The following is a 144,179-nucleotide window of genomic DNA, read 5'->3' as shown; positions in this document are numbered from 1 at the left end:
CATCTTCAAAACTGAATGTCAGTAAGAAACTCTCCTTCATTTCATCCCAGTTAGCAGTCCCGTGTTGCATCTCCATCTCTAGATACCAATTCCTTGCGATAAAATCCAAGGTATGAATAAAGATATGAACCCACTCTGGTTAAGGTACCTCACCCCATGCCTTAGTCCAGCAAGCCAGATGTTCGCGCAGATCATCATTTCTAGTGTACTTTTCAATGAGTCAGGTGTTCACGTAGCCAAATATTAATCACATCATTCTACGATATTCCTTCTAGTCAACAAAATTATCCTTGTGTGTACCCCACCATCTTGCAAGCATAGCTCTCAATGCTAGATTTAAGGCATGGAACCAATCCGATGTGCCTCTAGTACGTCCCTTTCAAAATGGTCAAGAAACATATTGACATCATCCAAGCCGTCATAATAAAGCAACTTACATATCTCAATAGATATACAGTGTGGCGACTTTGTAAGCCAATTACATCGCAGCATATAGACCTCATGCAATCAATTCTGCCAGTTTTCTAACTCTTCATCTGAATCTAATTGGCAGGGACTATCCTTTTCCCAATTGATCCTTCCATCCGCAGTGGGATTGATCCAATATTCATTTCACGCAATTAGCTTATATATGTGCTCAATGTCTTCGTCTTCATAATAATAACGAATTGGTTCTGTGTATCGCGCACCTTCTGCTGGATCCAACAGAAAAATCACTCGAAGCTCATTCTTTTCAAATACCATACTTCGCTTCTTTAAATTAATTATTGCATTCATGTTGAAGGTCCAATCAATCCCAAGCAACGTTGGGTATGGATTATTGTCATCTATTATCTCAATAACTTCAAAATTTTCCACTGCACTCGCGCCTTCAATATCTACAGCTACTCCATGCAAACGACCCATTGGAATTATATTTTGTTGGTTCACCATACACAAATGAATTAGCGACCATTGTAACTTAGGCTTCCCCATATGTTCCCAAGTTTGCTTTGGCAATTCCTTAGCATCAAAGCCCAAGTCTAGGATTACCTAGTCCATTTCGAAATCACCAATATGCGATGTCAACCGCATCTTCCTACCAGTTCTCTTCTTACTCTGATTCACCTTATTGACTACGCGTTGTTCTGGTAATGGCTTATCCTTGCTGGCGTAGTTATCTATCAGCTCTTGCAGTACTTCAATTGCCTTATGATCCCGTAATAACTTCATGCAGGTCTACAAAAATGATTTCAACAACGTGGGATCTGAATCCCGGGTCGCAGTAACGTCTTCAGGTTTCTCCTTTCGTGGGACTAGCGGCATTTGATTATTAGACGTAGAAGCACCGTGATCCATAAAAGTTTTACTTGCCTCCATGAACATTTCTTTTTATCTATGTAAATCAAACCCAACATTCTTCTCACCAGCTTTTCAAAACCATATATCTAATACTGGTTGTTTTCCTTCGACCTTGTCCTCACCAGTGGCTATACTGCTTCGAGTGACTGTGTTAATATTGGGATCATCTTCGTGTGGCTCAAATCTCATAATCTGAATATTCTGTGTCAGATGTTGGTTCTTCTTCTCTTTCATATTTGCTATTAATACCGGGCAATCTTCGATAACATGATCAAATTTCGAACAGTATTGACAAGAACGGTGAGTTGGATTCTGACAGTCGCGTGTAAAGTGTCATGGTTCTCCACAGTTGTAGAAAATTATCTGGCCCCGACCTCTTCCAACTCCTCCTCCTCCTCCTCCTCCTCCTTGGAATCCTCCGCAAGCTGCAAGTGATCCTTGATCATTCTGCGCACGGTTTTCATCCTGCATTCTATACAGTGAAGTCATGTCCATCATCAATTCATAGCTTCGGCAATTCCTTTCATCATGACCAACCAATGTACAAAAGAGTTTCTTTGGAGACTATATAAAATTCTATAATAGAGAACAATTATATGTTAAATGATGTCCTGACACTTGGTAGATGCTACACTAGGCACTTGCACGGTGCTTGATCCAGCGGAAGATTCTGGCTTCAGCAAGTTGGGACCTCCCGCAGCTATATAATCCTAGAATACAAGGCACTGATCTTTATGATGACCTTCAATCTTGCACTTTGTGCACGAAACTTTAGAATGTGTTTCTGATTTAACCTCCTTTCCCTTCTTCAAATCCTGCAACTCCATATGCAAGCTTGCTAACTGTGACTGGATCTGTTGAAATCCTATATTCGTGTCTTCGATCAGCGAAGCTTTTAGCTTCATCACGATCTCCAATGCTTCAACTTGAGACCCAATTTTCTGTTGATATAACTGCATCTTAAATGATGTAATAGCGTAGCTATGTACCAGTCCCTATGTTGTTCATCTGAAATCTGAAGATTAGCTTGGCTCAGTAAACACTTCAGTCATTGATCTATATCCCACGCAGACTCATTAACCCTCTGCTTGATCTCCTTTATTTCGGTCACACATTGAGCTTGTGACTTTGGCTTCCTAAATTATTCATTCAGCACATCCTTCATGTTAGCTAACAAAGTAGTTAGATGAGTCATACTTTATTTGATGTACCAGGTAAGCGCTTTGTCCTGTAGCATTGTAAATAGTTGTGCTTTCTTCATGTCATCATTGTTAACCTGTTGCGCTTTCCACACAGCTTTTGCGACGAACCAAAACTGATCGGGATCGTCCGATCCATGACACCTGAATACAAGCATTTTCATTGTATTCGCCATACTCAATAGCGGAGGTGGAGGTGGAGGCATAAGTGTATGAGGTGGAGGTGAAGGCGGAGGTGGGGTGGATGGATGTGGAATTCCAAAAGTATCCTAATCTACTGACTGCATCGCACCTCTGGGCGTACTAAGGCTACTTCTTTCTTCTTCACTTCTAGACTCTCCTAATAAAGGACTGTATTCACTCTTGACAAATTTGTCTAGATCTGCTCTGAATTGTTTTCCACTTTGTGTAGATCCAATCTGACCTCTCTTAAACATTAATGTTAAGACATAACCTATTTTTCACACAACATCATTTTAATCCAGGTCTTTAGCGATTTCAGGTACTTACCTCTTAGTCTGAATAGTCAGTGTTCAGCTTCGCTATAAGACACAAATGTATCGATTGCAAATTCAATGATGAAGCCGCCCAAGATACTATCAATCTAGTAATCAACATCCCTTGAAACCTTATAATCAGATCCTTCAAGATGTTTGACTAATTCTGGAGTCCACACAATAGGATCGTCGTGCTTCCAAGTAGGTTCGCTATCTGCTAATTTGGACAGCCACTCATGTAATTCGCAAGGGAACATTGAAAAGAAAACTTTGTGCACTTCTATGTAGATATATCTTTGTAACCACTTTTCTTTTAACAAATGTGGATTCTGATTCTTTTGAGCTGCAAACTCATGCAACTTCCGATCTATCCACTTCTTGATTTCTTTCTTGGTTGGTTTCCACGAATGCCACATCACACATCCCTTAGACAGATCCTGGTCCGGACAATGAAACCAATTGTTGGCTTGAGGGGGCTTGGACCCAAATTCAGAGTTAGTTGCGCTAACCAACAAAACCCTACACTACCGACCCTTTTGCCAACAGCCCGCTTAGCACAGGTTGTAGTCTCACCCGAGGCAGTGTTGAGGGATGCTAGAACCAAGTTTCTGCATCCAAAAGGCTATGTGATGTGGAGGTAAGGTGTTCCTTCAGTTTAAGGCTTGATCTAACCTTCGCGAACCTTATCTTCAAAATCCCCAAACTTAAAGCAATTTCCAATTAAACAGAGTTATGAGCTTCACATAAGAATCTAATCATGCATAAAATAATAGATAATAGTAGATCTAGATCTTCGTAGAGTAATTAAGACAATAATACAGATAAATGGCATTCAACTAAGCGTAAATACAGAAAACACATAAGTATATAGTTTGGACACATAATTGCTTCAACTACTCTTTATTATTTCAAACCTTCAATACATATACTTTTTAGACCCTGTGCACACAACTGTAATGACCCGTGCACTCAGCAACAAACTTACCAAGGTCTTTGCGCACATGGTAGCAGTAGCCTTCCCCTTTGCCCAAGTACAGAAAGATATCACAATTACAGACTCAAAAACATCTCATCCATGAATTAATTACCTTAAACTTGCTAAGACACCCCTTTATATACTTTTTCCTATTAGAAATACCATGGTTCGCAAACCATGGGCGGGACTCAAAACAGTACAAAAAACTAAGGGGCTTTGACCTTCCTAAAACCCCTTGACTCCTAGTGACCTGCGTGCTCCGCTCCTTAAAATGCGAAATATTTTACAAAACTTAGTCAAAATTGGACCTAGGGGACCCCGTCCCAAAACATATATCTTATAACAAATAGATATTCTAATAAAACTCTAAGACTCTAAATAATTAATCAAATATTCTAAAAAAAACTCTAAATAATTAAATATTAATTTATGTACTTTGGATCATACATCTAACAGGATCTTGACTTATTGAGAGTAGAAGATGTCAGTTCCTTGTTTAAGGGATTTGATAGATAACCAAAGATAATGTGTTTGTTTAAAGTTTTTCTCCTTTCCCTTCTCTACTTGATTGAGTTGACATGTTTAAATACCATTCAATACAAGGTTGAGTCAAAATGAAGATCCTAATAAAGATACAGGCTTCGTAGTTCAACCAAAGGCTTTTCATTTGGAACAAATCATATTTTCCATTTAGACTTCATTGACTTTAAAGATATGTAAACCCAAAATAGAGAAGAGGATGACATATAAGCCAAGCTTTGTTCGTCATCACAATTGCCTTTTCAAATTTCTCCACATTGTCTTTGAACCAACGAGAGACATCTTTTATGCAAAGTCTTATTGAGAAAAACATGAAAGAAACGCATAACAAAACATGGAAACAAAATGAAAATAAAAAAGAAAATGGAGGTTGAACTTACAAGCAACACGCGAGACAAAAGTAAGAAAACAAAGGAGATACAGACGGAGAGCAAGCGCAAGATTAGTATGCAAGGGAAATAAAATGCAACTAGACCTACTCTAACCTAAGAAGCTAGAAGGTTAGGGCTAATTGTAATGGAATTTATAATGTAACCACCGTAACCGCTCTCGACCTGTAATCACAAAGATACAAGCAATTAAAAGCAATATAACGCATTGTGCAAGAGTAAAGATAACGACTTGAAAATCTTGCACAATGAATTAAAGGTCTTGTTTATCGATAGAAATATGTGTGATAATAACTAACTTTAACTAGTCTCAAGCTTTACCTTGTTGACTAAAATGACGATCATACAAAACTTGAAGGTTGCTTGCAGAAGTGTATTAATTTGTGTTTTCAGTTTTTGCAAACATCAAGAACGATCGAAACTTATTATTTGAGATTGAGCTTTCTAAGTAAGATTGCTCTAACCATTCAGAGATTGGATCTTGATATTCAAAAATACCAATTTTAAAATCCTAAAACTCGAAATAAAATGAATATTCGATCAATGCATTTGAATCACAAAGAAAATCTTGTAAGGGAGATTTGATTTGATCTTGTCCATAAATCTTGTCAAGATGGTGGGGACCTAACATAACCATCATCTCACGCTGAAGTGCCTCAACTATCTCACAAGAATTTGAATCATGAAATGATAAACCATGAATCTCACTAGATTCAACAAAACCAATCAATGTAAAACAATTATCATCAGGTATTCTAATGGGAAAATGATCAAGTGATAGTCGTTAGAACCAGTATTATGATCATATTAGTCAATTAGCACATAAGATTCTCGATTCACCATCGGTTCCCTTTGTATTTGATCAGACACCACTCCAGCAATATGAAAGCTTAAGGCCTTTAAAACAATCACTAACATTGTAAATTCAGAAAACTAATTAAGATACCTAATTGGCGAAAGATTGGAAGAAAGGGTCAAGTCAAACCAGGTATTCATATCAACATGAGGGTTTTGTTTCATAAAATGACTCAAGCATTTATTTTCACTCAAAAATATGATTAAACTCATGTCATAAACAAAAGGTATAGGAAGGTGATCGATCTCGGAGTGTTTGATAGGGAGGAATCTTCTAACCCAAAATGACCTTTGTCTTGACAATTAGAATGACGGGCTTTCAAGTTGTGTATCTGTATAAGATATGCTCCCCAATCCTGAGTGTTATGCAAGGGATTCACGTGATCAAGAAGTAACCAAACAAGAATATTTTATCTGATATGAGGCTCTATCTTGAAGGTTAAGAAAATTAGTTTGAAAATGTTGAAATTCCTTCAAGAATGAGCTTGCATCTTGCGGAAAAATGTTAAAGAGAAGATTACACATGAAAATTTGGATCCAGTCTAGTTCAGAGATCCTTTAGGATTTTGATAACCTAACATAACCATCAGCGAGGGCTAAGCTTCCTCGACTTCCTGACAGGTCACTGAACTTTCTGATAGTGGAACATCAAATTTGGTTGGCTTAGAAAAATCAACAGGTAAATATGCACCATTGTCGTCAGATATGTTAATGAAATTATTGTTTAGGGTTTGCATATCTATGTGGAGTTGATCTTGGATCTGCAATGCCAAAAATTCCACAGTTGGTCATTTTTAATGTCAATGTTTCAATTTTATACCAAGACCCATCGTCAGGACAAAGGTCAAGGAGAAGCAGAAGAGAAATGGAGTAATAAATAGAGAGTGATCAATAAAATGCGTCGACTGTGAGAAATAGAAATATTAATAAAGGTGAAACCTAATAATATGCTTACTTAAATTATTTAATTATTTTTATGATATATTATTATATTATTAATTTATTTTATTTTAATTTTAAATGGATTAAATTAAAAATTTTGATTACAATGATTTTATAAATATTAATTCAAATACCTTAATCAATTAAATATATTAATATCTAGAAATATCTATTACAATGGGTTAGTATATTTAATTTTTTATTAAATGTATTTAAATTAATATGTCTTTTATTTATTATAAATTGAAAGTTATTTCCATTAGAATGTGTTATTATATTTAATTTTTTATTAAATGTATTTAAATTAATATGTCTTTTATTTATTATAAATTGAAAGTTATTTTGCTTTAGTTTAATAAATTAATGAAATATTAATTAATATGCTTTATATATCCTTATAATATATTCAATTAATTTTTATTTTAAATATATTGATATATTCAATTATAAATTTTAATATATTGATATATTTAAATATTAATTAAATATATTTAAAATTAATATATTTTAATTATCTTTTTTATTTTTATTTTATGATATTTTAAAATTAAAACTATTAAGGGATGTAGATGTTGATTAAGGAATAGAGGTGGTTGAGGTGGTTAGGGCAGGAGGATTAGTTTGGAGGTTGCAGCTTTGTGTGAGTAAGGGTATCTAACTCATGTTGACTTCAATCATATTTTCTCTGTTGAGATTGATGGGGTGTTTCATGATTTCCAATGTTTCATGAATCTTTATTTTGTAATAATGGTTCTCCCCGGAGATTATTTCCACATCTTCCAGGCACACATGATGGTTTGTCTTGGATGAATGTTCGACAAGTGCTACGGATATGATTCTCTCTTTCCTGATATCTGTAGCATGTTCTTTGAGTCTTATTTTGAAGGATCTCCCTGTCTCACCAATGTAACATTTACCACAAGAGCATTTGACTTTATAAACGCCTTTTTGTTGGAAGTGATCTAGGTCGTCTTTTATAGATTTCATCTTATGTTGGATCATATTCACCAGTTTGAATGAGGTTGTTGTTCCTTTCTTTATCAGGACCCTAGCTAGTTTGTCGGTGACTCCCTAGATGTAAGGAAGATATGCTTTTCCAATTAGGGTTTGTGAGTTGGAAGAGGGGGTTCTAGAAGCAGTTCTGGATTTAGATTTTATGATAGCTTTGTTGATATCCTTGTACCTATAATCGGTGTTTAAGAAGACATTTTTTAGATATTCAATTTCCTCATCTACATGTTCCTTGTCAAATATCCTTAAAGCTCTAGTGAAGAGTGTGTTGAGAACCCCCATCTTTTGGTACGAATGGTGATGAGAAACGACATGGAGGTAGATATCAGTGTGAGCCTTTTTTTTGTATACTTTGTGACCCAATGATCCATCTCTTTTCCTGATAAGAAGAATTTCAAGGAATGAAATGCAGTTGTTCTCCTCAGTCTTCATTATGAGTTTAATGTCATTGGAAATGCTATTAAGGTGATTCAATAAGTTGTTTAGTTCTGAATCTCCATGAAGTTAGTTCACGTTGGTATCATCAACGAACCTAGTCCAACATTTGGGCTTAAGAGTGTAAGTTTCTAAGGAATTCTTTTTAATTTAATCATTCTAATCAAAAAATTTAGTTTAATCAATTTCAAATTAAAATTAAATAAATTAATAATACAATACTATGTCATAAAAAATAAAAATAAAAATAATTAAGCATATTATTAGGTTTCACCTTCATTAATATTTATATCTCTCACTGTCGGCTCATTCTATTGATCACTCTCTATTTATTACTCCATTTCTCTTTTGCTTCTCCTCAACCTTTGTCTTGACGATGGGTCTTGGTATAGACTTGAAATGTTGACATTCAAAAATGACTACTATGGAATTTCCATAATCTTAGATTCAAGATCAACCCCATAGAGATCTGCAAACCTTAATCAGTTTCCTGTACGGAAGGGAAATCTAGCTTGATATTTGTTCACTTGAAAATACCAGGATAAAAATTCAAAGGAGAGCAGTTGATCTTCATTTTTTGAAACAATGCAGAGATCTAGATCTCACTCTGCCCTTCTCCATCATTAATCATAGACTTCATAGAAGACACAACTATAGAGCATTCACTCGCCTAAGTAAACCTCTAATCTGCAGCAAAATCAGAAGAATTAGATTCTCCCTAAACAAACTTTCGAACTTGGCATATAAATCTCACCTTAAGCTGGAACAGCTAATCCGTTTCATCTTGTGTTCCTCAATCGATGCCATGGTTGTGTTGAAAGCAGTAAAAGAAGGTTGTGCCGCCATAGATAGACAAAACAAGAAATTAAATAAACTTGAAAATCGTATAAGAAGTGGGCATATGGGTGTTGATAGTAACATCGAAGATAATCATCAAGCTAGTAATGATAGCAAATGGATGGATATAAGCTCAATTAACAGCGTAGATCCCTTATCTAATGAGGCTTCCTGCAGAGAAAACACACTTTCGGTCAAGTGCCTTGGAGTTGTTGTGGATATCTCACAAAAAATTTTAAAGAAATCAGTTTATAATACATTGACCAGTGCAAGAATACATGGCAAAGAGAGCCTTGAACCAAAGGTACGCATTGAACACTTATTGGGGAATGCGGGTAATGATACGAGATTGACATTAAGGCAAGATTATGTCATAAATAAGGAGAACATAACATTAAATCATGAGCTTGGTTCAACCATAAACAAAGAAAGTGTATTAAATTATAGCTTGCTAGCATATAATAAAAACGGTCCTATGATAAACAATCTTGACAATAGACTGAAGAAACGCCTTGTGCCCAGTAATGAAATCACACCTAGAATTTATGGAGCTCCCAAAATTCACAAAAAGGATGCCCCCCTAAGACCCATAGTAAACACTATAGGTTCACCCACATATGGATTAGCTAAGTATGTGGCCAATGCCCTTGCACCTCTGGTTGGGAAGACTGGATCTTATATTAAAGATTCTAATCATTTTGTGGAACTCATCAAAGGAAATAAGTTGGATCCAGAAGATAAAATTGTGAGCTTTGATGTAACGCAACTTTTCACAAAGATCCCATTAGAGGAGGCTATACAGGTTGTCAAGGAGGTTACAGACCTAGAAACTGCCAAGCTTGTTGAAGTTTGTCTCTATTCCACATTCTTCACCTTCCAAGGTGAATACTTTGAGCATACCACAAGGGTGGCTATGGGGTCACCATTATCCCCCATAGTAGCCAACCTTTTCATGGAGAAATTTGAAAATAATGCCTTGGAAACTTACCCTCTTAAGCCCAAATTTTGGACTAGGTTCGTTGATGATACTAGTGTGAATTGACCTCATGGAGATTCAGAGCTAAACAACTTCTTGAATCACCTTAATAGCATTTCCAATGACATTAAATTCACAATGGAGATTGAGGAGAACGGTTGCATTCTATTCCTTTACATTCTTCTTATCAAGAAAAGAGATGGATCGTTGGAACACAAATTATACAAAAAAAAGGCTCACACGAATAGCTACCTCCATGTCAATTCTCATCATCATCTGTCCCAGAATATGTGGGTTCTCAAGACACTCTTCACCAAAGCTTTAAGGATATCTGACAAGGAACGTGTAGATGAGGAAATTGAATATCTTAAAAATATTTTCTTAAACATCGGTTACAGGTACAAGGATATCAACAAAGCTATCATAAAAGCTAGATGAAGAACTGATTCTAGACCCCCCTCTTCTAACTCACAAACCCTAATTGGAAAAGCATATCTCCCTTACATATAGGGAGTCACCAATAAACTAGCCAAGGTCCTAAGAAAGAAAGGAATAGCAACCTCGTTCAAAATGGTGAATATGAACCAACATAAGATGAAATTTGTAAAAGATGACCTAGATCACTTCCAGCAAAAAGTCAATTATAAAGTCAAATGATCTTGTGGTAAATGTTACATTGCTGAGACAGGAAGATCCTTCAAAATCAGACTCAAAGAGCATGTTGCAGATTTCAGGAAACGGAGAATCAGATCCTCGACGCTTGCCAAACATTCATCTAAGATGAACCATCATGTGTTCCTCGAAGACGTTGAAATAATCTCCATGGAGAACCATTATTACAAAAGAAAGATGCATGAAGCACCCCATCAATCTCAATAGAGACAGTGGGATTGAAGTCAGCATGACTTCGATACCCCTACTCACACAAAGCTACAACCTCCAAATTAATCCTACTACCATAACCACCTCAGCCACCTCTATTCCTTAATCAACATCTATATCACTTAATAGTTTTAATTTTAGAATATCATAAAAATTTAAAATAATTAAAATATATTAATTTTAAATATATTTAATTAATATTTAAATATATCAATATATTAAAATTTATATTTGAATATATTAATATATTTAAAATAAAAATTTATTGAATATAATTAAAAGATATATAATGCATATTAGTGAATATTTCATTAATTTATTAAACTAAATCAAAATAACTTTAAATTTATAATAAATAAAAGACATTAATTTAAATACATTTAATCAATAATTAAATATATTAACACATTGTAATGGATATTTATAGATATTAATATATTTAATTGATAAACGTATTTGAATTAATATTTATAAAATCATTGTAATCAAAATTTTAAATTCAATCAATTTTAAATTAATATGTAATAAATTAGTAATATAATACTATATCATAAATAAATAAAAATAATTAATCAATTAAGCATATTATTAGGTTTCACTTTCATTAATATTTATATTTTTCACTATCAGCTCATTTTATTGATCACTCTCTATTTATTACTCAATTTCTCTTCTGCTTCTCAACCTTTGTCATGATGATGGGTCTTGGTATAAACTCAAAAAGTTGACATTCAAAAATGACTACTATGGAATTTTCGGCATCTCAGATTTGGAAATATTTTTAATGCCACTGGTTTGATCAGACTCAAGATTAAACATATCAAATTCTTGATGGGTAGAAAATTGAGAGACATCAATCAGAAAACTTCCTTGATCATTTAGAATCGTAAAATCCTCCTCTTGACTTATGAAAGATTTACAATTGAATAGATCTTGAATAATAGATTCGAGATTTTCATCCTCTGATTGTAGTACCACACCATCATGTACGTGACTGCGGTCACAATTAGCCAGATAGGAATCTAAAGAATTTAGAGGGGTTGTGGCTCTAATAGACTTATCCAACATATCTGGGTACAACGAATAGTGTATTAGAGGTCAGGAAAGATGAAAAGAATCAGGAGGAGAACATTAGTTGTAACTAAATCAGATTGAACTTGTAAGAACAACGAATCAACATGCATGTAATGTTCCATGAGATTATCTTCATCATCATAATGATCGAAGACAGGCATACCAATGCAACATTCGGATTGATCTTGCCTTTCTTCAAGAGGGTATATTGAAGATTCAGAAGCCTGACAACTTATTTCTTCAAATTTAATTTATGAAGATACATGAATCGAAGAAATTTCAAAATCATTTTGAATTGAAAGAGTATCCCATCCCATAAATGAAGATTGCAAGCTATGAGAAGCATATTCTGAATCAATACTTCGCAAATCCAAGCCTTCAAAAGAAGAAAAGATATCATTTAATGTACTTGGATATCCATCACCACATGTGTTAATGGAAACAAGGATGTCATGGTGATGGTTGTCCAAAGTCTCAACTTGAATGAAGGATTTGAAATCATTTGACAAGTTATAAAGATCGCAAGATCAATGATCAACCAAAAATGCAAGATTGTCATCCTAAAAGAGGGAAGAAAGATGGAACATATCTTCACTGCTTTTCTCCTCTACATGTGAAATGCAACTGCCTTGTATATGATCACTACTTGGTCCAACAGGTTGAAAATCGAGAGAGTTTGAAGTATTTTGATCAAGCAGATCATGAAACAAGCAATTATACGACATGGATGTTAAAGGTTGAAAGGAATCCCTTGAGGAAACCATGCTTTCAATTGGATTAGATTAAATATTAGACTTGGGTGCATTAATATGAACTTGAAAAACCAAAGGATCAACTTTCACTTTAGGCTCCATGCAATTGTTGAACCATTCCAAATTCTCCTGAATAGAATATAGAGCATAGGAAATGGGTGGAGGTTGAATGGACGATTAGTAATTTGATTTTCATATTTCCCAAATTCAACATCTTCACCAGGAGGCACCCAAATTGGTACTGGAAAAGGAGGACAAGAAACAAAAGGAATAGTAGGTACCTCCTCTAAAATTAAAGGTGTCGCGTGGTTTGCATAAGTTGGCGAGGGAGAATCATCTGAGTGCTCAGATTCAAAATATTTCAAAGTGAGTAGGATAAAACTCTAAAAAAATTTCATGATGAAATACAAATCAATCACTCCCTCAGGAAATTCATAGCAAAGGTGAAGAAATTAATTCAGAAAATCCTCTACAGATTCACCAGATTTCATTCTAATTTGATTAATTATATCACAAGCATCATGATAATTGTACCTGTTAAGGGCTTGATGAAGCTCCACAGCGAGTTGTTCAAATGAATGAATGTGTTATCACTCTTCTAAATTTTTCAAAAACGTAGAAACCATGGATCATGGATATGGCCTGAAAAATCAAAATTTTGGTTAAACCATGTTTAAGGGAGAAATATTGAAGTCGAGCACACAGGTGGAAGAATTGAAAATGTAATACGATACCTATCAAGCTCTGTACCGAGCAGAAAATAAGGCGGGCAAGTGGCTCTACATAGGTCTAACAATTGGTCAAAGATCGCGCAATTTCTGGACTAATCGTCGTTCATCCCAGATCAACAGCACTCTCATATCAGTGCGGAGGGTTGAACTTGTGCGAAAGGTAGCTCGCACGAACACCCCGGAGTTGAAAGGTTAGAGTATGATCTGACAGCTTGGTTCCATCCTGGGGGGTGAGAGCGAGACTTACCCCTCCGTAGGCCAACCCTCTGAAGTACTGTGGGGACCACATGCTAGGTGGGCCAACCCACTGGCGCTTTTCATCAAGCGAGCGCGATATTGATGGTAAGAGTTAATTCGGTGGTCCCTGCTCCCGTCCAGCTGTCTCCCTCCCTTGACCAATCCCACCATGCCACATGTCTCCCCTGTTTGATGTCACCACCACGTCATCCTACCGTTGCCCTTCATGTTATAAAGTGACCTACTCCAGCCTCCTTTTCCTAAAAAGCACTCTCCAGTTCCCAACGCAACCCTCCTTGTCAGTCATCTGCACAGGACCCCCAGTTCGAGCGCCCGGACCACCCAAAGACATGCTCCTGACGTTGTTTTCAACTGCTCCTGCGAAAACCAGGTAACCTACCATCCACGACCACCTGTAATTTATTCTTTTACTAATAAAATGAGGAAAATGACACCTGAAACCCCGAAAACCTGTGAATTCAAGTCCTCTTCTGACCTCAAACCCTTCATGGACACCAAGGACAAAATAGTTGACCTAGCTTGTGCCTACCGCCTCGTCGACCTTCGTTTTGACCTACTTGGAAATCATGTCAGGGGGCAAGATACCTTCTGAGTAGTTGACTATGATCTATACTATCAAATCACGCCTTTTTTCATCACTTCCCCGAATTCATTTCATGGTTGACTGCAGCATACATTGATGAGAAACACTACTTTGTTTCTACCTGTAGGGCCAAAATACTTTAAATAACCCCTAAATTGATCCATAAATCCCTAGTTTTCCCCACCTCTTCTAGGATGTAGTCATTTACCAATGTCACCCTAGTCTATCACTATGTTACCCTTTTTCCTTATGAGAAACAGTCCTTTTTGAAAAAGATCTTGGTTCCTAGCATGCAATATCTACCTTGTCTCAAGAGTTTCCTAGTCACCCTCTTCATTGAACCCGTTAAGCGCATCCTATCTATAATTTCGTGTTTATTGGGGGAAGATGACGCCAATATGACCAACAAATCTGTCCTGGGATTTCTACACAAAATGGTGCAGCTTGGTTGTTTGTTCGACATCTCGAATGACATGTCTACATTCATATGGTTTCTGCTACATCACTTTCCCACCACGTCTTATTTCTGATATTATTCACTGCTTTTCTACTTCTTCATGTACACCCACATCGATGAGTTCAATTGTTTGGGTCTAAGTTTGATTACTCGCAACAAACAAAGGAATTTCATCTTTGATTGGAATGTTACATTCAAGAGAAGGTCAAACATGAGTGGTTATTATCAGTTCATATCAACCTGTTCAAACATTACATATAGGATCATTCACAGTGTCTCTCCGCCCATAATTCTTCCCCAAAAAAAATAGCTTCTCCAACTTAGCAAAGACACTATGGTGGGGGGCTAGTATCTTTATGAGAACTATATAGAAATCAGGGTTTATGGGTGTGAGCTCCCTCCTTACCACCTACCTTTGTTCATGCCCATGAGATTTTTTTCCATAGAATTCATTAGGTAGATCCTAAATGTAGACATGCTCCATTTCATTCCTACAAAGAAAGGATATATGTTTAAATTGGGAAAGCATGTGGGTCCTTTTTTTGTGAATGCAAGACAGGCCTTCAAGGCAGTTGAGGCCTTACTCAAAAAGATGGAATTTGATAAGGGAAATATCTGGCACTATGATCGCAAGGTTTCCATTGCCCGAAGGAGAGAAAAGATAAAAGCCTCAACTTATGTACATGAGCCCAAGCTTGAAATCGAATGGAAAGATAATTTTGATTCACGGCTTCTTAATACAAAATGGAGATCGAGACCCTAGTGACCACGGACAAAGCTTAAAAAAGGACCATTTCCCAAGGGGATATCGATATGGAGGACATACATATAAATAAAGAAAGGCAAGAAGTCGAGACCCTGAAGAAGAAGAATATTTTGTAACCAAGCTAGTGGAAACACGGCCAGACCAACCAAGTTTTCGTGTGATCTCGGAGGATCCACCTCAAGCTGCAACCTCATCCTCTACAGAGGTAACAATTCTGAATGCTCAAGAAGGTGCTACTGCTACTGAGTCAAGCTAGCATGCTGGAAAGGTCATTATGGAAAGAAACAAGAAAGTTAGGGAGGAAATACAACAGGAAATGGCATCCCAATCAGTACCCTATCACACCAAACAATTGGCTACTATGGATTTAGAGCGGAATCAGATGAATTTTTCACTACAACATCCATTGTCACAATCTTTGCCTTCAAATTCTCAGTTCAAAACTTTGGATGTTTCTTTGGATCTAGCGAGTGTTCTCTTATCAGATAAAATAAATTTCCACAAGCATGTGGGGGGAATGATATACAATTATCTCAACAAGAATGCAATGACCATCAGCAAAATTGAGAAATTGCTAAAGAAGGCTGCAAATAGGTTAAAGTAAGAGAGGGCTAACTCTAGGGACCTACATATATAGAATGGGACTTTCAAAGAGTTGATCGTAAAACCGGGAGTGAATCCATAGGACAAGACAAAAGTGGAAGCTCTCCTTCATTGTTCTTAGAAGGAAATACAGGAGTTGAGACACAAGCTGAAGATGTCGGGCAGTGAACATGTCCAGCCTCAAGAGCTTCCTCAGGTTGAGAGACAAAAAGAGATCATGTCCAAGGAGCTAATTGAAATAAATAATGACATAGTAGCCTGCAAGCAACAATTAGCCGAACTATAAACAAAAGTAAACTCGCATTTATGTAGAGTGATTGTGCCTGAAGACGCTCAAAACCCCACTAAACAACTCACCAAGACCCTTACTGAGCTACAATTCTCGGAAGGGGAGATGAAGGAGATGAAAAGAGACTTAGATGTTGTTGATGAAATTCTAGCTCAGAAGGAACAGCAGTAGGAGATTGTTGTGATGAATGTTGAACTCATCAATAAAAATATGTTAGCGATGAATCAGGAGGTTATCGACCTAAAATTAAAACTGAAAGGGAACATGTCTCTGTTGCAAGCAATGCAATTGGTTTGGGATGAGATTATCAATGAGATGAGGAACAACTGTGAGCTCATAATTTTGATGAACGAACAGAAGATCGTGATCAAGGATTATGAAGTCTTCATCAAAGATGTCAAAAAGGAGGGTGAGAGGAACTCTCAGATCGCCAAGAAATTTTTTTGTTTTGTTGATGAAATCTCGATTATTGATCTAAGGCCTATCGACGTGGTTGACAGAGTCAGCACCGTTATGGAGATATCCAAAGTGATCCTAAAGGAGGAGGCTAGGGCCAAAATCGAGCAATGCCTCGAAATGGTGTCAAAATATGTGGTTTCCTTCAATGACGAGTTTGAAAGGGTGGTCTTAGCAAGATTACCCAACTGTTGGGATTTTCTTGGAGAGTTGACCCCTTGGTAGAAGTATTGCCAAAGACTTGTCGAATCCAAAAGAAAGGTAGGTTCGTCCCACGAGAAAACCGCTACCCTCAAAGGGAAAACTATGGTAAATTATCTGAAGAAAGAATTTCAATTGTTGGGATCGGTCAAGAACCTATTTCATCACATGCTAAGTTATGTTGGTATGTCCAATCAAAAGGTCACATATCAATGATTCTTCTCAACTCCTTATCCACCTCCAACACTATGGCAACGATGTGATCAATTTGTTAATTTGTGTATTGTTCAAATCATTGAACCATCCACAAAGCCTACACCACCAACCTACCATACTTGAACATATTTCGGATTATGTCGATTACAAAATTTTATTTTCATCTCTTATGTTAGTATTTTTCTCTATTCGGTTTGTTAGTATTTGGTTGGTACAGCTATGCCACAGAGCACGCTGAAATCTTGACATGATTAGTTATCATGATGAAATCAAGAAAATAATATTTTGTAACGAGTTCTCCCTCTCTCTATGAGGCTCTATAAGAACAGTCTTATTAAATGGAAGGAAGGTTCAAAATTTTGGGGAACTCGCTTCTTGTTTTCATAAGAACGGTGCTATGGATCTTGATTGATGTATGCTTTTTTAGAAATTAATACAAGGTCTTTGGTGATTCTGCCTTATTGAGTTTTCAATATGTATTCTCTTCTATGTGTTTTCATATGTGTTCAATATTCTTCTACGATCGCATGTAAAAGTAGTTGTTGGATGTGTTTTTCATGATTATATAGATTCGTTTAAACCAGATGTTTATGAATGACACCTATATGGATATGGAAACTAAGTCCTTAAAAACACTCCATGTATCTTTGCATCCCATTAGCATCCCTCCTCCTTTCATTTCACTCTGAACTCAGACATACGAGATTCTTAAACATTTAAGCCTTGTATATCGAGTTTCATTTTTGCTCAGCTCTCCTATCACACACCCTAAAACAGGGATAAGCTGCAAACTTAAATCAGGATCAGCCACCGTTGATTTATTATTAACATTCCTGTGAATTATTATTTACATCAGTTCCTGTGTTGCATCCCTTATGGAAGGTTCTGAATCAATCTCTTTTGAATTACATTGAATATTAAATGTGTTATGAGTCTCTAGTCAAATATAAAAGCACTCACTAAGATGTCCTAGGCACTGGTCTCCATCAACCCAAGGGTTGTCTCTAGAAACAACAACATATTATGGCATCGTTGTCGGGGAACGAATTAGAATATTTTTCCATGGGTACGACATTTGTACACCCTTTGATAAGGTGAGAAAAGGGGTGTGGGTTGAAGATCTCTCACCTTGGCGACTCCACTGTCTAAATCTAAGTTGATCACCATGGATTTTAAAGGCCCCATACTCGCTCAGATACTTCTCAACAAAGAACTCCCCCTATGTCTGACCCTGAAAGAATAATATCTAGGAGGATCTGGAAGGAAAGAACTCCAACTATTGTTGCTCCTATCACCTCTTTTCCAGAGGCATCCTCTTCCAACTCTCAGAACGTCGTAATACATTGTTCTGATTTTTCCCCCAAAGTGCTGGAATATCCTCCAGAAAGCGGCCATCTATTCATTACATTCCTCTCAAAAGTGAAGGACAAAGAAGCCTCTATCAATACTCCTTTCTCATTTCATGCCTTCCCTGAAACAGAGGAGGTCAAAGACATTCTTGATAACAGTCCCACACAAAGTGTGAACAACATCCCAATTCAGAGCTGGTCATTTGTTCCTCAATTAACCCCTCCACAAAAACCTGTAATAAACCTATTGCCCCCACCTTTTCTCCATATGGTTTTCCCACATTTCCTCTTAAACAAGTATGCTCCCTTGGACCTGCCTCAACCCCTGAGTGCTATATCGTAGGACTATCTCAAGCTCTTGCCAAGATTCACAGGAGAAGACAACATATGATCACAGAAACATATAGAAACTTTATGTGCATTTGCAGAAAACTTGAGTGTCGAACACCTGGATGTAGTGTTAAGGCTTCTTGTCTAGTATTTAGATGGGGATGCTACAAAATGGTTCAAGTCTCTACCAGATGCTTCCATTACCACCTGGGAAGAGATGGAAAATTATTTTATGCATAAATGAGGGGAGAAGAGGGATCATGGTTATAACCTCACTGATTTCAATTCCATGAAGAAGAAACAAAATGATGATGTGTCAGAGTTCATAAAAAGGTTTAATAAGTTGTATAATAGTCTTCATGTTGAAATTAAACCTCCACAGGCAACTACCAAAGTAGAGTTCAGTTTCACACTCAGGGAGAGGAAGTCACGCACTCTGGACCATATTCAAATAGATGCTCTAGAAGTTGAAGCAAACTTTACCTCTACTGAGAAGTCGAGAGGTGGAATTGATCCTGGAGAAAGGAGGAGGGGAAAAGAGGAAGCCAATCCCAAAAGCCAGGGGAAAGATACCCAAGAACAAAAACTGGAGGAAATGAATAAGTTGATAAGGAACCTATCTAATAAGCTCGTGAAATTAGAGCTAGAAAATAAAAGTATTCCCTGTCAAAATCCACAAGTCCCTAACCAAGGTTTCAATCCTCAGTACAGGAGGTCACCCTTGCAAATCTTGCAAAGGGAGAGAAAAGAGCAGCAAGACCACATTCAGCCCCCATTATACATAGAAGACAATCCAAAGGAGCAGATACAAGAAGCCAATGAGGTTCAAGAAAACCTATTCTCCTTTTTCTCTGATGAAGAACAGGAAGTTGAAGTGCATGAGGAAGGAGGGGATGATTTAGATGCACCACTGGATGATGGTGAGATTGATGATTATTGTAGGCAGCTTGTTGACTTCATGCAAGCCCATTTGCATAGGAAATATGATCTCAGGTCTTCCAGAAAGAGATCAAGGATGCAAGACAAAAATGAAGATCCTTCTTCCCAAAACTCTCCCAAACTAGTAGACGAAGGGAAAAGCCTTTAGACCTAGTCTTACCCAAAAATAAGGAGTCCGCAGATCTAATCTGTCATAAGCCCGAGGCTCCTAAAGTAGAAAAATCACCCTCTCAGTCTAAAATAGTTTGTGCTAAAGTAAAAGAGCTCGTTGAGGTTATCATAGTTGAGAAGAGTCATGATGTCTTTAATCTCCATAAAGAGCTTGAGAAGGTCAAAATACCTGTCATATTAATTGAATTGTTAAAACAACCCACTTACAAAGCTTAGGTTTCTCAGTTCATGTTCCCATCTAGCGCAATCCCCTTACACGATAGTTTGAATCTCCAGGAAGAAAGGCCTATGGTTGTCTTTGGACCCCACATTGGAGAACAAGATCCTTCCACCGATCCTTTTTATGTTATCTTAGTAGTACATGACCTCCTACTACATAATTTCATGCTAGACTCAAGTGCTTCCCATACCCTGATGCCTTTATTTGTCATGGAGCAATTGGGGCCACAAATAACCAAACCATACAAAGACCGTTATTCTTTTGACTCCAAAAGGGTAAAGTGTTTAGGAATGATTAAATATTTAGTGGTGAATTCGGCTCAGATTCCAGTAAAAAGTGTAGCAATGGAAATTGTAGTAGCTGACATCTCGTCAAGGTTTAGTATGCTTCTATCTAGGTCATGGGGGTCCGAGATTGGAGGTTCCATCAAATTGGATTTGACTTATGCTACCATTCTTATCTTTGGTGGAGAAGAAAGATGATTGTATAGAGAATCAAGGTTTGTTAAGACAGTTACGAGAGTTGATTGTTCGAATAATGCCCCTGTATATGGGAGAGAAAGAGATTTCTCCTGCTTGTTGTTAGAGGAAGATGATCTTATATTGGAAAAGACACGGGTGCAACCTTCAATCCAACTAGATTAGCAGCTATGGGATTGTAGCAGGGTATGGAAGCTATATTTTGATGGTGCTAATTCCAAGGAAGGTAACGGGGTAGGTGTGTTGTTGATATCCCCAGAAGGCAGTTTGGTCCCTCTCTCTTTTAAATAGGAATTCGAGCCCACAAATAACGTTGTTGAGTACGAAGCTTTACTTTTGGGTATGAAAGCAGCAAAAAACTTGAACATCAAATTTTTAACAGTGTTTGGAGATTTTGAGTTGGTAGTGAAGAAAATCAGGAATCAATGTCAAACCAAGCATCTGAGATTGAAGGCTTACAAGAATGAGGTCTAAGATCTTATTGATAACTATTTCTTGGATTTCAATATTCAATTTCTACCCAGAGAAGGAAATTGAATGGCTGACTCCTTGGCCATAGCTGCCAGCAACTTTAAACCACCTCAAAATCGACTTCTTGGGTATGAAGTTAAAGTTAGATATAGACTATCAGTACCAGATAATGTTAGACATTGGCAGGTGTTTGAGGACGAGGAGCAAATCAAACGTTTCATGGAAGTCATTGGGGAATTATCAAATTTTGTGATTGACCAAGAGGACGAAAAGATAACAGATGAGCAACAAGTTTCTTGGGAAGAAACCATAACAGGGCATAAGATTCTACAGCTAAAGGGTAATACTATTCCCCAGGGTCTGGTTCCTTTGGAAATATTGTTTAACTCAAATGATGTAGCTTCCAAACCCATTGAACAAGGAGTCGAAGAACAGGTGGAGTGCAACATCAATTCAAAAAAAGAGCCCGGATACTCAAGTTGTCAAAAGGAATTTCTGAGCAATACAAGCAAAGGTACCTGAATCTTTTTAGAGATTATAGAGATGTGTTTTCTTGGTCGTATGATGATTTAAAAATGTTTGACTAATATTATTCAGCATAAGATTCCCTTGGAGAATGGGTTGAAACCATATATGTAGAAACTCGGACAAATCAACCCTCTTCTACTCCCATCCATTGAGAAGGAAGTAAGGAAATTAATCCAAGCCAAAATCATTGTACCCCTAAGATATTCAGAGTGGGTGGCGGATATGGTTCATGTTAGGAAAAATAATGGAGAGATAAGGTTGTGTGTGGACTTCGCAAATCTCAACAAAGCCTCATTAAAGGACAATTACTATTTGCTCAAAATGGATTATATCTTACAAAAGGAAGTAGGGTCAGCTCAGATGTCTATGATGGATGGCTTTTCAGGATACAAGCAGGTGGCAATGCATCCTAAGGATCAAAAGAAAATTGCATCTACCACACCCTAGGGAACCTTCATGTATTCCATAATGCAATTTGGTCCCATAAATGCAAGAGCCAATTTTCAAAGAGCAATGGATATAGCATTTGTGGGGGAATGGGACAAATTTGTAGTGATTTACTTGGATGACATTACTGTTTTCTCTAAAACAGACGAGGAACACATTGAACATTTACGACTCACTTTTGAGAAATGCAGAAAATATGGATTGTCTTTGAATCCTAAAAAGTATTAGTTTGCCCTAAGAAAGGTAAATCTATTGGGGCACATAGTAGCACAAGAAGGGGTGAATATTGATCCCAAGCGAGTGGAATCTATAAACAACATTCCCCTACCAAGGAATAAGAAAGAAGTCCAAGTTTTCCTAGGCAGAATTAACTTGTTCAGGAGATTCATACCTAAATACACAGAGATAGTAAAGGAGATCAGAGAGATGTTGACGAAGGAAAATGAAGTGAAATGGAACTCAGATTCTTAGGAATCCTTCTCTAGGATTAAAAGAGATTTTGGAGAATCTCTCGTGCTCGTTAAACTAGATTATTCAAAACCATTTTACATATTTTCTTTCGCTTCTACTCATACTGTGGTTGTTGTCTTATTGCAGAAGAATAATGGAGAACACGAGCAACCAATAGCATTCTTTAGTAAAGTGTTGCGTGATGTTGAACTGAAGTATAACATCCTAGAGAATAAGGCTTCTTCCCTCATCAAAGCCTTTTTGGCTTTCAAAGTTATGTTTTTCAATCCAACATAGTTTATTATGTTCCAACAACCATAAAGGACAACCTATTGCAAGGAGGTAGTGATGGAAAAAGAGGTGAGTGGATCGCTAAAATCAAGGAGTATGATATGGACATCAAGCCCACTAAAGTCATAAAAGGACAGGGGCTATCTAAAATCCTATCAGAAACAAATTTTCGAGCATTAGGAATAAACTTATTAACTGAAGGGGATGGAGAAGATGGAGAAGAGATGCAACAGCGGATGATCAAAATAGCAGTTCAGAAAATCCAAATGAAGTATGTCATGTCCAGGTGGTATAAATACATCGTTCATTATCTATTGTTTCTAATATGCCCAGTGAACTTTAAAAAAAGTGAAGTTCAGGGCTTTGAGACTACAGGCTCAAAAAAAATTATATCAAACGGTCAATTGTATTGGAAAGACCCTGTTGAGATCCTACTTTTATGCTTAGTAGAAGAGGAAATTCATAAGGTGATGAATGAGTTCCATGGTTGCGTCTATGGAGGACATTATATTTGGAGGGCTACAGCACACAAAATACTGAAAACAGGTTTTTATTGGCCAAAACTATTTGGAGAAGTTCATGGTTGTGTCCAGGCCTGTGAGAAGTGTCAAATGTTCACAGAGAAATAGAAACTAGCACCACTTCCACTAATCTATGTCTTTGTTGAAGAATCATTCAAGCAATGGGGTTTATATTTCATTGGAGAAATACACCCACCTTCTAGCAACTGTTGAGATTGCAACAAGATGATGGAGCTTAGTGAAAAGAGTCACCTTCACTAAGTGGGCCCGCAGGCAAATTATGGCGCAAGTTCTATTTTTTATCACAGTGTGGATGATCACAGTGTGGGTGACCACAGTGTGAGTGATCACAGTGTGAGTGATCAAAATGTGGGTGACCAAAGTGTGAGTGATCACAGTGTGGGTGATCAAAGTCTATTTTTAGACTGGCTGTCAAAAATAGAAAAGTCAAATATTATTGTCTCATAATAATATTTGGACTATAAACTTGATCTTATTCTCTTGGAGCACTTCAGTTTGAGCTACAGATGTGGCCCATGCAGCTTTCAGAAGGAAGTACGCTTTTCTTATGAGTTAGTTGAGTTGTTGCATGCATGACTTCAGTTAGAACTCAATCAGTTGAGTTTGGTGGAGTTGATTGTGGAGTTGATGGAGTTGTGTTCAATTTGACTTGGTTAAACTAGTTGTAGTTAGTCTAACTGCAGATAGACTAATGATGAGTTGTTTAACTAATTATTAACTCATAATAAAACTATAGAATACATCAGTTAACTCAGTTGCATGTCAGTGCATGTTCATTTCAGCAGGGACAGGTGTTAGAGAATCAGATTGCTATTAGTTGTGACTATAGTTGTGCATCAGATCTTGCACAATCAAAGGATTGAGTATGCCACTGAGTTTGCTCATGTATTTGCCCAGTTTGTAGCTTCTGCTCACGTCTTACACATTGTGATTGATTCTTTGGAGGTGAAATACGAGTTTGGTAGACCATTCTCATTCATTCTTGAGCAGTGGAGGCAGGCAAGCAGTGGAATAGATTTGGAGATCAGATCTTAGCTGTATTGTGTGTAATAGGTGGAGCTGGTACTGGATTGCTTGTTATAAGCATTGTACTTTGTAATGTTACATGGTCTCAATCATTAATATACAGATAGTGTGGGGTTTTTAGCAAGATGCTTTCCCCGAGTTACATACTGTGTTAATGTGTGAATGCTCTTGATGTTTTATTGTTATTGATGCTGCTATATTGATGATCAACGTGGAGGAGCTTATGTATTGTGTATGTATTCTGCAATAGTACATGATCAGGATAATCTCTGTTGAATATGTGTTAAATTATTCAAAATTTCTACATGGTATTGGAGCAGTTGATCATCAGATCTACTATTAAGGAAGTGTTTACATTCTATTTCTTCAGGCAGAGTCTGTAATCGGGCCAGGTAGCCTCTGGATTCATCCTTCCTTTGGAAGGTGAGATATCCGGTGAATGCCCATACAGTCAATCTCTGTACGAGAAATATTGTGTTCTCACGAATCTTAGATCCGAGGTGGTTGAGTTGGTTGCTGGTGGAATTCGAATTTGCAGCAGTGTTTTCTTGGTGACAACGCAGCAATGTCTTTCAACGGATTGCGATTGGAGTATGCTCTTGAGGGCAGCTCAAACTATATTGCATGGAATGACAGGATGGAGGTAGTATTGGATGATAACGCGCTGAAGGAGTTCATAGATACGGATATCCCAAAGCCTACTGATGCTGCTGAGGCGGAAGTTTGGCAAAAGAAGACCGCAAAATGTCGAAGGATTCTATTGAAGGGCGTGAAGGATCACATTGTGTCCAGCCTCCATGGAAAGGCTACTCCATATTTGATGTGGAAATCATTAACAGAATTATTCCAAAGCAAGAGCGATCAGAGGAAGCTGGCGCTAAAAGATAAACTCAAAAACATCAAATGCGAGAAGGGTGACAGTATTCCCAAGTATCTCACGAAGTTCACTCAGTGTCGAGATGAGCTGGGAAGTGTGGGGGTTACTGTCGATGATGAGGACTTGGTGAGCTTGGCTCTCCTTGGTCTTCCGAAGAGTTGGCATTCCTATCAGGACTCTGTCAATGGTCGAGAGAAATTGCCAGGATGGGAAAGACTATGGTCAGATCTTGTGCAGGAGGAGATGAGGCGGAGTACCAGGGACGGATCTTCGTCAAAGGGAGCTGATGAAGAGAATTGTGCTTTGGCTGCCAAAGCAAAGAAAGGGAAGAGCAAGAAAGCTTCTCAGTCTGGTGCGAAAGGCAAGAAGCAGGATATGTCCAAGGTGAAGTGTTTTCACTGTCACCAGCACGGACACTATTGATCCAAGTGGATATTGGTGGCCACCCGCTAATTCCACTTGGATCCCCTCTAATGCTTCTTACAGTTTTTTTCAGTTTCCTTAATTATAGCACAGTTTACTATTTTTAGCAGTTTTTCGGGTCCTAAACTTCCGGAGCCGTTTTGAGGCCCTAAACGACGTTTTTTGGGAAATCCACCGCCAGCGATTTTTTTGATAAAAATGGTCTTTTTCGTCGTAGTCCTCGAAGAGATCTTTCCAACGAGCTATCATGCACGTCAAACGAAGATAGTACGGCCAATTCGCGACCCCGGGAAGTTGATGTACCAACTTACCCAAAAAAACGGGGCCCACAATTTGGTGTTTCATCTTCTAGGGTTAGGTTTTGGAATGTGAAGGGTTTTCCATTGTTTCTCAACAATAAATAGGCCTTCGAGCCTCATTGTAAGACAGTTCAGAGGCATGTAGCCACCACATCTCTTCTCAGAGATAAGCTACCATCGCCCTAGCTGGTTTATTTCCATTTCTATTTGTAAGCATATTTCAGTATTTTACAGTAATGAATTGAGGTATTATTTCCATTGCATATCTGTCTTTATGGTTATCTCTGTATTTTATTGCGTTCCTGTTTAAATCTGGATCAGTGGTATCAGAGCGGTCTGCTTTTCTTCTCTGTTTTTCTTTGCATGTCCCCAACGAGGTCGGGATATAAGGAGTTAGGGCTTGAACTGGTCGAACCTTTGCAAGACCAGCCTCGCAAATCCCGACGGCCTCCCATGGCGGATGAAAAGAAAGACGAGGGGGCAGGAGATCCTATCAAAATCTTGCTCGAAGAAGCCCTCGAGCGACAAAGGAACGCGATGATGGACAACTTTGCCCAAATCCTTCAGCGGCTACCCAGGGGCGACGCATCGGCTTCCAACAGCAACTCTAGAAACGCCACACCATTTAAGGTACAAGTTAACTTTGAAATCCCCATATTCGAGGGTTAGATAGACGCAGATGCCGTCAATAAATGGTTAAATGTGCTAGAGGGTTATTTTTCTGTTCATGATTTTTCCAGTCGGGAAAAGATTATTTTCGCTCTTCTCAAAGCAGCCCCCCACGTCAAGGATTGGTGGGAAACCTACTGCGAACAGAAAGATGAAAGTACAGGCTCGCTATTTTCAGTCGCACCGACTTGGGATTCATTCCGAGATGCCATCAAGGAGCAGTACTACCCTGTCGGAAGCTATGAGGATCAATACATAAAGTGGACCACGGTACGGCAGGGAAGGGACCAAGACGTACCAGAGTTTACCAATATTTTCCATACCCTTCGCAAAAAGTTGGGTATCAAGGATACAGAGCAGCATTTGGTACTAAAATACCGTGGCTGCCTGCACAAGTACATCCAAGAAGAAATAGAATTTCTGAACATCTCCTCACTCGGCATGGCATACCGATATGCCGTCAAGGTCGAGCAAAAGTTTAAACAGAAGAAGCGAGAATTTGGGTCTGCGAATCCGAAACAAGGGAAAGGTGCCCCCAAACCGCAGAACAAAGGACAAAGCCAAGGCGGGGCGGCCCAAGACAACCCGCCAAAGCTGCAAGCAAAGAACAGCGCCGCGAAGCCAAAAAAGGACACCGGAAAGTGGTGTGAGTTCCATAAGAGCTCCACTCACAACACAAGTGAGTGTCGGGCCAAGCAGTCACTGGTGGCCGAGCTAAAGGTTTCAGAATCAGATGCATGTTCTGACTCTGAGTCGGAACTCGATAAGGGGAATGACAAAGGGAAGCAGATTATCGATGCGGAGCCCAACGCCACTGTTGCCACCACGAAGATTCAGAAGGAGGAACCTGAAGATCCAGAGGAGGAGGAGCGTCTCTTCCACTCCCAGATGTGGGTAAAGGGCTCCCCGCTACAGTTCATTGTTGACAGCGGGAGCCAAAAGAACCTCATTTCGGCAGAGGTCGTGAAACGGCTGGGCTTACCGACCACAGCGCATCCACAACCATACACCATTGGGTGGCTGCACCAAGGACGGGATCTTCGCGTGAGCCAACAGTGTCGCCTTCCATACAACATCAAGCCCTTCACGGATGAGGTATTGTGTGACATTGCACCCCTTGAAGTTTGTGATGTGTTATTAGGAAAACCATACTTGTGGAAGCGACATGCTGTGTATGAGTCAAGGCCCCGTGCTGTTATTGTTACTTTGGGAAATAAGTTGTACAGGATACCAGAGGTAGCACCGCCTACCGCCATCTCTTTGGTTACTGCAAAACAATGCAGTAAGCTCATTTCCAAAACCAGGAAGTTTGTTTTCCTGATGATACGCCCTCAAGAAAAGAAGAAGACGGTGGCCACGACCTCTAGACAGGGCCCCTCCACACGACAACTACAGATGGACAAGGTCGTGGAGGAGTATGAGGACATCTTCACCTCCCCCGCAGGCGTTCCTCTGCACTGTCAGGTCAAGCACTCCATTGATCTAACCCCAGGTTCGCCGCTGCCCAATGGACCAATCTATCGACGCTTTGTTCTGGAGAACGATGAAATCAAGAGGCAGATTCAGGACCTGCTGCAAAAAGGTCACATCCGTCCGAGTTCATCGCCTTGTGGGAGCCCGATCGTGCTGGTACAAAAGAAGGATGGGACTTGGAGACTCTATATTGACTATCGGGCGCTGAACAAGATCACTGTCCGTAATAGGTACCCAATCCCATGGATTGATGACCTCCTGGACCAACTAAAGGGGGCAAAATATTTCAGCAAGATCGATTTGAAGTCAGGATATCACCAGGTACCAATCGAACCCTCCGATGTGTGGAAGACTGCCTTCAAAGCCAAGGAGGGCCTTTTCGAATGGTTGGTTATGCCTTTCGGATTGACGAATGCTCCTGCAACCTTCATAAGGCTAATGGACGACATATTGCGGCCATTCACCAACTCATTTGTAGTGGTATACTTGGATGACATCTTGATCTTTAGCAAGACTTGGGAAGAGCACCTCCACCACATCCGACAGGTTCTCCAAACACTGCGACAACACAAGTTATGTGCCAATTTGGAGAAATGCACTTTTGGCATGACCCAGGATCAGTATCTGGGATACATTATTGATGAACGAGGGGTGCATGTGGATCCAGCCAAGATCCAAGTCATTCGGGATTGGCCATCTCCAACAACTCTGACAGAGCTTCGCAGCTTTCTAGGCCTTGCCAACTTCTATCGCAGGTTCGTGTTGGGATTTTCTCATATCACTTGGCCCTTGAGTCAGTTCACCAAGGGAGGAGCGAAAGCAAAAAAAAATTTGTCTGAATCTCAACAGAAGGCATTCACAGAGTTGAAAGATCGACTCTGCACAGCACCAGTTCTTGCATTACCAGACTTGCAACAACCATTTGAGGTCGAGACAGATGCCTCTGACTATGCTATTGGGGCAGTCCTTACTCAACACGGGCATCCAGTGGCATATCACAGTGAGACACTTTCAGACACAGTCCGGAAGTATCCCACTTATGACAAAGAGATGTATTCCATTGTGCAGGCCTGTCGACAATGGAAGCATTACATTTTGGGGAAGGAAACGGTCATCCACACAGACCACCGACCCCTGCAGTTCATACAAACCCAAGGGAAATTGCAGAATAATCGCCATCAGAAGTGGTCCACATACCTGCAACAGTTCCATTTGAATATCAAGTATAAGAAGGGCAGCACCAATAATGTTGCAGATTGCCTCAGTCGACCACCGATCATGGCATTAACCACCGTGCTCAACTCTTGTGGGCACGAGACTTCTGATTGGCCACTGCTCTACAAAAGCGACCCGGAATTTGGCCACACATACCAGACACTCTTGGAGGGTCAACATGTTCAAGATTTTCACCTCCAGGACGACCTGTTATGCCACCTGGGTCACCTTTGTGTTCCTTCAAGCGAGCGTGCCAAGATGATCTGGGAAGCACACTACAGTCGGGCCGTTGGGCATTTTGGGGTTGAAAAAACGGTGGCTGTACTGCAGAAATATTTCTATTGGCCGAATCTTCGACAGGATGTCGGGAAGTACATCAGATCATGCACTGCTTGCGCCATTTCCAAACCGACCATCAAGAAGCAAGGCCTCTATACCCCGCTGCCTACCCCTAGTCGACCTTGGGAATCCATCTCCATGGATTACATGTCAGGCCTCCCTTCCACTAGGCATGGAAATGACTGTGTTTTTGTGGTCGTCGACAGGTTCTCGAAGATGGCCATTATGGCGGCCTGCAAGAAGAATATCATAGCAGAAGCCACTGCTAAACTCTTCTTTGAACGAGTATGGGTACACTTTGGGATCCCACAGTCTATCATTTCGGATCGGGACAGCAGGTTCCTCAGTACATTTTGGTCTAGCCTCTGGTCAATGCTGGACACCAAACTCACTAAGTCCACAGCCTTCCATCCTCAAACTGATGGCCAGACTGAGGTCGTCAACAGGATGATCGTACACATTCTACGCATGTACAACTCAAAGCATCCACGCACATGGGACGAGAGCCTCCCCTATGTTCAGCACAGCTACAACCGGGCTCTCCACAGCTCGACTGGCCACAGCCCTTTTCAAGTGGGATTGGGATTCCAGCCACTATGTCCCATCGATGTGGCCATGCCATTTGCAGCTACTCACGCAGATTCTGCTCATGTCCAGTCTGAAACAGATAAGGCAAACAGCTTCATTGAGCACATCCAACATATTCGCCAGCAGGTCCATGACATTCTGGAGAAATCAAATGCCAAGTACAAGCAGCGACATGATCAACATCGGGTGCTACACAAGTTTCGAGTGGGCGACAAAGTCTGGTTGCATTTGCAAAAGGAACGCCTTACCGGAGCCTATCGGAAACTCAGACCACTCCGATATGGCCCTTACACCATTACCAAGGCTGTGGGAGAGAATGCATTTGAGCTCAGCATTCCCCCATTCCTTGGCCTGCACCCGGTGTTCAATGTCGACCGCCTTCGGCCATACTTTCCACCATTACTAGACACGTCCGACATTGCAGAACAACTCACACCCACAGAGTTAAATCCAGCTTGCATGGAACAAGCGGCAACTGATCGGATCATGGACACACAGATCAAGCACACTCGCCAGCAAATATCCAACTGTATCGAGTTGTCAAAGCAGGACAACTCCTTCACCAGGGCAAGTGGCTCACTAAGGACCAAGTGCAGCAGAAGTTCCCTCATCTCATGGAGAAACTCAACGCAATGGGGACCATTGCTTCCTAAGGGGGGAGGAATGATCCAGGTGGATATTGGTGGCCACCCGCTAATTCCACTTGGATCCCCTCTAATGCTTCTTACAGTATTTTTCAGTTTCCTTAATTATAGCACAGTTTACTATTTTTAGCAGTTTTTCGGGTCCTAAACTTCCGGAGCCGTTTTGAGGCCCTAAACGACATTTTTTGGGAAATCCACCGCCAGTGATTTTTCTGATAAAAATCGTCTTTTTCGTCGTAGTCCTCGGAGAGATCTTTCCAACGGGCTATCATGCACGTCAAACGGAGATAGTACGACCAATTTGCGACCCCGGGAAGTTGATGTACCAACTTACCCAAAAAAACGGGGCCCACAATTTGGCGTTTCATCTTCTAGGGTTAGGTTTTGGAATGTGAAGGGTTTTCCATTGTTTCTCAACAATAAATAGGCCTTCGAGCCTCATTGTAAGACAGTTCAGAGGCATGTAGCCACCACATCTCTTCTCAGAGATAAGCTACCATCGCCCTAGCTGGTTTATTTCCATTTCTATTTGTAAGCATATTTCAGTATTTTACAGTAATGAATTGAGGTATTATTTCCGCTGCATATCTGTCTTTATGGTTGTCTCTGTATTTTATTGCGTTCCTGTTTAAATCCGGATCAACTATGCCACTAATTGTCCGCAGAAGAAGAAGAACAAGCAGGCTGCTAGATCTTCAGCAGGAGAGGCTCTAGCCTCACAGTTTGAGCTTGATTTTTCATTGATCGCATGCTTGGTTTCAAGTGTGATGCGATCAGTGTGGTTCTTGGAGAGTGGTGCGTCTTTTCACATGACGGGAGATAGAGATTTTTTCTCTGATCTGGAGGACAAAGATCTTGGAGTGCACATCGAGATGGGCGATGATGGTAGATACAGTGCGACCGGTATCGGTACCATTTCCTTTGAGAGGGAGTCTGGTAAACCCTTTGTATTGAAGGAAGTCATGCATGTTCCAGGATTGACGAAGAATCTCATCTCAGTGGCGATGTTAAAAGACAAGGGGTATGATGTTTTCAACGAGGGAAAGGCTTTTCTGCGCAGCAAGACAACTGGTGAGACCCGGAAGATAGGGGTTCGAGTGAGGAACCTTTATTAGTTGCATGTAGATGGATGCGCAGCAATGGCGGGCAAGGCAGAAGGATTGGTGAGCCGAGATGATGGCGAGTTGTGGCACAGGAGATTGGGTCACCTTCACCATGGAGCCTTGAAGATACTGCAGCAGATCACTACAGGGCTTCCTAAAGGCACACTTGCGTAGTCAGATCAATGCAAGGGGTGTACTTTGGGGAAGTTTGTGAAAGCCACCTTTCACGAGAAGGATAGTCACGCCACGACGATCCTTGAGAGAATTCGCACAGACGTGTGTGGACCTTTCTCAGTTGCTTCAACAGCAAAACACAGGTATTATGTGATTTTTGTTGATGATTTCTCTCGTAAGTGTTGGATCTTCTTCATGCGAAAGAAGAGCGAGACATATTAAAAGTTCTGTGAATTCAAAGCACTGGTCGAGAAGGAGTCGGGGAAGAAGGTGAAGGCTCTTAGGAGCGATAATGGTGGTGAATACATCTCGGACGAGTTCAAGGATTTCTGCAAGGCAGAAGGGATTCGTAGAGAGCTCATAGCTCCCCATAACCCACAGCAGAACGGGGTAGCTGAGCGGAAGAACAGAACAATTGTGGGTGCTGCACGGGCAATGTTGCATGATCAGGGCCTACCCCTTCACTTGTGGGCGGAAGCATGCAATACAGCAGTTTATGTGCAGAACCGTTGTCCTCATAGGATACTTGGCATGAGTACACCTGAGGAGGCTTATTCTGGTAAGAAGCCTGATCTTTCTCATTTGAGAATTTTTGGTGCTAACGTTTACATGCATGTGACGAAGGATGCCAGAAAGAAGTTGGAGCTGACCGCAGAGGTTGGGATATTTGTGGGGTACACTGATATGCCCCAAAATTATCGTGTGTATTTGCCAGACAGTGGTAAAACTGTTGTGCGACGGGATATAAAATTTCAGGAGGAGAAAGCCATGAAGTGTTCGCTTGAGAGGGAGCTACACTTGCATGCAGATGAGGAGCTATTAGTACCTAAGGATGAGCTTCAGGACGTGGATCAGCCAAGGACGAGGTTCATGGAGTGGAAGAGACCACTCATGCAGCGCCAACCATCAGAGGGCGAAAGCACTTGACAGAAGCTGAGCGACTGGCTCAAGATGCAGAGAAAGTTGTAGGACCACCTACAGCCCAACGCAGGCAGAGACAGTCACCTGATCGGTACACTAGATACATGGCTCTGATGAGCAAGTGTGTTGTGACTGAGCCATCCTCTTTCGAGGAAGCTGTGGAGGATCCCGCATGGGTAGACGCCATGGTGGAAGAGTATGATTCTATTGTCAGAAACAGTGCATGGGAGATTGTTCCTAGACCGGAAGGGAAATCAGTGGTGGGTTCGAGATGGATCTACAAGGTCAAGCAGGCAGCTGACGGGAGTGTGGCGAAGTACAAGGCAAGATTTGTTGCCCGAGGCTTTTCACAGATAGAGGGGATCGATTATGAGGAGACCTTTGCTCCTGTCGCAAGGTATTCTTCCATACGGACGATTCTTGCTCTCTCAACGCAGATGGGATGGCACATTCATCAGATGGATGTGAACACTGCATTCCTCAATGGAGTCATTGAGGAGGAGGTGTACATTGAGCAGCCCGAAGGCTTTGAGGTCTTCAACAGCGAGTCGCATGTGTGCAGGCTCAAGAGAGCGTTGTATGGGTTGAAGCAAGCACCACGTGCTTGGTACACACGGATAGACAGCTATTTCACAGGACTTGGATTCTCCAAAAGCGAGAAGGATCCTAACCTATACCAGATTGTGGTGGAGGGTAAGTTGCTTATCATTGTACTGTATGTTGATGATTTGATTCTAACGGGTGATGAGCTGTTGATATTGTCATGCAAGAAGGATCTTGCTACAGAGTTTGAGATGAAGGACTTGGGCCTCCTTCACTATTTCCTAGGATTGGAAATATGGCAGCGCAGTGGTGGACTGTTTGTTTCTCAGGGCAAGTATGCTCGGGAGATACTGGAGAAGTTCAACATGCATGGCTGCAAGCCTCTTGATACTCCTCTTCCTGGAGGTTGGAGGAAGGAGGATGCCACTTTGGGAGAAGAAGTGGATGCCACTGTTTATCGACAGTTGGTGGGGTCGCTGATGTATTTGGTCAATACATGACCTTATATATGCTATGCAGTTAACCAGCTTTCACAAGCTATGGTTAAGCCTACCAAGCTCTTCTGGAAGGCGGGCAAGCATGTATTGCGCTACTTGAGAGGCACATCGGGATATGGTTTGTGGTACAGACAGGAGGATGAGGTGAAGCTATGTGGCTTCACGGATGCAGATTGGGCAGGGAGCCCAACGGACAGAAAGAGCACATCAGGAGGGGTCTTCAGTATTGGATCGACAGCAGTTTCTTGGTACAGCAAGAAGCAGAGATCCGTGGCACTCAGTTCAGCGGAGGCCGAGTATATGGCAGCAAGTTTGGCTGCATGCAAGGCTATATGGATGAGGAAGATCCTGGTTGGTTTGTTCGGTTCTCATTTGGATCCTACTGTGATTTACTGTGATAACCAGAGTTGCATTAAACTCTCGGCTAATCCTGTATTTCATGATAGATCTAAGCATATTGACATCAGGTACCATCATATCAGAGATTGTGTGCAGCGGAGGATCATGTTGCTTTCATACATTCCAACGGAGGATCAGGATGCTGATATTCTGACGAAGGCTCTCACCAGGAGCAAATTCGAGTACCACCGAGGCAGGATAGGGGTTGCTGATAATCCATATCTTGTCGAGAGGGAGTGTTGAGATTGCAACAAGATGATGGAGCTTAGTGAAAAGAGTCGCCTTCACTAAGCGGGCCCGCAGGCAAATTATGGCGCAGGTTCTATTTTTTATCACAGTGTGGATGATCACAGTGTGGGTGACCACAGTGTGAGTGATCACAATGTGGGTGACCAAAGTGTGAGTGATCACAATGTGGGTGATCAAAGTCGATTTTTAGACTAGCTGTCAAAAATAGAAAAGTCAAATATTATTGTCTCATAATAATATTTGGACTATAAACTTGATCTTATTCTCTTGGAGCACTTCAGTTTGAGCTACAGATGTGGCCCATGCAGCTGTCAGAAGGAAGTACGCTTTTCTTATGAGTCAGTTGAGTTGTTGCATGCATGACTTCAGTTAGAACTCAATCAGTTGATTTTGGTGGAGTTGATTGTGGAGTTGATGGAGTTGTGTTCAGTTTGACTTGGTTAAACTAGTTGTAGTTAGTCTAACTGCAGATAGACTAATGATGAGTTGTTAAACTAATTATTAACTCATAATACAACTATAGAATACATCAGTTAACTCAGTTGCATGTCAGTGCATGTTCAGTTCAGCAGGGACAGGTGTTAGAGAATCAGATTGCTATCAGTTGTGACTATAGTTGTGCATCAGATCTTGCACAATCAAAGGATTGAGTATGCCAATGAGTTTGCTCATGTATTTGCCCAGTTTGTAGCTTATGCTCACGTCTAACACATTGTGAGTGATTCTTTGGAGGTGAAATACAAGTTTGGTAGACCATTCTCATTCATTCTTGAGCAGCTATTGAGCAGTGGAGGCAGGCAAGCAGTGGAATAGATTTGGAGATCAGATCTTAGCTGTATTGTGTGTAACAGGTGGAGCTGGTACTGGATTGCTTGTGATAAGCATTGTACTTTGTAATGTTACATGGTCTCAATCATTAATATACAGATAGTGTGGGGTTTTTAGCGAGATGCTTTCCCCGGGTTACATACTGTGTTAATGTGTGAATGCTCTTGATGTTTTATTGTTATTGATCCTGCTATATTGATGATCAACTTAGAGAAGCTTATGTATTGTGTATGTATTCCGCAATAGTACATGATCAGGATAATCTCTGTTGAATATGTGTTAAATGATTCAAAATTTCTACAGCAACCAGCATAAGTGGAAACTAATAGCTACTAACTACTTCACTAAGTGGGTGGAAGCAATCCCGCCCAGAAATGCAACCGATACTATAGTCATCAAATTATTAGAAGAAAAAATCCGTCCCAAGTTTGGCTACCCTAAGAAAATTGTGGTTGATAATGCCCACGTGTTTAAGTCAACAAATTTCATTGATTTTTGTTATAAGTACAACATTATAATTGGTCATTCCACCACCTATTATCCATAGGGAAACGGATTACCTGAGTCTTCAAAAAAAAACTTTAGTAAGAATCTTGAATAAAACAATTACAGAAACCCAGAGAAATTGGGACCCACAACTAAAGTTTTCCTTATGGGCTAACAGAGTCATGACTAAGAGATCCGTTAGGAAATCTTTGTTTGAATTGGTCTACGAGAGGGCTGCAATTTTCCCCATACATCTTGCCATGCCTATTGCCAAAATATTGCAGGACATCGAGGAGGAGCCTAACGCCTTGACCCGAAAGATAAATCAGCGAGTGGAACTCCATGAGAGTAGAGAGCAGGTGAATCACAAGTTGATCAGTTATCAGGAGAAAATGAAGTCTTTATTTGATTAAAAAAAGGAAAAAGATAGGCATCTCCAGCCTAGGGATTTAGTATTAGGATGGGATGTCAGAAGGGAAGACAAGGGCAAGCATGGAAAATTTGACCCTTTATGGTTCGGGCCTTTCAAGATCACAGAAGCAAAAAGCAACAATACTTTCTTGCTGGAGAACCTAGAAGGTGAAGCACTTGAGCTATCGGTTAATGGGAAATTTCTCAAGTTTTACTTTTAGCACTAAAGGTATCACCCTCAGTGATTGTAAATATCGATGTGCTATCTGTAAATAACTAATATTGTTTTGAGTTTTCTATTATTTCATCTTGTTTGAGCATTTTTTTCAATAATAAGACTCCAAGCCCCAGGAGAAAGATGCTAAGTCATAGGTTCTCAATGCATTACATCCAACACACTGTCCCAGTTGGAGCCAATGTTATCACTCTTCTAAAATTTTCAAAAAGGTAGAAACAAAGGATCATGGATATGGTCTCACAAATCAAAATTTTAGTTAAAGCATGTTTAAGGGAGAAATATTGAAGTCGAGCACACAGGGGGAAGAATTGAAAATGTGATACGGTGGCTCTGGACCGAGCAGCAAAGAAGGTGCGCAAGAGGCTCTACACAAGTCTAACGATTGGTTAAAGGTCGCGCAATTTATGGACTAATCCTAGTTCATCCCCAATCAACAGCACTCTCGGATCAGTCCTGAGGGCTGAACTTCAGCGGAAGATAGCTCGTAGGAACCCCCCAGAGTTGAAAAGTCAAAGTATGATCTGACGGCTTGGATCCATCCTGGGGGGTGAGAGCGGGACTTACCCCTCCGTTGGCCAACCCGTCGAAGTACTGTGGGGATCACACGCCAAGTGGGCGAACCCATTGGCGCTTTTCATCAAGCGAGCGCGATATTGACAATAAAAGTTAATTTGGTGGTCCCCGCTCTCGTCCACCTGTCTTCCTCACCTGACCAATCCCACCTTGCCACGTGTCTCCCATGTCTGACATCACCACCACGTCATCCTACCGTCGCCCTTCATGTTATAAAGGGACTTTTTGCCGCCTGCTTTTCCCAAAAATCACTCTCCAGTTCCCAGCACAACCCTTCCCGTCAGTCGTCTACACAAGACCCCCATTTGGGTGCCCGGACCACCCAAAGACCTGCTCCCGATGTCATTTTCAACTGCTCCTGCAGAAACCAAGTAACCTACCATCCACGACCACCTGTAATTTATGCTTTTACTCAAAAAAGGAAGAAAAAGGCACCTGAAACCCCAAAAACCTGTGAAGTCAAGTCCTCTTCTAGCCTCGAACCCTTCATGGACATCAAGGGCTAAATCATAGGGGGAATTTTGAGGTCTAAAATGGGCCTCCCAAGAAAAATGTACAACCAAAATAAACTTTATAAGAACCAATGTAATTCAAGATGATGATGTCAACCATGGGGAATGATTCAACATTTTTGGAGTAAAAAAGTAAAAAGATTAAAAAATAATAAAATAATAAAACTACTTTTTCAATTCGCATTTTCAACTTATCTAAGTTTTTTCCTCAAATTCCGAGCGAGTATATTCGTTGGATGCAAATTTCAATTCCTCATCTAAGGAGTACCCATGTTGCATACATTTGATGGACCTTGCTACGCGAAAAATGAGAAATACATGGGAAAAAACGTGATTGCAATCATGTTTTTCATGTATTTTTCATTTTTATTGTAGTAGGGTCCATGGAAAATATGCAACATGGGTACTCCTTGGATGAGGAATCAAATTTTGCATCCAACGAGTGTTTCCCCTTGAAATTTGAGTAAACCGATAGGGAGTAAGTTGAAAATATGAGTTGAAAAAAAAAATCTTTCGCTCTAAAATTTGATTATGTAATCTAATCTTATTTCATTATTTCCACTATTATTTTATAATTTCCTTAAGAGGCCCATTTTAGACCTTAAAATTCCCCTAATGTTCCGACCCAGCTTGTGCCTACCACCTCACTGACCTTCATTTTGACATGTTTGGAAATCATGTCAGGGGGGAAGATACCTTATGAGTAGTTAACCCTAGTTTGTACTACCAAATCACGCCTTATGTTCATCACTTACCCTAATTCGTTTCTTGGATGATTGCAGCATACATTGATGACAAAAGCTACTTTTTGTCTACCTCTAAGGCCAAAATACTTGAAATAACCCCTGAATTGATCCAGAAAGCCCTTGTTTTCCCCACCTCTTCTGGGATGCAGTCATTCACTGATATCACCCTAGTTTATCACCACGTTACCCTTCTGCCTAATGAGCAATAATCCTTTTTGAAAAATATCATGGTTCCTAGCGTGCAATCTCTACCTTGTCTCGAGAGTTTCCCAGTCACCCTCTCCATTGAACCCATTTAGCCCATCTTGTCTATAATTTCATGTTTATTGGGGGAAAATGACACCAATATGACCAACAAAGTCGTCCTGGGATTTATACACAAAATTATGCAGCCCAATTGTTTGTTCGACATCCCAGCCTACCTATCTACAGCCATATTCTTTCAGCGACATCACTTTCCCACTACATCTTATTTTCATTATTATTCACTGCTTTTCTACTTATTCATGTACACCCACATCAATGAATTTGATTGTTTGATTCTAAGTGTGATTAATCACAACAAACAAAGGAATTTCGTCTTTGATTGAAATATTACAGTCATGAGAAGACCAAACGTCGGTGGTTATTCTCAGTTCATATCAACTTGTATGGCCATTGCATATAGAATCATTAACGGTGTCTCTCCACCCAGAATTCTTCCCCAAAAAAACAGCTTATCCAACTTAGAAAAGACATTATCGCAGGGGACTAGTATCTGTTGAAAATAGCAACAAGAAATGCTAAAAATAGAATTTCAAGATATACTCCAACTCTGTTGGAAATAGCAAAAAATAGAAATTCTAAAAATAGCATTGTTATAAATAGCATTTCGGGATAGATTCCAATTTTAATTAATCCCTAAATTAAAATTAAGAATTAAAATTCGAATTTAGTCTCACTAGTTGTTTGAAAAATAATTAATTAATTCATCTTGAGTTAATTAGTTGGAGAAAATCAAACATGGAGTCTTTGTGAAGACATACAACAGTTATCCCTTTGATTGAGGAAGTTATCGCTTAATGAAGGAGATAAGGATGAGTTGTATTTGAGTTGTAATTAGTTAGCTCAGTTAAATGAGTTAAGTCCAATTAAATTAGTTCCAAACAGTTGGAGGAACTAATTGTGAGTTCAGTCAGTTAATGCATGCATGCATGCAACTAGTGTTCTCTAGATAATTGAATATTCTCACATAAATAACTCATGCATGCCAGTTCAGAGAAATACCTAGTTGAGATTAAAGGAAGGGACAGTGTACTATCAGTTGGAGGAATTTTCCTATAAACGAAACTCATCCATACAGAAGGAATTATCTCCTTCAGGATTGCGCAGTTATTTCAGAGGTCAGAGCAGTGTGTGAGGTGAGAATCACATAGGATACAGCTGAAGGACCCAAGAAAAACTGCACAAGGAAATAGGAGGATTGGAGGACTGAAGGAAGGCATATGTGTTGTCTATTCTGTCTATGAGCAGCAGTGAGGGATTGTACTGAGCGTTGGATAGCTTGTGAGCTAAAGCTTTATGTAATCCGGAAATATTTCCACTTGTATGATAATATAGATAGCGGGGTTTTTAGCTGAGGCTTTCCCCAGAGTATTCTTTTGTGTTTCATGTGTATGGTTTCTTCTTCTTTGTTATATGTGTTCCTATTTGATCTTGTTCAAAATCGATTAAGCTTCGGCAAATTTGATTGTAGAAGTAGATTAAGTATTTTGCTTTAGTACATTGCATAATTAGTTTAATCTACGGTGAAATTTCTACAGTATCTTTAAGAGAATTATACATAAATCAGGGTTTATGGGTGTGAGCTCCCTCCTTACCACCTACTTGTGTTCATGCCCATGAGAGTTTTTTCCCTAGAATTCATTAGGAAGAGCCTAAATGTAGACTTGCTCCATTTCGTTCCTGCAAAGAATGGATATATGTTTAAATTGGGAAAACATGTGGGTCTTTTTGTTGTGAATGAAAGACAGGCCTTCAAGGCAGTTGAGGCATGACTCGAAAAGATGGAGTTTGACAAAGGAAATATTTGGCACTATGATCCCAAGGGTGTCGTTGCCCGAAGGAGAGAAAAGATAAAAGCCTCAACTTATGTACATGAGCCCAGGCCCGAAACTTAATGGAAAACTAATTTTGATTCATGCCCTCTTAATACAAAAATGGAGATTGAGACCCTAGTGACCACGAACAAAGTGTCAAAAAGGACCGTTGACTAAGCTAGGAATATCGAGATGGAGGACATACATATAAATAAAAAGGCAAGAAGTCAAGACCTTGAAGAAGAAGATTTTGTAAACAAGCTAGTGGAAACAAGGCCAAACCAACTAAGTTTTCAGGTGATCTTAGAGGATCCACCTCAAGCTACAGCTTCATCCTCTGCAGAGGTAACAATTCTGAACACTCAAGGAGGTGTTACTACTACTAGGTCAAGTTGGCCTATTCAAAAGGTCATTGAGGAAAGAAACAAGAAAGTTAGGGAAAAAACACAACAGGAAAAGGCATCCCAATCAGTACCCTATCACACTAGATTGTTGGCTGCTATAGATTTAGAGCGGAATCAAATGAATTTTTCACTAGAACATCCATTGGCACAATCTTTTCCTTCGGGTTCTCAGTTCAAAACTTTGGATTTCTTTGGATCTAGCAAGTGTTTCATTATCAAATAAAATAAATTTCCACAAGCAAGTGGGGGAAATGTTATACAATGATCTCAACAAGAATGCAATGACCATCAGCAAAGTCGAGAAATTGCTAGAGAAGGTTGCAAACAAGTTAAATCAAGAGAGGGCTAACTCTAGGCCCGACATATATAGAACGAGAGTTTCAAAGAATTGATCGTAAAACTAGGAGTGAATCCAGAGGACAAGACAACAGTGGAACCTCTCCTTCATCGTTCTTAGAAGGAAATCCAGGAGTTGAGGCACAAGATGAAGATGTCAGGCAGTGAACATGTCCAATCTCAAGAGCTTGCTGAGGTTGAGAGAGAAAAATAGATCATGTCCAAAGGAGTTGGTTGAAAGAAACAATGACATAATAGCCCTCAAGCAGCAATTAGTCGAACTGCAAACGAAAGTAAACTCTCATGTATGTAAAGTGGTTGTGCCCAAAGACCCTCAAAACCCCACTGAACAACACACCAAGACCCTTACTGAGCTACAACTCTCGGAAGGGGAGCTGAAGAAGGTGCAGAGAGACTTGGATGTTGCTAATGAAATTCTAGCTCAAAAGGAATAGCAACTAGAGATTTCTATGATGAACACTGAACTCATCAATAAAAATCTGCAGGTGGTGAATTAGGAGGTTACCTAGTTGAAATCGAAACTGAAAGGGAACATGTCTATATTGCAAGCAAGGCAATTCGTCTAGGATGAGATTATCGATGAGATGAGGAACAACTGGGAGAATATAACAATGAATGAACAAAAGATCATGATCAAGGATTACGAGGGCTTCATCAAAGATGTCAAAGAGGAGGGCGAGAGGAACTCTCAGATCGCCAAGAAATTTATTTGGTTTGTTAATGAAAGGTCGATCAATGAGTTGGGGCCTATCAACATGGTGGATAGAGTCAGCATCGTTATGGAGATATCCAAAGTGATCTTGAAGGAGGAGGCTAGGGTCAAAGCCGAGCAATGCCTCGAAATAGTTTCAAAAGATGTGGTCGCCTTCAGTTACGACTTCGAAAGGGTGGTCCTAGCAGGATTACCCAGCTATTGGGATTTTCTTGGAGAGTTGACCCCTTGGGAGCAGTATAGCCAGAGACTTGTCGAAGCCAAAAACAAGGCAGATTTGTCCCACGAGAAAACCACTACCCTTAAAGGGAAAACTATGGTAAATTATCTGAAGAAATTATTTCAACTGTTGGGAATGGTCAGGGACCTATTTCGTCATAGGTACGTTATGTTGGTCAGACCAATCATGAGGTCACCTACCAACGATTCTTCTCAACTCCTTATCTACCTCCAGCACTATGGCAACGATGTGAGCAGTTTGTTAATCCGCCTATTGTTCAAATCATTGAACCATCTACATAGCCTACACCACCAACCTACCATACTTGAAGATATTTATGATTATGTCGATTACGAAATTTTATTTGCATCTCTTATGTTAGTATTTTGTTCTATTTAGTTTGTTAGTATTCGGTTAGTACAGTTGTGCCACAAAGCACGCTGAAATTTTGACATGATTAGCTATCATGATGAAATCAAGAAAAGAATATTCTGTAACGGGCTCTCGCTCTCTCCCTATGAGGCTCTATAAGATCAGTTTTATTGAATGGAATGAAGGTTCAAAATTTTGGGGAACTCGTTTCTTGTTTTCATAAGAACAACGTTATGGATCTTGATGGATGTATGCTTGTTTGGAAATTAATACAAGGTCTTTGGTGATTCTGACTTATTGAGTTTGCAATAGTATTATCTTCTATGTGTTTGCATATGTGTTCAATATTCTTCTCAGATCACATGTAAAGTAGTTGTTGGATGTATTTTTCATGAATATATATATGCGTTTAAATCAAATGTTGATGAATGACGCCTATATTGATATGGAAACTAAGTCCTTAAAAGCGCTCCATGTATCTTTGCAACCCATTAACATCCCTCCTCCTTTCATTTCATTATGAACTCAAACATACGGTATTCTTAAACATTTAAGCCTTGTATATCAAGTTTAATTTCTGCTCAACTCTCCTATCACACAACCTAAAACAGTTGATAAGCTGCAAACTTAAATCAATATCGGCCATTGTGGATTTGTGATTAACATTCCAGTGAATTTTTATTTACATCAGTTCATGTGTTGCATCCCTTATGGAAGGTTTTGAATTACATTGAAGAGTAAATGTGTTATGAGCTTCAAATTAAATATAAAAGACTCCACTAAGATTTCCTAGGCACTAGTCTCCATTCAACCCAAGGGTTGTCTCTAGGAACGACAACAAAATGGAAGCAGTTGGTAACGTCTAGTGCCATTTCTTAACTCAACCTTCAAGAGTGAGGGTGAACAATTTACTGGCAACATCTTTACAATTGATTTCATAATATTCACAAAATTCAATAAACAAAGATATATGTTGAACTATGAATGTTTCACCCTGGTCATCAAACTTCAAATTTGACAAATCATCAATTATTTCCACGGGGATTGAAAGATTTTATATATTAGAAAAACACTTCAGGATTATGATTTGGGAAGTAGCCATTTAAGATGAGAGTTTCAAAACAAACTCAATGGGCACATCTTGTCATCTAGCCCTCCTTCTAGCGCCAACTATTTATGGTGTTCGAAATCCGTCAACCAAGGGGGTCTTCCTAATGTGAAGTCCCAATTAGACCTCGCACCATTTGGAGTAGTAGCCCAAACCGGAAATATGGTCAATTGTCATTGTCATTTTCCTTAGGGATTTTCCTTGGCTGCAATTATTAACATAAGAGGTTATACAACATTCTTTGAAACAAGAAAGTAAGCTGACACTGTGAGGCATACAATTAGACATGAGAAAATATTTGGTGAGTTACAAATTGAATTGAGTGAGGGAGTTACAAGTGCATTTAATGAGGAATTACACTTTTGCCATACATCAAATTAGAGAGGGAGAGTTACATTCTCTTAAGTGTGGAGTTATTATTCCAAGAGAGAGGTTTGATTTTCCAAGTAAGATTCTCAATTTAATTGACTTATTCCATGAGACTATTGAGAGTTCATTTTTTATTAATCCATTAAAAGTGAATGACTTTAGACTATTTTGTAAATAATAGTATCATAATAATAATAATAATACCATTAAAGATAAAAAATATTAATTCTTGACTTGTATAATCATGATAGATTTGATTTTAAAGTGGATTCCATATCGTTGATCATTTAGGCATGTTGGACACTTAATCCTCTATGGGTTAGTGTGGAAGCAGAATAGACAAAGGAAGTCCAAGAGACCTTGGGATGTGGAACCCAATGGTCACACCATGTACTATAAATGTATATCATTTGTTAATAAAAAATGTACTCTCATGTTTTATCTTTCATACTCTGTTGTTTCCATGTGTGTGTTTAACATGGTATCAGAGCAGGCGTATTCCTGCCCTACATAATTACTTTGAGCTATTTGTTTTATGGCCTTTCTGTGCAGATCATTTTTGCCATCACTTTTGCATTTCATGAATATTTTCTCAGCTAAATTCTAGCTGCAACCTCTGTCATTTCTCCAGCGCCATTTTTGGCTTCCCTCTGCTTTGTAACTCCCTATTCTGACACTGAATCCTATGCAGACTGGCTAGCTTGGCAGCGCTGACGCTTCCACTGGTCTTAACGCACTATTCACTATTATTCTCTACTCCTGACGCTGCTCCACCTGCTATTCACTATTATTCCACTGTCGCCTGGTCTGAAAGAAGAAGCCGATCCGACTCCACCTCCGACGACTCCTCTCATTACCGACATTGAACTTGCGCCTGCTTGAAGCGCCCCCACGCTTAGGGAATTGTTGCCCGATAGTTGGACGCCACCCACAGTTATTCCTATCAAAACTCTTGCACTCTCTTCAGCCAAGGCATCACAGAATGCTCGGTGCGTGATAAATTTGTCCCTCCTGGAGAAGAGTGTTCCACAATCACATCTATACTCGCGGGTTCCACAAGTCTTGGAGTGCACCTTCCAATCAGACTGAACAGCGTATCGTTTGGAGCATTTATCACATTTCCATTTCTTTTCTCTGTGCTTTCTACAGACATGCTTCTTCACGCTTGTGAGGTCCCCTAGAGCCCTTGCTGGGTCATGGTATTTCACAAACAAATCTGTTTGTAGTCATCAATGTCCTAGGAAATAAAGCTATCACCTCAACATCAGGGTCTGGTGTGCCTGGAAGGCTTCTTTTTCTCTTGATTGTAGTTTGTTGTGATGAGGTATTTGCAGCAGTGCTGACAGTTAATTGTTGCACCAGTTTTACATCCCCTCTTGTGCCAGACGAGACGCTGGCTTCACCAGACGCTGATGTTAAGTTACAAATTTGATCGAGAAACTCTGTGGTCTCAGCTTTTACTTTGAATATATATATACATAGATATATATATATATATATATATATATATATATATATCTGCGGGAAAATCAGCCTACAGAACTTCAAAAGGCCGAACTAAAAATACCAAGGGAAGACTGTGACCTTGACCTCGCCAAATGAAATTAAAGGCTCTTTTAGCAGTCTTGCGATTGAATTCAGTTTCGGATAATAGAGTTGAATAAATTTTGCGCTGTGAAATCGAGCTTCTGTGCTTTGTAATTCAATAGTAAGCCATGGCATATAAAGGAAAATCTGGTGCGTAGTTACCCAAGCCTAGTTCGTGAGTTAATTCTAAAGTGAAATTGTATATACAGGTATATAAGCTCTCCATTGATTAAAGTCATGGATTGAAGAAAACCATATGTGTTGACAGCATTAAAGATTCAAACCCTCTATTGATTCTGGTCGAAACTTAGCAATGTGCTGAAAAACGGGCTCCGAGAGATCAAAGTGCTCCAGAGGAGGGTTGCACCAACCACCGTCATCATTTGGAAGTGCATTGTTGGGCAGGCAGAAGTTAGTATCAATGACAACGATAGAGCCGGGAAGGCACCATTGCGGGTCATCGTTGCACTGGATTTCATAGCAATCACCGCAACTGAAACCATTATTGAACAATGCAGTGCTCAAAGCTGCAGTGTTGGTATCGTAGCCCTAGTTGTACAGATTGCCATAACCACAAGCACCACCCATTGTGCCAGTAGCGTCACCGCCACCGTAGAACGTAGCATGAGCACTAGTCCATCTAGAACCATGCGCAACTCGGAGCATTGAAAGGAGACCCAACGAAACCAGCGATAGAAATGCCATTTCCAGAGAAAACAATAAAAACTGCAACAGATTTCAACTGATACTGATACTAAAGAGCGGGGAATGGATATGCATGTTGTTGAAGGACATAGTGTTGGATTTGTTCGCGCACTGACTTTTTCCATCGAAACCTGAATTGAAAGTGGGTATTGAAAGTGGATTTGTGATATTCGGTCGTTGGTGAACATTGGTCAAACTGTGCATGTTGTTGTGTATTAAAAAAAAATGGTGTTGGAGGATCGTTCATTGATGATTCCTGCACATGAACGGATACCATATGGCACGAAACCCTCTGTGGATCGTCGTTGAAATTGGTATGTATTTATTTTGATTCAAGCTGTGTGATGGTGTCAAATATACCTTGAAACCGTACAGAAAATGGATTAGAATTGGTTGTATATGGGTTAAGATAAACATATGGTAAATCCTTTTTAAAGCCATCACTCATGTGGATTAAGTTCCCTTAAAAACGGTGGTAGTCTATTAGAGTTCGTTGAAATGTTTTGGATGGTGGTATATAATGGTTATATAATGAGATTGTTAGATGGTGGTAAAAAAAATCCATGTTCTATCTTAAATTATCAATTCATTTTATGGACAGAATAGCATATGGGTTTTTCGATATTTGAACTAATTTAGAGATTGGAGACTATTGAGAGCTTCTTTGTCTTAGCATTGTATTAGAGTTTGGAGTGCGTTGAGATCTTCATTGTTTTATTATTTTTTGAGGATGGCTCCAATTGGTGCAATATTAGAGTCACTGGACAATCTAATACTCTCTACTATGGATAATACAATCAAAATCAGCAAGGATTTTCTCACCGATATTCGCAGTTGTTTACAAGATGTACATGACAAGATTGAATTTTTAGAGCTTGAATCTTAGCTACAGCGAGCAGAATTACAACAATGGAGTCGTCATTCTGAACCTGTTTCTGTTCAGAACAATGAAACAAACTCCCATAAACAGCAAGTCAATATTGTTGAAATTCATTCAGATTTAGTACCCAATAAAGTAGCAGTTGTACATGCAGATGCAGAAATTCAGTCTGCACTTCCCAAGTCAATCATCAGACCTTGGGAAGAGTTGGTCCATAACAAGCACAGAACAGGTCTTGGATATGAAAAGGACGTGTCCTTTCATATTCCAGACTACTCCAAACCAATCCAATTTCAAAGTGTTGGATTTCTTCAAGATGGTTCAACTTCACCTGCTCCTCATGACAGTTCACCTCTAGCTGTTCCAGATTCTGCTCCTCTTCCACAGCAATAGCAACAACAGATTGTGAAATGCCAACACTGTGACTGAGTTGGCCATTTGAAATATCACTGTTTTGATCTTCATCCATGTAAGAACTGTCATAAAACCACCCATTCTTCACATAGATGCTTAGGAAACAAACGTCCTGCAAGAACAAAGATTCATCTAGTCACATGTCAAAACTTGTTCTAGAGTATTGAACAGTATTGCAGTTGAGATTTCTTCATCTTCTCACCTTTTATCTGACAGCGGGGGAAATGATGGTCATCTACAAGCTTCAAAGCCACATCAAGTGGGCCTGAGCCACCACCTGCCACACCAGTTTCAGAGTTGTAGCCAGAGACAAAGATGCCCCTGAGCATGCCTTCAGTTGGTAATGCCTCTTCAAAGAATCTGGGACACTTCCTCTAGCAGAAGACTTCAGCTTCTTGCCAGTTTCGGAAGAATTCCAGGAATAGAGTTGGGGACACTTCCTCTAGCAGAAGACTTCATCTTCTTGCCAGACTTGGAAGAGTTCCAGGAATTGCATTAAGCATTCCAGAGTTGTTGGTCATCCTTAAACCATCACAGGTTGAGACTTCCCTTTTCAGGTTGAAGTTCTCCCTTTTATGCAGGGTGAGACCTCCCTTTCATGGTTGAAGGTTTCCCTCTTCAAAACATCAGGAACACTTCCTCTAGCAGAAGACTTGAGCTTCATGCCAGAATTGGAAGAGTTCTGGGAACTGCACTAAGCGTTCCAGTGTTGGTGGTCATCCTTAAACCACCGCCCTTTATACCAACATTTCAGAGAGCACATTCAGCCTAGTGCTACCATGCATTTTTTGCACATTTTGTATTACATCTCTCTTCTTGGACTCATACATAACCCTTCGGATTAAGGGGGGGAATGTTGGACACCTAATCCTCTATGGGTAGTGTGGAAGTCGAACAGACAAAGGAAGTCTAAGAGACCTTGGGATGTGGAACCCAACGGTCACACCATGTAATATAAATGTATATCATTTGTTAATAAAAAATGTGCTCTCTTGTTTTATCTTTCATATTCTATTGTTGCCATGTGTGTTTAACAGGACATGACTTTTTATTTTTGGAAAGTCACTTCCAAATTGAGATGTGACTTGCTATTTTTGGAAAGTCATATTAAAATGTTAGAAATGCAATTTTATCATAGGTGGTTCATACAGAACTGAAAAACATGACTTCTTTTAGGAGAAATTCATCCCTGAGCTGTCAAATTTTAACATTATGAGGGTGTATTTATAACAAATGAGGTGACTCTCCACCTCCCATGTGACTCTTGAGCTCCCTCGTGACTCTTGAGCTTCTACAATGAATTTTTGAATTCTTACATGACCTTTGAGCTTCTATATGACTTTAGAACTCAATATTGACTCTTCATATTCCATGTGGGAGCATTGGTCTTCCACATATTTTACATTTTCTCATTTTGGAAAATTACACAATTACATTCCACAAATGATGTGGCAAGACATTATGACACATATTACTCTTGAGATGACCCTTGATAATGATGACATGGAACTTCATGATGATGTGGCATTGCCAAATTGCTCTTTTTGTTGCCTCCTTGACATCTTCATGATGGATCTTGCAAGTGCTTTATATTCATCCTCCAAGGGGGTTGAATGATATGGAGTCTTATATGTGATCTGGATCTTGTAACCTTTGTTGTGATCTAGTGTCCCTTCATCGTGTTTGAAGACTTCTTCATGGTTCCAGCTTCACAAGTGTCTTTTGGCATAGCCTCCTTCTCTTTCTTTCCAAGCATCATCCTGCCATGTCAAGATATAGTACATACAAGTGAAATCCACTCATGACAAGACGACATCAGTTCGGAAATCTCCTAGTCTAATTTTCTTCATAAAATCCATTGATTGACCTGGAACTATGTATAGGACTGGGAGGAAGGCTCAAGGATTGCGCAATGTGCAGTTCCAGAGGGAAGGAGTGAGGGGTTGAGGCTTGCAACTGCGTAATGCACAGTTCTGGATGCCTAAGAAGCAAGATTGTGCAGTTGAGGTCACAACGAGGCAGGCTTGCTCACTTTGACTGTACAATGCATAGTTCTGGAGCGAAACTAGGCATCTAGATTGCGCAGTTGCGCAATTCAAGGGAACAGAGAGAGACCGCTAGATGCAACTGTGCAATGTGCAGAAAGAGGTTGACTAGGAACCTGAATTACGAAATTCTATAGGGTAGGAGGCCGATCTTGAGCATTGTGACTATGCAATGTGTAGTCCTTGGAGGCAGTAATTACGCATTGCGTAGTTCCAGGAGGCGAGGCAAGCTTCTTGTGGCTTGAGACTGCGTAATCCACAGTTTAGGGAGGCAATTTGGGAGGTTGATCGGAGAAGGATCAGTTGCAAAAAATGACCAAGTGTGGGACCGGAGAGCAGAGAGATGGGGCCAGAACATGACTTGAACATGATCACATACTTATAGACGATCAACCACTCGACAAGGAAGCACTTACCATCCACAATCAACATGTCCTCATCGAAATGATAGTAGAACATTAGGATACACTTTGCGACGACAGTGATGACACTAGCACGACAGCGCATTAAACATTGGGAATGAGTCTAATACATGCCTGTATGATAAATAGGACATGTTACCCACCACTTTTCCGAGACCTCATGTCCCAGCTAGAGCCAGATGTTACCCACCACTTGACGGTAGTGCGTATTGGAGAAAAAAAATTCTCCTAGATGGTCCTCAACCAGCAGCCCCTTGTAGCCACCAGATAGCTTGATATGCCATTTTCTTTGCCACCTAAGCCGGTCATGTGGTCCCTCAACCACTTGTCATGAATATATGTTTGAAAGTGGGCCTTCCGACCCAAAGGTATGGCTTTTCATTGGTATAGTTGAGTAATTTTCCTTACTTGTCATGGGCACTTTAAGACATAGATTAGTGGGGGAATTCAGGGGAAAGAGTGGGTTAGGCTTATATTCTTGTCTCCATTACCAGATTTCGTGGTTACCCTTGTATTCTAGTCCCATGGGGTCTCCTTTACTAACCATTTGGCTTTTGGGTTGGCACTACACAGGAAATTCCAATTTTGGTTGCATAGTCCCACTTCCCGATACCACCTACATCACTCCCCTTCCACTCATTTTACACCCATTCATCTATTTTCCCATCTAGATCCACGTGTCCATTGGGTGCACATGGGGTTAGTCTTCCCCTCCCCTTGTCCACACCTTGGGTCGGGCCTGGGACGATACCCCAGAGGTTGATGCAGCTAAAAAGAAAAGAAAAAGCATAATTGGCCACATTCAACAGGAAATTGTACCACAAAATGCAAAATATGGATGGGACAAACACATTTAGCACGTGGGCAAAAGCCAATACATGAGTTATACCCCCTTCCATGGCCATCACCCTGGTTCCTATAGGTCCTATATGAGCCTCCTCTATCATTCAGAAACCCATGATTGTCCCAACCCCTAGTGGGCGATGAACTTCCCCACCTTAAAGGGGGCTTCCACTGATATACTTCACACATCATGCTCTCATTCCCTTGAGCCCCAAGCAGTTATGAAGAAAAATCAATAAAAGGCAAAAGGCATATGAAGGGTGGAAAAAAAAAAGGTCGAGATAACTCATGTACCACGATCTGCTCCCTCCTGCACTTATATACCCAGGTATGGGCTTCCCCTATTATAGCTGCCCTGGCACCTTAACATGTGGCCTGGATGTTTCCCCTGATCCCCACTCCATTCCATTATTATATCATTTGTCATCTTCCACTTGAAGGATGCACCATGGACATGTCACCCCCTTTAGAGGTTGAAACCACCTAATAGAGTCCTTGGCTAACCCCTTATTGAGCTTGGAGAAACTTATACATACCAAAGTTTGTTATGGAAGGGCATGCCACCATGAAGTGCCCCACTGGTTCCATGACTGGTAAGCTCTTTTACTTGATTATTCCAATGAGTTGTTGTATTGAAGGGCAAGGGGACGCATCGGATCTTATGCAGGATTGCAGGTGGATTTCCATTTGGGGCTTAGTCTCCCTGTATGGGGTCCTAGCCCTCCGGAGGGCCACGTTAGCACTTATAGGGTTGGCGTTGAGAGCTATGGGTCTCCAACATAGCCGAGATTACTTCATGGATCCCCAATAGCGTTTTTTGATTGCTCCTATTCCACCTTTTGGACGAGGATGATGCACCTAGTTCACCATGCCCAGTCAGCTCCATAGATGCACCATATGCTTAACAGACGTTCCGGGGCCCAGAGGATTGTTCCCCGTTGTAGAGGCAAGGCTTATGTAATCATTCCAACCCTTACATATGGTCTACAAGAACTTCTAATCCATTTGGAGACCCATGAGGATGACCTCGTGGCCCCCACACCCACTTGGGAGCACCACAGGTTTTTTCTTGGAAAACAAGGGACCAACCCCTTGTCCACTATGTTGGGAGTCCATTTCTACATCACGGCACCCTTTGGACTCCATTATGCCTCCTCAAAGGCCCAAAAACTCACTCAGTTGATCACCTGACCCTCTTGAGAGGCTTAGTCATGTATTATTGAGCTATTTGTTGGGCTTGTCACCAAAAGTACTTGTTATTTTGCACATTAGTTTATTCTAAGGGCTAAATTAGGCCAAAATAAGCTAAATAAAATTCATTAGACATTGTATAAATAAATGATGAGTTGATTCATTCTCTCATGATCACTTGGATTGATCATTCTCTCTTGAGAGATTTTTGCTATTCTTTTTGGAGGACAAAATTGGATGGATGGATGAATTTTGATGTTTGGATATCTTCATTTTTGTCTTGAAGCTTCTATATTGGCATATGATGATGATTGGATATACTTGTTCTACCATGTAAGTGCTCTTTCAATGCTATTTTGTCATTCTTTTCTATGTCACATAAATGATGTTGGGATTTTCACTATATTAGGCCGAAATTTTGTTGTTTTTCTTTGGTGAAAGGGTATAAATTTGTCTTTTATTAGTGTTGCATCATGTTATGGGCCATGTTTGAATAAGTGAATGTTCTCAAAGATATTTCATTGAAATTTATCTCGATAAGTCATCACATAGTTCACATTGAAGTATAAAGACCTTGAAGCATTTTTCCTCATGCCCTAATTGTCACGCGAAATTGTTCTAGAGGCCTCCTTGACTGAATGAAACCATCCTAATCATTAAAATCTTCTTGACTCCATTTCTCCCAAAGGAATAGGCATTGGTATTTCATAGGTGATCACCTTAAAGCATCTTTTTCTCATCTTCTCCCTTTCTTTCTAGGCCTAGCCTACATAGGTCACCGAAGGTGTCACTTATCTCACAATCTAGCCATCCAAATACTTCAATTTTTGGTCCACGGCTATGCTGGAGTTTGCACTAGAGGCCCTCCAAATTTGAAGCAAATTTGACAATGGGATCTCGAGATATTGCAAGCCCTAGCTCAAGGACCATTTCCTGCCCTAGGTTTCCCTTGGCTAATGACCTCATTGGGATCATTGCATTACCTTTCATTGAAAATTCTTTCTTTGATCCCCTTCTCCTCCCTAATTAGGTCAAGCACATCATTGGTTGCTCAATCTTATCCCCTTGACCTAACCTGGGGTCCACTTGGTCCCGTGTGGTCCCATAACTTTTGGAAGGTAATTCTTCAAAGACCATTTGGAAACCAAGTCTTCATAAGGGTTTTTAGGACTAGGTCCCTCCTCAAGAAGTCTCATTCCCTAAACCTAGCCCCTAAGACCCTCTTGGCCCTTCTTAGAGAGCCTTTCATCTTGCCTCTTGGGCAAGCAAGCCATATATTGAGCCTCTCTTGTGAATAGGCCTCTTTAGGAATCACTCTTTTCCCTTTATTGACCAATTCATCTAGGTGATTCCCTTCATACCGAGTCTCCTCCCATCGATGAAATTTCGTAAAGAGTAGGAAGCTTTAGCTGAGGTGACAATGGACTATTGCTCCATTGTTGGAGCTTGATCTAGTAGTTGTCGCTCTAGGATCCCCTTTTAGGACCCTTGCTAGTTTGAGCGGTAACATTTTGGTGTTGTTGTTGGGGAGACGAGATGTGTGGCTTGCTCCTCATACAACATTATTGACATATCATTATTGGTGACTCCATTGGAAGAACGAATCCCTAATTCTTCATTGAACCATAAGGTCAATGCTTGTAGGGTGAAGCAAGCATTTGTTAAGGCAATTTTTGTTCACCCTGGCAACTCCCATGACATCAATATATAAAGATCAATGGCTTCTAAAAAGCTTCATGAGTGGTTTCCTACTTTGGATATCACATGGGTTCCAAGATACTCAAATGGCCTAGATTGGAATTTTATGCAAAATATGCCACAATTCGAGGGTGATCCATCCACAGTAATGGACCACATAGCAAAACTTATTAAGCATGCTTCTGAAGTTAATGTGGTTCATCTAGACAGCCTCATGGAGTTATTTATTGCTTCTATTGAATACAAGCACCAAGGTTGGCTTGACTCGTGTGAGCCTGAAAGTATTTCATCTTTTATCGAGTTGCTCAACAAATTCATAAAGTATAAGGGACCCAAATTCCAATCCAATGAAGTTGCTTGTGAGAGCCTAGAGGAAGCCCTCTGAAGGGAAGGTCTCATTAGTCAAGATGAAGGAGTTGGAGATAACCTTGAGGATCTTAGTGGTGAGCAGGAAGATGAGTCTTCATTGGGTCCACATGATGAACAAGATGACTTTGAAAACACATGTTGGGAAGGATGAGTCTATGAAAAGTGAAGTTGAGACTAACCTTGCCTTTCTCAAGGATATTACTCCCAATGACTCTTCTTTTGAGAACCTTGAAGAAGGTGATTCCATTAGACCCTTGGAAAATGACATTGAAGATTATTTCCATATTGAAAAGAGGAAATGGGAAATTGTTGGTCCTCAATTTGACCATGCTCCCATTTATGACACCAACAATGAGGATGAGGCTGAGAGTGATCCTCCCCTTCTCCCGGGCATTGTTCATGATGACATATCCATCAATACCCTTGGGAAGGAAATTTATCATTTTCCCTTGCATGAAAGGGAGCAATTGGAGATGATTGATTCTCCTTTTAGTGAAGACCCTATCTTTGATACCAACAATGATAGGATTGATAAGGCCCTTTCTCATACCTACCTTCCTTATGATGTTGGGAGTATATTCAAATCACTTGAACCTCTAGAATTGGATTTTCAAGAAAAGGATCTCATTGAGACTTCACCCTCCTCTTTTCCCTTTTCTATTGTTTAGCATCTTGAGTCTTCATCAAGTGATTCCCTCACCCCTTGTCATATGATCTCAAGTGACCATGAGCCCTTTCCCCATTCTGAGTATAGTGTCAAGGAAGAGCCCCTCATTGATTATACTTTACCTCCTTGGACACACCCTCAGGGTTTTGATCACTCCATGACCTCCCCTCTCCAATGTGACCATCACCTTGAGCAACCTATTTGTTGCACTCCTTCTTTCCCTCACCCTTCGTTCCCCTCTCATCACAACCTTGTGGCATCTACAAAGCATAATATTATAAACAATGATTGTGATAAGGAGTTCTTGAGAGTGATCATTCATTCCACCATTGTGTACTTAGAAGGAAAGCTCGGGACTTCTAGATTGACTTATTTTCTTTCTCCTAGGACTTCCCTTTACCTCAAATGGAGATCATGTTTTCCCACCTCCCACCTGCTTCGATTTGGGAATTGCTAAATGAGTAATCATACTGGCAAGCATATGTATATTGATGTGATGGTATGTTGGTTGCACTGGCTTTATGATTACACTTAGTATTAGCCTTACAATATGCATGTTCGGATAGGATGCATTGCATGTTGATTTTATCATTAGAATTAACATCATATGATATTTCTCATGATATATTAAGTTGCATTTAGATTAAATTTGCATATATTTTATTTCCTGTAGGTTTTTACAACCTAATACCAAGCATGGGTGATCATAAGCCACCACACAAACATGTTTCCCCGCGTGCTTAGTCTTTGTATGTGTAGGTAACAAGTCTACGATAACCAAGAGATTGTTGGTGTTCTCATGACCTCCCATTCGAGTAGCTTCACGCACTTTTCTGAGAGCTCATGTCCCAGTTGGAGCCAAATGTTACCCACCACCTATGGGTAGTGTGTATGGAAGAAAAATATTCTCCTAGATGATCCTCAGTCGGCAACCAACAGCCCCTTGTAGCCACCAGATAGCTTGATGTGCCATTTTCTCTGCCACCTAAGCTGGTCATGTGGTCCCTCAACCACTTGTCATGAATGTATGTTGGAAGGTGGGCCTTCCAACCCCAAAGGTATGCTTTTCATTGGTGTAGTTGAGAAATTCTCCTTACTTGTCATGGGCACTTTTGGACATAAATTGGTGCGAGGATTCAGCAGAAAGAGTGGGTTAGGCTTATGTTTCCATTGCCCGATTTCATGCTTACCCTTGTATTCTAGTCTTGTGGGGTCTCCTTTGCTTACCATTTGTCTTTTGGGTTGGCACTACACAGGAAATCCAGATTTTGGTTGCATAGTCCCACTTTTATACCACCTACATCACTCCCCTTCCACTCATTTTATCCCCATTCATCTATTTTCTCATCTCGGTCCACATGTGTCCATTGGGTCCACATGGGGTTAGCCTCCTCCTCCCCTTGCTCACACCTTGGGTCGGGCCTGGAACAATGCCCCGGAGGTTGATGTAGCTAAAAAGAAAAGCAAAAGCATAATTGGCCACATTCAATAGGAAATTGTACCACAAAATGCAAAAGATAGCCAAGACAAACACATTTAGCACGTGGGCAAAAGCCAAGACATGATTTATATCCCCTTCCATGGCAATCACCTTGGTTCCTATAGGTCCTAGATGAGCCTCCTCTATCATTCATAAACCCATGAATGTCCCAACCCATAGTAGGCAATGAACTTCCCCACCTTAAGCAAGTGAAAATGACAATCACATAAGTGAAAGCAACATTAATGAAAACCAAAGCACACAAAAGCGACAGTTTAGAAACTCACCCGAGAGATGATACGATCACAACCAACAGTGGGGGAATTGTTAATCTTGGAATTTTGCACTAAACGAACAATCAAGGAACGACTGATCATGGGATCACCAATTTCTTATTTCATTGTTTGTCTTATACTAGATTTTATGTGTTCCATAAATCTTTTCACTTCTTTGCTAGCTCATGAAGAAGCTCAAGACAAAGTCCACATGCCTTTGGAAAGAGGTAATTGAAGAGAAGAAAACAATGAACAACTCTGGAATGTTGTACCAAGTCAACGAGAGAAGCCAACTCCCACAACAATGTCAATGTTTGATAGAACTGACTCTTGAAGGAATTCTCATTCTCCAAGAAATAGGTAATAGAGAGATCCAAAGTTATCCTAGAGTTTCAATTAGATTAAGTTGACTTCACAACTCGGCAAGTCGTATTTATTTCAACTTGGCATCAACCAATGCTGTCACAGACATCACAATCTAAACATCATCAACCTCAGATTAGATTAAGTTCAACACAACGAGTCAGATTCAGTATAACTCAGCACCCAAATGGAGTAAGAGACATAATGAGGGCCATCCTCTTGAAAAGAGGAAGAAAGATCTATATCCAAATACCAAAGTTCTTGGCATAAAGCTCTTTTAAACTGTACGTGCCTGATTCGTACAAGAGGTGCACGTGGACTTGCAAAACTAAAGTTAGGCCCAGCCAATGCTCAAAGCATGAAAAGATTAAAGCTCTATGTCAGCATTGAGAACAATGTTAATAAGGTTGATGAATATGGTTAGTGACTCATTCGTTTTATACAACAAAGCCATTTTAGAGAACAAGAATTCACAGATTTGAAAAGGTGTGCATGAAAATGCAGTTAGCTAAACAGAATTTTATATTTCCTAAGAAAAGCAGCTCAGAATTCTCGAACAATCACTAGATAATGATCCTTCGTAGCCTTATTGGCAAAAACATTGCAAAACTTGAAAAGGGAAGCCAAAACACCCTTACTTATGTCCACGTCAAATTTGTTATACATGCATAGTAACTGTATTCATAGATTAGTTCTTTTTCCTACACTTATCCAAGATTATATCAGTAATGTTGAGTTCCTCGGGCTCTTCTGAATCACCATTTCCTTGACTAAAATCAGCAGCTGTGTAAGTCTTGATACCTGGCCCGTGTCCCATAGTATCCATTCCCCTCCCTCGTTGTGCTCTTTTGACCTCTCTCTGGTGATCTGTCAAAGGACGTAATTTCCTTTCTACAGATAATGGAATTGAGACATAATCTATATCTTGGCTGTCATCCATGAACTTCAGCTTCTTCCTTCCTTTAAACAGGTTTACATTTTGGTTAATTACATTATCTGCTCCTTCACGATTGTTTATAACTCCTTGCAAGCTGCTTGAGGGAACTTCACCTTTTCCTGTAGAATAAGAGTGCTGTATCCCCTGGCAACGTTTAATATTTTGTGAGCCAGTGATGACATTAAAAGAAGTTGATCCAACAGACGTTTCCTTGTTTATCCCTGACTGATAGTTGGCAGTGCTACAGTTCACAAAACCAGAGCATGTCCTGCTGATATCAATCTTCTCTGAGATATTTGGACATAATTCATTTGCTGGCTCCAAAACATTTCCATTTTCACATTGTGCAGAAGAAGAGATATTGAATCCAGGCAGAGTAATTTTCACTTTCTGTGACAAACTGATAAGAACTGGGACTAGTGATTCTGGGTAGGATAACAAAGAAGTTTTTCCATATGTCGTCTCCCAAAATGCAATAGTATGATTGGCTATTGGAGAATGATTATGCCCAAATGCTGCCACTAGTAAAGGTGCCTGGATGCTAAGTAACTTTGAATCAAATATTGTTGGTGGTCTGCTCTTATGCAAGCAATTGAGCAATTGATTCCAAACCTTCTCAAGTTGAAAAACTGGACTGCCTTCCTCGGAAATTCTGTCAACAGCTGAGCTAGCACAAAGCCATTTGGATAAAGGATTGGAGAGTTTCTGAAAACAACATTCCATGGAAGAGTGTTAGCTAATCCATGCTCCATGCCAACTCATATCTAAAGATGATTGTAATAGCACATTATCTTGAAAGCTGACCTGCATAAATAGAAGTATATCATCTTGCGTAGAAATATGATTGAGAAAGCAAGTCATTGCATTAAAGACCCTGGAAGAAATTAACATAAAGATAATAAGGCCATAACATTTATGGGAACATTTGTCTAACAAATATACAAGAAAACAAAATCTGTAAAATACAGATAAATGTAGACCAGACTGTCAAAGATGCACCTCGACACCATAACACAGTTCCAATCAGCATTTATTGCTTGCTCCAAGAACCTGTCAGTACGACAAAAAAAATGTCATGTGTGACTAATCATGTGTCACTGCCATATCAAATTTGTTTCACCATTTAAAGTAAAACAGGACTACAACAAAGTGTTGTGATCTGCCAAAATATCAAATTTAATCTTCAAAATTCCAAGAAAATATTTTAATTAATAAAGCCTGCATAGGCCTCACTGAATTATACCTGGCAACAAAGGTCAAAATGCTTTTAATATTGCTGGGATCACTTGCCCCTTTCCCTCCTGAACTGTTTATAATTAGCTTTCCAAGAGTCGTAGTATCTACCTGCTTAAGCACATGAGCAGCTAGTCCACCAACTAACCTCAAATGGTAATCAGACTTTCTCAAAAATAATAATTGTCCAGAATCACGATCTTTTGGAGCTTCCACTGAAGTGTGTCCATCATGTTCCTCATCAATTATTCTCAGGACTTTTTTACAAAAGCCCCCAGCAAAAGTGTTCATCCGAGCACTCTTCAATGATGAGATGAGATTAGCAGCATCATAGAGCAAAACCCACTCTTGAATAACCAGATCCAGTTCCTTTTCCAGATTCATATTGCGGTATTCTTTGTAGTATTTATGGTCACTGGATCTCTCATTTGAATAGACAAATGGATAAAGAACCCCAACATGCATAGGGAAAAACAGGAAGTTGTAAATCAGTTGGTAACCTGCCTCTATGGTGCCAACCTCAAATAAGGTAACATCCTTAACAAATTCTATATGCTCCCTGAGACACGTAGTAAATACCTTCCACACTCTCAACCAAAAAATGTTATCATTCTTAAGAGGCAAAGATTCTGAGTCCTTCCATTCATTAACTTGGTCAATTTCTATTGTACGATAAAAGTTAGCATGTGGTCCAACTGCATACAGTAAACTTGCAAGTACTTGAAAATTTTCCAAAGAATCAACTCCAGAAGATACAATTTGAGTTATTTTTCCCATTCTTTCTAGTAACTTCTCTTGCTCTAATTCAGCTGAGCAGAGATGAGCTACTAGATGCAGCCATAGCAATGTAAGATAAACAACTGGAGTAACCATATCAATTTTTGCCAAGCTAATTCCAAGTGTGTGACCAAAACTGTCTGAAAATCTGCCCCCTTTAATCTTCCAAATTTCATTTACATCTAATGGCATTTTGAAGGAAAAGGATGCCAACATAGAAGGTCTTAACTCATCCTTCATAACTTCAAGAAAATTAAAAATGGTAAGGTTTGGACCTTTGGTACAATCAGAGGAAGTTTTTAAAGCAAAATCCTGACATAAGCCTTGCACAAAGTGTAGAATAAAGTGAATAACTTGCACATGCTCCTTGAGGGGCTTTAAGTCTTCATTCAAATCACTTTGTACCCCTTTTAAAATCAAACGGAATATCCTCAAGGAACCATTCAAAGTTAAACTACTGAAATCAGAGCACTGGTTACCCGTAAAACCACATTTCCATAAAATTCCTACGTAGTTCAACAAAAGCTCAATTTGATTGAGCTTCCAAGGTAACCATTTGATAGGGAGATACGGAAAATTATCTTTGTTGGTTTTTGAGAAAATTCCATGAGATGGAGTCTTAGGGGATATGGCCTCCCTGTCCACGTGAATGTTCAATTCATCATGTTTAACTCTTACAGATACAAACTCCTCCAGGAGATCCAGACAAAGATCCCATATCCATAAATTTTTGTTGTCCGGTCCAGTCTCAAAAATAACTTTGAAAATTGGATTTAAAACAATTGATACAACAGCAGGATTGTTCACTGAGCTACCAAGCTTATATAAAAGATAGTTCCAAGTCTTCCAACAAGACATCCTCACAGAAACATCACATTTACTAGACATGACTTCCACTAAGGGCATCATAAGCAATTTTAAGTGTTTGAGAGATGGGTTGATTTGAAACTGATGATTTGCTCCTGATGCTGTCAGAAGAACTGTCTCTGGTGACAAATTTTTCTTTGTTGGAGTCTGATCTACCATTGCTTGCACAGGATATTGAATGAAGGCATCAATCAAGGCTTCCCATGCAGCCTGCTAGTTGAAAAATACAAACAAAACCTCCTGAGTAAAATAAGAAGTATTTAAGTAACTGAGAAACCAAACAGAATTTCATTTGTTGTAGAGAATTTCAATCAATAAATCTAAAATAGCTAATAGTGTTGAAAATAGCAACAAGAAATGATAAAAATAGCATTGCTATAGATAGCATTTCAGGATATATTCCAATTTTAATCAGTCCCTGAATTAAAATTGAGAATTAAAATTCGAATTTGGTCTCAACAGCTGTTTGAAAAATAATTAATTAATTCATCTTAAGTTAATTAGTTGGAGAAAATCAAACATGAAGTCTTTGTGAAGACATGCAACAGTTATTCCTTTGATTGAGGAAGTTATCCCTTAATTAAGGAGATAAGAATGAGTTGTATTTGAGTTGTAATTAGTTAGCTCAGTTAACTGAGTTAAGTCCAGTTAAATTAGTTCCAAAGAGTTTGTGGAACTAATTGTGAATTCAGTGAGTTAATGCATGCATGCATGCAACTAGTGTTCTCCAGATAACTAAATATTCTCTCATAAATAACTCATGCATGTCAGTTCAGACAAAGACCCAGTTGAGATTAAAGGAAGGGACAATGTACTATCAGTTGCTAGAATATTTCCATGTGAATATCTCTTGCATGCAAAAGGAATTCATTCCTTCAGGATTGCGCAGTTTCTACAGAGGTCAGAGCAGTGTGTGAAGTGAGAATCACACAGGTTACAGCTGGATCATCCAGGAGAAACAGCGCAAAGAAATAGGAGGCTTGGAGGGCAGAGGAGAAGGTTTGTGAGAAGCCTTTGACTGTCTATGAGCAACAATGAAGGATTGTACTGAGAGTTGGATAGCTTGTGAGCTAAAGCTTTGTGTAATCCTGAGATATTTCCACTTGTATGATAATACAGATAGCGGGGTTTTTCGCTAAGGCTTTCCCCAGAGTATTCTTTTGTGTTTCATATGTGATTGAATCTTCTTCTCTGTTATATGTGTTCTGTTTGATCTTGCTCAAAAGCGATTAAGCTTCCACAAGTTTGATAGTAGAAGTAGATTGAGTATTTTGCTTTAGTACATTGCATAATCAGTTTAATCTACAATGAGAATTTCTACATGGTATCAGAGCTAGCTGATCTATAAAGAAATTTCTACAAATAGCATTGCCTTCACATTGCTTTATCCAATCTTCTCCTTGTCATCCTCTAGCATTTATATAATTAAGTAAATATGGTGGACTTATATTGAGATCATTTGAAACCATAACGAAAATAGACAAATATAAAGTAAATGCAAAAAGTCAACTGTACTAATAAGATGCCTACAAACAAATTATCCCATATGCAACAGGGATAAGCATGATAAGGAAAATGACACATCACACTATCTTAAAAAAGAGTAGGGATTTATCAAACCTGTGTAGCAATGCGCACTTGTGTATCAGGATCTGCAAAAGTTTGTTGTGGTATTTTCAGCATCTGGTTAACAAGCGACCTGCTTTTTATTACATTTTCCCCAAGTAAGCGAATAAACCATCCCCAAGCTTGAAGAACATACACTTTACAGCCATTATTCTGCAGCAACTTCTCCATATTCGAAAGTAAATTCTGCTTGATGTCTGTAGCAGCAATCTTCCAACCCAAATTTGGAGGAAAAGAAGTTAATGCATATTAGCTACGGTTCAAATAGAACAATTTTATATGCATAATGTCAGAAATCCCCAGCAAAAAAATATCGGTATCAATATAGTACCAATTTATAAAAGAATTTCAACTAACATAAGGTAGACTATCACTTTCTACGTTAGGACCTCATGGAAATGCACAAACAAGTTTATGCAGCACATACTATCAATATCACGAGTTGAATAAAGATGAATTCAGCAACTCCGAAGGGTATAAATTTTTAGGGACAATAAAAAGTTGGAACAGTATTCAACCAAAACAAGTATCATTATAGATCTAGATTCTAATTTCAACTCAATTAGAAAATTTCCACAAGACTCGCATCAGCTATTCACAAATTTAGTATGGGAACAACTTCGGTTTGACTTGGAATGCCATGAGATTAAATCCCAAGCATTGAAATGAAGAAAAAGTTCAATGGTCCTCTAATAATGCAGTGGATTAAACCTTGAGGGTAACAAACATCAATCCATAATAGAAATATGGCCTCAAGCACAAACTAAGGTTGTTGTAGCCCATAACAGATCAGTTAGATTACTAATAATAACCAAAAACATACAATAATGCTTCATAGCTACCATGCCACTATGGAAGAAAAGTGGATAAATGTGGGAATATGCAAGTGTCAGGACGCATGGAAAACATTCTCCACAGTTTCCTAAACTTGTTTAAGACCATTTTGCTTTACTGAAAGAGAACCAGACTTCACGGATATGCAAAAAGCCATCTCAACTGTCTCAACAAACTGGAATGTAGAATATCCTACATAAAATCAGATAAGATAATTTTATAGTATAGAAAGCCAGGTGAGTTAGCTCGAGTGGTTGGGTTCCTTGAGCTTCATGCAGAAGGTCTGGGATCGACCCCCCAGTCTGGCTGCCACTGCTGTGACCACACTCAATGTCCCTACTGCGTCAAGCGCTATAATCAGAACTGACGGGTTTACACTGGGTACCATCCGCAAAATGCAGGGAAGTGCCCAAGGGTTTCCCCACAAGGTTTTCCTTGAAGAACATATATTTTATAGAAAATATTTGCAAAGGAATCAGTATTTGTTGGTCACAAACATGAACAGTCATGACCTTTGGTTATTAATACTAACTGTATGTTTTATTATTATTACTGTTGTGTAATGTATTATCATGTTATTTATGTATACTTTATGTACGTTACAAATTGGTTTTCTATAAACAGAAAATCAGGGTTGTGACACAACTATTACCACAGTTTAGTACTAAATCCAACAAATTGCAAGGTAAAGAAAATATCACCATATGACTTAACATCCACAATGAAGAACCTTCCAAAAAACATAATATTTTCGCAATTTAATTACTAACAAATCCAAGCTCCGCTTGCTTGACTCATGCAGCTTTAACCTCTACTTCAAATCATTGCCTCTACAAAATCCTGTTAGCTTATTGACTCTTTCTTGCATTATTTTCCTTATGATAAAACCTCGGCACTTTCTTATGTTAACATTATCTAATGCTATCTAATCTATAACTACCCTATACTCCCGTTCATCTACCTAACATCGTTAACTAGTTGACACTCAAGCAGTCTATCCATTGTCAATTGACAGAACTATATGCAATAATATTGCCAAATTTTAGTTTTTTGTTGTTTGAAAAGTTTCAAGTGTGTGATATTTTACAAGGATAAGTTTCTGCTCATCAAAATATATTTGTTAATGTGAAACATTATCCTATAGCTAGCCTAAAAATTTGTAGCAAAGTGGTTATACAATACATTGCAAAGCAGATTATCAAGGAATCTCATAAATGCATACAATTTTAGCAATCAGAGATTTTTGGGGGAATTGAAACATTCATTCATGGCACCTTAGAAAGTAGTGGCAATGGAGATGAGAAAGTCAACATAATTTTTCGAAGGCACCTTTCAGCCATGTCTCTTTCCCTTTTATCAGTGCTAATAAGTCTTCGATAAATTGGGGGACACCAAATATGTGACAAATCCCTCATAGTATTGCTCACCTGGTCAACCAATTTCACCACAGCCTGACAAAGCAGATATTAACAATGTCAGAAAAGCATAGAAAAAGGAAAATTTTGGCCCCAAAGAAAACATTATAAAATAAGCATCAAAATGAAGCAAAAGTTTAAAAGCGTTGAACTAACAAGCATCTATAACACCACAGGCAGTACATTACCCTAGAAGGAGAACCAAACATTGCTTGACAACATTATTTTTTAGTACTAGCTTATTTTCATTATGAAATCCTCAGAAGTAAGACATGCCTGAAATGCCTCAAACGTCGTAGATACAGAACCCATGGGGTTGTCAAGTGCATGAACTGTTGCTCTTATTATGGAATGAATATGTAAGGACATCAAGTGACCTTCAAATTGCTGAACAGATATACACCACATGGCTAAGTTACAGATAGCCTGCATATACAAGATAAACATAAATAGAAAGTCATGCAAATTAGAATCCAAATATATGTATGTGTGTGTGTGTGTAGAACTAAAAAGCAGATTGTATGGGCTTGTTGAAGTAGCAAAGGTCATTAGATGCATCCCATTGACATAATTCTTATGAAGTCATGTGAATATGTATATTAACCAATATATATCAGGGGTGACACAAACTTGGGCTCTTGGGATAGTAGGTCAATTCTATGACTTAAAGTGATGGCGAGGTTTATTGAATGTCAATACTAAAAAAGATTCACAGCTTACTTTCATTTTGGTGGTTGTGATGACTTCAACTAGAGATTGCAGAACTGCGTGCACATTCTCATCTGAAGCAAAAATGGACATATCAACATTAATCAGTGATGCATATTTACATACAAAAGTTTGACAGCCATCAACCACTCGGACCACCCTTTGTACTGGACTAGCTTCTTCTCCAGGAATTTGAGTAACTAGAAGTGTGAAAATAATTCAAAGCAGCAATAGATCATAAACAAGTTATTGAAATGTTATGAAATCAATCTAAATTTGTTGACATGACACTACGCTTGATGTAGCATGTAAAGGGGAAAATTGATCACTGAGTTAAATGTCAAATACTTTCAAGTATGAACGGTTTCCAATAATAATGTCACAAAGTAGAAACTTTGACAATACAGAAAACCAAATATAATGATCTGAAAGCAATTCTTTCAAGGATTGTCAGCATGTAAAACTCAATAGTCACATTGTAATTTCAGAACAGATGAAGAATAGAGTAGAGCCTTAAATATTGTCTGCTAAAGGCATTGCAATGATAATTAATAAAAACCAGTGATTAGTTTCTTTATTTGGGCTCTCTCGTTTAAAGTAATTTCGGAACACTAAGCATATTAAACACTGATATGTGATAATATATTCATTTTCTCCTTGGTAATCACTCTATCCTGATAAGCTTCAAACTTCTCTTTGTCTGAACTTATTAGGATCATACAACCCCAACCTGGCTTTTAGAACATTCCACTCCTCTTTTCACCCTAAGACGGTCAAACAAGCAACAATCCATCCTCATCATCTTGTATTTCCACCATACTAACTTACCACAAACAACCTAGGGCACCTCCAACAAGTCATCAGACATCCAAAATTCCAAAAAGGCTGGACTTTCCTCTGCATCATTAGTTGTGTATATATTCTCCAGGCCCAATAGATGGCCATCCAAACTGAACAAAGTCCAAACCAAATGCTGGGAGGATCACACCATCAACCAATGACAGATGGGGCTAACTGAGGAGAAATTAGTGTTGCTATGCCTCCCTTTCCTTTGACATGACTCATCAAGAAAGCAACAGCTTGAGGCCAAATCAAATCCAACGTAGTGTTCAACAGAACACCATTAAATTTAACTTCTTGCAAACAGAGAATATCAATATATATGAACATGGTTGTAAATTTTCAGACCATGTGCTTTCTAAAGGCGTCAGTTAATCCATTGACATTCCATGGAGCAGCTTTCATTTGGAACTAGTGGAAATGAATTCTATGTCTTCTTCACTCTCATTCTCCACTCCCCTACTACAATAACATATGGATTCGATGTTTCTAGAATTTTTAAAGAAACAAACAACCATTGGTCCAAGGTATGAATCTTAAGCTTTTGTTGGGGTTGCAACGACCTAAGGGTTTAACAAAGGATATGGGGATAGAACCCCTCTAACTCAGCCCCAGAGATGTGAAAGCTTGAGAAGGGCACAACACCACCATATCAGAAGTCAAAGACAAAGTTGAGGATTTATTCATGTCTGACCCCTTGTCATGGCCACTTTCAAACCAGCGGTCAACTTGTTATTCAAGTTGCTCTTGTGAACAACTTGAACTCAACCAACATCAACATTGTTTTTGGCTTGAGGGCTTGACGAGGTATGGCCTTGAGTGCCCTGTCCAATAGAAGCTGTTGATTTCTGGTAGCATCGGATGTGCTCTTAGCCTCAAAAATTTGCAAGGAGGCTAGGACACATGCATTCTCCAATACCCAGAATCGTTTTGGGAAATTCCACCTGGAGACAGTTGTATATTAAAATAATTAATTATTTTTAATGGGTGCCTAAGTCTGAACTTTGGAAATTAAAATAATTAAAGGGCATTAATCTAACTGTGGGTGAAACTTCTAGAAGAAGATGGAGATCGAGTCCAAATGATCTGAGCCATTGACAAGAATCTAATATGGGCCATTGGAGATCAGAAGATCAAATTTCTAAAGCACAACAGTTGTCGGGAAGAGAATTCGAAGTGATCTTTTGCAGTGAGGGGCAGGGATAGTTCCGATTGGAGATTTCTATTGATCTAGGAATACTCAACAGAGGAGGCAGAGAAAGATCCGAGAGAGGTAGTGCTGAGACTAAGCTGGCCAACGTACGCTGACACAGAGGTAGAGCAGAGCCTTGAGGAGGTCTGTATTTTTGCTGGAGGAATCAATTTTTGAAGCCGGAAGTCGGGGTGTGAGACCGGGGGGTGGAAATCAAAGTTCCTGGGAGGCAAATCGATCAGCAAAGGGAGTGCGTTGTCCCTAGACGTTGTGGCATTGGGATGACGCAGTGACTACGCAGAGGCAGCAAGGGGCAAGCCATTCTGTGGCTGGATTAGTCGGATTACTTGTGATAATGTGAGGTACTTCTCACTATTCTTCTGTCAGTGATACTCTTCGTACTGGATAGCCAGCAAGGCATCTAGAGATTGTATTCAAAAACTTCTGCTTATAATAAAAACCCTCAGTTGTTGCATAGGTTTTTCCGCATCGAGTTTTTTCGGGGACATTTGTCCAAAAACAACGGTGTAATGTGTTGTGTATTTCTTTCTTGCCCAGTTTCTTGTTTCTGCTTATAATTTAATTGGTGAAGATTGCAGTGTATTAGTTTCGGTGTTTACTGTAGGAAACAGTAAATAATTTGTTCAGTAATTAACACATAGAAGGAACTTAATCAGTTGCTGCAGTGGTGATTCAGGTAATCGAATTTTCACAGAAGCAACCTTGGGGTCTGACTAGACCATGAGAGGATAGTCTCAGATTTTGAAATCCCGACTCTACCACCAAAAGCAAGTATTCAATAAACCAATGTCTATGATAGGTTTTGCTTCATCATTTTATTTCCTAATCAAATGAGGGCATACTCATTCAAATCTTTGGACAAATTAACACACAAGCAAGCCCTTTTGGGGGGTCTAAGATCAAAATACCATGGAGACTCGTGATAGATAAACCCACCAACAATAATTAAAATGAGTTCCAAGAAAATCCAACGCTGCATGGGTAGCCTATGGAACTCCACTATAGTTATCATAATTGACCAATTTGGACAAGTTTGGACCAACCCTTCAAACCAGTTTTTGATCTATAAACTACTGTGGATATTCCACTAGAACTATTCATCACAATATATCTTATAATATTCTAAAATCTTAGATTATGCAATTTATTTCCTTAGAACATAGATTAATATTTACTAACTTATTACCTAAATTTATGAAATAAATGAGCAAAAGAATACTGTAATCACATAAATGAATACAGGATATATCTTGGGAAACCCAATATGGGAGAAAGAGGCTTGTGCTCTGCTCTCTTTTCTTCAATTGTGGAAATGAAAATACAAAGAAAGAGGCACTCATTATGGAGTTGCCTTTAACACTATGGTCTGAATGGTTGCTACAAAATCTTTTCTTCCTCTATTATGTTCTCAAATCCTGCTCCTAGATGCTCTGCTAAACTACAAAACGAGTGCAATGCTATAGAATGGAACCCCTTCTCCTCCTAGCGGCTTGGTATTTAGCATAGCCTGATCGTCCTCCAAGGTTAGGGTTTTAACTTTTTACATCTCAACCCTCAATTAGTGATAAGGTTTTGGACCTCCTAGAATTTTCTTGAAAGTCCACACGTGTGAATAATTTGGGTTGATGTGGCATCACTTGTACAATGGTGATCAATATGGTAGGTCAACTTGCGAGAGGCATAGCTTCCAAAAACGAGCTTTGATTGAGGTGATATTTGCATTGTTGGAAAGGTCACAATGTGTAGAATAGTGTTAAGGAGTTGCGAGCTACGCTCATAAAGTTTTGACCTCAAGAAATGTCGTTTGAGGCCTCAAAATGGCTAGGGAAGGCTTGGGTGCACTTTGGGATCAACCATACTCTAATATGATTTTGTAAACCACCAACAATATCCATGGGAATGCTTTCCCATGGTCAAGTGGGTACAAGTAAGAAATGGTGTAAACCTTGCTTTCTATTATTGGGCATATCAATACAACAAAGCATGCATCCTCTAATATAATGAGCTACATATTCTTGCATTCTAGGCCAATACACATACCTTTATAAGTTGGCAACTATCTTCCCAACACCATAACGCCCAACGACCTTGGAGATGTGCAACTCTCTGATAAGTCGCAATCATTCACCATTAGGAACATAGTTTTGTCATCTCCTCTTGTGATGAAGGCTACTCAAATTCACCTCTTTCTGCACTAAAGTGTAGACAATCTTCTCGTCAACATCCGAGTTGTTCTCTACCTGCTTGCTCGAAGCCTTGCTTAGCAGGTGTTGAGAAATCAATGCTTATAGGAATTAGGGTTTGATTCCTCTTTCTTGATAATTACTTGATAATTATGTTGGCTTCTTTTACTTCTTAATTAGTTTATCTTTCATCAAGCAATTACCAAATCATATGTATATGAAGATCACAAAAATAAGGGACACAAGATGTAGGCGCTCATCTAGGGGAAAACCCCTATAAGGGGAAAACCCAGTCACAAACTCTTCCTTTAGTAGATTCAAATCAAGATGAGACACTTTCCAAACTTCTTAGACCTAGACAAAGACCTCCTCTAACCACCAAGTCATCCCTTCCCCCTAGTAGATATCCTTTGGTTATCCTTCTAAGTGTCAGCTCTTCAAAGTGCAGCTTCAAATCAGAATTTCGATACCCAACTTCAAATTTTTGACCCCCAGCTTCAAAACTTCGGCCTTGGAACAAAAACAGAATTTCGACCCCAACTTCAGCCCAGAATCTTCGAACGTGTGAGAGAAAGGTAGCCCAAGAACTCATTTTTCCTTCTTCTAGCCTTTCTCCTTCTTTTGAAACTTCGCACTCTTTTTCTGCTACTACTTCTTAGAGATCAAACTTGAGATGATGCACTCCAAATGAAGTCGAGTTGCTCAATATATAGGCTTCTTGTGAGGTCGAATTGCCCTAACTCAGGCTGACTTGATGACGGCAAGGCCGACTTGGTGTGGAGGTGACAAATGACCATTTTTACTCAAAAATAAATCTTTTTACATGGAACAAAAGCCCAAGAAGGGTCTAATAAAAATGACAACGACTTTAATGACTCAAGACAAACCATAAAAGTCTTCAAGGGAGACTTTGACCTATAAAAACATTGACCCAAGCATGAAACCCATGCTTTAATAAGTCAATTACTTTAATAATAAAATTTCTTTTTCTTTCTTTTGACAAATGTATTACATCATGACTCAAATACAATTATGAAGACCGACACTAGTTACATTCTTCAACACTCCCTCTTAACTAGGGAGGTATTCATAATTACACATATATACAAGTACATGGAAGATTTCAAAATGATATGAACTACGAAGAGTTCTAGCACACTCAGTGTTGCAGAATAGATACCTAACCAGGCTTTCAACCACTCTAGGTACCATTAGGCTTACTTGCTAACCATCAACCCAGGGATCTAGGTGTGTATCCAAGGTCGGAGCTACGTGACTAAAGCCACCCTCCCTCTTTGAGATCTAGACATCAACACATAAGTCAGCCAGATGTCCTCACAAGCATTCACCATTAGATGCTTCATCTCTCCTAATGAACTAAATCAGATATATCCATTTGTCCAAGCATGCTTCCAAAGTGTTCAACCTTCTTATGGAGAGATTTACATGTACAAACACAAACCCCAATCAACAAGAAACTTTCAAATAGAAGTAAACACAAACCTTCAAGGTCCTCAATCATTATGATGCTACTATCATCATCAAGTTACATTTGTAGGAAGCTTTCTTCTTCTTTCATTTCTTCAACATAACCAAATACAACCTCAGTACTTCTTCAAGTCTATTGTTTGCAACTTTACAGTGATTCATCTGTAGTACTTTCATTCATTTGGCTTCATTATTACTTCAAGGAATTCATTGTCATAATATGCCCTCCCTCTTAACCATTGTTTTAAAAAACGGCCGAGTCGACTCCGACTCGACCGAGTCAAACCGAGCCCATGCCTAGCCGAGTCGGCTCGGTGGTCGAAACAAAACGGTTGGCTGGGTTGTTACCGAGCCAGTCATTGACTCAGTCAACTCGGTAACAACTCGGCCAACCCAATAATGACTCGACCAACTCGGTAACAACTCGGCCAGCTCGGCTCTTTTGACAAAAATCTTGAAGCACATTTGAAAAAAGTTGTTCCGCCTCCTACATATCAATGGTTGGGTTGTTGTTTATTGCATATTTATAGCCCTAAAGTAATCTATCACTGTGAGAAAGTTTTGAAAATTACAAGGTCGAAGTATGGTTATCCTAGTGGCATGAATTAGAAAATTGAAACAATGCATTGAGCCATATAATGTTTTAAAAAAGGCAAACGTTATGGCAATGGACTAATAAATACATATTTACCTCTGATTGTTCTGAAGCTTGACCAGAATTAAATCAAGGGTTTTGAGACTTCATTAGGGGCAGAGAATTGGTATTATTGTTGTTGTAGTCTAGTGATTGTCCTTAGGTTGAGGCAGAAAAGAATCCTGGCATTGGTGGGGCTAAGTATGAACTTTGTATTGGATAGTGCACTGGGTGCCATTTTGATATAATGGATAAATTCATGAGCCTACTTTGATCATATGTTGTCTTCTCTCTATATTCTAAAGCTTTGTTTTTGGAAACATGAATGAAAATCTTTAGAATTATGTTTTTTATAATAAATATATATATATATATATATATATATATATAATTATTTTTTACAATGACCGAGTCATTGAAATCAAACTGGCCGAATCGATACCAAGTCGGAGTCGACCCTCGGCTGTTTCCGAGACGAAGTCAGAGTTTTAAAACATTGCTCTTAACTGGGGAGATATACTCTTTCCTTTATCCAGGCTCACTCTCAACTTAAGGAGATCAACCACTTCCTTCTTCTATAACATCAGAGAACCTCTTGTGGCTCTATTCCTTCTTATGGCATCAAGGTCATCTTGATCATCATTATTCATCTAACTTCCTTCATCATGCTTATTATTATCATACAAACATCTTCATCATCTTGAAGATTATGTACCTACAACACTTTTAACAACAAGTACAATTGAATACAAACATATAGAAGCGTGAAGTTAACTATATCATAATCATATTACTATAATGGAATCGTTTTGACTTTAGACATCAAACACCTAAACCTAGTTAGGTTCATAATCAGTAAGATACTTATCTTTTTACATACTAGACTTCAACTTCTCGCTAGGGATCTATCATAGACCCTAGATTTCATCTTCAAGACACAAAGCCTTAGATATCAGTAATTCAATCAATTAACAATTCTACTATGCATCTAAGGTTTCAATAATTTGCTTTTACCTGTTAGACTTCTACTAGGATTTGTAGTAAACCCTAGATGTTATCATCAAAGCTAAATTATATCGAAAACAATATCATCATATCCTATAATATTAATATTCTACTAGGGTTTTATAGGCCCTAGATTTTTACAAACTAAAACATGAGTATCAACAATCAAGTTAGCATACTCGCATATACATCTCTACGATGCACTAGCATTTCACATCAATATCTACTAGGTAAACCCAAGACATAAACATCAATACATCAAGGTTAGATACACAACAATTTTCATTTAAACTAAGGTTTCGATCATACGGACGAATATACACCTAGGGTTTCATTCCTAGGATCTTATTTCAGCCAATATAAAGGTCTTGCTTATAAGCCCTAATTCACCAAACCCTAAAGATCTAGGGTTTCGATATATAACTTAGGCATTAACAGCAAAGCTTAAAGAACTAGGGTTTTCATTATAACAATATCAAAACCTAAACATCAAACAATATGATCTCTAGAATTCATCAAAAACACTAAGTAGACTAGGATTTCACGATCAATATTGGCATACTCTTAGCAACAAGAGGCTAGGGTTTTATAGGGAACCCTAAAGGTTAGGGTTACACAAAAATGATCAAAATGATAGTATGATGAGGGTAGACTTAATCTAATGATTAGTCACCCTAACAAGAATCTTTAAGATTCAAAACCCTAGACATAACGATGTCAGTAATGTAAAGCAAATTAAAAGAGAATTAACATACCATTTCTATAAAGAGAACCTTGTAACAGAACTTGTAATTCGTGACATATCTTGAGTTGTTCTTTAACAAACCTTATAGGACATCAATTATTTAAGGGTTTCCTTTGCAACAGAACTTCTTCCAAGCTTTGAAGTTTCTTCCATAACCTTTGTGTATTCTACAATATTTCTTACCAAGGAAAACATAAAAGGTTATTAGCATATAATACAAACAAATCTAGATGTGAAGAGGAAACCAAACATAAAAAGAGAAAACAAGGAACAAGATACTTATCTTTTGGTAGACCTTGATCAAGTATCATAGTCCCTATGCATTCTTTAGTGATTCTATTCTTCCTTCTCATAACTCCATTCTTCTCAAGGTTGTAGGGAACAATGAGCTCCCTCTTAATACTTGTTTCTTTATAATATGCAATCAGCTCCTTTGAAGTGTATTCTTCTCCATTGTTAGATCTCAAAGTCTTTTATCTTTCTTTGGTTAAGGTCTCAACCTAAATTCCCTGAACTTTTCAAATCTTTTTTCCTTTGTCTTGAGAAGATGGAGTCATGTCTTTCTAGAGTAGTCATCAATGAAGATCACATAATAGAGATGGTCTCTAAAAGATTTGTTAAACATTGGCCCACACACATCAAAATGAATGAGTTCTAATATTTCCTTAGACCTTGTACCACTGCTAGTAAAAGGTTTCCTTGTATTATTTCCCAAAGCACATCCCTTGCATACTCCTTCATGATCTCCCTTAATGTTGGGGATGACCTTTTACCATTTGAATAAGAGAGAGTATTATCTTGTAATGAATATGCCCATATCTTCTATGCCAAAGTTTGATAGGGTTGATCTCCATGTGACCTAGGGCTTGAGGAGATGGAGTTATGACTCTATATAAGCTTCCTTCACAAACTCCAATAATCTTTGCTTGTTCAATACTTGACTCTTTACTCCAAACCAAAACTTTTCCATCTACAAACGCAACCCCTTAAGACTATCTGTAAGTGTATCCAATAATCCTTCACTCTTGACTTTCCTAGATAGATTGTAGATGATCCTTCCAATCCAGCTTCCTGCAATTCTTATGATATTGAATCCCATCTTCAAGTAACTTGCCATAGAGGAAGTAACCTTTTCTTCCAAGCCAACAAAGTGATTTTCAACCTTCTCCGACCTTACCTCTAATTCCATGTTGAGAAATCAATGCTTATAGGAATTAGGGTTTGATTCCTTTTTCTTGATAATTACTTGTGAATTATGTTGGCTTCTTTTACTTATTAATTAGTTTATCTTTCATCAAGCAATTACCAACTTATATATATATGAAGATCACAAGAACAAGAGACACAAGATGTAGGCACTCAGCCAGGGGGAAAACCCAACCACAAACTCTTCCTTCAGTAGATTCAGATCAAGATGAGACACTTTACAAACTTTTTAGACCTAGACAAAGACCTCCTCCAACCACCAAGTCATCCCTTCCTCCTAGTAGATATCCTTTTCTTATCCTTCCAAGTGTTAGCTCTTCAAAGTGCAGCTTCAGATCAAGATTTCGGTCCCCAGCTTCAGATTTTTGACCCCCAACTTTAGAACTTCGGCCCTGCAACAGAAACAGAATTTCGGCCCCAACTTCAGCCCAGAATCTTCGCATGTGTGAGAGAAAGGTAGCCCAAAAACTCGTTTTTCCTTCTTCCAGCCTTTCTAGTTCTTCTTCTGCAACTTCGCACTCTTTTTTGCTACTACTTCTTAGAGATCGAACTTGAGATGATGCACTCCAAATGAAGTCGAGTTGCTCAATATATAGGCTTCTTGTGAGGTCGAATTGCCCTAACCCAGGCCGACTTGGTGTGGAGGTGACAAATGATCATATTTACTCAAAAATAAATATTTTTACATGGAACAAAAGCCCAAGGAGGGTCTAATAAAAATGACAATGACTTTAATGACTCAAGACAAACCCTAGAACTCTTCAATGGAGAACTTGACCTATAAAAACATTGACCCAAGCATGAAACCCATGCTTTAATAAGTCAATTACTTTAATAATAAACTTTCTTTTTCTTTCTTTTGACAAATGTATTACGTCATGACTCAAATACAATTATGGAGAGATACCCGACATGATCACCATCTTCATAAATTCGATGGTGTACTCTTGCACACTCTAACCTTGCCTCTGCCTAAAACGAAGTTAACAAATGCATTGGTCCTCTACATACCAAATAGGATATAATTGGGACTTAATGAGGTTTTAAAATCCTCAGACTTAGTTATGTGTGGATCACCTTCCAACCTAAATGTCTCTTCGTGGCTTGCCCACCAAGTTAGTGCATGGGCCTCTAATTTCAATCAAGCAAATGAAATTTTTTGCTCTCCATCTATATTTTATGGACAATGAAATACACTTATAACGTTTTCAACCAACCATTCAACTTTGCAGCATCCATGTCACTTTGATAGGGTTTGATATCCACTTTTTCTTCCATTTTGAATAGAGGTGTGAAGGAGTGGCGGCACTGAAGCTTGGTTACTCTTTCTCAGGCTCTTTTCTCAATTCCTTTTCTAGGTCTTCAATATATCCTTCTTTCTCATCAGATATAGATTTAGAGTTAGAGCCACCAACCTCCCTAAAAGGTTTGCTACCCATGTATATATAGGAGTAACAACACGAGAAAAAAAATTCTCCCATGATGAAAATTTTGAGCCAACATCCTCACATGCCCCTTAACTAGCAACCACTCAAATGCCTTTCACTCATTACTGATTAGCCCATTCACTTGATTAACATACCCTTCTAATGAAGGTGGGTTAGCAACCGTAAGGTACATTGCCATTGTTTGTTATGAAACCAGCTCAAGAAAAGATAGAAAAGATAGATCAACGCCTTAGAATTCAGCCTCTTCGAGGGGGCAACCTCCTTTACATTACATAAATGAACAATTCTTGGATGATTCAAATGACAAAACCTCCTTTCTATATATAGGAGTCTAAGGAGTCACAATATAACCCAGCCGACCTAACAATAATAATATAAAGCCACAAAAATAACAATAGAGGGGTTCTATGGGGCACAGTAATAATAATATGGGGACAATAAGGGCACAACAATATTAATAAGGGGTACAACTACAATAGTAATGGGGTAATCACTAGTATTATAGGGACCCAACATGCCCCTATCCTTCAAAAAAGTGTTGTCCTCAACGCTTGAGTAGTTCTCGATGCTTCTGTACAAAATTCTCATCCTCCCATGTGGAATCTTCAGCAGATAAGTTCTTCCACTTGATAAGATACTCTGAAATTGATCGATTTCGTAGCTGTCGATTTCTTGTTTCTGTGACTGCTTCTGGTTCCAATATAATTTTTCCTTCCTCGTCAAGTTCTGGCAATATTGTTTGAACTGGGAGCTTATCACCTATAACCTTCTTTAAACATGAAACATGGAAAACTGGGTGCAATCGAGAAGCTGCAGGAAGCTCCAATTTGTATGCCATAGTACCAATCTTTTGCAACATCTTGTACGGACCATAATACTTTGGTGATAATTTATTATCCTTCTTAGCTTGCTTGAGGGACATTTGCTTATATGGTTGTAGCCATAGGAATACCCAATCACCTACATCAAAACTTCTTTCGCTGCAATGTTGATCTGCCTGTTGTTTCATTCTATTTTGTGCCAACACGAGGTTATCCTTTAAGAGTTGGAGGACCTGTTGTTGATGTTCGATGTGATGTTCCATTGTTTGAACCTTAGAATTTTCTCTTAAATATGATGTGATGGATGGTGGCTGATACCCATAAAGTGCCATAAATGGGGTCATTTTTGTTGCTGTATGGAAGGAAGTGTTATACCACCATTCAGCGAGAGGCAACCATTTGACCCATTGTGTCTATTTATTAGATACAAAGCAACGAAGATATCCTTCCAAACATTTGTTTACTATCTCAGTTTGCCCATCAGATTGAGGATGATAAGATGAGCTATGAGCTAACTGAGTACCAAGACAAGAAAATAATTCTGTCCAAAAATTTCCAGTGAAAATGGGATCTCTGTCACTTACAATAATCTTTGGGTTTCCATGTAGCTTTTGAATTGTTTCCATAAATGCAATAGAAATTGTATTGGCTTTAAATGGATGTGATAATGCACAAAAGTGTGCATACTTGGTAAGTCTGTCAACTACCACCATGATGACACTCTTTCCCTCAAACTTGGGTAAACCTGTGATAAAATCCATTGAAACCTCCTCCCAACGTTGGCTTGGAATGGATAAAGGTTGTAATAGACATGGTGTCTTAATTGTTTCAACTTTATTTTGTTGGCAAACCAAACATTCCGCCACAAACTTTTGAATATCTGATTTAAGGCCATCCCAAAAAAATTCCTTCTTAACCCTGTGGTAAGTTTTTAAAAATCCTGAGTGCCCTCCTAAGGGAGAAGTGTGCAATTCCATAAGAATCTTTTGTTTTAGCTGGGAATTCTTACAGAGGTATAAGCGATCTTTGTACCATAACGAATCATTTTTCCAGCTAAATGTATCCGACGTACTGGAATCTTGTTGTAACTTTCGAATAAGTGCCTACACTTCTTCGTCATTCTTCCATTCCTCCCTTGCTTCATTTATCCAATCTGGTTGGATAATAGAAATTGCGCACAACAATGCTTCCACATCCTCATCCTTTCTTGAGAGTGCATCTGCCACCACATTTTGCTTCCCTTTTTTTAGATGATTTAAAAGTCATAACCCAACATCTTTGTGACCCACTTTTGTTGCTCTTCAAGGGATAATCTTTGTTCTAAAAAGTATTTAAGGGTATCATGATCCGTTTTTACCTTGAAGTGTCTTCCCATTAGGTAGGGTCGCCATTTCTTAAGTGCATGGAGTATTGCCAACAATTCCTTCTCATAAATAGCTTTGTGTAAAAACTTTCCCTGGATTGGACGACTTTCAAAAGCAATGGGTCTTTCATCTTGCATTAAAACAGCACCAATTCCATTTCCTGAAGCATCACATTCAACAATAAAGGTTTTTGTGAAGTCTAGTGTAGCTAAGACAGGTGCTTGGCACATTGCCTCTTTAAGATGTTCGAAGGCCTTTGTTGCTTTTGGAGTCCATGAAAATGCATCTTTCTTCAATAGTGTTGTTAGAGGTGATGCTATTCTCCCATAATTCTTAACAAACTTACGATAATACCCTGTCAACCCGAGAAATCCTCGCAAATGCTTTATGGATGTGGGGATTTTCCATTCCTTAATGGCTTTAATTTTGCCAGGGTCTACCTTAACTCCTTCATGAGATACAATATGACCCAGATATTCCACCTCTTGTACTCCAAAGAAACATTTGGATCTTTTTGCATATAATTGTTTCTCCTCCAATAGTTGTAGCACCCTGTCAACATGTTCAACATGATCCTTCCAAGACTTGCTGTAGATTAGTATATCATCAAAAAATACTAACACAAATTTTCTAAGGAATGGTTTGAGAATTGAATTCATCAAACCTTGAAATGTTGAAGGTGCATTGGTAAGGCCAAAAGGCATGACCAAAAATTCATAATGACCCTCATGAGTTATAAATGTTGTTTTCGAAATGTCATCAATCTTCATTCTGATTTGATGATATCCTGAACGAAGATCCAACTTAGTGAAGTAAATTGATCCATGCAATTCATCCAGTAATTCATCAATGACAGGAATGGGAAACTTATCTTTAATAGTGAGCTTGTTGAGCTCCCTATAATCCGGACACATGCGCCATGATCCATCCTTCTTGTGCACCAATACTACTGGAGCAGAGAAAGAACTTTGACTCAGTTGAATTATACCAGCCTCTAGCATTTCTGCAACCATACGTTCAATTTCACTCTTTTGGGCATAGGGATATCTGTACGGCCTGATGTTTGGAGGAACACTTCCTGGAATCAGATGAATAGCATGATCATGATCACGAATAGGTCGGAGACCTTTGGGAGTCTCAAATACCTTGGAATGATTGTCCAAGACTTTTTGGAGATCTGGAGAAATAGATGATTCCAACGTGGAAACATCTAGCGAACATAATTGTGCAATTACAACTTTTTGTTCCTTTTTTAGAAGCTTTGTCATACCGTTAGAGCTTATTATCTTTCTCGATTTCCCTGCAATACCCCTTAATTCAACTTCCTTTTCTTCCACAGAAAATTTCATGAAAAATTCTTGAAAATTAAAAGCTATTGTACCCAAGGATTGTAGCCATTGGACTCCTAATACAACATCAGCACCTCCCATTGGAATGGAAAGCATTGGGCTAGTCAATACATATTCTCCCATGGATAGCTTGATATTATGGCACTTTCCAGAGCAATTTATTGTTCCTCCATTTGCAACCATCACTTGACACTCTGGTGCTGGATATAAGAAGCAATTCAATTCTTTTGCTACCTTACAATGAATAAAATTGTGGGTACTTCTTGAATCAATCAACACTATTACCTTTTTCTTCTTGATTTGTCCTTCTATCTTGATGGTTTGAGGAGTGGTAATTCCCGCCAATGCATTACAAGATATGGTCGAATTCATTTGTTCTTCATCTAGGCTTTGTTCCTGGAGTATATCCTCTTCTTTTGACCTTTCTTGCTCATTTTCTTCTTCCTCTTCACAATCTATGTAGAATAATTTCTTCTCAGCACCCTTATGACCTTTAGTGTATTTGTTATCACAACTGTAACAAAACCCTTTTGCTCTTTTTTCTTCCAATTGTTGTAGTGTCAACCTTATAGGTTATGGAAGACTAGTGGCAACAACACTTCCATCTTTATAGTTGTGAGTGGTATACTTCCTGGTTGCCATAATTTTGCTTTCCATTTTTCTTGCTAACCTGAATGCCTTCTCTAATAAATCAGGTTCCCAAAGACGAACATCATGTTGGATATTATTGTTAAATTGGACAACTAGGTCCAAACTCCATGTTCTGATGCTCAGATTAAGAGGCTAATATTTTTGTTGGATTCCTCTTTCTGAGAGGTGTAAAATCCATATAAAAATAGTCTTAATCCGATGAGCAGAACTTATATTGTGAATTTATTATTCTTAATAAATTATATGTGCAAGGTCAGCCAGTTTTGTAATGTAGGCTCACATGCCCAACAGATGTGTCACACACCCTCATTGATGGATATATATACAGGAAAAGTTGGAGAGAATTTGAACACAACTCAACTCACATCTTCCTCTCTCATCTTAGAGGGTACGCTACCTGGAGGACGAATTTCAGCCACACGTGGGAAGGACGAAGAGGACAGACCGTAAGGTTTTCTGCTGCTAGGGTTTCTGCTGCTAGGGTTTCGCAGAAAGTTTGACCAGCGTTGACTTTGGTCAACGCTTGGTCCAATCAAGCTGAAAATTGGTGGAAAGTTCGATTTTTGAAGGCCGTACTATCTGGCACAAAAATCGAGGTCAAAGGGTTGACCGTTTTGCTGCTGCGTTGACTTTTAGCTTGCTGCCCCTGCGTTGACTTTTCAGGACAACGTTGACTTTTTGTAGAATTGACTTGGGTTGACTCATCTACTAGTTGGAGGGATCTTGTGACACATCTGGGCTGGCTGACCAAAGGAGACTTTGCTGGTTGAAGCATCCTGTTGACCGCCGAAACGAACACACACATTTTTCTTGTTTCTGATTTGTCTTCTATAAGATCTGCTTATATGTTCTATCTGCATTTTGCTTAACTACTTGTATGATTGCTGTGAGAAAAGTGAAATTGCTCTTAGCATAGAACATCTACAAAACTTTACATGGTATCAGAGCTGAGGTGAAGACAAACTCTATCTATAGCAATCATCATCGAAATAATCATGCCCTAATCGAAGTCAATGGATGCCTTTGTGTCGCTGTACATAGAGGATTATATACGCTATCAATGATATACGTTGTAACGGAAAGATATACAGCGCAGCTGTAGAGGATATGTTTAGGCAGTAAAGGAAGCCGCAGTCATAAGGACATGAGGCTGCAGTCATGAAAAGTCAAGTCGTAGTGATGAAGAGGTATCTGCAGGCTTAAGGCTCTGGCCAAAGTGCGAAGAGGAGTATTTTTGTGTCTTTTGTTTATGATCTGATTGGCCATGTAAGGAAGGAGGCTAGCTGAGCTTGTAAAGAGGAGTTCTGAGCATAAATGCAAGGGTTATTCTCTATGCACAGGCCGTTGAGTGATTTTGAGTTTTACAATGGGACAAAAGTCTGTTTTGAGAGGGCCGAGAGGCCCAGCAAGGAGCAGGAAGAAGGCCGCAGTACCCTTGACCATCAACGTAGGAATTAAAGAGGTTTGAAGGCTGTATAGTGGGCTGTCGTAGAAGCCACAGAAAGCCCTAACCAGGGCCGAAATTTCAGGGTCCTGTGCATTGGTCAAAATGTAGTTGTGGACAGAAATATGACGTCTATCACAGGTATGTGCTTGTCTTTTATAATGATGAATTTGCCAGATACTATGGTCCAGATTAGACAGTTTGCAATTCTGGTATAATGGGCTGTAAGAAGATGCTTGGTAAAGCTCCAAGTATAGTCCCTTGAGAAGGACAACAAGGGCTGTTAGAAGGTAGATGATTTGGAGTCTTAAAAATGGATATATGGAAGAGCTTAAGGGTAGTCAAGTGGGCTTATTATCAGACCCCATCTTCTGTACGTATGACAATGAAATATGACAATATGACAGAGTTTTTGACAGTGATCTTCTGCACTCATTGTAGTGTCACTTACTCTTACAACAGTTATGCATAGCAGTGATATTGTTCTCTTGACAAATGGAGATGATATATGGAAGAGATATTTGTTCCTATGACAATAATGTTTGGACAGCGACTTTAGTGATATTTGGACAATGTTTCTTGATGTATGGAAGTGATTCTTGTATGACAGTGATTTATATGGCTGTGATGTGACAATGATATATAGGACAGCATGATGATGATGCATAGGCAGCATTATAAGATCATGAACATGAAGGGCTGCCTGATTTTGGAAATAATCATAAAGGTGTATGTAAGGGCTGAAGGAAAACATACAAGGGGACCTTTCCCCTCAAGTGTCACAAAGACATCTGAGATATTGCAACTGGTCCATTCTGATCTTTCTGGTATGTTGCCTGTAACATCCCTGGGGGGATGTTCTTACTATATGACATTTACTGATGACTTCTCTCGCAAAACCTGGATATACTTCTTGAAAAAGAAGGATGAGGCTTTCATGTGGTTCCGTACCTTCAAAGCCTTGGTGGAAAATATGACCGGAAAGAAGATCAAGATTTTGAGGACTGACAATGGCACTGAATATGAGTCAAATGAGTTCAAAGACTTCTGCAGAGAAGCTGGCATTAAGAGGGAGACTACCACTGCACTCTCTCCACGTGTTTGGGTTTTGTGGACAGAGAGATCTAGAGGAGAATCCACAGTTCTAAAGAGCCCTCATACGCTGTCCCAAGAGGCCCTTACACGCTAAGAATAGGAGCCCTAAATCTGCAGTATATTGGGCCCTAAATCTCTGTTTTATTGGGTGCAGGTAAGGGCATTTCCAGTGAAGGAAGAGGGGACGTTTAGGTCACTCCTAGGACTGTTTTGGAGTGAAAATTAACCAACAGAAAGGCCTCAATAAAGGAGACAAAATTTTGGGTTGATTTGAATATTATGTGCGGGCTGGAAACTCTGTTTCAGCAGGCCGTGGGTACAGGAAGCCACCTGTGGTAGGCCGCAGGCCCTTACCCCACTGAAAAGGCATTGCGTGGGACTGTTTTGGGGCTAGATTGAGCCCTAATCAACAGCGTGGATGCAGAGGACTTATACAAGGGTAGCACGTAGTTTTTTGAAGACTGTTTGGTGACTTGGTTAAGGGCTGTTGCAGCATATGGATGCCCTAACCAGTCACAATTAGGAGCAGCAGCGAAAACAGATTGGAACAACAATTTATGCCTTGTGTTGGGTCAAGGAATTTGATCAGTTTTGGATCAGATGGTTGGGCAACCTGTGGGAGCAAATTTGGAGGCTTGATTGGGTGATCGTAAGCCTCAATTAGTGCAGATCTGACTGTGTTGTAGTGTTGCAACGTGATGATGCAAAGGCAGCATGGGTAGCATGCAGCGTGATGATGCATAGACAGCAAAGAAGATATGAATCTCCACTAGGAGTATATTACAATGAAAAGACCAGATCTGTCATTCTTGTTGATTTGGGGTAGCAATGTGATGCTGTATAATGAGAGCAACATTACAGTCATTGAGGTGCAGATCCATGATGATTGAGAATTGACTATGACGATATATTTGCACCTGTGGCTCGATATACCACCATCCAATCCATCATAACCCTTGTTGTTACGCAAGGATGGAGTCTTCATCAGATGGATGTCAAGACCGCTTTTCTGATTGGTGCTATAAAGGAAGAGGTGTATGTAGAACAACCTCTGGGATTTGAAGTTCAAGATCGAGACACTTATGTCTGCAGGTTAAAGAAAGCCCTCTATGGGTTAAAGCAAGCACCCAGAGCTTGGTATGAGAGGATGGATAGTTACTTGATGAAGTTGGGCTTCACTCGAAGCAATGCTGATCCAAACCTTTACTTTAAGGTTGTGGAAGGAAAGCCTCTCATTCTAGTGCTGTATGTGGACGACCTCTTCCTGACAGGTGGTGACCCTCTCATTCATCAATGTAAGAGGGAGCTTGCTGCTGAGTTCGAGATGAAAGACCTAGGATTGATGCACTATTTCCTAGGCCTAGAGGTCTGGCAGAGACTGGAGAGATTTTCCTTTCTCAAGGAAAGTATATTGTGAAGCTTCTGGAAAGATTTGGGATGGTGGACTGTAAGTCCGTGTCGACACCAATGGAACTCAACTTTAAGAAGTTGAGTGGCAGCACTGCAGGGCCTATCTTGGCCAATCCTACTGAGTATCGTCAACTCATAGGAGCTTTGATGTTCTTAGTGAACACCCGTCCGGACATATGTTTTGCAGTGAATACTTTGAGCCAACAGATGGTTGAGCCTCATCATTTTCACTGGGTTGGTGCCAAGAATCTTTTGAGATATCTTCAGGGCACGATAAACCATGGGCTGAGATACACTGCCGGGAGTGTGATACTCCGGCATATACTGATGCCGATTGGGTTGGCAGTGTGGTGGATCGTAAGAGCACATCTGGATGCTGTTTCAATCTTGGTTCTGCTTCGATCTCATGGATGAGCAAGAAGCAGAAGTCGGTGGCTTTGAGCACCGCGGAGGCCGAATACATTGCTGCTGGTATGGCCTGTTGTGAAGCAGTTTGGTTGAGGAAGCTCTTTAGTGAGCTGTTCCAACATGTGCTAGATACCACTGTAATACTCTGTGATAATCAGAGTGGGATTCGTATGACTGAGAATCCTGTGTTCCACGACCGATCCAAGCATATTGATATCAGGGACCACTTTATTCGGGATATGGTACAGCGAGGCACCGTAAGGCTCGATCATATAGGAACTGATGAGCAGGTCGCGGATATTCTCACTAAGCCCCTGGGGAAGGTCAAGTTCCTAACCTTCCGTGAGAGTCTTGGTGTCGTGGAAAGACCCTATGATGTGGGTCCTGTTGGACGATGAGCTCTGGGAGCTCTGGGGGGCTTTGGGGATAGCTTCTCGAAGCTATAAGCACTCATAATGCTTCTGCCCCACCCTTGTGATTATTGAGCTGGTTCGCCACTCATTTAATCTGTGCCCCGTATGCATCCTACCCATTGAGTTCAGGGCTCATGGGAAGTACCTCTCATTTGGCCAATGAGGTGTGGAAAAGCTAGAGACTATTAGCAAAGACTGATGGACGCATCAGAGATTGCCGTACTCTCTATCTAGGATGGCATGGTCCAACCTCTTGATCTGGGATCAAGATTTGTGAGGTCTGGGACCTCTGGACTGATTATGTCAGTCGGGGAATGATGTCTTTGTGACTGACCCACTTCTGTTCTGAAATAAAGAAGCCAGCAAAGCAAGTTTCGGCGGGATGACTCACGATGTTGATTGCACTAATAAATGGAGTTCTCCCTAGTTGAGAGGGAGTGTTAAATTTGGACAACTAGGTCCAAACTCCATGTTCTGATGCTCAGATTAAGAGGCTAATATTTTTGTTGGATTCCTCTTTCTGAGAGGTGTAAAATCCATATAAAAATAGTCTTAATCCGATGAGCAGAACTTATATTGTGAATTTATTATTCTTAATAAATTATATGTGCAAGGTCAGCCAGTTTTGTAATGTAGGCTCACATGCCCAACAAATGTGTCACACACCCTCATTGATGGATATATATACAGGAAAAGTTGGAGAGAATTTGAACACAACTCAACTCACATCTTCCTCTCTCATCTTAGAGGGTACGCTACCTGGAGGACGAATTTCAGCCACACGTGGGAAGGACGAAGAGGACAGACCGTAAGGTTTTCTGCTGCTAGGGTTTCTGCTGCTAGGGTTTCGCAGAAAGTTTGACCAGCGTTGACTTTGGTCAACGCTTGGTCCAATCAAGCTGAAAATTGGTGGAAAGTTCGATTTTTGAAGGCCGTACTATCTGGCACAAAAATCGAGGTCAAAGGGTTGACCGTTTTGCTGCTGCGTTGACTTTTAGCTTGTTGCCCCTGCGTTGACTTTTCAGGACAGCGTTGACTTTTTGTAGAATTGACTTGGGTTGACTCATCTACTAGTTGGAGGTATCTTGTGACACATCTGGGCTGGCTGACCAAAGGAGACTTTGCTGGTTGAAGCATCCTGTTGACCGCCGAAACGAACACACATTTTTCTTGTTTCTGATTTGTCTTCTGTAAGATCTGCTTATATGTTCTATCTGCATTTTGCTTAACTACTTGTATGATTGCTGTGAGAAAAGTGAAATTGCTCTTAGCATAGAACATCTACAAAACTTTACAATTATCCTTTAAAGACCCTATGAACACATCAATCATATGCTCTTCTGGAATATTTTTTACCCTTATGTTCAATTTTTGGAAGTCCTCAATGTGCTCCATTATTGAACCCTGTTTGAGACTTATCAATTGGCTAAAAAAGGTGTTGCTTTTTGTATCCTCATAATGTGTTATCAATTCTTCCGTAAAAATTGCCCAAGTGATAAATTGTTTACGAGAGCAAAGCCATTGATACCATACAAACTGATTTGGTTCCAAATATAGAGTTGCAATACGTACCTTTTGTGTGTTTTGCACATTATTGAGATCGAAAAATTGCTCCATTTGTAATATCCATGTTGCGGGGTCCTTGCCATCAAACTTCCTCATATCGATTTTTGGAATATGGTGCGTCTTCGATCCAACATTAGAGTCTATGAAATCATGATTAACATTTCCTTTGTTCGCATCATGAGTTTCCTTTACTCCCCTTTCACCATTAGTAAGTATTTCTTGTAGAAAATTTGTCAAATCTGCCTTCAAATCTATCTTCAAATCGTCAATCTTGGCTTCCACGCCCTTTATCTTAGATTCCACGCCATTTATCTTAGCTTCTGTTAGCTTTTGTGAGAGTGAAATTTGTTGCACTTGGTCTTGTAATTTTGATATATCATGTAGCATTTCTTCCTCTTCTTCATGAGTCATGCTAGAGCTTTCAGATTTCTTACTAAGTGTTTGCATTTTCTTTCCTCGGGGCATCAGTTACCGATACTAATGCTCTACTATGCCCTTTGAATTCCTTCAAAATAATTTTCAAACCAAGCTTAAGCAAAAATTTAAAAAATCTACACACCTTTTTTCACTTTGTAGGAGCTCGATATTGCCTCTGGTGTATCTCTGTAATTTCGGATCATCCAGTTCTGAAATTGCGACCTGCGGTAGCCCTCTGTGTCCTCTTTCTAATGCCACCAGTCTGACCCCAATTGGATTCTCCAATGAAGAGTTATGCCAAATCTCCCACAGTGACCTGATTATAGACTAATTCAGTAGAGCGATCTTGTACGACGTGCCACGTGTCCCTGTTTCGACCTTTGGCTCTGAAAAATATATACAAGAAACTACAATCCGTCCTCTTTCTGTACCTTCTTACAAAATTTCAATCCAATGCTCAGAGAGAAAGTTATGATGATTTTCCCCAGGTCACCTGTTTGGAATGTAATTCAGGAGTCTGCAAAAAGACCAACTTCCTCAGATCATATCTCCGCAAATATAGTGCGAAAAGCTCTGAAATTCGGACCCAAAGTTCAGTGCAATTTCGTCTCAAATGGGTTTTTTTTTCGCTTTTGAAACGTCGCAGAATAAAAGTTATAGCGAAAATGCCACGATAACCTGTTTGGAGCAGCGAAACCCTAGAATCCAAAGCTCTGATACCAAATGTTATGAAACCAACTCAAGAAAAGATAGATCAACGCCTTATAATTCAGCCTCTTCGAGGGGGCAACCTCCTTTACATTACATAAATGAACAATTCTCGGATGATTCAAATGACAAAACCTCCTTTCTATATATAGGAGTCTAAGGAGTCACAATATAACCCAGCCGACCTAACAATAATAATATAAAGCCACAAAAATAACAATATAGGGATTCTATGGGACACAGTAATAACAATATGGGGACAACAAGGGCACAACAATATTAATAAGGGGTACAACTACAATAGTAATGGGGTAATCACTAGTATTATAAGGACCCAACATTGTTTCATACAAAGTACTTACATTTAACATTTTATGCATCGAAGTAAGGATCATGGGTTGAAGTCAAATAAAGGATCATGATGTTTGGAAGTTATACTTGTTGCCTCATTTCAGCTTGGTGGCCATCCTTTCCTTCTAGTCTAGTGTAACCACTCTAGGGCTTTTCTTTCACTGTCCAAGAGGGGCACAAATATGAGGCCTAGATAGATATAGTGTTCCCATATCCTTCCATACTTAACACTTGCCATCTATCCCTTTCTACGATGTCCTCTCTTTTGGGTTGGTTGTTGTTAGTCACTCATATTAGTTCCTTGCTTTCTCATCCTATGAGAAGAGGGCCTTGGAATGCCCAGAGGTTGATGTGGCTTCAAAAAGAAAGAAATAAAGAGCATACGCTAAATGTCAAAAAGCAAAAAGGTTGCAAGGGATGAATTATGATTAAAAATCAAGTTAAATTGACCTTTACCCCCTCATATGAGGACATCACCCTAGTCCCATCTATACCATGGTCTATCAAAGTAAAAGGGACTTGAATAAACATCCCACCCCTTATGAGCAATGCACTGCCCATCCTAAAGGGGGTTTAAAAAAGAAAGAAATCAATGAAGCTTATAAAGCAAGCTAATTAAAACAAAATAAAAAGCTAATTAAAGGGTGGAAAAAACATTGTTTAGGAAAGGATAACTCAAGTAATGCAAGCAATCCCTAGGCATTCATAGATGATGGTCTTGCATAACCCATGCATAAGACTATGGCACCTATTATAAAGTCTACACTTGACCATATCACTTACCATTCACACCTATTGATGAACAGGTGACCTATGAATTGTTCCTCCACTTGGGGCTAGGAGCACCTAATAGGGATAATTGATGACCCTCCCATACCTAAATTTGGCAAGTTATATGAGGTATTAAACTAGTGTGAAGTTTGAAGAAGATACCTAATGCGATATATGGATTCGAAATTAAATATGATCCACTTTTTATGCTTCAGTGACTCTCATATGTATGTTAGTTGGTATCACTTAATTCCTTTAGCCTATATCTGATGATTATCTAAACATGGTCATGGTCCTTTGTGTTGAGTTTTCAAGTGCAATAGATAGAAGCACAGTATTTTTGAAATATTGGTAATTACTTCTAATGATATATATATTCTTTTAACAATTCCAGTTTATCATTAAGCAATTACACTTCAGAAATTCAACCATAAACCATAAATATAGTAGAGATCATAATGCACAAAGAGAACACAAGATTTACCCTGGGAAAACACACTTGAGGTAAAAACCTAGCAACCTTTTTCTTAGAGAAATTCTTTAGTTCAACAAGAGATACATCTAATGCAACTAGTCAACTATGAGGTCAAACTGACCAACAAAGCTTATGGTCAAACTTGGTCCACAGCCCTCAAGTCAATCCCTTAAATTGCCCTACAATTCAGCCCTGCAACTTCAAATTTGTTCTGCATTACAGATTAATCTTGCACTACCAATTCGTCCTGCACTACAAATTCGTCCTGCACTATTGATTCGTCATGCGCTTCAAATTCGCTGAGATGCCCATAAACTATCTTCCTTGTGTGAGATCAAATAGTGCCTTTGTGGAGGAGATCGAATGCCTTCATATAGTGTTTTGCCTTCGCGAATGGATGCGTCTCTTCACTAGGGCCGACTTGAATTGAGAGAGGGTCGACTTGACTATTTTGGAGCCAAAAATTCAAATTTCAAATTTCGAAATTTTTTCTTTTAAGCCTGATATAAAGGACATGTCTTACAATAATTCTTTCAAGTGCTAAATACCCAAAATGACATGAAGAACATGTCTTACAAATTCTTTATACATTACAAGGGATAAAATATAAATTATGAAGACCGACCATAGCTACAAAATTCAACACTCCCTCTTAGCTAGGGAGGTATTCATAATGACTAGACAGATGTTCTTCTTGTGAACAAATTTCTCTAAGAAAAGGTTATAACAAATCATCACCATAATCAGGTCACAATTGTGACACATTGTAATCCAATAGCATCAAATCATTTACCATAATTCAGGTCAACACTTCAAACCTATGGTATATCCTTAACATAATTTGGGTCAGTGCTTAAGACGCATGGTAAATCAATTGCATCAACTAATCCCATCATTCGGGTCAATACTTCAAACCTATGGTGTGTGCTCACCATAATTTGGGTCAGTACTCAAACCTATGGTGTGTGCTCACCATAATTTTGGTCAGTATTTCATATACATCGGATATCATTTAGCATACAACTTGTCGCCATAATCCGGGTCCGTACCAGACACATGACATCCAAACTAGTCTCAGTTCACCATCATTCTAGTCAATGACACATGGTGAATCACCAAAGGCCAAACTTTAGCAACATAATCCTCGGCTCAATGCTAAATGAATATGATGGTCCACGACCATTTTCCCTAATTCAGGCCATATATGACACAAGAAGAATGTCAATCCTCTACTGGACCATTCTCCCTAATTCAGGTCAATGAACTTGACATGGGGATAATCTCCCTAATGCGGGTCACATTACTTCACACGAGGAGAATGTTAGTCCACGATTTTATCTCATCAGCACTCCCTCTCAATGAGAGGCATTCTCCACAAGCCCAATCTTTTCTCTAAGTATACAAACTATAATGTCCCAAATGAAATAAATTTGGAACAAGCTCTTCACATAAAATTTATCCATAACACACTGAACAAGAAAATTCTCAGCTTTATTATATTAGATAAGCTGGGGTTTTACATGCACATACAACCCATATAGTTGAGATGAAAAGGTGGCCTCAAATAGATCTACAATAATGATGCAAATCGGCCTCCAAAACAAACTGAAAACCAATACACTACAACCTGTGAACCCTGAATGGACCCACCAAGGGAAGAGATGGGTGCTTGCCCACTCTCACTAAATCACCCGAGGGTTTTCGTCCTGGGGCTACTACTGAAGTAGAGAACCACGTTCTCAAACCTCTCCACAAGAAGAAATCTCAAATCCAAGATGTCTCCAAATGATCTCCTCCTCCCCTTTTATAGATCAGATGGATAGATCTCCAAGCCTCTAGAAGCATCTTATTTTATATTTTATTATTATTCTAGAAGCTCCTCCATTGACTTTATCTTAAGTGACCTTTAATTTTATTTTATTTCACTTAAGTCACTTTTGGCCCTTTTTCTCCAATTAATTAATTTTCCTTAATTAAATGACCAATTTAAGTTATTTTTAACTGAGGAAACTAGCAAATCACCCAACATACTCTCTTCGGCCATTGGAAGTCTCTTCTCAACATCCCATCCTATAGATCTTCTCGTTCTGGTTCCAAAAAGCTATTACACTGAGGTGTTCCATCAATTAATCTCCCAAAATGCCACCTCAAACATAATTAATTAAGTTATGCCCGTTAATAACGTTGATTTCTAAAAGTTGTCGGAATGCAACGAAACAAAAGACAAACTATGTGGATGATGGAATATGCCAAGCAAATGAAATCAAATCCCATAAAAACTCCTCAAAACTCCATCAAGACCCCTGATAACATAAACCTGCTCCACTGACCTGGCCATCTCCTGCCCTGGAAATCCACCCTGGTTGTACTATGAAGAAGAATAAAAATGGGGACATGACAATCCTTCCGCCCCAAGATTGCTTGCCCTCAAGCAATCCAAATCTGTGGACCAATCTGGTGGCTCGATGCCACTGAGACCCAATGCTAGGATCCCATACGAACCACTAGGTGATGCTCTGCTCTTGTGTCAACCCACCATGAACAGACTCCTCAATGCCCGAATCCCAGACCAATCTATGACGGAACCTATCATCAACAAATCCTCCTGGATCCCAATGCCACCAAGGAGCATCAATGCTCCACGACTCTTGTTGTGCTATAACTTTCGCTGTGAATGCTACTCCATCCACCACGTACCAACTCATCACCTCTCTCCAATCCAACCCTTAGCATAGACCAAGGTCAATCTTATCATGTTGAGGCCATGCTAAAATACTGATGAGTGGCAAGCCTACATCCTGCTGCAAACTGAAGCATGTGATATCCCTCACCTCTGAGGGCTCTTGCAATACAATGCTCCTAACTAAAAATGATACTCCATTAAAAGGATACTAGCTCATGATCTCTCGCCAATCCAATCATGAACACCTGTGCAAGGGATACGTTTGCTATGCTGAAACTAGTCCATGCTCAACTCCTGTTACTCTACCTGGACAATCAAAACATGTCCAAGAAATCCTGCCTCTCCCTCTAATGGGAAGAAGTGGGCAAACTGTGATGCAAATCCCGCCTATGTACTCCTGGAGAGGGTTGTTGCCTGAAAATGTTGCAACTCGTCTGGCTACCACTACATCTGTTTGCACCTCATCAATGGGTAGTCCCAAAGATGGATGCACTGCCATCTCCCTCACCTGATAGGAAACTCCACGCTCCTCCAGTCCACCAATCTCCTGCCAAACTGTCCTATCATACTCCAGCATCTCCTGAGGACAAGTGTCAATGAATACTGTCACCTTGCCAGTTGTCTGTACATTTGTCTGCTCCTCATCAATGGTTGACCCCAAGGGTGGTTGCTCATCCTCCACCATCACGGGTTCAATATGAACCTCCAACTGGCCCTCCCTAGAAGGCTCACCATGCATACTGCGCACATCATCATCCTCAGCTGACTGATGATCCACCATATTCATCATCCTCAGCTGACTCATGATCCACCATATGCTGCTCATGCTGAATCACCACTAGTGACTCATCATCTTGAATGTCTCTCTTAGGACCCTGTCTACTCATCATATGAATTTGGTCTTGATGTCAATGACTCTACATGACTCATGCTCCTCTATGTGCTCTCTATGCTAAATCATCAGTCGCTCATCTACTCTCGGATCTCCTTCCCTCATGGGAACAATCGGTTGCTCATCATACTCCTCTACCACACATTGATGCATAGCTGGGCTACTATCATCAACTCCACATGACTGCTTGTGCTCCTCAGAGGTATCATCGTATGGACCCATGGACTCATCCAAAGAAGAATCCTCACCCCGAAAGTCAGAAGGAATCTCCTCCTGCTCTACCTTTGTCATCTCCTCAGTGTCACTCAAGCATGAGTGGTCAAGTCCCCAAGGTCCTTTGTAGATGAAGCAAAGTCCCTTCTTCCTCAGCGCATTCTTGCTGCATGATCCACCAAACCTAAGTAGCTCCTCCCTGATCAACTATCTCTTGAACAGCCCAATGTTCTGCTCAACCAACCTTTCAGCTAGCTCATAAGTAGCAAGTGAGACTAACTGCTCTCTCCTCCAAATAGACAACAATCGAGACTGCAACTCCCGGCAAATGGTATCACGACCTCTCATACATGATGACAAGATGGACTGCATGTGTGCTATGATCGTGTCAGGATGATGTTTCCTAATGCTGAGGAAGCATTGGAACATCTGCAGAATAAGATCATCACACTTGAGATAGATCATGACTTCATAAGTCTTAGTCATGGTCATAATTCCCAGAACCTGAAGCTTCTTTCCAAATGTAAGACCCTCACTGTTATCCAAGTCCTGGAAAGTGTCTACTATCAACTTGAAAACTCTCCTCATAACATCATCATTGTAAGGAGCTATAAGGGTGGTGAGTCTCGTGATGTTACTAAGACAAGATGCAACTGGAAGTCTAACCCCTTCACAAGGTTCCTCCAAGAACTTGTGTTATATGAGAGCAAACATAGTTGGTTTCAGAGCCCAAATCAGTTTTCTCCCTTCTGACCGGTTTACTTCATAAAGGAGTGCATCTAGTTCATCCAGTTTGAAAAGAACTTTCCATGTAACCCTCATGTGCTTCAAATTTGTTCCAAGTGCAAGGATTTTGTGTCCAGTCTTCAGCGCCTGCAAATCTCTTGGTTGCTTATGGGTAAGAATGGCATGGATCTCTTTTGAGAAAGGTTTGTTGGCCAATGGTGTTTTCTAATCTATATTGTAGTCCATGAGGTGTTTTAAAAACTCCATCATTCTGTAACATATACAAGGCTATGGAATTAGTACACAATTCTGCACAACAAACTCTGACTCGTACGATTAACACATGGCATCAGTTCATACATCCATATCTAGTCCTCAAAGGACAGCTATAACACCATACCCAAGTCCCTTCAACATATAAACTAGCAACCACACTACAATGGACAATGCATCAAGCTACTCTCAATACCCCGACAAGTGTCATAATGCACTCAGCAATTTATAATGATGTTGACTTTTAAGGACTCAAAAACATGACAGAAGTGGATAACCCCGACCTCACTTCAAATCCGAGTTTAATGGAATTTTAAGTTCTACGTGTGGAGGGTTTTGTCGTAGCGATAAATTGATGTTTGAATATGTACTTCAAGTTGACACTATAAATACTCTGAATATTACAAATCTCATGCCCAAAAAATTTACACAATATTGACATAAGACTACATAGAAAAGGATTTTGGACAAATAAATATTTCATGAACTAGGTACAGGAGTAGCAGAACCTGGAACAAGCCCATTATGCAAACTTCAACACCCAGACTTTGTAAGGAGAGATCTCGTAATGTAATCTTCAGGTTTGAAGGCTAAAAGTTCGCCCTCCTTTTATTTGGCACACCATCCTCGTTGGCTCTCGACCTCTGATGAAGATATAAATCGGACCCTTATGAGTCTCGTTTGTTAATCTAGGTTGTCATTGATGTCAAAATGGTATTGGTCGGAATGACAAATATTCTTGAGATGCCAAATGTAATAACTCTTGAAGATATAAAGACACTAATGAAGAAGTGCCAATCATGTACCTTTGATGGTCTTGAGGATGAAGCCATAACCTTAGATGTTCTTACCTCGAATGATCTTGATGATGGAAGACTTTATGATGACATGGAAAAGTCAATGTTGCATATGATTAATGGCATATCACTATCTTGATGACATTATAAGCCTATGATGAAGAAGCCTAACTGCCCTACCTCAAATTCCGCACTAATAAATGACCAGTCACATTCAAAAATATTTTTTACTACCTTATAGGCAAAATTTCTCTATGAGACCTTCACCATCCTTTAGAGCATATTTTTAGCTTTCCAATGAGCTATTACTTGGCCCAAAACTCCAAGTAGTTTGAAAATTATTGATTTTACAAGTTAAAGTTATTTTTTTGCCTAGCAAGCTGACCTGAACAAGCCTACACAAGTCGACCTCCAAACAAGGACGTGTCCTATCATTTTGTTGTGTGAAAACCACTACTTATAAGGTTTCAGAGCTCATTCTTTTGAAATCAATTCGGTCAACAAATTCAGAGATATCTACAGGAGGTCGAGGAGCAAGAAAATATTGTTGGGCAAATTCTTTTAAAAGTTCTTGAGGATTGTATACATTTCAGAGTTGTGAAAAGCCCTTTTTGTGGACCTGTGGGAGAGTTTCTTTTACTGATTTTTTTACCGCAGCCCTGTGATCTTCATTGGAGACACAGTGTTTATTGTAGATTGAATTTTGGTTCAGATCTTTGTTATTAGTTTACAACAAAGTTCTTCTTCAAGGAAGAATATTAAGTATAGACCCTGGTTGATGGAACAGTGCTAGAAACACTAGTGAGAAATATTGAAGCCGTGAAATATATTTTGATAGTAGACGTTGGAACATCTTGGATCAGTCATTGAAGAACTGTTAAGGCAACCTCGGAGCAGCCATCTTGAAGACAAATCTTGAAGCAAATTGCAGTGTTCTGAAGCAGGCTTAGCACACACACACAATCACATCTTACAGATTTGTTAAAGAAGTTCGTGGGCAGCTATTGAAGAACATTATTTGAGCAATCCTATTGCAACCTTTTGAAGACAATCCTAGAGCAGACTTGAAGATCTTTTTGGGCTCATTTGAAAGACATCTTGGAGACACTTTGAACCCAACCTTTAAGTAACCTGGAGGGGCATTTATAGTGGCTATTTGAAGCATTTGCCAAAGCATATCTCGGAGCCATTTGAAGACCTATTGTAGCATTGTTTGAGGCTTGGAGCAACATTGTGAGAGCATCATTTGTTGCAGGCAATTTTGAAGTACACTTGAAGATACTTGAAGAGCAATCATTAAATAATCCTTGAAGAAGGACATCCGCTAGACCATGATGCATTGTTGAAGGCCCTTATGATGTGACCTTGGAGATCTAGTTTGAGTACGATGAAGAGCAATGGTGACACTTTCAAGGAGATCAAGGTTGTCATTGATGATGAGAGGTGGAGACTAAGTGAAGGGATAGCTGAAGATTGACAAGGCTCGTTGAAGAAGACATTAGGAGCCGTGAAATATAACAAAATATCTCTTAACGAAGTAAAGTAAGGGTTGGAGCCCAAGAGGTTGGAGCCTCGAAAAGACAAGGTTGGTGCCTTGGAAGATAGGGTTGGAGCCCTAGAGGATCGAAGTCCTCAAGAAACTAGGTCGGAGCCTGAACCAGATATAAGGTTGGAGCCCTTGAGGTTAGTGCCTCTAAATTGACAAGGTAGGAGCCTTGGAAGTCCAAGTCGGTGCTTGGAAAAATACAGGCTGGATCTCCCAGGTTGAATCTGACCGAGATGCTCTTGCCCTCTTCAGAGAGCAGCTCAGCCCTCTACGATCTACGATTCAACCTTCATGTGAAACCGCCTCAAGCCATGTGTGCTCTTCCTGGTACCAAAAAAAATTGGTTCACGACTTCCAAAAATTAAATCCGCCCCTCAGCCTTACGCTCGACACGAACAGTGCTACAGGCATTGGAATCTGGCCCTCCTCAAACCTTGAATAATTTATGAATTTCGCAGATCGATCACCTTCGGCCAAAGAATGGATAGCAGCTCATGCTATCTTGGCCTCTGTAAGATCATGGACGCTTGTCGCAACCCCCCTTCTGACTAGGGTTTATTTTCAAAAAAAAACCTCTTTCCTACTCCCACAAAAGATCAGGTTCAACAATTTTTGCCAAGAAAAACCATGGCTGGCAGGAAAACCAGCTCTAATACCACTATAATGTCCCAAATGAAATAAATTTGGAACAAGCTCTTCACATAAAATTTATCATGCATTTAACAAAAGATTGGCATGTAAAATTAAAGACAAACAAAGCACTGCAATCCATAACACACTGAACAAGAAAATTCTCAGCTTTATTATATTAGATAAGTTGGGGTTTTACATGCACATACAACCCATATAGTTGAGATGAAAAGCTGGCCTCAAATAGATCTACAATAATGATGCAAATCGACCTCCAAAACAAACTGAAAAACAATACACTGCAACCTGTGAACCCTGAATGGATCCACCAAGGGAAAAGATGGGCGCTTGTCCACTCTCACTGAATCACCCGAGGGTTTCCGTCCTAGGGCTACTATTGAAGTAGAGAACCACGTTCTCAAACCTCTCCACAAGAAGAAATCTCAAATCCAAGATGTCTCCAAATGATCTCCTCCTCCCCTTTTATAGATTTGATGGATAGATCTCCAAGCCTCTAGAAGCATCTTATTTTATTATTTTATTATTATTCTAGAAGCTCCTCCATTGACTTTATCTTAAGTGACCTTTAATTTTATTTTATTTCACTTAAGTCACTTTTGGCCCTTTTTCTCCAATTAATTATTTTTCCTTAATTAAATGACCAATTAAAGTCATTTCTAACTAAGGAAAATGGCAAATCGCCACCATACTCTCTTTGGCCACTGGAAGTTCTCAGCATCCCAGCTTGTAAATCTTCTCGTTCCGGTTCCAATGAGCTATTACACTAAGGTGTTCCATCAATTAATCTCCCTGAAATGCCACCTCAAGCATAATTAATTAAGTTATGCCCAATAATAACGCTAATTTCTGAAAGTTGTCGGAATGCGACAGAACGAAAGGCAAATTGTGCAGATGATGGAATATGCCAAGCGAATGCCATCAAATCCCATAAAAACTCCTCAAAACTCCATCAAGACCCCTAATGACATAAACCTGCTCCACTGACCTCGCCATCTCTTGCCCTAGAAATCCACCGTGGTTGTACTATGAAGAAGAATAAAAATGAGAACATGACACAAACTTCGCTCAAGGTAGAGGCTTTGCAAGAATATCAACAACTTGCTCATCACTGGGGACATCCTGGAGCTTCACTGCGCCCTTATGCACCATGTCATGGATGAAGTGGTACTTGATCTCGATGCGCTTCGACCTGTCATCGAGAACTGGACTCTCTGTTAGCTTTAGACAGCTTTGATTATCAGAGTATATCATAGGTGGCTCAAGCACATGATCAAACAATCCTGCAAGTAACTTCTGAAGCCATACTACTTCAAAACTTACCAAGCTAGCTGCAATATATTATGCCTCGGCTAGGTGCAACGAATGTCTGCTTCCTCCTCATCCATGAAATCATAGTGGAGCCCAAACTGAAGCAGCATTCGGAGGTACTATTACTGCTCAAACTAGCAGGGGTCCTAGGAGGGGATCCTATAGAGCAATTACTAGGTCAAGGGGAAACATTGGAGCGATAGCCCACTATCACCTCAATTAGGGCTCCCTGCTCTGTATGGACTTTCACCGATGGGAGGAGTCCCAGTATGAGAAGAATCACAAGAATAAGGTCAATGATAAGATATAGAGTGATTCCTAAAGCCTATTCACAAGAGAGACTCAATTAAATAGCTTGCTTGAGAAGCAAGGCGATAGGCTCTCTAAGAAGGGTTAGGAGGACACTTGAGCCTAGGTTTGGAGGATATGCCTTGACAAGGGGCTTCCTAGACCTAAGGATCCTTGTGGAGAAATGGATTCTATGTAATCCTTGTGGAATTTGAGTTGTAGAGTTGCGGGACCACAAAGAACCCAAGTGGACCCAGACTAGGTCAAGGGTATGGAGTTGATCAACCAAGGAGGGGCTTGACCTAGTTAGGGGAGAGAATAGGATCAAAGGGCTAATATTCTTTTGAAATTTGAATGCAATGATCCAAATGAGGACACTAACCCAAATCAACCTAGGGAGAGAAATGGTCCTCGAGCTAGGGCTTGCGATATCTCGGGATTCCATTGTCAGATTGTGCTCAAATTTGGAGGACCCCTTGAGAAGACCCCAGCGCAGTTGTGGACCAATTTTCAAGGTGTTTGGATGGCTACAAAAAATTTCACTTGATGCCCTAGGTGACCCTCTAGGGTTAGGCCTAGAATTTGGAAAAGTGAAGAAAAGAGAGGAAAATTTGACCACCAAAGGGATACGAGGATCAATGCCTTATTGCTTGGGCTTAATGGAGTCAAGATACACATAGATCGAGATTTTTTGTGAGCTAAGGAGCCCTAATTGATCTTTGCTAGCCTCTCCAAGGGCAGCAACTAGGTCAATAGGGATTTATACTTCAAATTTGCCAAAGAGATGAAGTTTTGAGGCTTAAAACCTATTAGGTGCCTCTAGGAACATTCACCCACTCTCTTCAAGTACCACGCATGCATTAAATCACTTATTCAAGGTTCCCAGAAGAATTTTGCATTTACTTTAACCCATACATGAATAATGATAACAATAACATGCAGTAAACCAGTAAAATAACAAGAATAGCATCAAAATTCGACTTACATGAGAGAGAGTATATCCATTCATCAACTTTGCATTAGAAAGAAGCTCCAAAGACAATAGCGAAAATCCAAACATCATAGTGCATCAAGAAAGCTCCAAAAAGTTCACCCAGCAAAAAGTGCGAAAATCTCTCAAGAGATACTAATCCAATCCAAGTGATGATAATCAAAATGAATCACCTCACTTCTATTTATACAATCACTAATGAGTTCAATTTGCCAAATTTGGCCTAGTTGAGCCACACATAATAAAATAATGTGCAATAATAACATCCCTTTGTGACACGCCCACCAAGATAGCTCAATAACATAATAATAAGCCTCTCAAGAGTGTAGAATGATCAATAAAGTGAGTCATTGGGCCTCTGAAGGGGCCTAATGAAGTCCAAAGTGTGCCATGATGTGAGAATGAACCTCAAATATAGTAGACAAGGGGTTGGCCCCTTGTTCTCCAAGCAAATCCCTGTGGTGCCCACAAGTGGGTGTGAGGGGTACAAGGACATCTTCATGGGTCTCCAAGTAGATCGAACATGCCAGTAAACCATCTGTAAGGGCTAAGATGACGACATAAGCCCTGATACATCCTCATCTGGACCCTGGAACATCCGCCAAGTGTATGGTGCAAGTGTGGAGCCCACTGGGCGTGGTGAACCAAGTGCATCATCCTCATCCAAAAGGTGGAACACGAGCAACCAATGAGTGGTGTTGGGTATCCATGAAGTATTCTCTACTGTGGTGGAGGCCCATGGCTCTCAACGTTCTCCCTACAATTGCCAATGTGGCTCTATGGAGGGTTAGGACCCCGTATAGGGTGACCAAGCCCAAAATGGAGGCCCACCTGCAATCCTGCATAAGATCCAATGTGTCCCCTTGCCCTCCAATACAACAAATCATTAGAATAATCAAGTAAAGGAGCTTACAAGTCATGGAATCAGTGGGGCTCTTCATGGTGGCATGCCCTTCCATAGTAGGCTTTGGCATGTACAAGTGTCTCCAAGCTCAATAAGGGGTTAATCAAAGACCCTATTAGGTGGTTTCAACCTTTAAAGGGGGTGACATGTCCATGGTAAATCCCTCAAGTGGTAGGTGGCAGATGATAGAGTAATGGAACAAAGTGAGGATCAGGGGATTCATCCAAACCACATGTCATGGTACAAGGGTAGCTATAATAAGGGAAGCCCACACCTAGGTATATGAGTGTAGGGGGGAGAAAATCAGGGTACATGAGTTACCTCGACCTTTGTTTTTCCACCCTTCTTCATATGCTTTTTGCCTTTGACTGATTTTTCTTCATAGTTGCTCGAGGCTCCAAAGAATGAGAGCATGTTGTGTGATATATACCAAAAGATACCCCCTTCAGGTGGGGCAGTTCATCGCCCACCAGGGGTTGGGACAATCATGGGTTCCTTAATGATGGAGGAGGCTCATCTAGGGCCCATAGGAACCAAGGTGATAGCCATGGATAAGGGGTAGAGCTCATTGTTGTCTTTTGCACACATGCTAAATTGTATGTGTCGGCCATACTTTGCATTTTGTGGTACATTTCCTATTGAGAGTGGCTAAATTATGCCTTTCCTTTTCTTTACAGCGGCATCAACCTTTGGGCATCGTTCTAGGCCCGACCCAAAGTGTGGACAAGGGGAAGGGTAGGCTAAGCTTATGTAGACACATGTGGACCCGGATGGGAAAAGAGATGAGTGGGGTTAAAATTAATGGAAGGAGGTGATGTATGGTGTCGGGAAGTGTAACCACGCAACCAAAATCGAGATTTCCAATGTAGTGTCAACCCTAAAGCTAATGGCCAGTAAAGGAGGTCCCGCGGCACTAAGATGCAAGGCTAACAACAAAACCAAGCAATGGAGACAAGAGTTCAGACCTAACCCACTCTTTCTGTCGAATCCCCCACCAATCCATTGCCCAAAGTGCCCATGACAAGTAAGGAAAATTACTCAACTATACCAATGAAATGTCATACCTTTGGGGTTGGGAGGCCCACCTTCAAACATACAATTATAACAAGTGGGTGAGGGACCACATGGCTGGCTCAAGTGGTGGAGATAATGGCACATCGATCTATCTGGTGGCTGCAAGGGGCTACTCCCTGACGACTAAAGACCATCTAGGAGAAAAAAATTCTCCTATATACACTACCCACAAGTGGTGGGTAACAAGTACTCTTTTTGTCTTCAGCACTCCCTGCCCAATCTACATATGTATAACCTTGCATTTGTATATCCTTGTTTGAGACATCTCAAACCATTGTCAACCATACCATGTAAATATCTCAATATATGCTTTGTTGTTATCTAATGGTCGTGTCTCAGTTCACCTAGAACTAGCTCAACGTGTTCACTGCAAAGCAACTGTTCGGCCTGGTGTTAACCAAATACATCAGTGAGCTAATCAACCTCCCATACATGGATCGATCTAACAAATCAAACTTCCGAGTCTCTCAGCTTTCTTAGGTTTGTCACCATGGGAGTCGACATTGACTTATAGTCCATCATTTCAAACTTCTGCAAGATCTTGATGATATATTTTCCTTGACCAAGAAAGATTTTGTTGGGCTTTTGTTATACTTCTAGCCCCAATTAGTAGTGAATCAAACCAAGATCCTTCATATCAAATTCAGAGGCCAACTCCCTCTTACTTTGAATAATAAGATGCTCTACACCTGTAAAAAAATAAGTCATCAACATACAATAATTGAATCACAAGTTCATTCTTCTCGACCTTGAAGTACAGTTTTGGATCAGTGTCACATTTGGAGGAACCAAGACTTGTTAGATAACCATCAATTCATGTATACCGGGCTCTCGATGCTTGCTTGAGTCCATCCAAGGCCTACAAACGTGAAACTCTCTACCATGTACCTCAAAACCTTAAGGTTGCTCTATGTACACTTCTTCTTCAATCATGCCATTAAGAAAAACAGACTTTACATCCATTTGATGTAAGTTCCAACCAATAGAAGAAGCAATAGAAGTAATAGATCTTATGGTAGTGTACCTAGTAATCGAAGCAAAAGTAATCTTCTCCCTCTTTCTGGGAGAACCCTCTAACCACGAATCTCGCCTTGTATTTGTCAATACATCCATCCACTGCATGCTTGATCTTGTATACCCATTTCGAGGACAACATTGATTTCCACTTAGGTCTAGACACAATCTCCCATACATCAGTCGTTATAATTAAAAGGTATTCTTCCAACATCACGTCCTTCCAAACTTGCTAGCTAGTTGCTTCTTCAAAAGTGGAATGTTCAACATCAATAAGATTCATCATCAACGCTACATAGCCAAAATACCTCTTTGGCCTCTTACTTTCCCTAAAGGAGCCACAATGTGCTACATGTCCTTCTGCTTCCAACAAGGTAGATCTAAGCCATGTTGGCCTCTTCTTGATTTTGGGAGCAACAATCGAGTCCATTGGATCGTTAGGCCCTTCTAGCTCTTCTTGACGACCTTCGAGATGTTCTACAATATTGCATGGACAAGTAACATCTTCCTTGGCAAGGTCACGTTCTTCGCCACCATCAAAATCCATGGAGACTTCCTTAGATTTCCAATAAGCCACATTATCATTAAAAGGTCACGTCTCTGCTAACTTCAACCTCTCTTTGACCTGGGACATAGATCCTATAGGCCTTTGATGACTCACTATATCCAACGAATATTCCTATCTTTCCAAAAGGCTCTAGCTTCCTTCTCTTATCTTTTGGAACATGAATATAAACAGGACAACCAAATATTCTCAGATGACCAACCTGAGGTTTCTATCCAGTGAATGCTTCTTCAGGAGTCTTGTCTCCCAAAATTTGATAAGGACTTCTATCTCGAATGTAGACAGTTGCAATGGATGCTTCACTCCATAGAAACATAAACAAGTCTTGGCCGTGCATCCTTGCCTTGACGATGGATCTATTATTTCTTTCAGCAACTCCATTTTGTTGTGGATTGTAAAGGACTATCAACTCCCTCTTATCCTAGCTTCTTTACAAAAGGCAACGAGTTCCTTGGAAGTATATTCTCCTCCATTATCAGTCCTCAGAATCTTGATCTGCTTTCCCTTCAAGTTTTCGACTTTAACCTTGAATTCCTGGAATTTTTCAAAGACTTCATCCTTCATCTTCATGAAGTTGATCCACGTCTTGCGAGAGAAATCATTAATAAAGGTTACATAGTACAAAGAGCCTCCAAGAGACTTCACTGGAATTGGACCACATACATTAGAATAACTAGGTCCAAAATTTCCTTGGATCTACTTTCATTGCTTGGAAAAGGCTTCTTAACATTCTTTCCAAGCACACATCCTTTACATACTCCTTCATGTTCTTCTTGCAAATCTGGGACACCTGCAACTATCTGCTTTAAGGTTGGCAAAGCTTTATTATGAAGGTGAGCATATCTTATATGCCAAAGTTCGCATCGATTAATATCATTATGGACAAGTGCTTAAGTAGGTTGTTTCAAAAGTCTATACAACCTTCCTTCACGAACTCCAATTACTCTAGCGGAATCTATACTAGAGTCTTTGGGCCATGTTGACCACTCCATGTCAACTACCCTATATCAGGTCACCCCTTTTTCTGAAAAAGGGATTTCATCATGTTCCAATGTTCAGATTATCCATGATTCATCATCAGTCCACAGTTTGTCAAAGTTGCAAACCCATTCTGCCAGTTTATAATGTAAATGATCTTAGTAAAACCATAATGTTTGTAACAACCTAGGTAAACCTATTATTTTGATGAAGATTTTCATTCTATGAGGTTTTTCGTCTCACAGATTCATCTAAGTTTCTAAACACAAATGATCGGCAAAGTTTTTCCCTCCAGCCTCACCCCAAAGCTAGGATGGATTTTATCGCCAAGATCTTAGGTGAATCCTAGCGTTTTTTATCGAGTTTTTATAAAAGTGATTTGGTAATAATTTTAGCTAGTTGGCTAAATTATTTTATTATAAATCACTTAGTCTATTAAATCATATTGAATCACAGAATTGGGTAAAATAATTGAGGGTCTATAACGAATAGGTTTTCCCCCTTTGAAGATTGAAATGTAATTATCTTATGTAAATAATATTTCAGCTATGGTGCTAAAATATTAGAGAGTTGGAAAAAATTATTAATCCCCTCATGTGTCAATTAATTAATTTTTTGACAAAAATAAATTAAAAATATTAAACTATAAATTTAATTAAGTTGAGTCAAAATTAAGTCTTAGGAAAAATAAATTCTCCAAAACAAAAAATTCGTGGGTTCTAGAGAAATTAATTTTTGGAGGTCCACCACGAAGAAAATATTGAAAATTTCAAAAAAAATTGAACCCTTGGGCCTTGGTGGTTAAGTTAGTCAATTTTTTGAGGAAATTAGCTCAAAATAATTAATTTTGAGCTAATTAAAAATGAATTAAAAGATAAAATTCAAAAATTCTTCAAAAAATAAATATTTCAACGATAGAGATTAAAAAAATATCAAATCTTTATCAACGATCGAAATAACTTTGACAGAGATCAAGCCAACTAGTCGTTTGGAAAATTTATCTATAATTTAGAGATCATTTGTCTCACAAAAGATCTAATCTTTGAGTTGTGCACTTGCTCTTGAAGCTCTCTTGTAATCTTTTCTCGAATAATAATAACGCAAAGTCCTTGGAGTTTTCATTGATGATGGTGTTCATTTTCTGCTTCTTATGGTAATATTGTTCTTAATGTTCTGCTGAATAATATTTGTATAAGCTGTTGATTATTAGCCTTCATTGAATAACTTATTGCACAGGTATCTTGCATAGGTTATTGAATCTCAAATAGCATTTTAATTTAATTGAATTAGCAAATATCTATAATTCTTTAAGATTACATTGTTATTTATATCTCTATCGATCTGATAGCTTGATCTTGAGTCCGCAGAAATCATTTGTATTCAAAAAACTTGGACGTTAAGAGAAGTTCTCAATTGGACCAGCCAACTCCTAGAGTATAAAATCTGAAGAGCCTTCCTGATTGAAACCCTAGGATCTATCTAACGAAATTGCCTCTTGCAAAGTTTTCTGGGCAAGTGCCTCATTTTAAAAAATTATTTAACTTTATAACTATACTCATTAAAGAGATCTGGCTAGAAAGAGCTTATATCTACAGATCTGGGAGAGAAGTTGGACTCATACTCCTCAAATCTAGTAGATCTATATTTTAATTATATAGATTTCAAGTAATTTTGTTTTAATTTTCTAACATTGGGGATTTGCATATATATTTTATCTTGGGCTTTTTTCTTTTTTTTTCTTTTTTTCTTTTTTTTTTTGTGCAGGGGGAGATTTGAAATTCTTCAAGGAAATTTTGGAGTTTTGAGACAGGTCTAGGACCTGGAGGGCAAGATCTTCTCTCAAATATTGTTTACAAGGATAAACGATGAGATCATTCAGTGAAAATTCAGATTTGGGGTTTCATTAATTTCTGAGATCGATTGAAGGCAAAAATACATCAATCTGGAGTAAAAAATTAATTGTTGGGTAGAAGTTTCTGAGGTTAAAAAATTATTTTTTGGAGCCAGAAACAACCCTCAAACCCTCCTCAGCACCCCTATCCAAGCCCGCATCCTTCCGCTGCCATTTCCCTATCATGGTTGCCCTCACGCTGTCATATTCTTCCTCCACGTAGCCCTTACCTCGACTTTTCTCCCTGTCGTAGCCTCCAGGCAGCCTCCCTCTGCCTTTTTTCGTCACGGCACCCTCATAAAACCCTCCGCTCAGCCTTCATTCAACCCTTATCCCTCCTTTGTTTCCCTCTCGGCTCCTCCCTTCTTCATCCGCAGCCCTTCCTCCCTCTTCCCTCACCTCCGTTGCCTCATATCTCCCTGCCTTACCTCCGCTCTTCCATTTTCTTTCCCGCAGATCCTTTCCCTTGGCCTATTTTCCTTCCACAACTGCTCAAACCCTCACCACAACCTTGTCCGAGTCTTTACTATCCACTCCTTGTAGTAGCCTTTCCAAACCTTACGCTGCCCTTCCAAACTTTGTCACATTGCCACAGCCCCTTCTCATTTCATTGACGTGGCCTCTAGGCCTTGAAACCATAACTTTTTTGTTAGATTAAATGATGTCACGAAATTTGAAGCCATTGTCACAAATTTTTCCTCACTGTGGTAAAATTTTCAAAAAAAAATCGAGTTAAAGAAAGTTTTGGCATTCAGATCTGAATTGTGGGAGAGAAGATAATTTCTGAGTGGGTGCATCGACGAAATTGGCAGTGAATTTGGGTCAAGGTTTGTGTTTTCAGATTGCTCATCTCTGGAAGAATTTGGGCGAATTTCCTCAAGGCTTAGGGCCTCAGGTTTCACTTCTAAAACCTTATTCCTTCATTCTCTAATATATCAAGGTAAATAACACCATAACAACAACATCAATTAAACACATTGCATAGATATAACTTGGCTTAAAACTACAATTTGAATTGACTGTATTTAGCTTTCTGAAGTCTGATCATAGCAATAAATTGCGTCCTCGTCTTCGTTTATTCAAGGAAATAATTAATTTAAGATTGTAACACATTTGGCATTTGATATCTTACTAGTGTCCTAAATAATATCTCTGAAATATCAGTGTTGTTAGCTCACTGATTCAGAATTGTTTGACATATTTGGCACTAGTTTGGCATCTTAATCTCACTGTTGTCATAAGTATAATATTTGTTTTGGGCTCATTGTAGAGGTGACTATTCACATTATTCATTTCAGCAAGGTTTTGGCATTAAAATCTAAGTTTGAATACTTTCTCTTGAGAATTCACACAAAACATATTTGGGTTCAATAATTAGATTTAAGAAACTAATGGTATTTGTCTACTAAGATATTCTCGTTATTTGATTAGTGAATGGTAACTTTGTTGAAGTCTAATTCTCTTTGAACTAATTGGCATTGAAAGAAATTCACTCTAATTGCATGACAATCGAAAATCTAAAGATTGTTGATTGGTTTGGATCTAATTGAATACTTGGGCTATTTGAACATCTCTTGGATAACTAGTTTTGGAATTTCAAGCAATTGTCATTAGCATTTTACATTGAGATTTCTATTGTGAATTGGTGGCAAATTGTGCATTTCAGTCATTTATTTTACTTTGTTGGCACTTTACAAGATTGGCATTTATCTTTGTGATTGGGATTATCCATTGAATCTTTGTTTAAGTACTTAGCGTATAACTCAGATTAAATAGTAATCTAAGTGCTTCGAGGCTTTAACAATCTCGCTTCATTAATCATCCACTAATCTCACCTTGCATTTTGCATCCTAGGCTAGTCTTGCATATCAAAACTTACCTCCAAGCATAAGCTTGGTTGATAGAGAGATAGCAACACCTTTGCATCTTCTCTTAAAAAGTCTATCCTTTTTAGTATCTAAAACGGCAACCTTGCGGTCGTCAGAGCCACAGTCTCTATAGCGCCGAAGGCACCGGGTATGTTAGATTTCAAGGAGAGGGATTGTTAATCACATTCTTGTGTGCTTCACCTTGACTTCTCTCTACCATTTACTATAGAGTTTAGGCTCAATATAGATAAAAATCAAAGGGTCATACTTAGACTAGACATTTAAGTAAAATCAACCAAGATTCCTGCATTTCACATAAGTCCTAGGAATTGCATCGCATATAAGATAGTTACCCATCAAAGCAGCAATTGTCCATCCAGTACTTAGTCTTAAATTTGTAAAGCAAGAGTATTGACTCCATAAGGCACTGTTTTCAAAGTTTATAAATCTAATCGAACCCTTAAAATCTTACTAGATTTAAACAAGTACTTGGCCACTTAATTTATAGTGACTCCAAGATCATTATAAATTGGTTCAACAGTATATCTAATTATCACGCGTATACTTTGAGACATATATTGGATGATGCACTTCATTTAAGGGCCCAATTTGACACCATTGTATGTCATCATATCTATACGGAGCGTAACCAGATTTCCGACTAGCTTTCCAAGGAGGTTGCGGTCCAGCCTTGAGGTACATGGTTGATTCAGGAGCAACAGGACATGGAACATTACCAATACTATCATCGGCCGTATATTGACATCAGATCATAGAGGCCGTGAGGGCCTGTTTTACTTGATTATTTTGATCTTCACTTGTACATATTCTTACTGAACACTATATTGTCTATATTATATTTTGACATGTAATTAAGCACTTATTATCAGCACTCCCTACGGGGTTTTTTGTACTTTGTATAACTGAAGGGTGAGTCGCCCCATCCTACAGCGTATGCTTCTTCAAGCATCTACAACATGTAATTTTCAAATATTAATGGAGATTACAATTTTTCCTCAAGGGAAAAAAAAGTACTTGGCCACTTAATTGTGTCTCCTGGATTCGTTGGTTCCCAACTAGTCCTTCTTCATCTCATTTCCATAGGGTCTACCCCCCATAGTCTGTTGTTGAGAGATAGCTTAAACGGAGAGGTTGGGGATCAAGGTGACAGCCCTCGACCTAAGTCGTTGTCGCGGTGCCTATACATTTTGAGCGACAATAGGCCATGTTAACGCTCAAACTAGCAAGAGTCCTAGAAGGGGATCCTAGAGGGACAACTGTTGGGTCAAGGGCAACGATGGAGCAATAGCTCACTGTCACCTCAGCTAAAGCTCCCTACTCTTTACGGACTTTCACCGATGGGAGGAGACACGGTATGAAGGGAATCACTAAATAAATGAGTCAATAAAGGGAGAAAGAGTGATTCCTAAAGGCCTATTCACAAGAGAGACTCAAATTATGCTTTTCTTGCTTGAAAAGCAAGGTGTAAGGCTCTCTAAGAAGGGCCAAAGGGATTTCAAGGGCTAAGGTTTGCACATAGGACTTGTAATGGAACGGCCTAGTCCAAGAAATCCTTGTGAAAACTTGGAGTCCAGGTGGTTTTCATGAAATTATCTTTAAGCGGTTGCGGGACCACACGTGAGCAAGTGGACCCACAATTAGGTCAAGGGGGTGGAGTTGAACAATTAAGGGTATGCTTGACCTAATTGAGGAAGAGAAGGAGATCAAAGGAAGAGTTTTCAACAATCTTAGTACAATGATCTCACTGAGGTCACTAGCCAAGGGAATCAAAGGGCAAGAATCAGTCTCAAAGCTAGGGCTTGAAATATCTCAAGATCCCACCATCGGAATGGCTTCAAATTTGGAGGACTTCTAAGAAACACAATAGTGCAGTAGATGCAAGAAGATCGAATTTTTTTGATGGCCAATTTGTGAGAAATGTGATGCCCTATGTCCCCTATGGAGGCTAGGCTTAAAAGAAAGAGGGAGAGGTGATAAAAGGTAAGCTTTATGGTGATCACCTATGGAGGACCAGTGACTAGTCCTTTTGGAGAAATGGAGTCAAGAAGATTTCAATGTTTGGGATGGTTTCACTTCATCAAGGAGGCCTCTAGAACAATTTTGCATGGCAATTAGGGCATGGGATAATTGCTTCAAGGTCTTTATACTTCGATGTGCAATATGTGATGACTTATCAAGATAAAATTTCAATGAAATATCTCTAGATTCACTTATTCAAACATGGCCCATGACATGATGCAATGCTAATAAAAGACAACTTTCCATCCTTTCACACAAGAAAAGTAGCAAATTTCAGCCTAGTATAGCAAAATTCCCCAACAACATGCATGTGACATAAGAAAATGATAAAATAGTATTAAAATAGCACTTACATGTGAGAACAAATATATCCAATCATCATCATATGCCAATATAGAATCTCCAAGACAAAAATGAAGAGATCCAAACAACAAAATTCATCCATCCATCCAATTTCGTCCTCCAAAAAGAATAGCGAAAATCTCACAAAAGGGAATGATCCAATCCAAGTGATGATGAGAGGAATGAATCACCTCTCATCTATTTATACACTTCCTAATGAATTTGATTTTGCTAATTAGGCCTAATTTAGCCCCTAAAATAAAATAATGTGCAAAATAACAAAACTTTTGGCGACAAGCCCACCAAATAGTTCAATAACGTAAAGAAAAGCCTCTCAAGAGAGTCAAATGATCAACAAAGTGAGTCGTTGGGCCTTTGAGGAGGCCTGATGAAGTTCAAGGGGTGCCATAATGAAGAAAAGGACTCCAAGCATAATGGACAAGGGGTTGGCCCCTTGTAATCAAATGAAGAACCTATGGTGCTCCAAAGTGGGCGTGGGAGCACAAGGACATCCTCATCGGTCTACAAATGAATCAAATCCAGTGTTGATAATATCGCCGAGACATCGGCGATATTCGGAAATATCGCGATATTTTCGGCGAGCCGATATATCGCCGACAAAATATCGCGATATTTTCGGCTTTTGAAAATATCGCGCGATTTCCGAAATATCGCCGATATTTCGGAAAATATCGCGCGACAATCGAAAATATCGCCCGGTGACTGTAAAAAAATTCTGCACGGCCTATAAAAATCCGATTTTGGTTTTTTTTCATATCATTTTCATTTCTGATTGCTGGAGAAGGAAGGGGAGAGCTATGTGGTTGCTGCCAAGGAGGGTTTGAGCGTTCTAGGCCCTAGTATTGATATGTTATTCATGGTAATGTTAACTTCTTAAAGTAAAAGTGACATTCTCCTTAATCTTCATTTTCATCCTTTTACTTAAATTTTTAACATTACCATGAAATGACTCGGGATGTTTGAGAGTGGTTCCGCCCTCATTGGATTTCATATGGAGAAAGTAGAATTTTAGATTTCATTCAAAATGCAGCAGACTTATCAGTTTTTTAGGATTTCAGGATTGGGAGATTGTAATGTTTCCAGGTGACACCACCTGCCCAGGCTACCCCTGCCACTAGTAGAGGACGTGGTCTACCTCCTATAGCTCCTACTTCTAGTTCTTCAGCTTCTAGAGCATAGCAAACTCCACTGCCAACTCCACCAGCACCATCATCTACATCTAGAGGGAAAGGGAAAGCTGTGGCATTTTCTCGCAAGAGGGGCAGAGGAAATCAATAGGATTAGACTTTAGTTATTTTCTTATGTGCTTGTAAGTTGTACATGAACAATGAACATTGAATATTCAAGAATCAAGACCAAGCATATCACATTCTAATTTCTAAATAGTAAATTTTGATTCTATTTATTTTTTTAAAGTGAACTATGAATTTTGAGAAGTAATTATATTTTAATTTGATTAGATAAGCTGCAACCTGCAATTTAATATGGATAAAAAACTATATTTTGGTATATATATATATATAAAACGTGTCCCCCGTGTCTTGTTTCCAGGTCGTTGTGTTTCGTATTGAATACTCGTATTTACATGTCCTCCGTGTCTCGTGTCCTCATGTCATGTGACTTAGCTTAGACAATATTGATGTATTGTCTCCGTGGAGGGTGGAGTCTGAGGAGCCCCTCTTGGAGGAGTCACCTTCATGGTTAGAGCCAGTGGCAGATGATCCATTAGAGCAGGGGCAGCAAGAGGAGGACTCAGAGTCAGAGGAGCAGCAACACTCAGAGGAGGAGGAGGAGGACACTGCGGGAGCATCAGCATCAACACCATCTGCTATAGATATAAGAGAGCATAGCCCCATACCTAGCACTCATTATTTGACATTAGGTGCAGAGGCAGGGTCAGGGCCTCCTACTACTAGGGGCAGGCCTGGCAAACAGCCCATCATGTTTTCCCGTAAAAGGGGGAGAGGGCAATGATTTCAGATAGATAACTGCTAGTTTTATTTGTTGTGCTACATATAACTCATGATGATGAGATACTTTTATATATGTGATGTTATTTTGTATTGGTTCTCCAAATTTGAGTCCTTGAATGGACAATTATCAGGGATCAACAAGATTTGGTATCGCCTTTGATGTATCATTTCTATTTGACATCATATATATCAGTGTTTTCTTCATATTTATGTGCTAATGTGTTTATTTCATGTTGTTATTGCTTTATATGTTTAAAAATCTGAAGACAAAATAAATAAATAAATAATAAAAATTAAAAAAAAAATTAAAAAAAAAAAAAAAAAAAAAAAAAAATTGAATATATTATGCATTTTTTATGCTTGTCGATATCGCCGATAAGATATTTTTTGGACCCTCACCGATATTTTCCCGATACCGATATTATCAACACTAATCAAATCTGCCTATAGACCATCTGTAAGGGTTGGAGTGATGATATAAACCATCCATCTGCAACAGGAGACATCATGGAACATCTACAAAGTGTATGGAGCAATTGTGAATCTGGTTGGGCATGGTGGACCAAGCGCATCATCCTCATCCAAAAGGTGGAACACAGGTAATCAATGAACATCGTTGGGGATCCATGAAGTGATATCTACTCAGGTGGAGGCCCATGGCTCTCAACGCTCACCCAACAAGTGCCAAGGTGTTGAATTTTCTAAGTCTATCCGTTAGAAAATTAAAATGTATTATGCCAATTTATTTCTTCTACTTGTAAATTCTGAACAAGTTATTTTAAACATCTAAATACCAAAATAAACACAATACAGTCACAACATCTACAGATCATCAGCTGAAAGAAAACAAACACACAAGCGACACCTCTATTTTTGGACAAATGTCCCCGAAAAACCCAATGCAGGAAAACCGATGCAGCTATTCTGAGGGTTTATTATTATGCAACATTTCCTTGTGTACAACTGGGTGCCTAACCGACTCTCCAGCGTCTTTGAAGCTTTGCGCTGGCCCTTCTGGCCTCTGTGTCAGCCCTCTGAGGCACTACGCAGCCTCTGGGACCCTATGCATCACTCCTGCAACCTCTGTGTGGATGGCGCAGTCCCTCTGGCCTCGGCGTTGTCTCTTCTGAGCTCTGTGTGGCCTGAACTGGCTGTTGCCTCTTGCTCTCTCCTTCTGCGCTGGTCTCTTGGCACTATCTCTACCTCTTTGTCCAGTACTCACTGCCCCTCGCTGCTGATCAATGATTCAACTTTACTTAGCAACCCCAATGTAGCAAAATGAATGATTGATCACTCTAGTGCGTTCTCCAACTGACCCTCAAGCCTCCTCTTATATTTTTCCTATTGGTCCTTCAACGGCCGAGATTAAATCTCTAATCAACGGCTATGATTAAATTTAGCTTGATCCATGACTTTTGGAACCTTCTAACCCAGTTTTATATTAATACCCATTAATATTTTATTTTTCCTAAGTTTAGACTTAGGAACTCCATTAGAAATATTAATTATTTTAATATCTCCCAAACCAATTAGAATTTGCCCAAACCATTGCTAGGTCTTGGAGATCTCATGTGCTTTAACCTCTCCACCAATTTTCATGGCTAGAGCACATTCGATGCTACCATCTGTAAGGGCTGGAGTGATGACATAAACCATCATTCTACAGTAGGAGGCATCCTGAAACATCTACCAAGTGTATGGAGCAACTGTGAATCTGGCTGGGCATGGTGGACCAAGCGCATCATCCTCATCCAAAAGGTAGAACACGAACAATCAATGAACATTGTTGGGGATCCATGAAGTGATATCTACTATGGTGGAGGCCCATGTCTCTCAACACTCACCCTACAAGTGCCAATGTGACCCTCTAAAGGGCTAGGATCTTGTATAGGGAGACCAAGCCCTAAATGAAGAACCACTTGCAATCCTACATAAGATCCAATGCATCCCCTTGCCCTCCAATACAACAAATCATCAGGATAATCAAGTAATAATGCTTACAAGTTATGGGATCAATGAGGCATTTCATGGTGGCATGCCCTTCCATAGTGAGCTTTGGCAAGTACAAGTGTCTCCAAGCTCAAAGGGGGTTAACCAAAGACCCTATTAGGTGGTTTCAACCTCTAAAGGGGGTGGCATGTCCATAATACATCCTTTAAGAAGTAGGTGGCACATGATATAATGATGAAATGGAGTGGGGATCAAGCGAAACATCGAGACCACATGTCAAGGTACACTGGGTAGCTATAACAAGGGAATCCCACACCTGGGTATATGAGTGTAGGAGGGAGCAAATCATGGTACATGAGTTACCCCGGCCTTTGTTTTTCCACCCTTCTTCATATGCCTTTTGCCTTTGATTGATTTTTCTTTATAACTGCTCAGGGCTCCAAGGGATGGAGAGCATGATGTGTAATATGTAGCAGTGGATACCCCCTTGAGGTGGGGCAATTCATTGCCCACTAGGGGTTGGGACAATCATGGGTTCCTTAATGATGGAGGGGGCTCATCTAGGGCCCATAGGAACTAGGGTGATGGCCATGGATAAGGGGTAGAGCTCATGTTCGGCTTTTGCCCACATGCTAAATTTGTATGTCCCGGCCATCTTTTGCATTTTGTGGTACATTTCCTATTGAGAGTGGCCAAATTATGCTTTTTACTTTCTTTTTAGCTGCATCAACCTCTAGGGCATCATTCCAGGCTCGACCCAAGGTGTTGGACAAAGGGAGAGGGAGGCTAACCCTATGTGGACCTGGATGGGAAAAGAGATGAATGGGGCTCAAATAAGTGGAGAGGGAGTAATGTAGGTGGTATCGGGAGGCGGGACCATGCAACCAAATTGAGATTTCCCATGTAGTGCCAACCCTAAAGATAATGGCCAGTAAAGGAGATCCCACAGGACTAGGATACAAGGGTAACCACGAAATCGGGTAATGGAGACAATAATACAAACCTAACCCACTCTTTCCGCTGAATCCCCCCACCAATTTATGTCCAAAAGTGCCCACGACAATTAAAGAAAACTACTCAATTATACCAATGACAAGTCATACCTTTGGGGTTGGAAGGCCCACCTTCAAACGTGCATTCATAACAAATGGATGAGGGACCACATGGCTGGCTCAAGTGGCAGAGAAAATGGCACATCGAGCTATATGGAGGCTTCAAGGGGCGTTGTTGGATGTTGGCTGAGGACCATCTAAGAGAAAAAAATTCTCCTATATATACTACCCACAGGTGGTGGGTAATAGGCCAAACAAGAACTTTTCCATCAGCAAATGCTACTTTATCTCCTTTATCTTCCAAGTATGAAATACAGACCAAATTCTTCCTCAAACCTGGCGCATATAATATGTTGCAGATGAACATTATCACCTGATTCCAGCTCAATGGATGTCTTCCCAATGCCTTTGACTGCATAATTGTTATCTCCAAGTCCCACCTTTTGTGATAATCTTCCTTCAATCAAACTTGTGAGGTTGTCTCTATCTCCCGTAATGTGCCTTGAGGCTCCACTATCTACTAGCCACAAGCCTTCACTATCTACAACAGAACCAATAAGAGTAGAGATAGAAGAATTCTTTATTACCTAGATTTTCATTCTTAGGACTTTTTGAAAGTTCTTCAAAATTTGTTGCGGAGACATGCTGCTTTCTTTTTTCTCTTTCTATCATTTGATCTTTCAAGACAGTCGTGTCTAAAGTGACGAAATTTGTGACATTGATGGCACTGTACTTTTGACATATCTCTCTTTCCTTCAAGGGCAGGTCTTCTTTCTTCAGGTCTTCTTCGTTCATTTCTTCTTCCTCCATTTCTTCTTTGAAAGCCAAACTTCTTTCTTCCTCCACCCTTCTTGACACGTGCTGCGTATGCGTGAGAGTTCCCTTCTTTGAATCTCTGAATCTTTCCTCTTGATATGAGCCTTGATTCTTCTTGAGTACACGCAATCCATAGTTCATCAAACATTGGCACATATTTCCTAACACATATTCCTGTTACATCTTTTCTTGTCATTTATTGAAGGTTGTCATAATAATTTAAGGCCTGATATATAAATTACAGTGGTGGAAAAAAGTGTTGAAGGTCATCTAGTTTCATTTGGCAATCTTTCCTTACATTTTGTACATCTTCAAAATGTGTTTTCTAGTGGAACTGAGTGTTTTTCTTGCTACTACAATCATTGGTTTCCTTGCTGCTCCATTTTGCATCATTGGCATCCATTTACATTCTTGCACAAGCATATCTCCCATAGCATTAACAAACACAAGTGCTCTAATTGGATTGATAAGTGTTTGATGCAATTGGCTAATTGTTCTAAGAATACATTGTGGATTAATGCTCTTGTTTCTCATTGCTATAATTGGTTTTTGGACAAGTGAATTCATTGCACTTCATTCATATCGTGGAAATAAATTTCTCTTGTGGATTTACAACTTGCTTAATCAAGTCTAATCATAATTGTGATAAGAGGATTCCTGAAGCAAATCAAAATTGTGTTCATAAGGAATTCAATTTTCTTTGTGTATCTAATTGGCATATTGGTGATTTGTTAATCATGCATAAAGATCCTTATCTAATTGTTGAGGGAGGCATTGATCTTGTCATTTTAATTAGCAATTATCTATTAGTTATATTGGCAACATTTTTTGGCACCATTTATTTTGAGCACTTTCTCCTGTGGTGAAAATTGTCATTTATTCATTGTTTAAGTACTTCATTGCTTCAAGTTGAAAATCATCATTTGTCTCTAAGTACTTAAGAACTTTCAACAATCTCACCTTAAGATAAATCACCCATATTTTGCACTTGCATCTTAGGCCTAGTTTTGCATTAATTAACTTACTTCAAAACATAAGCTTGGTTGATAGAGACATAGTACCACCTTTCTCATCTAGCTTTTGAAGTCTAGAACCTCTTTAGTGGTTAACACAGTGACCTTGCAGTCGTCAGAGCCACAATCACTACAGCGTCGGAGGCATCGGGTGGTTAGAACTCAAGGAAAGATTCTCTCTCACAACCTATTCTAGAGATTTGCTTCAAAACAGTTGAGAGGAAAGATTCACTTAAATAGGCATATAATTTATAATAAACCAAGACTCTGCATCTCACTTAGATTCTTAGGATTTACATCTCATTTAGAATAGTGAAGCATCCTAACGCAGCAATTGTTCATTTGGTTACTTGATAAGCAATTTAAAGCAAGTATTTGACTCCATTAAGGCACTGGTCTTTCAAGATAAATCTAATCTAATCTTTAACTTACTACATTAACCAAATTGCTAGGTCATTCAGTTGTGTCTCCCGGATTTGTTGGTTGCCAACAAGTCTTTCATCTTCACATTTAATAGGGACTGCCCCCCATAGCCTATTGGAGGGAAACAACTAGAAAGGATAGGGCGGGGATCAGAGTGACAGCCCCTATCCTGAGCGTTGTCGCATCTAGCTTGTACAGTTTGGGCGATAACAAGACCAATGTTATCAAAACCAAGTCGATCATTGTCGCATCTAGCTTGTACAATTTGGGCGACAACAAGACCAATGTTATCAAAACCAGGTCGATCATCAAATCGATTGGCCCCAAAATTGAGAATGGGAAAAAAATCGAACCGAAAAACTAGTTGATCAAAAAATACATAAATATTCAAATTCTGAAACCAACGAATAAAATAAAATAAAAGAATTACATAAATCGGTCAACTAAAAAACACAAATATTCAAATTTTGAAAAAAATACATAAAAAATATATCCATCCATATGAATCCAAACCATTATACAAAATTATGCAAAGTTTCTCATATATATAGCAAGGGTGCATATAACCAAAATAGCACCAAGTGCAATCCATCTTTGAACCAAAAATACATCAACAAAGGGTCTCTAAATGGCCTCTATAGTTCAAAAAAAATCATGCTACAACAAATACCCATATATCATCAAAATCGTTGTCTATATTGGGATCCCCATCATCAATATCACCCTCTAAGCATTGAAGCAAGATTGAAAAAGCTTAACATGTCAAATTGAGATTTTGTTTAACTGATGGGTACATTTTTACTAGGGTCATGATAGAGGAGTTCAACAATCAATACCACCAACATCGAGGTACATAAAGGTTTTGATGCTCTTGATTAAATTCTAGTCTTATACACAATAGAATCCAATGGAAACGTTGCAATCCCCCTAATCCTGAAATCCTAAAAGTTGTTAAGCCCATTGGATTTTGAGTGGGATTTAAAATTATACTCTCTCCATATGAAATCCAATGAGGTCAAGCCCCAAGGGATAGCTCGGTTGGTCGAGTTCTTGTTGCTAATTACCTCGCCTATCAAGAGGTCACAGGATCAAATCTCCTCGACGCCCTTGGGGTTAGGCCTTGCTAGTTTAGTCGGGTTGATCTACATGGATGTAGCAGCCACTCAACGTCCGTGAACCACATTAACAAAAAAACCAAAAACAAAAAAAATCCAATGAGGTTGGAACCACTCTCAAGCATCTTGAAACAATTAATGGTAATGTTATAAATTTAAGTAAGAATATTTAGGCTTCCCCACTCATATTATTGTTTTAGGTAAAATTTTTGGGGGGTCACCTAGAAGCCCTCTTTTTTGAGGAGGGCGCCCACAAGCACCCCTTTTGGGAAAATGCATCCCCCACATTGGGGAGATGCTTCCCCCCACATTTAGTCAAGTTTTGCCAAAATGAGGGGCATGGGGAAACGTTTCCCTAGGCATCCCCCCATCCTAGGAGCATGGGAAACATGAAGAGCGTGCCCCCCGCCCATAGGGGACACGTCCCCATGGAACACTAGCAATCACTAAGTACCTCATCAAGTGGAAGAACCTACTAGTAAAAGAGGCAACATGGGAAGATGAGTTCTTCATGCAAAACGTCTACAACTAATCCCCCACATTGGGGAAATGCTCCCCCCCACAACATTTCTCCAAGTTTTGCCAAAAAGGGGGGCATGGGGAAACATTTCCCTATGCATCTCCCCATTCCAAGAGCGTGGGAAACATGAGGAGTGCACCCCCCACCCTAGGGGACACATCCCCATGGAACACTAGCAATCACCGAATACCTCGTCAAGTAGAAGAGGCAACATAGGAAGATGAGTTCTTCATGCAGAAACATCTGCAACTAATCAATTGTTGAGGGCAACACTTCTTTGAAGGGGAGGAGCATGTTAAGTCCCATATAAATCCCTAGATATTAAGTCATTACATTTCTACTATTATATTAGTAGGTTGGCTAGAACCTTTCATTATGGTTGTACCCTTTCATTGTGCCCTTTGTCTTTTATATATATATATATATATATATATATATACACCAAGGAGACCTAGTCTTAGGTTTCATCTCATTTGTGCATATTTGTTTTATTGTAAAAAGATGTTAGTGCCCTAGAAAAGGCTTTACATTAATTGTTTTCTCTTTCTCAAAGTATGAATGTACTTCTATATCTCTTTTTATACTGATATGGTGACTTATAACAAACCCAAACCCTGAAAATAGCCTTAGCAGCTACCCTGACAGCAAATTAACCAAGCAACATTCGTTCCCGGTATGAAATACCAACATTTTCATACCCAGTAACAGTGATATTCACTATTTCCTCAAAGAACTTGAAATTTTGAATTAAATCATGGTAAACCTTGGGAGGAGTTTTTGAGACGCCTCAGGCGGAACCATTGTGATCGTTGTTATCAAACATCAGGACTCCATTGCCACCTCCAACCGTTAACAGAACAACAGATCCCAGTTAAGCTGAGGGGATGCCATATAAGGCACCCACCGGCCTTGTAGCAAAGCCAGCAGGATGACGAATAGGATAGGAGAAGCAGTAATGGCAATAGGGCCAACGAGAAATGGCTCTGTCATACTCATACAAACCCTTACTCCATTGCCTTGCCCTTTTGTATTGTACTTTCCCCGATTTGACGAAAACGGGATCATTTCATAACAGAAGCTATGTCAATGCAGCTAACTTGGAAATAACAGGAGGCGGAGGAGCTAAATTCATATTGGACTATAACAACAGTTTTTTCTTAGCACAGTGCAAAGCCTAGTGTACAAACAGCGTCATGTCAGCAATTTCACTCACCAGAAAGAGCAGCAACCAATGTGGGGTGGAAAATGATGAATCCCATAGATTTTAATGCCTGGGCAGCTCTGCAAAACAGAAATTCTCCGACATTAAAATCAAAAAGTATCAACATTGACTGGATTTCATTAACTGTTATCCAGTCCAAGACAGCCAGTACAGTGGCACCCATGAAAAAAAGTAACAATAAAACATAAAAAATAAAAAATCCAAACTATGTAAAGAGAGACAAGATTGGGTATAACATTATCTTACATCTCTTCGTGTTCAGAGGAAATATCAGGGAGAATATAATTCAATAGAGAGCACAAGTGCTGGCGAAGAAATTGGATTGCCTGGGGATCCTCTCCCGAACATTGTCCAATATGCAGAAGCCGTCCATAAGCGTTTGACCGCCCCGGTAAATCTTTTGCTGTTTCCAGGAGTTTTACGATTTCTTCTACTTCTCCATTTCCATCCATATTGGCCATCATTGTTGCCAGTGTTGCGGTGTGTTTGACAGGAAGGGGGTAATGTAATAACATATATTAAATCAAACAAGGTTTTCGCGCCAAACTGGAGAAACAGAAGTATTTATCTGCACCTTTTTATTTAAGTTTATATTACAATGTGGTTTATATTCATTTTTATCGTTTTATTGACACCTGTAGCATTGTCGATTTTCCTGGTTAAAAAAAATATATATATACTTATATATATATAAGTGGAATACTTTTAATAGTATTTATATAGTTAAAAATATATATGGAATATTTTAGAATATTTTTAATAGTATTTACATATCAGAGATTAAAAATTATTTTTAATGTAGTTATGTGCTTTTTACTTTTTTTATGGTTTGTTAGGTTATGCGAGTTTTGAAATTACTAGCATGTCTAACTTGCCAGGATCCAAGGGCATGTAAGTCTTTAAAATCACATAGGGATCACACCCAACCTAGGTTTAACATGGCTGAATTTTTGCCCACGGAGTTTTGAATCGATGACCTTTTCACCATGTAGTGTCTTAACAAAATACCCTATCAACGTCTACTTTACGCTCCATAGGCTATGCACTTTTTACCCTTTTAATTAAATTGATTAATTAAAAAGAAATGTCGTTATGGTTTTTTTGGCATCTGGTATTGATAAGCATGGTATTGGTCCATAGTATTATAACAAAGACTATTTACAAATTAAGAATCTTCATGGTAAAGTAGTAGTGAAACTTTAATGTTAAGAATCTTGTTAAATGTTTTTTAAAATGTATATGTGTTTAACTCATATATTAATTCTTTTTGTAATTATTAATAATAATAATTTAAATAAAGTTATAATTTAGTTATTTTATGATTTTTTTTAATCTTGGCAATGTGAGATGCATCATGAAGTGTGCGTTTTGATGATTATCATGAATTAATGTCTATTGGTGTTTAACAACCATTTAATTTATATAATTGTGCTAGTAAATAACACAATATTTAATTAAATAAAAATAAATAACTAGAATTCCAGGGAGCAGTTTAATTGGCGATGGTTGTGTTATGAAGCATTACGAAAACTATGAGATACCAAGTTTGAATCCCCCTGATTAGTTGATGTCTATGAAAGGGTGTACATGGATACATAGAGGTTATATTGGTGACACTCGGAATCAACCCCGTGCTATGCAAGTACAAAATTGGCCTAGTTGTTGATTCTTGTAGATATAAAAAAAATGATATATAGCAGTTCAATTCGCAATGGGCATGTTATGAAGTATTATTTAAATTATGTGATCCAAAGTTCAAATCCCCCTCATTTAGCTCATGAGCCATCTGTTGGGGCACACTTGGTTTCATCTAGAGCTTGTAGTGGTAGCAATCATAATCAACCCCATGCCATGTGCAAGTGTGAGCCCAACCCAATTGTTGGTTCCCCTAGTCACAAAATAAATAAATATATCAATAAATAACTACATAGATACATACATATGCATTTTCAATTAAATGTAACTTGGGTAGTTGGGAGAGATGTCATTATCCTCTTCACCTAAGTTCAATCTAGACATGTGACGTGTTGAATTCATAATGAATATATTCTTGCAATTTATTGAAGACTTGTTATGAGTGTCCCTCCTAATATGGAATATAAAGATTTTTTTTTAGCTTCAATACTTGTTGTCTAAGAATCCATTCTCGTATTTTAAATGCTCATATAGATGATGATATATTTTCATTGTAAGACATTGAGTTTCGGGTTAAGCAACTCCCTCATTGGAAAGCTAAGGACATTGAAGGCTACCAAGCTGACTTTTTTAAAATGGGAGAATCTATCATCATCCCACACATACACAAGCTCTTTAATTTCGCAATGAAGTAACACTTCCCTAGTCCTTGAATGCAAAGCCTTATTGTGTCCATCTTTGAGAGTGGGGGTAGAATGATTCCTTCAAATTACAAAACCGTCATGATTAGCCACATTGTAAGAGGTTATTTTGGAAAAGAAGATTAGCCTTTGGCTTGAAATCCATGGTAAAAGAGCTAAAGGCTAAGATGGGTTTAGGAGACATCATTCAACCATGGACCATCTTGTTACTCTTCGGATAATTGCAGAGAAATGCCACAATAATAAAATTTGTCTCTTATATTGTTTTGTTAACTTTAGAAAAACTTTTGACACCAATCCTAGAACACTATGGAAGAAGCTAGAGGAGATAATGGTTCCTCTTGAGTTGAGGATTGTTGTGACAAGGTTATTGATTCGGATTTAAACAAGAACACAACAAATTACAGATATAACCTTAAATACGAAGATGCAACAGAAATAACACTTCATTTCATTGATGTAAAACACTGAAATATGCTTACAAACATAAATGGAAATAAACTAGCTCGAGCGATGGTAGCTCATCTCTGAGAAGATATGTGGCGGCTACATGCCTCTGAACTATCTTACAATGAGGCTCGAAGGCCTATTTATTGTTGAGAAACAATGGAAAGCCCTAAACATCCAAAAACCTAACCCTGGGAGATGAAGCGCCAAACTATGGGCCTCGTTTGGGTAAATTGGTACATCAACTTCTTGGGGTCGTAACTTTGGCATACGATCTTCATTTGACATGCACAATACCTCATTAGAAAGATCTATCCAAGGACTACAACTTTTGAGTGAGAAACATCGATCCATGGACCCATGTTGCTCCCAGTTTTCCCAAAAAACATCGTTTAGGGCCTCAAAACGGCTCCAGAAGTTCAGGACCCAAAAAATTGCCAAAAATAGTAAATTGTGCTACAAATAAGGAAACTAAAAAACTGAAAGAAACAATGGTGGAGGTCCAAGTGGAATAGGTTGGTGGCCACCAATATCCACCTAGATCATTCCCCCCCCCTTAGGAAGCAATGGTTCCCATTGCATTGAGTTCCTCCATGAGATGAGGAAACTTCTGTTGAACTCGGTCCCTCGTGAGCCACTTGCCCTGGTGAAGGAGTTGGCCTGCTTTGACTACTCAATATAGTTGGATCATTTGCTGTCATGGGTTCTTGATCTGTGTGTCCATGATCTGATCAGTTGTGGCATGTTCCATGCAATCTGGATTTAACTCTGTAGGTGTGAGTTGTTCTACAATGTCTGATGTGTCTAGCAATGGTGGGAAGTATGGTCGAAGGCGGTCCACATTGAACATTGGGTGCATGCCAAGGAATGAGGGAATGGTGAGCTCAAATGAATTATCTCCCACAGCCTTGGTAATAGTATAATGACCATATCGGAGTGGTCTGAGTTTCCGATAGGCTCCGGTAAGGTGTTCCTTTTGCAAATGCAACCAAAATTGTCGCCCACTTGAAACTTGTGTGGCACCCAATGTTGATCATGTCACTGCTTGTACTTGGCATTTGATTTCTCTAGAATGTCATGTACTTGTTGGCGGATATGCTGGATGTGCTCAATGAAGTTGTTTGCCTTATCTGTTTCGGACTAGACATGAGCTGAATCTGCCTGAGTAGCTGCAAATGGTATGGCCACATCAATGGGACATAGTGGCTGGAATCCCAAGCCCACATGAAAGGGGTTGTGGCCAGTCGAGTTGTGGAGAGCCCGATTATAGTTGCGCTGGACATATGGGAGGTTCTCATCCCATGTGTGTGGATGCTTTGAGTTGTACATGCGCATAATGTGTACGATCATCCTATGGACGACCTTTGTTTGGCCATCAGTTTGGGGATGGGAAGCTATGGACTTAGTGAGCTTGGTGTCCATTATCGACCAAAGACTGGACCAAAATGCACTGAGGAACTTGTTGTCCCGATCTGAGATGATAGATTGTGGGATCCCAAAGTGTACCCACACTCGTTTAAAGAAGAGTTTAGCAGTGGCTTCTACTGTGACATTCTTCTTGCAGGCAGCCATAATGGTCATCTTCGAGAATCTGTCGACGACCACAAAAACACAGTCGTTGCCATGCTTAGTAGAAGGAAGGCCCGACATGTAATCCATGGAGATGGATTCCCAAGGTCGACTAGGGGTAGGCAGCAGAGTATAGGGGCCTTGCTTCTTGATGGTTGGTTTGGCAATGGTGCAGGCAGTGCAAGATCTGATGTACTTCTCGACATCTTGTCGAAAATTCGGCCAATAGAAATACTTTTGCAGTACTACCACCATTTTATCAATGCCAAAATGCCCAACAGCCCGACTATAGTGCGCTCCCCAAATCATCTTGGCACGCTCGCTTGAAGGAACACAAAGGTGACCTAGGTGGCATAATAGGGCATCTTGGAGGTGAAAATCTAAAACATGCTAACCCTCCAAGAGCGTCTGGTATGTGTGGCCGAATTCTAGGTCACTTTTGTAGAGAAATGGCCATGGCCAATCAAAAGTCTCGTGCCCACAAGAGTTGAGCACAGTGGTTAATGCCATGATCGGTGGTCGGCTGAGGAAATCTGCTGCATTATTGGTGTTGCCCTTCTTATACTTGATATTCAAATGGAACTGTTGCAGGTATGTGGACCACTTCTGATGGCGATCATTATGCAACTTCCCTTACATCTGTATGAACTGAAGGGGCTAGTGGTCTGTGTGGATGACCATTTCCTTCCCCAAAATGTAATGCTTCAATTGTCGGCAGGCCTGCACAATGGAATACATCTCTTTGTCATAAGTGGGATACTTCTAGACTATGTTTGAAAGTGTCTCACTATGATATGCCATTGGATGCCCGTGTCGAGTAAGGATTGCCCCAATAGCATAGTCAGGGGCATCTGTCTTAACCTCAAATGGTTGTTGCAAGTCTAGTAATGCGAGCACTGGTGCCGAGCAGAGGTGATGTTTCAACTCTGTGAATGCCTTCTGTTGAGATTTAGACCAAAAGAATTTTGCTTTCGCTCCTCCCTTGGTGACTTGACTCAAGGGCCAAGTGATATGAGAGAATCCCAACACGAACCTGCGGTAGAAATTGGCAAGACCTAGAAAGCTGCAAAGCTCTGTCAGAGTGGTTGGAGCTAGCCAATACTGAATGACTTGGATCTTGGCTGGATCCACATGCACCCCCCGTTCATCAATAATGTATCCTAGATACTGAACTTGGGTCATGCCAAAAGTACATTTCTCCAAATTGGCACATAGCTTGTGTTGTCGCAGTGTTTGGAGAACCTGTCGGATGCGATGGAGGTGCTCTTCCAAACTTTGGTTGAAGATCAAGATGTCATCTAAGTATACCGCTACAAATGAGTTGGTGAATGGCCACAAGATGTCATCCATCAGCGTCATGAAGGTTGCAAGAGCATCCGTCAAACCGAAAGGCATAACCAACCATTCGAAAAGGCCCTCCTTGGCTTTGAAGGTAGTCTTCCACACATCGGAGGGTTCAATTGGTACCTGGTGATATCCTGACTTCAAGTCGATCTTGCTAAAATATTTTGCTCCCTTTAGTTGGTCCATAAGGTCATTAATTCGTGGGATTGGGTACCTATTCCGGACAGTGATCTTGTTCAACGCCCGATAGTCAATACAGAGTCTCCAAGTCCCATCCTTCTTCTGTACCAACACGATTGGGCTCCCACAGGGCAATGAACTCGGTTGGATGTGACGTTTTTGTAGCAGTTCTTGAATCTACCTCTTGATTTCGTCGTTCTCCAGAACATAGCGCCAAAAGATTGGTCCATTGGGCAGTGGTGCCCCTGGGGTCAGATCGATGGAGTGCTTGACCTGGCAGTGCAGAGGCACCCTTGCGGGGGAGGTGAAGATGTCCTCGTACTCCTCCACGACCTTGTTCGTCTGTTGTTGTCGTGCAGAGGGGCCCTGTCTGGAGGTCGTGGCCACTGTCTTCTTCTTTCATTAAGGGAGTATATTAGGAAAACAAATTTCCCGGTTTTGGAAATCAGCTTACTGCATTGTTTTGCAGTAACCAAAGAGATGGCAGTAGGCGGTGCTACCTCCGATATCTTGTACAACTTATTTCCCAAAGTAACAATAACGGCACGAGGCCTTGACTCATACACAACATGTCACTTCCACAAGTATGGTTGGCCTAATAATACATCACAAACATCAAGGGGAGCAATGTCACACAATACCTCATCCGTGAAGGGCTTTATGTTGGATGGAAGGCGACATTGCTGGATCATCCGAAGATCCCGTCCTTGTTGAAGCCACCCAATGGTGTACGGTTGTGGATGTGCTGTGGTCGGTAAGCCCAACCGCTTCACGACCTCTACTGACATGAGGTTATTTTGGCTCCCACTGTCGACAATGAACTGTAGCGGGGATCCCTTTACCCACATCTGGGAGTGGAAGAGGCGCTCCTCCTCCTCTGGATATTCAGGTTCCTCCTTCTGGATCTTGGTGGTGGCAATGGTGGCGTTGGGCTCCGCATCGATAATCTGCGTCCCTTTATCATTCCCCTTATTGGGTTCTAACTTAGAGTCAAAACATGCATCTAATTCCGAAGACTTTAGCTCGGCCACCAGTGACTGCTTGGCCCGACACTCACTTGTGTTGTGAGTGGATCTCTTATGGAACTCACACCACTTTCCCGTGTCCTTCTTCGGCTTCGTGATGTTGTTCTTTGCTTGTGGCTTTGGTGGGTTGTCCTGGGCCACCCCGCCTTGCCTTTTTCCTTTGTTCAGCGATTTGGGGGCATCTTTCCCTTGCTTCGGATTGTAGATCCAAAGTCTCACTTCTTTTGTTTAAACTTTTGCTCGATCTTGACAGCGTATCGATATGCCGTGCCGAGCGAGGAGATGTCCAAGAACTCCATCTCGTCTTGGATGTACCTGTGTAGGCAGCCGCGGTATTTGAGTACCAAATGTAGCTCAGAATCCTTGATACCCAACTTTGTGCGAAAGGGTATGAAAAATATTGGTAAACTTTGGCACATCTTGGTCCCTTCCCTGCCGCAACGTGGTCCACTTTATGTATTTATCCTCATAGCTTCTGACAGGGTAGTACTTCTCCTTAATGGTATTCCAGAATGAATTCCTAGTGGGTGTGGCTGAAAACAGTGAGGTCGTACTTTCATCCTTTTGCTCACAGTAGGTTTTCCACTAGTCCTTGACGTGGGGGGCGGCTTTGAGAAGAGCGAAAGTAATCTTTTCCTGGCCGGAAAAATCATGAAAAGAAAAATACCCTTCTAGCATATTTAACCATTTATCTGCAGCATCTGCATCTATCTGACCCTCAAATATGGGAATGTCAAAGTTAACTTGTACCTTAAAGGGTGTGGTGCTTCCAAAGTAGTCGCTGGAAGTAGATGTGTCGCCCCTGGGTAGCCACTGAAGGATCTGGGCAAAGTTGTCCATCATCACGTTCCTTTGTCACTCGAGGGCCTCTTCGAGCAAGATTTTGATAGGATTTCCTGCCCCCTCATCTTTCTTTTCATCTGTCATGGGAGGCCGTCGGGATTTGCGAGGTTGGTCTTGCAAAGGTTCGACCAATTCAAGCCCTAACTCCTTATATCCCAACCTCGTTGGGGACATGCAAAGAAAAACAGAGAAAGAGCAGACCGCTTTGATACCACTGATCCGGATTTAAGCATGAACGCAACAAATTACAAATATAACCATAAATACAGAGATGCAACAGAAATAACACTTCATTTCATTGATGTAAAATACTGAAATATGCTTACAAACAGAAATGGAAAAAAAACTAGCTCAAGCGATGGTAGCTTATCTATGAGAAGATATGTGGCCGCTACATTAATGAGGCTCGAAGGCCTATTTATTGTTGAGAAACAATGGAAAACCCTAAACATCCAAAAACCTAACCCTAGGAGATGAAGCGCCAACTATGGGGCCCGTTTAGGTAAATTGGTACATCAACTTCCCAGGGTCGTAACTTTGGCATACGATCTTCGTTTGACGTGCACAATACCTTGTTAGAAAGATCTATCCGAGGACTACAACTTAGGAGTGAGAAACCTTGAGTCATGGACCCATGTTACTCCCAATTTTCCCAAAAAAAACGTCATTTAGGGCCTTAAAACGGCTCCAGAAGTTCAGGACCCGAAAAACTACCAAAAATAGTAAATTGTGCTACAAATAAGGAAACTGAAAAACTGAAAGAAACAATGGTGGAGGTCCAAGTGGAATAGGTGGGTGGCCACCAATATCCACCTGGATCAGTTATTCAATAATTTTATTGTCATGCTTAGGGCCATTAAGGATTTTTCAAAAGAAATCAAATGCAATATTGGAGTTAAGCAAAGGTGTCCCTTATCTCCTGCACTTTTTCGCATATACATTGATAAGGGATAAGAGTGTTTGGAAGATGCAGGTTGTGTTGGTCCCACACTCATTGGTATGGTCATAACTCTTCTCCTTTATGCTGACAATATTTTTATTTTGGCAAGGAGCCATTACGATCTTGGCAAACAAATCATAATCCTCCAAGGCTTATGCTCCAAGAATAATATGACTATAAATACCAACAAAATTAAAGTTGTGATAATTAAGTCCAAAAATATCACATATTATACTTATATTTACGACAACATCTCCTTCTAGGAGGTTCCTTTATACAAATATCTGGGAATTAACATCCATCATAAGCTGAATTGGAATTATAGCATTGAGAAAAGGATAAATATATGTTGGAAAGGTTACTATAGGTGTGATATCCCCTCACTTGGAGTTTATAATGTAAATTTGTATATGGTTAAGTGCGGATGTCGTTTTTATTTTGAGAACATATTTGGAAACTAATTTATCAGTGTTTTTATTACTGATAAATATTAAATGTGAATTTGTAAATTATTATGTTGTTAATAAAATAAAGGAGTTTGGAATCTAATACTTAAGCTACACTTGGTTGAAAGAGATAAGCCTGCAAGATAATATTGGATATTGATTACCATATTTATTCAGTCCTACACCTATAATCTAATTGATTAGATTATTTATGATTATGGAAATAATTGATCTATAACTTCCCTTAAAGACAGGATGATGTATCTGAGAGTGGAAAGTAGAGCACATAAATGAGCTAGTAACTACATGTCACCTGTTGGGTGATGTGGAGGTAGTTACGAACTACCAATTGAGTGGGTAGATGGGTAATATATTTTGTCTTTCTTGTTGGAAAAGGGGTAACGCAGTGTTGAACTCGTGAAAAAAAACAAAAACAAAACAACTAGTGACAAAAGGAACTTGCAGACTTGTGCTCGAGGGGAGGGGACACTTTTGAGAGAAAAGTGTCAAAGGTTGGGTGGAGATGGTGAGCTCCCATATTATTTTTTAGACTTAGACTTTCAAGTCGATACTCTGAACTCCTAACTAATGAATTTTATATGGAAGAAAGACAGTATGATGTTTAGTATTTGTTTTTTTTTGGATAATGAAAAAGGAAAAATCTTAGATGAACAATATTAGTGAAAAGACAAAGTATTAGTTCTTTCTCAGAGTAATTGCAGTGAATCTGTATATATGTATTTTTATTACTTAGTGAAAAAGTGGATATGGTTCTTTGAAAGAAATTTTCTTTGTTATAGGATTTCATGAATTTATATTCACTAATCTTTAGATGTGAATATGGTAAACAAAAATTCACATAACTGTTGGAGTTTAATTTTTAGTTGGAATAGAAATAATATATCTATTTATATATGTAAGATATGTAATAAGCTATCTATTAAGCTGGTAAACAGAGTAGAACCTAATTAATATTAGTAAACTCATTTCCAAGTATATTGGTACAACATTATAAAGATGAAGGTAATTATCTCATAAGTAACTATATTTATGAAGGAGTAAAGAGTAGTACGAAGGTATGATTATATGTATAAACATCATAACTTTAGTATAAAACTGGAGGTCGTTAAAAGGCCCGAGAATTTAGAAAACAAAGTGAGAATATGTAAAATCCTAAGTGTTTATATCATGACTATTTACAAAAGACTAATAATAGACATTGTCTTAGTTAACCTTTAAAGATTAACTAAGTTATACTTACACAAAGACTGTAATTACGATTCTACATGAAAGAAATGTAAGCTTATATTATAGAAGATCTATAGTAAAGTAAATTGTATACTATATTACTAAGTACAAAGACTCAGTAAAATTTATATGTGACACGGGTATTGAAAAGATTAAAATACAGAGGTAAAATATATATAATGTTCAAAAAGGTTAGAAAGCCTTGATCAACTAGAGTTAAACAGAGAACCAGAGCAATAAATATCATTGTATAAGAAATAGAAGAATATAAATACAAGATGAAACTGATACATATATAAAATTGAAGCACATTAACATCAATATCTTATTAACAAAGAGAAATATGCTTAATTGCAGTATACGTCGATATTGACCTCAATGTATTACAACCATCAATAGTTATAGGTTAAAAGTACCCTTAAATAAGTACAATTTCAGGCATGGAAGCATGTAGCCTAAGATCTTCCAATAAGGAAGTGAAAAACTAACGACATTAGTCCATAAATTAAAAGACAAACAACATAAGCCCTTGTTATTTCCCTTGAACATAAAATCATGTACACACAAAGAAAACAATCCAGGGGTTTCAGGATCATCCGACCTGGAATAAGGAATTTGAAGTCTCCATAAGGAATAGGAAATCTTTGAGTTATTGCATCGAAGAAAAATGTTTCAAAATCAATCCCGGCGATATTATCTGTGAATGAATAGGAAAACGCAAATGTTATCCGCACTTCTAGGTCTAAGTGAGCTAAATTAGTTCACATAGTAAAAACAATATTCTTTTTTTTTGGTCAAGTAAGAATGGAGCTTTCTATTAACCGAAACAAGTACATTACATATTTTACAAGGTAAACCAAACTTCCTTGCGTTTACCAAAAAATGGTCCACATGACCTATCTGAAGCGGAGTTGGCTTTAAATCTTTAAAACTCGGAACCATCCCCTCTATCGGGAGATATGGCTAACACAGGTAATACACAAAAACTCGACCCACAACCCATAAGGTCGGATTTCAAAATTATTACATTCGCTACCATAAAAAACGGCAGGTTCGCATTCCCGGTACAACGCCCTAACATCCTCCGTCCAACTAAATCAACGATCAACGGCTAACGTTGAATCATAAATTTGCATCTGACCTTCCACTTGCACAACCGACCCTCCACCGTTGATCTACCCTTCGTGGATCCAATGGTCCATGCAGATTTCGGGTGGACAAGTAGCTTGAGCGGTACCCACCTGAAAAGCGGTATCCTCTTTTTTCCTCACTGCTACGTGTCGTTTGAAGAGTGGGATCGGAGGCCTTCCTCGCAATACAGATTATCACTTAGACCCCTTCCGAAATACCACTTGTGGTACGAGAAACCACTTCCTCGTGAATTAACTTACGCGCTCTTCCACCAAGCAATGACCGTCGATCCAACCCATCGGACGCTTCTCGGTCCTTCCTCCCTACGTCGTTGATCTTTTGCTTTTCGATGGATTTACTCTTAAACCCCAGTTTCTCTGCTTTTCGCTGAATCAATGTGTCACCATTAATCCATACAGTGATCAATGAAACGACAAACCTGCAACACTTCCAGAATCGATCCTCACGCCACTATATCCTTGGTCTTCCTCCGCTGATCTCAACCTTTCCCATTGCTCCATATCTTTGGCAGCCTGACAGAGACAGTCCTCTAACAGTTTGCTCGGGGGTAACAACTCCCAGACGTGCCGGGTGTCCCTCTCCTTATTAATCACTCCTTCGTTCGCCAAACGATCTGCTACCATGTTAGCTTTTCTTTTCACATGGACAAAGCTTACAGTTTTTAAGGTTTGCAGGTGGGAGTATATACGGTGAAAGACTTGCGAGAGCTTCCAGTGTTTCGACACTTTATCCGGTGATGTACCATTGCATATTTTCTTGGCCGCTCTAATAATCAATTCCAAATCTGCTTCAATGATGACATTATGTGAATTTGAATCCACCAATATTTCCAAGCATTTCTCTAGGGCCATGAGTTCCACCATGTTATTAGTGGCCTTCCCCAAGTGACCATGAAAGATCTTCTTTATTTGCCCATGTTCATCTCTTATAACACCTCCAAAACCAGCTAACCCTGGGTTGCCCTTAGATGCTCCATCTATATTGACCTTTAAGAAACCATATGGAGGAGGCTTCCAAATGTTTATATATGAGTTTATTTGGCTCACTCCCTTGATAATGCCCTGAGGGCTTATGGACTGGAGACCCAAATGTAGTAGAATACTCGCATCTTGGGGCAGAGGAGTGTCCTTAGGAAGTGTCCTCAACAAACTATTGACTGTATCTTTGAGTTGCCTTAAAATTTGGTCAATTATGTGCTTGCGCTTGCTTGCTTTGATCTTGAAGATCCGACTATTGCGCTCTTTCCAGACATTCCAAATGACAAAGCCTGGAACTAGGGTCCTATTAGCTCTGCTATGTACTTGTGCATTTGGAGAACCAAATTACTATTGTGGCCGTGTGTTTTTGCAGGAAAGGAGCTTGCAACAACTCATTTTATGCTTCTCCCTTCATTTGCTTTATACCCTTGTTTTCCTCCGTTTTCGTCTAAAGTTCTCCATAAACCCCATATATATCCATTTCCCTCGGGTCCCGGGCGCAAAGTTAACCCAGAAGACCGCTGTCATATAACCGCACGCATGCGAAAAAACGCTACCGTCGAGGCCCTCCCTGTCACATCAATCATTAAACGTGTGCATTAATCCACTGCCGTCCGATCCTCTACCTCGTGATTCGACGATATACGCTGCTCCCGCTCCTACAACCTGCGCGTTCGTTAGTCAGCGGGGAAAGCAATTTCCCGCAAGTCATGTCCGCCACGCGTCGCCGTTAGACTGGATCGCAACCCCGCATATGGATACCGCCCACCTCCGATAAGTGGTAAGGGGAAATCGCTTACCGCTGTCCTGTACGGTCCCCACGCGTTATCTCCCACGCAGCTCCTGCTCCCGATAACCGTCTGATCATCCCCGCCACGATCTGACGGCCCACATCTGTCTCCACCCGCTTTCCCTAATGGCTCCTTCGGTTCAATCTTCGTCGTCCATCAGCAGGATCCGAAGGCTGTTGTTTATTCCCGTCCCGCCCATACATCCTCCATGTTGTTTTCGTGCCATTGCCCTATATCATTCACCCGAAGGATGAAGCGATCACTCACCAAATACTCTGCGTAGTTAATACTTCACCCACTGTAATCAAGGAACAACATGACCGAGAAGAAAAAGTACAGGAAAGAGCAGTTAAAGGTATTAATCAGTCATGGAGCCTTGTACACATTACACTCCATCTACTCAGAGAAGGACGGCCGAGCAGCAGAAAGGTCGATTTGTTCATTAAAGCAGTAGATTATAGCAGAGATCCATATCAAACAGTTAATGTGGTTGGTGGCCCATCATGACCCCTCCACGCATAGCATAGCAGACTTTTTGTAAACAAACTCCATATATACCCAGAAAGAAGATGTAATGAGGGTTGATGAATGTTATTTTGATGTAAAGTTCAACTTCTGGAGACTGTAACTACTGTGATACCTGCAGCGTCTGGTCTTCATTTTCAGCTAATGCAAGCTTCTTTTGCTATTAATTGCTCACTTTCCACTTCTTCTTCTTTGTTCCAGGCTGTGCCTGTTATGCATTTTTCATGTGCTCTTGATGTTTAGCATTAGAGGGGTTGTCATCCCACCTCTGTGTTAGAATCTAGTATGTATCATTGAATTTGTATGCAGGTTTCTGTTATTTTAATGCCAGAGAGCTGTCATCCTGTCTGTGCATTAGGAAATAGATTTACAGACCTTTTAACTGGTTGCAGCTGGCCATCATAGGGTCCTATGCATCTGCTGGTGTGATCAGTATTCTCAATTTCCACTTAATCCTCAAACTGTGAGTAATTGGTGGTCTAAAGCCTTGTAGTCTGGGGGTGTTCACCCATGTCTGGGGTTAAGCATAGTAGAAGTGGTTATCTGGCTTGAATATGCATCATTCCTTTCATTCATCCACCATTTTCCAGCATTTTTGTTGAGTTTGTAATGTTCCGGAGCATCTCTGAGATACAACCTAGGAGAGTTTCTTGGGGTGATAACAGGTCCAGGCTTTATAAATAATTTCATTCCCTGAGAAGTTTTTCCTACAATTATTCAAAGTGTTGGAGATGTTGAGTCTGTCCCTATCAGTGTGCCTAAAGATTGAGGCCACCCATTCCCACACGATGGAGGTGAAAGGGCAGAGGTTGAGAAGGTGATCCATCGTCTCCTCTTGTGAACCACAAAGGTAACATTTGGATGGTCCAGTGAAGCCTTTTTTCAGAAGATTCTCCCAAGTTAAGATTTTCCTTTGATGAACTAGCCAAATAAATAACTTTATTTTCATCCAATGGGGGCTCTGCCAAAGATTCTTCCAAACTTGATCAGGATTTAGATAGTTAAATCATGTTACTACCTATTTAGCTTCTTTGAGGTTAAAGTTTCCTTTAGTGTTCTTTCCCCATCTTAGTTGGTCAGGCAAGGATGATACCAGAATCCTCCTATGCTCTAGATCCTAGGTAAGAGAGTTTGCCTGGGCCCTCAGAGGACTCTCTTCACTGTGGCCTAGATCCTTCCAAGTTCTCCATTTTCCATTGTTCCTTTCCTGGTCCCAGAAGTCTTTTACCATAAGTAGATCTTTGTTGTTTGTGTCATTCTTGAGAGCTGCTAATTCATCCTTATACAAATTAGGTTCCTGCTGCCAGTTGTCCTCCCAAAATCATGCTATGTTCTCAGCTCGAATTTCCCAGAAACTATGTTGCTGAACAATACTTTTATTCTCCTAGGCAAGGTTCCAAATGTGGGAGCCCTTAATGTGCCCTGACATTCTAATGTGATCTTTCTCCTGCCAATTCTTGGCATATTTTTGTGTCTAAAGCTTAGCCCAGGGAGTTGCCAATTCCTTGATCCATCTCCACCAGAGTTTAGCTCTTGAAACCGCGCTGATGGTTTCCGGATCATGAAACCCTAAGCCACTGTGGCTCTTGGGTTTGCAGATCTTGTCCCAGGCTACTAAAGCCCATTTATTTTTCTCTTCTCCTTTGCCCCATAGAAATTCCCTTTGTATGCTCCTGATCTGCTGCTTAACTCCTTTAGGAGCAGGAAGAGTTGAGAACATAAATATAGGAATGGCCTGTAGGACAGCCTGTGTGAGCACAAGGCGCCCCGCCAAGTTTAAAGACCTGCATGTCCATTTTCAGATCTTGTCCTGCAGTTTATTTATAATTGGCTCCCACACTTCCTTGCTGAGAGGTTTATCTGTGAGAGGTATGCCCAGATACTTGGAAGGTAGCTGGTCCCTTTGAAACCCAAGAATTCTGGTGATATTTCTTTGAATAGAAATGTCAGTGTTAAAGAAAAAAACTTTTGATTTGTTGAGGCTTACCTCTGTGCCAGCAGCCATAGCAAAGTCATTCAAAATTTGTTTGATCGTTCTGGCTTCCCTGACTGTAGGTAAGCCTTACAGCATTGTGTCATCCACAAATTGTTGATGTGTGTTTGTTGCTCCATCCAAGGTGAGTTTGATGCCCTAGATTCTTCCTTCAGTATTAGCCATTTTAATCGCTCTACCAAGCCCTTCCATCATGAGAACAAAGAGGAAGGGTGAGAGCGGATCCCCTTGTCCGAGATCTCTGGAGGGTGTGAAGAGTCTTAAAGGAGCGCCATTAAGCAGGATGGAAAAACTAGTCGTGGTGACTAGTGCCATAACCCATCTTATCCAGTTTTGGTTGAATCCATAGGCTTTAAGAACTGCCCTTATGTAAGACCAACTTAGCTTGTCATAAGCTTTTGCTATGTCTAATTGAATGATCATACCAGCTTGTTTGTTGCTTTTGAGAGAGTGTACCACCTCATGAGCTTGGATGATATTATTGAGGATTTGTCTTCCTTCCACATAGCCTGTTTGCTCCTCTGAGATGAGAGCTGGTAAAAGGGGCTTGAGTCTATTGGCGATCACCTTGGAAATAATTTTATACACCACATTACATAAGGCTATGGGTCTGAAGCCATCTGGAGTCATGGAATTTTCCTTTTTTGGGATCAAAGTTATGAAGGAAGCATTAAACACCTTCAGAACCTTTTTGGATCTTCTTGAGTCTTCCACCACCTCAAGGATATCCTGTTTGACTGTTTTCCAACATGCTTTGAAGAAGTCTACATTGAACCCATCCAGGCCTGGAGCTTTTCCATTTTGCATTTCATTGATCACTTCACTGACCTCCTCTTCCGACACTGGCCTGTTAAGATTGTGGTTATCTTCTCTGGTAACCAGCTGAGGGATATATTGAGTGAAATGGTTGATGAACCTAGATCTATCCCCCAGAGGCTCCTTTGCAATACTGAGGAAATGTTGTACAAGGAGAGATTCCATGTCTATGTGAGAAATGATTTCTCTCCCTTGAGAGTCTTTGAGCTTTGTGATTCTGTTGTGTGCCCTGTGATCCATTGTGGATTTATGAAAGAACTTCGTGTTTCTTTCTCCCTCTTTAATCCACTGAATCCTTGACTTCTGTCTCCAGAAAATCTCCTCTTGCAAGTGTTGTTCTTCCCATTCTTCCTGCAAAGAATCAGCTAGCTTTTTTCGTTCCTCTATAAAGCCCTCTGTGATGTTGATTTGATGGATCTCCTGGAGTTTCTGCTCAGCTTCTCTTTTGGCTTTGAAGATATTGCCAAATTCCTTTTTGTTCCAACCTTTAAGCTTGGATTTGATATGTTTAAGTTTCTGTTGGCGCAGGAACATTCTAGTGCCTTGAATGTTTAGATTCTCCACCACTTGTCAATATTACTGGTGAATTCAGGATGAGAGAGTCAGGCATTCTCAAACCTGAAAGGTTGTTTCTTGGTGTACCCATAAAAGTGGCTTCTAGCTATACAGGCCAATGATCCGAACCTCCAAAGGGAAGAATAGAAGCTGTTATGGCAGGTCTTGAGAGAAAGAGGTCCTCTGATATAATAAATCTATCTAGTCTAGATGCGACTTGTGAAGCTCCTCCCCTTTTGTTGTTCCAGGTGAAGGTCCCATTTATTGTTCCAGTGTCCACTAACCCCATGTTCATTATGAAGTTTTGGAAGGCCATGGAGTCTTTGCCTAGCTGTCTGATACCGCCTTTTTCTCTATAAGAGATCTTATCATATTGAAATCTCCTGCAATGATCCAGGGCATATTAGGGTATCTTGCTCTTAGTTCCTCAAGGGAGGTGAGAAGCTTGAGTTTGTCTTCTTGCTTTTGAGGTCCATAGACATTTGTGATCATGTATATCTCCTTATCACCTAAAGGTTGACAAACCAAAGAAAGATAGTTCCTAGATGCCTCAACATCCAGGATTCCAAATTTCTGTGGATCCCACAGCGTGAGAATCTCCCCCGCTAAGTTTTTTGCTTTAACCTCTAGATACTCATACTTGATTAGCCATTTATTATGAATTTCTCTAATCTTATCCATCGAACATTTTGTCTCTTGAATAAAAACCATATCTGGTTTTTCTTCTTTTATTCTAGTATTGAGATTTCTTTGTTTCCTTCTATTTCCTATGCCTCTAATATTCCAGGTTGTGAGCTTCATTAAGAAAGGTTTGTAAAGGAGTAACTGGTGAGCTCTTTCATCTTACCTGAGTTAATCAATAGTTTCCCACATTCGTTCAGCAACTCCTTCTGTCTTTTTCTTCCTCTTTTCCTACCTGGGTTCTTTGGAGATTGTGCTTGTGTCTCCTCCATCATTTTGATCCCTCTATGTTCCTGGCTTTCATGATTTCTTTTGACTCCAATTCCCTTCATTTGTGATCTCCATAGGAAGAGCTGTTGAACCCTATGATAATCCTCTTTTGGCAGGGAGTCCACTCCTTTGGTGGTTCCTTGTTCCAGAAATTTCTATAGATCCAGATTTTCCCTATCTAGAATCTCCTGCAGTTCATGGTCCTTCGTTCCTGCCTCACTTGGAGTCATCTCATGGTCCCTATTTATCTCCATCATGTTTTATATGATATCTTCCATGTTGTCATCCCTTTCCTTCTCGGTGATAATGTTCTCCATTTCTTGGTTCATTTCTTTGTTTCCTTCTTCTTCTTCTAGGATCTTAAAGTTATTGTGGCTCGATTGTTTTTCCTCATTGATCTTCTTTTGCAGCCTCTTTCTGCCTTTCCCTTTGCCCCCAACCTTGGTAAAACCCTCATAATTTTTATCCACAGTGGTTTTCACATTTCTCTCGATGTTGTTTGTTGGGCAGTCTCTATATAGCTGCCCATGCTTATGGCATTTGCGACACCTAAATGGGATGTGCTCATAGTCCACTGCCTATACCCATTCTTCATCATATACTTCTAAAATTATCGCGTCCGGAAGTGCTCCAGATAAGTCCATTTCCACATAGGTCCGGGCAAAGGAGGTGTATTTTCCTTTCAGAGCCACATCTGAGATCTTTAGAAAATGCCCCAGTTTGTTGCCTATTGTTTTCAACGATTTTGGTAACCAATAATCCATAGGAAGGGAGTATAGTCTGATCCATACTGGTACTGATGAAAATGTCTCGCGTTCTAGAACAAAGTTCATTATCTATGGCCGCATGTAGAGGCCTGCAGCAGCGTAGAAATATGGTCCTCCTTCAAACACTTTATCTTTATCCTCCAGGCTTGTGAATACTACTGTGAAAAAGCCCTTGGATCCCAGATGAAGGTTTATTTCCCCCTTTGGCTTCCAGTGGCTCCTTATCCAGACATGCAGCGCCCTCTCCATAGGTCATATTCCCATGAATTTGCAGATGACCGCGTGTTCCATCATATGATCCCTATGCACTTGTAGTGCAGGGTCGCTCAAGATGACCCGAGGAATGGTGTTCGATTTAGGTTTGCAGACCCTAGATGTCCTTACAAAAGTAGGTTTTTGACTGTTATCCCCTTTCTCCTTTTCCTTACTAGCTTCCTGTTGCTCCCCTTCCCGTTCATGAGATCTGTTTCCTCCTAATGTGTCCTTGTTACTTGCCCCTATTGCCTTCTCTAGAGGTTTCTTGAAACGTTGCTTTCCTGCGTCCTTGCTTCTATCCGTAACTACTTGACTGTATGAGGGAGCGACACTCCCCCTGCACGTCCTGCCATGGTGCCCAATGTCAAAACCCTAACCCTAGTTCAAGTTGTAGAGGTGAAATATAATCGTTAATGAATGTTTGCGGATCTCCTTTTTAGAACTTTTCTAGTAAAAACAATATTCAAAAGGGTATTAACCTAGAGAAATTTCCATAATAGTGCATTTCCGAGAACCTTGTAAATCAAAAACAAAATATTAGAATTCAAAAGAAATTGTATAGTTTTAGTTAAACCTAAAACTTAAAAGGAAATGAAAACTTGATAAAAATTAACTGAAAGATAGTAAGGGTTTAAAAACCCTATAAAAATTCTGAGAGCATAACCAGAGGTGAATGTAAGTGCAACTATATATATATATAAACAAAGAAGTTTATGATTGTTCGCATATTAATACTCAAGTAGATGAGACCTTTATTTTGAATTCAAAGTAATTAATGAAAGCAGCAATACAAATATATACCGTGGAAGTTGGGGTTTATATCTTAAAAACCCTAGTCATAGTAATGACATGGGAAGGAAAAAGGAACGAATTTAAGAAAATGAGCTAGAGAAGGAACATTTAGGTAGATAAGAAATTACCTGAAACAAAATTAAAGTCATTCTTCTAGAATAGTCGAGAGAGACGAGAACAAAAGAATTCTCAAGAAGATTAAGAGCCAAGTTCAACCATGGAAGTAGCCATAGGAAACTTAAAAAGAAAATACCTACAGTGAATATAAGAGGGATTAAACCCTAGAAAAACAATATTGGAGAACGAAAGCAACAATGGAATTTATAAGAACAACCATAGCAACTACCTAATGAGAAATAGGTTGTAAACTCATCAATATCTCACAAATGGCGAAGAGAGCTTTGAAATATCTTGGCAGAATAATTTATGGTTGATGACCCTACTTGGTAAATGAACCCAAAACTAGACCAAGAAACCTTGGATGTACCTACAAGCATGAGAACAAAAAGAAAAAGTATATTTTGAAGAAATCAATGGTGAAGCATATAAAAGAAAACACAAAACTCTCTTTCAGAAATGAAATGTAGTTACCTCAAACAAAAATCCATAAGAGAAAGGATTTACAGTCCCACTCTGGGAAGTTGACAAAAGGAGACTTGCAGAGCCGAGACTCTTCTTTTTAATTACGGATGCAATAACGGTAAGGAGCTAGTATAGGTTAGTTGCAGAGCATTTGAGCTCTATTTTAAAACAATTGAATGAGAAAATAGACAACACGACGGTCAAAATATTCTTTTGAAATAATGAGAAAACCCTAATCAACACATACCATCGATCTTCTAGGGTTTAATCTCAATCGTTGATGTTATCAAATGGTTGAGTAGGCATGTCAACACCATGGGGTGACATTGATCCAGATTTATGCATAAATGAAATGAAATACATATATAAACAAAAACACAGAGTTACAACGAAAACATAGATTGAATTCATTAACAACAAAGTATTGAAAAAGATTACATGCATAATGGAAATAAATTAGTTTGGGCAATAGTATCTTATCTCTAAAAAGAGATGTGGTGGCTACATGTCTTCTGACATTGTGTTACAATGAGGCTCGAAGACCTTTTTATCATCAAGAAACAATGGGAAACCCTAAACATCCAAAAACCTAACCCTAGGAGATGAAGCACTAAAAGCTTGTGGGCCTCGTAAGGGTTAGTTGGAACGTCAACTTCTTGAGGTTGTAACTTTGGCATACGATCTTCGTTTGACTATAATAATACCTCATTTTCAATATCTCCAAGAGGAGTAAAAAAATTCACTTTCCCAAACTCACCGTTTTCCTAAAAAAACGTCCTTTAGGCCCTCAAAATAGTTATGGAAGTTTAGGACTCGAAAATCTAACAAAAATAGTAAGTTGTGCTACAATTAAGGAAACTGAAAGAGACAATGATGGAGCTCCAAGTGGAATAGGTGGATGGCCACCAATATCCACCTGGATCAGGCATATGTTCATAAGAGTTACACGCCACATCCGTGGAATAATCCAAAACCACAACATTAAGTAATGTACCACATGGAGGATGGAAACATGTTATGTAAAAGTTAATCTATAACTTGGCAACAATGAGGGTTGATCCCGAGTCTCCATTAGATTAGTCCAAGCAGTTACTGATTCACCATGTGGTAAAAATGAATAAATTAATCTATAACTATTAGTTAATTTGGCAAAGAACATGATCAAAGATCATGCACATTCACCAAAGAGGCACCCAAGGTAGTATTTAAGCGAGGGGCCTCCCACACTTGTATCCATCAATCATTCATTCAAATATTAATAACATTATTTCTTTTTTCAAATTACTGAGATTGTTTTCTCCTGGTGGTATCAAATTCATGTTATGTCCTCTGTTGCCACTGCTAATCATACATCTGTTACAACATCCTCTTGTTGCCTTTCGCACCCTGTTCTACTCCCCACACCATTCGCGATTGTTTTGCGCTACATGCTTTCGTTGTTTGTCTCTTTGTTCCACCTACACTATGTGCCTTCGCTTGTTCGTTGTTTGTCCCTTCTTGTTCTCCTCGCTGCTTGATCGCCATTCACCACCGATTCGCTTCCCTGTCACCATTCTGCTTCATTGTCCTGGTCGCTTGAAGTTGTTTATCACCCACCAATTCCCCATGTCTTCCCACCGACCCGTCTGTTCTTCCATTACCGTTGTAATTTATGCCGCCCATTCCGGTTTATATATGTATTGAGACCTATATATATTACATTAATTAACTATATATAATATTATATAGTTAATTAATGTTATATATATATATATATATATATATATATATATATATATATATATATATATATATATATATATATATATATAAGGTTTAAATTGAGAAAAAAAGAAGTTAAACTAGATAAATATACGCCACCACATACTCGATCAATGTCGTCATCAATGTCGATCGCTGATTTTAGTAGAAAATTGTTTGATCTTGAGAATAAGGTTACCAGACATTCCAATGAAATCAAGGAGCGCCAAGATACAACAAAGAGAATAGAGAGACAGCTCGAGCAGAACCATAACGAATTTTCAAAGGATCGTGCAATCCTTTCAAATACGATGAATTTGAATCATAGTCAGGTAATCATGATGTTGACCTATATTTGTGACAAGTTGAAGATTACACCCGATCAAATACCCCAAAATAATGAAGCTACTCAACATCTCAATTCTCTGAATTCGTCAAACTTGTCAGACTCACTTAAGAAACCTGAGTCTCCAAAAGCATCGTCCATACCCCATCAACAAAATAGTAACACCAATTTTCAAAATATGTAGCTCTGGAATAAATTCTCAAATATGCAGCTCTGGAATAAATTCTCAAATATGCAGTTTGTGAATCAATATCCTCCCTTTACTCCAATAGTTGCGACATATCAATGCAGAGCAAAACTTTAACTCTCCAAATTTGATGGTAACGAGAAGTGCAGCGTTGCATGGTTCAATACAGTCAGAGAATATTTCGAGATTTACGGTATCGGCAATGATGATGAAAATATCAGGCATGCATCCATGCAAATGGAAGGATAACCATATAATTGGTATATTTGGTGGAAAAATATGGCACTTGCTATTAGTTGAAGAAAATTCAAAAATGCATCCTTTAAAATCTTCCAAGGTGTCAAGGAAGAAGTGTTCTTCTCGACACTCACCAGACTGCAACAAAAAGGGGATGTGGACGAATACACTCGAGAATGGGAAACCTTAGCTACACGAGTGCCTGGAATATCAGAAACTCGTCTCATTCAATCATATATCACGAGAGTTAAACCCCATCTCCAGGCTAAGCTTGAGCTTCATGACATCACTTTCATAGAGGTAGCCAGA

General features: G+C 39.6%; 1 protein-coding gene across 1 annotated transcript; it reads right to left on the bottom strand.

The window, feature by feature from the left end:
- Positions 1–57,779: 57,779 nt before the first annotated feature.
- On the bottom strand, positions 57,780–121,360 carry LOC149141390 (uncharacterized). Its single transcript, XM_089448953.1, has 10 exons — positions 121,073–121,360; positions 120,818–120,885; positions 65,685–65,746; positions 65,241–65,390; positions 64,824–65,000; positions 62,710–62,925; positions 59,456–61,299; positions 59,212–59,262; positions 59,017–59,086; positions 57,780–58,917 (listed from the first exon to the last, which is right to left on the bottom strand). Exons 1-10 carry the CDS (start codon positions 121,339–121,341, stop codon positions 57,964–57,966), a joined length of 3,861 nt encoding a protein of 1,286 aa, XP_089305079.1. The 5' UTR covers positions 121,342–121,360; the 3' UTR covers positions 57,780–57,963.
- Positions 121,361–144,179: the final 22,819 nt, after the last annotated feature.

This window comes from Pinus tabuliformis, chromosome X (assembly GCF_031772625.1).
Source record: "Pinus tabuliformis cultivar Carrire ecotype Pingquan chromosome X, CPIR1, whole genome shotgun sequence".
In the NCBI taxonomy this organism is placed as follows: Eukaryota; Viridiplantae; Streptophyta; class Pinopsida; order Pinales; family Pinaceae; genus Pinus; species Pinus tabuliformis.
This window is presented reverse-complemented; position numbering and strand designations above follow the sequence as displayed.

Bases quoted from the DNA above. Each gene is read 5' to 3' on its own strand.
- LOC149141390 (XM_089448953.1), bottom strand. From the start codon at position 121,341: ATGTTATTACATTACCCCCTTCCTGTCAAACACACCGCAACACTGGCA. The intron at 120,886-121,072 runs GTAAGATAATGT...TCTGTTTTGCAG, and splicing joins TCCTCTGAACACGAAGAGAT to AGCTGCCCAGGCATTAAAAT. The intron at 65,001-65,240 runs GCATGTCTTACT...CTGCTTTGTCAG, and splicing joins CGACGTTTGAGGCATTTCAG to GCTGTGGTGAAATTGGTTGA.